At 44.3% G+C, this 144,179-nt stretch overlaps 1 protein-coding gene across 1 annotated transcript; it reads right to left on the reverse strand.

Moving 5' to 3' along the window:
- Positions 1 to 19,674: 19,674 nt before the first annotated feature.
- On the reverse strand, positions 19,675 to 80,032 carry arsk (arylsulfatase family, member K). The gene is made up of 8 exons (XM_084312729.1): positions 79,889 to 80,032; positions 77,976 to 78,105; positions 77,493 to 77,652; positions 73,880 to 74,165; positions 73,289 to 73,460; positions 62,413 to 62,637; positions 31,720 to 31,935; positions 19,675 to 20,029 (listed from the first exon to the last, which is right to left on the reverse strand). Exons 1-8 carry the CDS (start codon positions 80,012 to 80,014, stop codon positions 19,761 to 19,763), a joined length of 1,584 nt encoding a protein of 527 aa, XP_084168855.1. The 5' UTR covers positions 80,015 to 80,032; the 3' UTR covers positions 19,675 to 19,760.
- Between the last annotated feature and the right edge of the window lie 64,147 nt (positions 80,033 to 144,179).

Here is a 144,179-nt window from a genome sequence, read left to right on the forward strand (position 1 = left end):
GCCTCAGCTTTAGGTGTTCACAGTCAGAACATGCTAGAGCACTGTGCATTGATGGGTATCGGTCAAGTGTTTATAGAATTGAGCGTTGAGGAAAGAAAGACTAACGTTAGAGAACTATGAAGAGGCAAAAGCCATCCGGCCATCCAGTTTAAAAAGAGAAGAAAAGAAGAAGATGAGAAACGTGCCAAGGTGAAAGGTATGCAATTTTGTACAACTGCCAAGACCTGCCACACCAAGAGCTGATGAAGCAAGCAGAGGCACTTGTACACACCTTAAACCATGGAGGGCAATCTGCTTTGGATGGGAAGGAGCTGGCTCAGGAGTTGGACAATTTGATGTGATTGATCAAACCGATTGAACAGACCGACCGACCGGTTTAGATTTTTGGCTCATTTTCCCTTATGTTAGAATTTTCTTTATGTAAAAATAATGGTTGCAGGGGGGGGGGGAGCACAGAGCACTGTGCATTGATGGGTATCGGTCAAGTGTTTATAGAATTGAGCGTTGAGGAAAGAAAGACTAACGTTAGAGAACTATGAAGAGGCAAAAGCCATCCGGCCATCCAGTTTAAAAAGAAAAGAAAAGAAGAAGATGAGAAACGTGCCAAGGTGAAAGGTATGCAATTTTGTACAACTGCCAAGACCTGCCACACCAAGAGCTGATGAAGCAAGCAGAGGCACTTGTACACACCTTAAACCATGGAGGGCAATCTGCTTTGGATGGGAAGGAGCTGGCTCAGGAGTTGGACAATTTGATGTGATTGATCAAACCGATTGAACAGACCGACCGACCGGTTTAGATTTTTGGCTCATTTTCCCTTATGTTAGAATTTTCTTTATGTAAAAATAATGGTTGCAGGGGGGGGGGAGCACAGAGCACTGTGCATTGATGGGTATCGGTCAAGTGTTTATAGAATTGAGCGTTGAGGAAAGAAAGACTAACGTTAGAGAACTATGAAGAGGCAAAAGCCATCCGGCCATCCAGTTTAAAAAGAGAAGAAAAGAAGAAGATGAGAAACGTGCCAAGGTGAAAGGTATGCAATTTTGTACAACTGCCAAGACCTGCCACACCAAGAGCTGATGAAGCAAGCAGAGGCACTTGTACACACCTTAAACCATGGAGGGCAATCTGATTTGGATGGGAAGGAGCTGGCTCAGGAGTTGGACAATTTGATGTGATTGATCAAACCGATTGAACAGACCGACCGACCGGTTTAGATTTTTGGCTCATTTTCCCTTATGTTAGAATTTTCTTTATGAAAATAATGGTTGCGGGGGGGGGGGGGGGGGGGGGGGGGGGGGGGGCGGCGCAGTGGTGAATCTCGCCTACTTGGTGCTGACATGGTAGAGGAGGATCATCAGTATATAGAGAGGTAGGTCATGCTGACATGGTAGAGGAGGATCATCAGTATATAGAGAGGTAGGTCATGCTGACATGGTAGAGGAGGATTATCAGTATATAGAGAGGTTGGTCATGCTGACATGGTAGAGGAGGATCATCAGTATATAGAGAGGTTGGTCATGCTGGTAGAGGAGGATTCGCCACTGCTACTCAGCATGACCAACCTCTCCATATACTGGTGATCCTCCTCTACCATGTCAGCATGACCAACCTCTATATACTGATGATCCTCATCTACCATGTCAGCATGACCAACCTCTCCAGATACCTGGACCACGGCAATGGCACCTTGGCACTGCAAGCTAATACATGTCTAAACTGGCTCAGTCTCTGGACTCAGAGTACTGCAGCACTCTGCTGGGATACTATGACCTTTCTGGGGATGACTGTGCCAGTGCTTTCAAAGGAAAGAGACAGGTGAATCCGTTGAATAATCTGCAGAAGAACCCTAGATTCCAGAAGGCTTTTAGTCAGCTTGGCGCATTGTCGCTGGTAACAGATGAGCTCCAACAGTAGATGGAGTCCTTCACATGCATTATGGATGGCCATGGTTGGATGAAGTCAGTTGATGCTGTGTGAGCCAAGATGCTGCAGAAAAGTATGGGTACTGATAAAGTCCTGGATGCAAACTCCAAAGTAGACATTGAACGCCTGCCTCCCCCCAAGGTCTGTCTCATCCCACATGTACAGCAAGCCAACTTCATAGTCGCCTGCTACAAAAGAGCAGAACAGCCAATATTCAAGAGGCCCAAAGCCTATGATCAAAGTATGGACAGGGAAAAACAATGGATACCCATCCTCTGTCCTTCTCTTGTTGAGGTACTGGCCCAGAAAGTGGAGTCAGAAGAGCAAGAAGCTCTTGATAAGGAGGCAGATTATGCAAAAAATAACATGGATGAGGAGGATGGAGAGTACGAGTGTGATGAGGCGGAGGAAGAGATGGAGATCAAAGAGATAGACTTTGACAATTGTTTTAGTGATGATGATTATTAGTAGTTTAGGGTACAAAATACAAATAGAAAGAAAGACTTGAATGTTATCCAGTCCATGATATCCAGTGCATATGAAAACATATAGTTTGAACCTTAACAATAAATAAATCACAGATCACTGATCAAAATGTGTTAATTTGTCTCTATATAATTGTTTATGCAAAACTATAATATTTAGGGCATAACAGCATGGAGACAATCTTTATTACAATATTATTTCCAGTATTAACCTAAATCGATCTCGTCCAATGCACTACATTTCAGTAAAAAGGGAAAATAGAGATGTGATATACGTTTATTTTCTGTGTTTTTTGCTTTTTCTGTCCTGAAATTTTATCAAGATGCGTTTGAATCTTAAAAATAACAATTGTACTGAATTCCTTGGGTCAAACTTGTTTGGGAAAATGTTTTAATTTGTCTCTATATGTTGTCTTTTTCTTATTTTTCAGGTTTTGGTTCAGGATAGGTGTAATAAAGGGTTAAAAATAAACCCCATGGGACATTATTCCAACCTGTTACCTGTCAGAATCTTAAAATAGACACTTCACGGATTAATAAAAAACAGGTGGTGACAGGTGGACCTATGTTTCCATCTCTATAGTGGCTGTTCTGTATTTAAGCATTACATCACGCGCAGAAGTGGTTTGTGAACAATAAACCAAGCCTAGGGGTGGTCGTTAGACCCCCCTAGGCATGGTTTATTGTTCACAAATCACGACTGCAAGTGGTGTAATGCTTTTATACAACTGCCATATTCATTCAACCTTATTGCTATACAATAAACACACATTAATCGAAGATTTATTGAAAAAACCATCCGCCAGAAAAAGTAGTTCCCACAACTACAAAAAAGACAAGTTGCCTCATGTGGAAGCAGCTTGAAGTGCATCCAACCAACTAACACATCCAACTGTGTATTATTGGAATGATTGATTGAAAATTGTATTACCAGATGCAGAATGGGTACAATACAGTACGGCTCAATACACACAATTGTTAAGGGGATGCAGACCTACTTTCTATAGAACTTCATTCTTAGATGCTTCTATAGAAAGTAGGTAAAACAAATTAAAAAGTTTTCTTTGCCCTATAGGAAAAAAAAGTTTTCTTCGCCCTATTTAAAAAAAAATTTTAACCTACTGTAGAGGGCCTAAACTTAACCAGTTGGAAACCAAGCGTACAGTAATAAAATTAGCAATCAATCAATCAATCAATCAACTCAATAGGCCATGCTCACTTAGAACAGCGCAGCACCCAGCTCTCTCTCTCAGTCTGACTATCCCCTGCGTTGCAGACAGGAGTGTGTGTGTGTGTGTGTGTGTGTGCCAGTGGCGTCGTTAGCCCTGGGCTTCCGGGGCTTTAGCCCCGGATGTTTTTCTCCTAGCCCCGGATCTAAAAAAAAAAAAAAAAATTGTTTACATTTTTTTTTTATGTCAGCATCCCCATTGTCTGTGCTGAATGTTTGTTAGTGTTTGGTATTTTTTGTTGGTTTTTAGTACATTTTTAGTAAGTAGTTTTCATTTGATCCTATAATTCTTTCATTCACCGATTTGTGGACTTTTTTTTTAGTGTCCTGAAAGGCGCCTTATAAATCAAATGCATTATTATTATTATTATTATTATTATTATTATTATTATTATTATCATCCAGGAGGGAAAAGACACTTTGGATAGTAGGGACTGCATCTCTGCCTGTCCTGACCAGGAAACACTTTGCAACTGTGATCTCCTCTGGCAATAGTTGGATATTGTAATGTGTGGCGAGGGGTTGCAGCAATTCCACTGAGAGAAACTGGTCTGAGGCTGGATAACATGCCTGTATGCCTCTCATAAGTTGTTATCCAACTCATGAGAACCTGCTCTCAAGCTCTTGCAGTATTCTGTCGACGACTGGATAGAACAGTCTCTGTCTCAGCTGATCTCCTGAGCTGAGGTCTGAGCTTGTGCCACAAGATGACTCAACTACATACTCGCCCATCCTTTTCTGCTTCCTCCTTTGGCTGGTAGTATGTTCCTCAATCCAAAGGCCATTACATATGGCCTTTGTCCTGTCATACATGTCCACTGCCATCTCTGAGGTGCGATAACCTTTGAGTGTGTCCTGCACTGTGCTTTTAAATAGTACAGATATTGAAGATGTGCACTTTAACGCAGCAGCACCTGGAGCCATCCATACCCATGTCCAGTGTCCTATAATAAGCTTTAATCGAACCTCGGATAGTCCGGTTGGTTTGGGGTGGTGTGAAAGCTCATTCACTCTTGCAAGTGAACCCTGCTGCGGTTCATTTGAGATGTGAATGCAAAGCGGACCAAAGGCAGGAAAAGACCCAAAAATCAAATCTTTTTTGTATGAGAAGACTGAAACATATGTATATAATGAAACACACAATAGTTTTTTTCGATTGCCTAAGCATGATTTTGAAAACGGGGCCCGGTGTTTCAAAACACACAATTAGCACAACCACACACACAATTATCAGAACACCTCAGATCCTTTGCTAAATTAAACACTTGTCAAAACCATACACTAATTTTGTTACCATATGAAACACACATTTCATAATGACTTAATTCTGTTTGAACCAGTTACACACACTGCTGTGCTTAACCTAAAACACATTTAGCAATTCTACTTCTCAGTGATTAGAGTACTGTAAGTGAAGTACGCAGAGAATGTGCAAATATACAATAAATTCACCAAACACTACACAAGACCAATGCTGTAGACTGATGAAAATATAATTTATTTATCTACATATACCCAAATCAATGATGCAGACTGATGAAAAAAATAACATTTTCTCTCCATATACCCAAATCAATGATGCAGACTGATGAAAATATAAATGTTCTCTCCATATAACCAAATCAGTCAACATTTCAACATGGAGAATCACAACAATACATGTCCCAGTTTTCATGCTACTATGTGCATAACACTGTAAGCTCAGCAAATATCAGACAAACATAAAATACTGTATCCAGTACAGGTTAAAATTACAGTAATACAATTTCTTTTTGAAAAAATCTAAACAGAAAATACTAGACATTATCTCTTTGCCTAGCTGGATCTGGCAAGATAATTTTTTGTTGTGATTCTCCATGTTGACATGTTGACTGATTTGGGAAAATGGGAGAACATTTATATTTTCATCAGTCTGCATCATTGGTTGTCTTGTGTAGTGTTTGGTGAATGTATTGTATATTTTCACGTTCTCTGTGTACAGTACTTCACTCTCCTTCCATTTTGGTTGAAGACAGGTGAACTCACCTGCTGCATTTTTATAGTGCTTAAACCTGATTGTGTATCTACAATTAAGCAATGGTGTGTTTGTGCATCTGATGGCTGTGTTAACCAATTGGCTCATATGTGTGGTAATTTGACATTCTGTGTCTAATGTAATGCAAGTGTGTTTAGTGTTTTGCAAATCACTGTGTGTATTGTTTTGCAAAAAGTGAGGCTGACATTGTAGGGGTGCAAATCTGGGCCTATATTTTGCTCCTTGAGTGTAAGGTTTTGATAATTGTGTAATACTTTTGATTTGAGTGTTTATGCAATTGAAGAAAACTGTAAAGACTAGAGATGAACTGTTTATTTATTTTGTACATAGGCTGTGCATATGTTTGTTTGTTTATTTGCTTATGTGTATGATTCTTAACTGTGTTTTTATTTTGTTATTGGTGTATATGTGTATGTATGTACAGTATATATATATATATATATATATATATATATATATATATATATATATATATATATATGTGTATATATGTATATTTGTAATCATGTAGGGGCTTCTTGGAATCTGGCTAAATAAATAAATAAGAAACTGATGATTTGGTCCTGTTAACTTTGAATTTTCTATGGGGACTGCCCAGATCCCTCTCATGAACCTGGACATCACTTTCATACAGTATTCATCTCTAATTACTCTAAAATTGCGTATTTCTGTGCTTAAAAAAAAAAAAAAAAAAAAAGCCCCCAATGTTTTCTAACCCTAAAAACGCCCCTGGTGTGTGCGTGTGTGTGCGTGTGCGTGTGTGTGTGTGTGTGTGGGGGGGGGTGTGGGGGGGTGTGTGGCGGTGGGTGGAGATTAGAGCCAGCGCTGACAGTCGAAAGGAAAAATAAATTGAAAAGAAAATTGCAAATTAATCAATCAATCAATCCGCGATTTTTCTTTTGTTACACAATGATTCAAGACCCATCAATTACATCATCCAACATTGTTTAAAGCACTAAGACATTCGCTGTGACCTGTGACAGAATCGCTTGATATTTAGTCGTTTAGTCGTTATCAACATATCCATTTGTTAAATTATTGTCCGGCATCTTGTGATCCGGCGGAGTGATGTGATGTGATTCGGTTGTGGGCGGGTCCTGGGCCAGCAGCGTGGAATTGTGAAGAATAAACACGTGTAAAATGACTGTTTCAGCCAATCAGAATCGAGAAATTTGCATGCCGTTGTATAATTAAGCATTACATCACGCGCAGGAGTGGTTTGTGAACAATAAACCATGCCTAGGGGTGGTCGTTAGGCCCGAGGCGCAGCCGAGGGTCATTAGACCCCCCTAGGCATGGTTTATTGTTCACAAATCATGACTGCAAGTGGTGTAATGCTTTTATACAACTGCCATATTCATCCAACCTTATTGCTATACAATAAACACACATTAATCGAAGATTTATTGAAAAAACCATCCGCCAGAAAAAGTAGTTCCCACAACTACAAAAAAGACAAGTTGCCTCCATGTGGAAGCAGCTTGAAGTGCATCCAACCAACTAACACATCCAACTAACACATTATCACTGATACAAAGTAAAATAGTGCAGTGCAATAAAATAGTTAGTAAAATAGAATAAAAGAATGCAATAGTCAATAGTGCATTGCAATAAAATAGTTATCATCGTATTTTTTCGGGAGGCCGGTAAGGAGTGCATTACAGTAGTCGAGTCGGCTTGAGATAAAGGCATGGATCTGGTTTTCAGCCTCCTTTTGATTTATAAATGGCCGTACTTTAGCTATGTTTCTAACTTGTTGATTGTGATTTAAAGCTTAGGTCTGAGTCTACCATAACACCAAGACTTAACTCACTCAAATACAGTTAGCAGCTGGATAGACTACAGATGGAAATTAGCTTCTGCTAAATCTGGTGCAAACATATTTTCATGTAACAATGATTAATTGTCCAAAAAAAAAAAAAAAATTTAAATAGATTTGGGGCTTTTCAGAAAACATTCGGGGCTTGAGCCCAAGTAGCCACCCCCTAGCCCCGCCCCTGTTCTTGTCCTCTGCAAAAGCATGCAATTGGTCCACTGATGGATACATCTTGATATTTGTCTAGTCTAGTGTTTGTTTCATTTGTTTGTTTGTTTGTTTATTTACACATTATAAAAACAGTTACATATATAATACAATATAGTCCACAAGGGATGTGTAGGAGAATTGCCTAAAAACCCCCAAGGGGCTTGCATGTGGCATTCACCAGGAAGCAAAATTACATTATATCAAGATAAATATAAAATATTAAATAAAATCCCCCCCCCCCCCTAAACAAACAAACACACACAAGCAGGCCTACATAGACACCGAAGTAGGCACCCCATGCCATACGATTTCTGGTATAGAGAAAACAATCAATGACAGGAAGAATATATAATAAAACGAAAATACAATAACAAAATACATCAAGCCATCAGACCACAGTTTGTAAAGGAAGTCCATATGGGAAATATTGGTGATCTAGGAGATGAGATTTCAGTGCTCTTTTGAATTTCAGAAAAGAAAATTCCAAAATATGTGGAGGCAAAGAGTTCCACAACTTTGACCCTCGGTAGAGCAAACAAAACTGAGATTGGGAAGTGCGGGAAAAGGGTGGTCTAAGCAAACAGGAACTACGTGTGGGGTAATTATGAATTTGGTGATTGTGGGCAAACATGTCATGAAAAAAAGGGGGAAGGGCTCTGTTTAAAGAACTATGCACAAATAAACCAGTCTGAAGATGATTCACTTGATAAACACTGAGTATACCTAACTTATGGAATAGAGGCTGAGAAGAATGACTTTGTTGAACACAGCTGATTATTTTTAGAGCTCGTTTCTGCAGACGGTATATGGGCTCAAGTTTGGTCTGATGCGTACTACCCCAAACTAAATTACAGTAATTGATATATGGGTAAACCATAGAGTAATATAACATTGTGGCAACCTCGGTGCTCAGCAAGTGACGTGTTTTTCCAAGAATACCAATACTCTTGGCCATTTTTGTAGTTATGGCTGTGATATGAGGTTTCCATGATAGGGATTCATCAAGCAGAACACCAAGGAATCGTGTAAAACACACCCTAGCTATGGGGATGTCATTGATCACAACTTTAGATGAAGAGTTAAAAATCACAGATTTGAGACAAAAAAAAATGAAATTCGTTTTTTTAATGTTTAGTGATAATTTGTTGCGTTTAAACCAAATTGATAGTTTGTTAAGTTCTTCATTTATGACCCTAATGATGGTATCAGGATCTTTATGTGAATAGAATACACACGTGTCATCTGCAAATAAAATTTTCGACAGCCTGTCTGAGACGTTAGGGAGGTCATACTGATGGATACATCTTGATATTTGTCTAGTCTAGTGTGTTCATTAGTAGGGTGAAATCCTCTTTCAGTGCCTCTGTGCCTGTTTTCGTAGGCAGTTCGCTTCTGGTATGCGTGCCATTAGCGTTAGCCACGCTTCTAGGCCTCTTTTCTTTTGGAAAGAATGTTAAATAAAATATATTATAATTATATATATTTTTTTATATATATTCGACTAAGAGGTTGGCCAGTCGACTACGGCTCCTTTCGACCGATTAGTCGACTAATCCAGGGGTTCCCAAAGTCGGGGTCGGGACCCCCAGTTGGGTCGCGAGCCGCCGCGGGGGGGGGGGGGTCAAGTCAGGCCACTGAACTTAGAAGCAAGCCAGGCCAGTGTTTCTAGTTGCACCAGCGCAATAGTTAGATAACCTAGGTGGGGAACAACCAGGAGATCACTGCAACTCACACAAGTTGGAGAACTATCTCTCTCTCTCTCTTGCTCTCACACACACACAAGGGAGCCGCATGTGATTGGTGGAGGCGGGACCCTTACATAAAACTGCTAATCATTGACACATGATTAATGTAATAATCCCCCCCAGAAAAATCTACTTTGCATTTTATATATTGCAAATATATGCCATCACACACACTGGCATTTAAAGGGTTAGAATTATAAAATGAATATGTGGTGTTATGATCAGGGCTGAAGTTGAATAAGATCGTATTTTTTATCAATAAAAAAAAACTGAAAATCCATACAAATCTGTGTTGTTGCTAATCATACATATGCTAGCCTGTTTTTTAACAATAATTTGTGATGCCATCACAAACACTGGCATTTAAAGGGTACAAATAAAAGAATTCCTGCACCAGGAAATGAAGTCTTTGTAACAAAAAAATTCCTGGTGGGAGACCCCCAGACCCCCCGCTTAACTCTTTCAGTGCCACGCCTGGTTTTCCGTTTTACCGCTTGAATGCCACCATCGGCGCCAATGTTAACGTTAATATCGCCTAATCTATGTTTTAAATTATGGCTATGTGTCTAATCTGCCCATCGCATTATCAAAGACTATTTTCCAGTCAGTGCTGTGAAGGCAGATTGTTTTTTTATCGCGTCGTTTCCGTTTCAGAGCAGTTAGAAAAGCCACCGTTTTGATATAAAAAACAGCTCATTCTGGAGCATTCTATGAAAATCGTCTTTTAGTGGAATATTCCACAACGTTGATATTCGTCGGCCTTTTTATGAATCGTTTTCAAATAAACGCTAGATGATCAATATTATACGTGCGCGCAAGCACATTACGGCCGCGCACTGATAATCGCTCCGTTGATTTCCACAGACTTTTACAGTGAAACCGAAAGAAGACATTTCACAAAACAGCTTATAACTTCATCAAACTTACTCCGATTATCCTACCACTGATAACATAGAGTCCTTACCTGACATCAGATGGTATCCAACTGGTATATTCCAATTCCTGATCACCATTCGAAAAAATCGATACGTGTATGGATCCAACGACACTGTAGATCTCCATGATCCGCGGGGATCTGAGGCTCCAGAATGAACTGTGGTAACCCCGGCTGGATCAGTGAACTGGAAAATGTGGAGTACCGGATTTTTTCCCCCATTCATTTTCATTGAGTCCATTCCAAAATCACTTATGTCATCTGGGAGACGACAGGGGGCGCTTTTTTCCACAGTGATCACCGGCGCAGCTCAGCTATACTCGGGTAGGCTCGGGTGATGCAATAATTTTTCAGATCGCAAAAAAAAATAAAAAAATAATAATTCCGAGAAATCTCGTGAGTGGCACGCAACCACCTATAAAAAAACCAGAGAAATCTCGTGAGTGGCACTGAAAGAGTTAAAAAGTGGCCTGACTGGGGCTATATTTTGCACTATATTTCCTGGCCTGAATGATTTCCCCAGTCCGGCCCTGGTTAAAAGCCTCCAATGCTTATTAGTGTGTGTGCGTTTGAACGTTTGCATGTTTCAACCATACATTTCCATTTATTAATGCCCTGTTTTATGTTGAAACTTGTTCTGTGCCGTGTTGGTCAGCTCCTGGAAGAAGAGATCTTGTATCTCAATGGGACATTCCTGGATAAATAAAGTTTAAAATAAAAATAAATATCAGCTTAGAGACGTGGATATCTGAGGGAGAGAAGGAGAGGAAGAGTTGAGTATTGTCGGCATAACAATGATACGAGAAGCCATGAGACGTGATAATGTTACCCAGTGATTTAGTGTAGAGGGAGAAGAGAAGGGGTCCTAGGACCAAGCCCTGGGGGACACCCGTCCGCAGGGGGCGGGTGGCCGACAGGGTCCCTCTCCATGACACTTGGTAGGAGAGGTCATTGAGGTATGATGTCAGCCATGTCAGCGCAGAGCCAGCCACTCCCATTCCTGCGAGGGCCGCGAGGAGGATCTGATGGTTGACTGTGTCGAAGGCTGCAGATAGATCTAGGAGAATCAGGACAGAGGAGAGGCCTTTCGCTTTTGCTAAGTGAAGTGCCTCTGTGACCGCAATGAGGGCCGTTTCTGTGGAGTGGCCAGTCCGGAAGCCAGACTGATTAGGGTCTAGGAGGTCATTCTGTAAGAGATAAGCAGTAAGTTGGTTGAATACAGCACGTTCAAGTGTTTTAGAAAGGAAGGAGAGAAGAGAGACAGGACGATAGTTGCAGGGCTGTACACTGCGACGAGATCATCGCAAATTGCCCCTTAATTTGGCCGTTGCGATTGAAATATTATATCTGGTAGCAACATTGCGAGTAGAGATTTCAACCCTTCATTCGCATTTCACTCCTAAATTAATCCATACAAATTGGATAATTTTTTTTAAAAACATTAGCCTACAACCAAGGCTGTACAGTGCGACACAATGTCGTGGTGCTATGAAAGAATCTGTCGGCAATGAATGAACTTACTGCGATAGCCTGAGTGAAAAAGATTTGCGTCGAGTGAATCTGGGTCACGCTATATACTTGGTACTTGTAGTCTATCGTGCGATTAAAGACCATGTCCCTGTCTGCGTAGTCTATACATCCAACACCAAATCCCATAATTCCTAGCGAAACGAAACTGAATGTGGCCGCTTCCTTTCAATAATAATATGGCTCTTGCTCCACAAGAACGGAGTGGATAATGGATATCAGTCCATTTTATGACAACCACGTCCGATGTGGAGAGATGATAAGATGATGATGATTGACGTGATGATGTGATGATTGATTGACGGGGACACAGAAACTTCTAACGTTCAGGATCAGCCATGCATTACGTGAGTACCCCACTATTAGGACGTGAAATACTGTCTACTTAAATTGACACCGTAGATCAATAAAGTATCAACCTATCTATCTATCTATCTATCTAATAATGAGACAATATGCAAATAAGATAATACTAATAATTGTCGGTTCCCCGTATATGAAATTAAAGTGGCTTGCAACTTTACTGCTGGTAAAATCACTGTTTATTTCTCGTTTTGCATAGTATTACATTCCACTTCTATAAACAATCAAAGTCCTACCGTAAGAGCATCATACGGGTCAATTAAACCTTTTTTATTAGTCTTTCCTTCGAGCTAAGTTGGACTGAACATTTCACTGTCAAAAGCGCAAATGTAAATAAGGTTGCGTTGCAACAGTTTTCAAAATAAAGGTCACATATACAAATACCTCTCAATTCTTATAAAAAAAAGTCCCGGATATACATAAACATTAATTGGCATAGATCTCTATAAACGGCCCAACACATTGATCACTTTAGGCACACACTGAAACCAGTAACATCACAAATATGAAGCAGGTAATTACCCATACAAATAATAAACCTTTCATGGGGTTATTTACAATAATAATAATTCATTTGATTTCTAAAGCACTTTTCATTGTGAAACAAATGTATGCAGAGTTTCTTGTCCTCCTGATTAATGGTGTGTGTGTGTTGTGATGATCTCATTCAAGGAGCACTACACAAGCGCGCGCACACACACACACACAGTTTGTTGTTTTTGTTCTATTAGTGATTTACACACTTTCTCAGTTGGTTCATTATAAAAGATACAAACCTGAAAACAAACGCACTTAAATGTTAAATAAAAGGACCACAGTAATGAGGCAGGAGGAACATATTTTTTTAATAATGGTAAAATTGTTATTTAAAAATTTGCCCCTAAAAAAGTGTGCCCCTAGTGAAAAAGCTTAGCGTACAGCCCTGAGTTGCCTATGACGGTGGGGTTCAGGGTTGGTTTTTTTATGAGCGGCGTGACTCTGGCTTGTTTTAGGGAGGTGGGGACCACCCCCGAGTTGAGTGAGGAGTTGATGGTTGCAGTTAGGAATGGGAGGATGTCTGGTGCTATGGTCTGGAGGAGTGGGGAGGGTAGTGAGGATTGGCTTGCCCTGGTCACTAAATCAAACACACCCACAATTTACTAATTTAATTTGTTGCTCCATGTAGACCTGCCTATATGACATTATAGTCAGATTGTGAAAAATGTTTACAATCTAGTTTGGCTGCATTTTAGCTACTTTTTCAAAGTAGTATTACGTTTGACAAACAACTTTCGATAGTAGTTCAAATGTAATATAACGTATTGCATTGTGAAGTAGCTAGTCGTTTGGTAAACTACATGTTACGGACCCTGTCCTTATGTATGTATATAGAGGGAGTAATGTATAGTATATGTTGTATAGGCATGTTTTGTTTGTTGTTGTCTTGTCTCCCTCTTGTGTCTACATATCCCCATTCTCAGGTGTCTCAGTTCCAGCAGCAACTGGTCAATCAGCAACTCACCCCAGTGCAGCAGCAGCTGAGGCTCATCAAGCAATCAAGCTCCACACCCCTTCATATACCCCATTGTGTGCAGTGTTAGTTAGCTCTCTGGTTCATGGTTGTGGTAACTATTCTCTGTGTCTTTGTGGGAGAGCTCTTTGTATCTGTTTGTAATTAGAGCGGTGGCTCTTTAGGGTGCTTTTTGTACCAGAGCTGGTTAAAGCTATGTTTGAGTTCTTAGGTATCTTTTTGGTACCAGAGCTGGTGAAAGCTCTGGTTCATTATTGTTAGCATAGGACATTTTGTTGTGTATTTGGTGTAGAGCTGGTACCTGAAGCTCTGGTTCATTGCATTGTGTTTAGGAGTCTTTATAGTTTGTGTACATTTCTGTTAACCCTAACCTGTGTATACTTGTTTCTCTTTTTTGTGTCACCCAGCCTATGGTGATTGTCTTTCTTTTGTATTAATCTTTTGTTTCGCACACAGGGAGAATTGAGGACAGGAAGATACCCTGGGGTCTACATTTTGCATCACGTAGGTGACCTGATGTTAAAGACACCAGCCTTAGAGTGAGCACCGCCACCTGTACTTTTGGGCATCAGCGCCTGTAAGGGGGGTTGGGATTTCATTTCCTTTTATATTTCATTTGGTGCCACTGGTAGTCCTCCTTGATCTCTGTGTTGCTATGTTTTATAAATAAATACTATTATTTAGCTAATTGTTTCCCTGGCTTTGTGTCACTGCACCCTCACCTACCCTGTAGTAAATTTATATCGCTTGTTCCTCAGTTTCGTGAGGCGGAGGTGGACTCCTATTTTAATGCGTTTGAGCGGGTTGCTACCTCTTTAACATGGCCTAAAGAGGTCTGGGCTCTCCTGCTACAGTGTAAACTCACTGGGAAAGCCCAGGAGATTTTGTCTGCCCTCCCTCTAAGTGACAGTTTGTCTTATGACATGATCAAGACGGCTGTACTTCTTTTGTGGAGTTCGCTCGTGAGAAGGAGTCTCTATTTTTTTGGTGGTGTAAGGCGAGTGACGTGTCTGATTTTGATTCGCTGTCTGAATTACTGTTAGTGGAGGAATTTAAATGTAGTCTGTCTGACCGTTTGGCTACGTATCTGAGTGAGCAAAAAGTTGGTACGTTGGCTCAGGCTGCGGTGCTCGCTGATGAGTTTGTGCTTACTCATAAACAGTCGTTTGGTGCTCTACGACATGAGGGTAGGACCTTTTATCCCTCTGCTCACACTCCAGCTAGGTCACACGTTAGTCCGCCGCAGATCCGCCGCAGTGGCTATGTTAGACAGACTAGTCCAGTTTCAGGATAGATTCCCCAATAATAGTATTTCTATCCATCCTGCATGCACACACACACACACACACACACACACACACACACACACACACACACACACACACACACACACACACACACACACACACACACACACACACACACACACACACACACACACACACACACACACACACACACACACACACACACACAGAATGATATTAAAAAGAAAAGTGTCTGCCAGAGACACAGTCACTACTAATAACGAAGGTTATCCTATAACCCTAGTTACATGAGTTCTCGCAAGCGTTCTGCTCACTATGGGATATTACCATGTTACTTTGAAAGATTCCGCTACATGCACTTTACACTTGTCCGGCCACGCCCCCGTCCGCCTATATGCATATAGTCGAGGGGTTTGACCGTACTTCCGCCTTCCAGAGTCTTGACCTTCATTAGGAAGACAGTCAGGGGTCCTCAGTGAGTTGAGAGCAGAACGCTTGCAAGAACTTATGTAACTAGGGTTATAGGATAACCTTTGTTACATTTCGTTACTTGCTTCGCATTCTGCTCACTATGGGACATAGGCCGGAGCAGGATGCGGAGAGCCCGACAAATGCACCCGCTGAGGTCCCCTTACAACCATCAGAACACTGGGGAGGCAGCACCCAAAAGACACACAAGACAGGAGACCCTGCATCTACCCCACCGTGCATCCCGCTTGCTACCAGGGAAAGGTATGTAAAGCATAAGCCCATGTTACTGCTCCCACACCTCGTGGGGTCGGGGTCATTGAACCCTGACCAGCGGGCGAAGCCTTAGCAGCGGGGAGCGGAGGAGGTCCCAGCCCCATGGACCACTCAAGGCAGGCTTACCGCCGAGTCCAGGAGCCAGGACCTGACAAAAGGGACCTGGTGAGGTCAACAAGGCTGTGGCGTTTACTCATGACACTACCCTCTACACCGCCAGCGCATCGGACAGGGCACAACAGGTGAAGGCCACCGCTGCCGCCATGAGCTCGGGGAAGAGAGCCTCTCCCTGCCGTCTCTCCTCCGCCGCGGTCGCATATCTTGCGGTCGGGTGGCCGAACCCACTTGGTAGGCGGGGGCTGAATCCTGACGCTGCTGAAGAGGCGTCCCGCCACAGAGCTGGGGACTCGAACTCCGACTCCGTGAGCGAGGCTTCCCGGTGTGGAACCAGGGCCCCGATTCCGCCGGGGTGTCGAAAAGGAATTCCCCCGCCCCCTCCATATAATCCTCAGTCTCCATCGGATGCAATGGAGAGGAAACGGGGGAACCGCCCTCCGGTGCGAGCTGTTCCGCAGAACCGAATGCCTCCGGTCCCGCGTACTGCACTCCGTCGCCAGACCATCCGCCCCATTCGCTCACCGGCGAACGACGGGAGCGAGCAGAAGCAGATAGCTTGCGCCGCAAGTCATCACCCTCCAAAGAGACTGCCGGGCTGGCCGAGGGTCTCCCGATGGGGACGCCGGAGCCGTAGGGCCACTTCACTGGTGAGGGCCGCTCAACGGTCTCCAGGTGGTGCGCACCCAGCTCTGCACGCCGTCGAGGCTCACCCTCTCGCCACGAGCGTGGGATTAGGGAACCCCCGCGGCGCACGGAGGAGGTCACAACGGTGAACTGCTGGTGGAGCCCATACGTTTTCCGGGACCCGGTGGTGATGCCATTCTTGCAACACAAAAACGAATCTAAATCACTCGCTTGCCGTTTGCCTGTAGCAAAAACACTTCCTGGAATGAAAGAAACAGGAAGGCGGAAGTATGGTCACACCCCTCGACTATATGCATATAGGCGGACAGGGGCGTGGCCGGACAAGTGTAAAGTGTATGTAACAGAAAGTGCATGTAGCGGAATTTTTCAAAGTAACGTGGTAATATCCCATAGTGAGCAGAACGCGAAGCAAGTAATGAAATGTAACCAACCAAGTGGACATTATAGTGAACATGAGTCACAGATGAATCTGCATGCTAGAAGCAGGGAATGAATCAGGGTTTGGTTTTAAGCCTCAATTCAACAGTCCAGGTGGCGTCTATGCCTTCTACAACGCTGTTCGGTTTCCGCGTTGCCGTTTTGCGCTCTGATTGGCCGAGCGCGCGCATGCGCATGAGCCGCGGCCCTCAGCCGCGCTGCGAAGCCTTATCGCAGCACGGCTGAGGGGCGGCGATGAAGCCTGAGTCGCGCAATTTTTTATTGGTTTGTCATGACAAACCAATTACATAATCCAACATATGTGTAAAGAAACAACATATTCCAGTTAACTGTATATTTTTTTTAATGATTGCTTACGGTATAAATTAGGTTAACTGGAGCTTAGTATTGCTGCCTGGCGCGCGACTCGGGTTTCATCGCCGTCCCTCAGCCGTGCTGCGATAAGGCTTTCGCCAGCGGGGAGAGGGGTGCCGTGAGCGGCATCGCTGCGCTCATCAACGACCCTCCGTGCTCCGGCTTTCGACAGCGGGGAGAGTATTATGGGGCTTATGCCGCGAACCAGTATCACAACAGTGAACACATAGTTAAGTACGACTGACAGATGCATTGGAACTATGTGTGTTACGAAGGATCAGATTAAACCGAATATATATATTTATTGATTGATATATATTGCATAATATTTGTATATCGTTTGATATCCCTTGTATATTCCTTGTACATATACACGGAATATCCCTTTAGCCTAGTACAGACCATAATATTTCATTCTCCTATTGGACAGCGGTCCACAGGCGCCAAGGCCATGCCTCCAAAGTCAGGTTCAAAGTCACCGCCGGGGACATGCCTGGACATGAACGGTATTGCGCAAGGATATGAGACAGGAAAAAAGCTGGTACTAGTTTATTCATCTAAGCGTATAAATATGGCGCAGGTGAATACAGAAGCACTTAGTCTTAGAGAGTTACCCAATAAGTTGAAGCCTCACCCACGATACGACGTGCGGTGCAGTATGGCCTGTTTGGCCCCAAATAGAGCATTGAGACTGCGTGCGAATTAATAACTGAAGTGTCAGAGTTTAACGCTGTACCGTCGAGTTCGACCTATTCTATTAAGTCAGTAATAGTCTATTTGTGTATAGTGTATCGTGCGGCTAAAGTTCTACAGTGACCAGCATCACCAACGTTTCCTCGTATCAGCTAGAGTGCTTATCCAGGCTGGGCTGCTTATAATAATAATAATTTATAATTTAGGACCTGCTCCGAGGTCATCAATTGGCACACATGCGATGCATGCATGCAATTCGTATCTGCGATTAACCCATCCCGTCGTCCTTCCCCCCCAAGGGCAGCCGGGAGCAGACAGGCGCAACGTGAGCCGCGCCAGGGGACCAATCCAAGTGCTCCTGTCCGTCTTCGTCAAGGACGCCACAGCGTTAGCGATCTTGTTGTTGTGCATGTTTTTCCATTGGGTTTATCTTATCGGGGGGGAAACCCTTGCGAGCACGGGGAGAACATGCAAACTCCACACAGAAAGGCCTGGGAGATACCCCACCTGGGTAACTGGCATCATGGAAACCTGGTCCCCAAGCGGGATTCGAACCCTGGACCTTCTTGCTGTGAGGCGACAGTGTTAACCACTACACCACCGTGCCGCTTACCATGGCGCTTTCACCCGAGGGGCCCTAGACGAGGACCGTGTGGATTATGTACACTGGATAACCTACCGACGACTGCATAGCCCTTTTCGGCTGGATTATATTTGCTTTTGGTCCTGTAATTAATGGAGCGGAGAATCGCCGACACCCACAAGTGTGTGGGATTTAACCTGTGAGGAGCCACGTCGAGTCTGCCTCTCAGAAGTCTGAGGCCGGCTAGCTTTCTTCCATGTGGAGCTACATGCTACGGAGAACAGCTGTATTCGTCTGTGGATCAAGATCTTATTGCACCGTCTCCTGTACTTGGAGTCTCCTTATCATCGTTGACCCAGACTCTACTACCGACAAATCCTCTACCCTTGCTGGCTTACAACCGGGGGGACCCTTCCAGTATCTCCCGCTATATTACTAGTGTACCATAGATATAATTCCCTAAGATTCAGGTTGTATGATTATCTCCTGCGTAATATGATAATGGACATTCGTTATTGATTTGCCTACGCACATTCCTTTGCCTTATAAGCGCATCCAAAGTGAAGTAAAGTAAAGTATATTATGTACCTTTTGCTGCTAATAAATACTTAAATACAGCTTTGTGTGGAACTGAGTCATTGTGGGGAAGTGTTCATCATTAGATACCTGTGTACTGTATGGCCAGTAGGAATGTACATAAGACGGTAGTGGTTTAATGATACCATACTTATCAATACAGTTAGGGAATTGTACCCCTCAGTTACAATGTGTTACTGCTTCGCGGCATAAGCCCCATAATACTCTCCCCGCTGTTGAAAGCCTGAGCACGGAGGGTCGTTGATGAGCGCAGCGTTGCCGCTCGCGGCGCCCCTCTCCCCGCTGGCAAAAGCCTTAACGCAGCACGGCTGAGGGCCGCGTCGCGGCTCATGCGCACGCTCGGCCAATCAGAGCTCAAAGCGGCAACGCGGAAACCGAACAGCGTTGTAGAAGGCATAGACGCGTCTAGGTGCCACGTCTGAACCTATACCACTGTATATGTATTCTGTTGCAGGCAAGGAGTACTGTGTAAAAAAAAAAGTATTACAACGCTGCAAATATTTTAAAGACATTGATGACCTAATCCCATCAGTATTGTACTGCTAGTCCTTGAGCCACTGGTCAATAGTTCTCTCGTGGTCTGATACATCTCTCTGCCAGTCCACATGCCACCTGAGGCTAGAGATGACCTGGCTGTAGTCACTCCCAAGACTCTGGCGCCAGGCAGTAAACTGCTGTTTGTTGTAGTCGTGGACGTCCTGGGAGACCTGTGGGTAGTCTACGACGCTACGCAGCAGCTTATCAAGATGACCCCAGACATCCGGGAATTTGTACACCATGTTGTGAAGTTCTTCCTTGTCCAGTGTTAGGTCTGCAAATGAGACAGGAAGTTATGAAAACATTTTAGGATTTGTTTGACAGGTCCAACAGTAAAGGTGCAGTATGTTGAGGATACCAGCTTCTGTGGGTATATTGTATGTTGAAAGGCCACAAGGTAAGATCAATAATGACCAATACAAAATGTAGATTTATTTTCACAGTCTTATTTCAGTTTTATTTCCTTGAAAACACCCTATTGTCATGTATCAGCCCAATACTTCTCACTATATACAAACAAATCTATCATAATAGCCAGTGGTGGAAAGTAACTACATATTTTTATTCAAGTGCTGTACTTGACCGTTCGACAGCCCGTATAAGGGTTTTCACAGCCGTGAGCAGGACGCACGCACATCGCGGCACTTTGCTCTCGTCTGTCGGCTCCAGGCTACATTTTTCGCAGATCAACCAATACACTGTCCAAAAGGTGAATTTGCCGCCTTTCGATCGCCACCACACTCAAGCTATTGCGTGCTTCGGGTCTCGAGTTACAAGACGAAATATCCGGCGAGCATCATTTGACAGGCCGCTCCGTCAAGTGACCACATCAGACAGTAAACGGTCCCGAACTGACCAGTCACTGCTGATGGCGAAAAATTATTGACCCGTGACTAAGACGGGGAGGACGTGACCCTCTTGCGCCGCCCCTGTGCTTCAAATAGATCCGCTATCAACTCTATCTTTAATCTTTCAAAATGTTCAATTGCTATCGCTATTAGCTCTATCTTTAATTTTTCAAAATGTACAGTTGCTATTGCATGCACTCATCTGTGTTTCACCACACACATGAGTGCATGCTTACCAACTGTCCGTCTGCAACACTACTATCACCGACATCTAAGAAGGGAGATCCCCCCTTGAACGGCCCTTCTAAGGTTTCTCTCCTCCACATTGCCTGTGGAGCTTTTTTTCCCTATTGTTAGGTTTTAGTGAGTTTTTCCTTACCTTCGCGTGGGGTATGTCTGGGAGTGCTTGCATTCTTTCATTTATTTGCATTCATCTAAAAAATGTTTGGACCCTATGGTGTTCTTGTTCTGTTCTTGACTTATTGTTATGTTGTCTTCTTGACTTGTTTAAAGAAGACCTGTACGGCCCATGGGGACATTAACGTGTGTTGTCGGGCCCTATAAATAAATTTGATTTGATTTGATTTGATTCATTGTTGTTGCCAAGGAGCGAAAGCGATCCCAGATGGGCGGGTGAGAGTGGGGGAAGGTGATGTATGTATGACTGTATGACTAAGACTTCAGGCTATGGAACCGTTATGTTTTCCAGCTCCTATCTCTCATCTGGAACCCAAAAACAGGCATCTGGCAACAAGTCAACACAAAAGTAAGGAGCAAATATTTTATTTCAGTGTGTTCAAACCTCTGTTTCTCTATTACATTAGCACTCAAAGTGATTTTTCTTTATTGTGTAAGAAGCTTCAGAATGTTACCTTTCAAAAGAGACTCATGTATGTGTTATAAGTATAAAGTATAATAAATAGCTAATTACTTTGAGTATGCAATCGTAGGCATTTTATGCAAAATGTGGGGTAAGCTTAAGTGGTAACATTTTGAGGTACTCCACTACATTAATCTGAAGCCATCTGTTACCAAAGAAAATAATTTAGCAAGAAAACATGGCAAAAATGTATGAAGATTATGTATTTTCACATTTGAAGTGTGGTGGAAGGCCATCTGGCTTCCCCTCTTCAATACACTTCCAATTTGTCTCTACCTAACACCTACATTTACCATCCCCCCTTCTGGCCCCCATGTGTCTCCCTACCGCCCTCCTCCACACACCCCTTGGCCAGGTATAAATGTCTATGTAGAACATCAATCTAGGAGCTCTTTTGGGGTACCCTGGCCTTGTACCCCGGGAGTCATCCACTATAACCCTTGACTAACTTGTATTTCGATACTCTGGTTGAGTTAATATTTGAGTATATCCTTGACTCCGGCTAATTTCTTCCACAGAAGCCTGTCAACTTCAAGAGGACATAATCAGAGCAGCATAACTGGACCACATACCACTTTAACATAACGTTTAATTAGAGCAGCATAACTGGACCACATACCACTTTAGCATAACCTATAGAGGTCAATGGATCAAGGTTTGAATGCTCCCAAGCACTGGAATACACAAACATCATGTAGAATGCATACTTTTACTTTAGATACTTAAGTACATTCAATAGCAAAAATTTCTACTTTTACTGAAGTAGAATTTGAAGAGGACTTTTACCAGAGTACTCATTTAACCGGGTATTTCTACTTTTACTTAAGTAAAGGAACTGTGTACTTCCTCCACCACTGATAATAGCTTAAAATGTGATAGTAACTGAGTCTATGTGGGTTTACTCTCCGCTACATCCCTGGACTGGTCAAAAGGATCAGAGGTGACATTAACACATCCAGACTATTTAAGAACGGGTACAAGTCTCAGGCTATTAGCGCATTCGGCAAATCAGATCATGACACCATCTTTCTTTTACCCGAGTATAAACAAAGTCTCAAGCGCGTTCCTGTAGTAACGCGAGAGGTTAAGCGTTGGTCTGTGGAATCAGAGGGCACACTCCAGGCTGCACTTGAATGCACAGACTGGGACGTGCGATAACACAGACAATATTACTGACTACACTGAAACAGTGCTGGACTTTGTTTGTACTCTGGTAGAAGAAACTATCCCCTCTACCACAATTAGAGTTTACCCAAACCAAAAGCCCTGGGTAGTAGGGATGTGCATCTCCATCACTGAGGCCGATGCGATGCGCATCTCGATATGGTGCCAACGATACGATACAGACAATATTTCTCTTCGCGTTGTATCCGAACGTACTGTCAGACTTACTATCTCAATTAACGATACATTTAAAGCACCGGGCGATGCGATGTGATACGATTCACCCCTGTTGAGATATGATACGATTCGATACGATTTGATTCAACATAATGCGATTCAGGGCGATACGATGCGATTCAACACAATGCAAAATAATGATACAATTTTATGGTATGACAGAGGATTTGGTTGTATTCCTTATATTATTATTAAAAATAAAATAATCTACTGTAAGACAATTTATATAAAAACTCTTGGGTGCCTAAGACTTTTGCACAGTATTGTGTTTTCTATCCACTTTAGCTAAAAACACACACACACAATGTATATATACACACTACTGTGAGACAATAATAATCACACACAAAGGGATAATGGCTTTAGGGCTGTCTTAAATACTTCGAAGCTTCGTTCGATGGGCATGGGATTCGAATATGAAAATAAAATTCGATCATGTAAAAAAATATATATATTTTTTACAGCTTTTTCTTGGTCACGCAGGACCGACAGAGGAGAGGGCGAACAGGAGGAGAAGTGGGGAGGACATGCGACAAATAACGTCTGGTGCTGGGATCGAACCCGGGTCGGCCGCGTAGGTGCGCGAGGCACTATGGTATGCGCCACGAGGGCGCCCCCAGTTAGTATTTATATTGTAATGTTTGGCCACTTTAAATCATTGAACGTAGAGAGAGAGAGAGAGAGAGAGAGAGAGAGAGAGAGAGAGAGAGAGAGAGAGAGAGAGAAATATGAAATGATCATATTCACAGACTCAAAATTCCAATTGGCTATACTAAAACTCCTTAACATTGTCCTTAGCTCCGGGATCTTCCCCAATATCTGGAACCAAGGACTCATAACACCGCTCCACAAAAAGGGAGACAAATATGACCCAAACAATTACCGTGGGATCTGTGTCAACAGCAACCTTGGAAAAATCCTCTGTATGATCATTAACCACAGACTCACACATTTCCTCACAAACAACAATACCTTGAGCAAATCACAGATTGGCTTCCTACCAAATCACCGTACAACAGACCACATTCTCACCCTCAGCACCCTAATCGACAACCAAATAAATAAAAATAAAAGCAAAGTATACTCCTGTTTCGTTGACTTCCAAAAAGCATTTGACTCAATTTGGCACGAGGGTCTGCTGTACAAACTGTTAGATAGTGGCATTGGAGGGAAAACCTACGACCTCATAAAGTCAATGTACACCAACAACACATGTGCTGTGAGGATTGAGGGAAAACACACAGACTTCTTCCCTCAATGCCGTGGGGTTAGACAGGGGTGCAGTTTGAGTCCAACCCTCTTCAACATATACATAAATGAACTGGCAAAAACATTGGAACAAACTGCAGCACCTGGCATCCCCCTAGCAAACACAGAAGTCAAATGCCTACTGTTTGCAGATGACCTGGTGCTGCTGTCCCCAACAAAAGAAGGGCTACAGCAGCACCTTGACCTTCTGCACAAATTCTCCCAGACATGGGCACTGACAGTAAACCTAAACAAAACTAAAATTATGATATTCCAAAAAAGGCCCAGCCTACAACAACAAAAACACAAATTCCTCCTAGACACAATTTCCCTAGAACACACAAAAAACTACACATATCTCGGCCTAAACATCAGTGCTACAGGGAACTTCAATCAAGCTGTGAACGACCTGAGAGACAAAGCAAGAAGGGCTTTTTATGCCATAAAAAGGAACATCATATTAGACATTCCAGTAAAAATCTGGCTCAAAATATTAGACTCCGTCATAGAACCGATTTCCCTATATGGTTGTGAAGTCTGGGGCCCACTTGCAAACCAAGACTTCACCAAATGGGACAAACACCCAATTGAGACTCTGCATGCAGAATTTTGCAAATCCATTCTCCGCACCCAACGGAAAACGCCAAATAATGCATGCAGAGCAGAACTAGGAAGATACCCACTAATCATAAAAATTCAAAAAAGAGCATTCAAATTCCACAACCACCTAAAAGAAAGCGACCCAGACACACTCCACAACATAGCCCTCACCCACAGAGAGACCCTCGATAGATGCCCACTCAGCCAGATGGTTCTGGGACTCTGCTCACAAACACAAGCAGAACCACCAGACAGTAACCACACTGGACTAAATCAAATTATAAGAAAACAAAAAGAAAACGATCTGACACATTGGAAAGAAACAACCCAAAACCAGAGCAAATTGAAATGCTATTTGGCCCTAAACAGAGAGTACACAATGGCAGAATACCTGAGCACCGTGACTGACCCAAAACTAAGAAGATCCTTGACTAGGTACAGACTCAGCGAGCACAGCCTAGCCATTGAGAAAGGCCGCCATAGGCAGACCTGGCTCCCAAGAGAAGACAGACTATGCACCCACTGCACACAAGATGAGGTGGAAACCGAGCTCCACTTCTTAACAACCTGCCCACTATACCAAGACATCAGAGACATATACTTCCCACAAATTGCAAACACCCAAAGAGACTTTGAGAACATGGACAATAACTCAAAACTCCCATACCTACTGGGAGAAATACAAGAATGTGCAAACACAGTAGAACACATAGTAGCATACTACAAGAACCTAGGCGTCCACAAAGACGACTTCAAACTGGAAATGGTAACTACAGATGAGGTACTCAAAAAAAAAGAGCGCCCTCCAACCAAACAAGGCCACTGGCCATGACAACATCCCCTCCAAATTCCTCAGAGACTCAGCAGCAGCCATCACCCCAGTCATCACACACATAATAAACCTCTCCATAAAACAGGGACACGTCCCCAAGGACTTCAAAATTGCGAAAGTAACACCCCTGCACAAAAAGGGCAGCAAATTAGACCCGGGTAACTACCGCCCTGTTTCTATCCTTACATCCATCTCGAAAGTCATGGAAAAAATAGTATACGAACAGATCGAAAAGTACCTCGCGGAAAAAATCTAATCTACGAATTCCAATCTGGCTTCAGAACATCCCACTCCACTGACACATGCCTTCTCTACTTGAACGACCACATCAAACAAGAGGTGGACGTGGGCAAATACTGCGGCATGGTCATGCTGGACCTACAAAAGGCCTTCGACACTGTCAATCACACCATTCTGATTGACAAGCTAAAAGCAATTGGTTTTGATAGTTTATCAGTGAGCTGGATACAATCCTACCTGGAGGGGAGGGAACAGATGGTGGAAGTAAACGGTACCCTATCCCCCCCCCCCTCACAGTGAGCTGTGGTGTTCCACAAGGAAGCATACTAGGACCGCTACTATTCCTAATTTATGCAAATGACATGTCGTCAGCTTGTGACTGCAACTTGTTCCTGTTTGCGGACGACTCAGCCCTGCTGGTCTCTGACAAGAACAAGTTACAGGTTGAAAAAGCCCTCAGCTCGGAACTAGGCAAAATCTGCATATGGCTCGCCGACAACAAATCATTACACATGGGCAAAACAGAGTCCATTCTCTTCGGTTCAAATAACAAACTCAGCAAGACCGACGGCTTCTCGGTTACAGTGGGTGACAATATTATCACAAGGAAAGATGAAATTACCTACCTGGGTTCCATCCTAGAGGCTAATCTTTCCTGTGACAAAATGGCATCCAATGTAATAAAAAAAGTCAACCAACGAACGCGTTTCTTGTACCGGATCTCCTCTCTGGTAAACAAGAATACCCTGAAGACTCTAGCAGGAGCACTCATTCAAGGGTACTACGACTATGCTTGCACCTCATGGTACCAAAGCACCTCAAAGGCACTAAAAAACAAATTACAAACATCTCAAAACAAGCTAGTCAGACTACTACTTGACCTGACTCCTAGAACCCACCTCACCCCTGCCCACTTTGACAACCTAGGATGGCTTAGAGTAGACGACAGAGTACAGCAACTTGCAATGGGCCTGGTCTACAAGATACACTACGCGACCAAGGTACCCATGTACATGTCAAAATACTTCCCAAAGGTCAGTGAATACCACGATCACAACACCAGAGGAAGCTCAACAAATCATCTTAAACCCAGATTCGGCTCAAACAAGGGACTAAACACGTTTCGCAATTATGTCACATCAATGTGGAACGCCCTACCCAAAGCTGTAAAGGAATGTGAATCCCTACCCACATTCAAAACGGCTCTTAAAGAGCACCTACGGGAGGCTGCAATTCGAAACTGGCCACCGTAAATGACAGCCTAATAGACAGTCTCCTCCCCACCGCATGTATATATTCCCTCCCCGCCGTATGGATATTTCTCTCCCACCCACCCACCCCCTCCTAATGTACAATCAAAAGTTAGGGGCGCACTGAAATTATGGCAAGGGTTATTAGCCCCCTAACTTTTGATTGCAAAGTCTGACATTGACCCCCTTTTCAGGAGTTGACCTAGAGCCCACCAAGGTCATGCATATCAAGTTTGGTCAATGTCAGACCTTGCAATACACTGTAAGGCACTGTAAGGCTACTGTCCTGCCTCACTTCCAGTGATGAAGTTAAGCTATGCTAACGGAGCATCTATTCCCAAAGCTAAAATGCACGCACAGAGACAAAAAAGGTATGCATCTTCTTGTCTAACTCCAGGGAAGATGTTAAATAAGCTAATTTCCCAAAATAGTGGAGTTATCCTTTAACAATTGTGTGTATTGAGCCGTACTGTATTGTACCCATTCTGCAATCTGTTAAATAAAGTTTTCATTCATTCATTGCTGCCTTGTTTTGTCTGATTGTACTGGCATTGTTGCCGAGGGAATACACGGTCACATGCACACGTTCACACCACACATGTACATTCACACATAAGACATATACATAGGTAAGGCACACGCACATATGGGTAGGTAGTACACACATATATATACAGTAGCACACAAGATAATGCACACACATGCCACACTTTTTTTTCTTTTTTTCTTGTTTGCCTGTCTTGTGCTGTTATTACTGTTGTCAGTGTCACTATTATTATTATTGTTGTTAATGGTATTGTATTGTGATGTCTTGTTCTATGTTGAAAATTGAAAAAAATTACATTTATATAAAAAAAAATCATCACATTTATTGGCTATTCGTTTCTTTATATCGCTTTATCCATCGGGCTGCTCTCATTTCCAACTCTGTGTGTTGACAATGTCATCCTGGTGTGACATCATCAACTACGTCAACTTAGGACGCTCTAACCTCAAACTCAAACCTATTACATCACTCTCTCGCTCTCTCTCTACGTTGTCAAACAAAGTTAAGTTATGTTGGAATTTTTGTTGTGTTTGAGTTGTTTGAGGGAAAGACACCTCCTGTCCTGCAGTAGTTTTTATTTTCACTTTGTGCCACTTTATTTTATTGTATTTCATGAAAAAAAGTGTTTTTCAGAGATGGAAGTAACTTGAGAAAAGGTTTTGCATTTTTCTATTGCAGTTTTGCAATACTATGTACTATGTATTACCGTGATTCCTCTAATAGTAACCGGTATTCAATTAAAAACGGGTCTCTATTAATGACCGGGTGCGCTGTTGAGCTAAGCAATTATAAGCCGGCCTCCTAATACAAGCCGGGTTTCATGTATATTAGAGGAATTACGGTATTTCCCTCAACGGATTTACCATAGGCAATATATTTTGTTATTGTTTATATGCTGGCCTGGCTGTGCAGTAAATACCATAATGGTATGGTGTTAATGTTTACCAAGAGAGTAAGCCTACCTCAGAATTGTATAAAACGAAGTTATTATTATTATTATACCAGTATTGTGATTGCACTATTTTACTTTATTTTACTTTTTTTGACCACCTGTAATTGCACTGTTTACTACCGTATTTCATACAGTACTTTGTTTCAATAAATGAACCCAGTACATTTTACTGGGTTCAAACTGACACAAAATGTTGATTTATTCATTATGATCGGTTTGAAAATTAGAAATATAGGCCTCTCTCTTATACATGCCTCCTCCTAATACAAGCCTGGTATCCGCTACAGTTGAAACAAATACAAGCCGGGGTTACTATTAGAGGAATTACGGTATGTGAAATATGTCCTAGTAATACAAGAGTACAGTAATAGCTGCCAGTGTTTTACCCCTTCAGAAGCATTTATATAGACATTTTAAGATAAATGAATATACCGTGATATATACCGTTCCTGTGTATGCTTCAAATTTTACCGTGATATAAATGTTACCGTCCAGCCCTAGTTCAGTACTTCAAACCGTGACACGCATAGGTCTATGAATCGAGATCGCATGTACATTTGAACAGTTCCATGATATGTGGCTGCGTTGTGCTGATAAAGAGGCACAGATCCGCTTCTACTCTGAGGCGAGATCTGTATATATTTTTTTATGTCAGTGCCAAAAATCATGCCTCACAGATGTATGTTGATGCGAAGGGCACAAGCTTTCTCGGCGCAGCATTACACAACACTGGGTACTCGTTCTCAATGACTCATTCTGATTTACGAGGGCCTGTCCAGTGAACTTGACTCGTCACACAAAAGTTTAATTTGCACCTCCTGCTCAGACAGTGGGAGGCCTGTTGCGTCATGCGTAATGAACGGATCTAGGATCCAGTTGTCCAAATTGTCCGTGCTCTCCATGTAATAGTTCCGAAATTGTTCAATGAGCCCTTCTATGTGGCTACAGATGATGGGCTTCAAATAATTTTTTGCAACATTCTGTTCCTCCAAAAAGCCATCAAGCTGAGTAAATACCCCAAAATCTCAGCTGATTATTCTGGAGCGCCACAAACGGAGTTCCAGCTCTCCATTTTAGCTGCGAATCCAAAGAGGTTTGTGTCCAGACTTTGTACTCCCAGATTTAACGCATTGAGGAGGTCAAAGATCTCGGCTAGATATGCCAGCTTTGCCAGCCATTCATTATCAGCACATTTATCTGCCAATTGGTTGTTTTTGTCTGCAAGGAAAATCCATGCTTCTTCTCTCTCTCCGCACTTCTGACAACAAACCTATCCATTGAGTGTCAAGGTTACACACAAAAGACAAGATGTGGTCTCCGTGATTATATATGCGCAGGATGTAGTGAGATAGATGTGTATTGTAATACTGTGTCGGCCTCCGTTGATGAAGGGGCGAGACATAGCAAATACAAACAGCTTCCAGGTGGAAAACTCGATCTGAGTTGGGCTTGTCGGTTTTTCTAAAAAAATAAAGTGCCAATGTGCGACACCACTGTCACCTACCCACGACCCCACTTTGGGTCGCGACCCGTAGTTTGAGAACCGCTGATCTACATGGTGTCAAGATTCCATGAGAGAACTTAAGAAATACTTTCCTCAGTGTGGTTACCAGTTTTAGTTAGAACTATACCACTCTCTCCCTCCCTCCCTCTCACTCTTTTTCAAATTACTCAAGCCCTTTTCGCACATGCACTGGCCTCTTGATCTTAACTGCAAATTAATTGGAGGGGCTGTATGTGAAAATGCAAACGTTAAAATTATTCCACACCCAAGTCCTGAATCTGTGTATTGACCAACTGCTCATGTGTGAATACAAGCAGATCACTGTCCGCAGGATTCACACAGCGAGCAAGTGGGTGTGTTGATACATAGACAACCATGTTCCACACACAATGCTGTTGTGTACAGTTGGCCTTTAACTGCTGATGGTTAAATGAAAATGTATGGGTTGTATATAAAATCTATATCTGTGTTATCTTCATTATTTTCTATTTCATTCCCGACCAAGGACAAGACACATAAGGCATTTGTCTCATCAAGATTTTAGTGAGTTTGCGAGGTGCCCCTAATATGTTTCAAGGCCTACGCCTTGGAGACAAGTGAAGATGACTGGCCAGTTTGCACCACTGTCTGACCGAGGATGAGATATGAAACGCTGTTTGCTTGTCATTAGAAAACATTGACATAAATTAACAGTAATACAAAGGTTTTGGAAATAATTTATACAGTTTCACAGCACATTTGTTAATTAGCAGTAGGACCTCGTTCATTCATCCGTTTGTGTCAATAGTGTATTAATGTTAGCGTTTGTGGTGTTCCGTGTGTGTGTGTGTGTGTGTGTGTGTGTGTGTGTGTGTGTGTGTGTGTGTGACCCTCCTATGCGTTTCATATGTGAGTTAAAGCTGAGCCATTGACCCACATCCTTCACTGTCAGGGTTATATTTATTATGGACAGAAGTTGTCAAATCATTACTCAGCAACTGTTTACTGTAGCGCTTCTGCGTTTGCAGTGTTTCTCCGTGCTAGCCAGTGCAAACGGGTGACTGTCAGTCAAAGCGCATTGCGAGTATGGGCAGAGCCCAGTCAAAAACAGCTTGTACTTTGGAAGGGCAGAAAGTGGTGCACCAAAGTACTTGATTAAAAATACAAAACAATGAATTTTATTGAAAAAAAAAACGTAGATGTGTTCCATAGACTCACAGGAATTGTGTAAAATTGCCCAAAAAGTGAAGAAGTTCGCCCAAGGGTGAATGTGAGGCATAAGTTGTAAAGCGCTTTGGATGAAAGCCCTATATAAATGCAGTCCATTGAGAGAATCGTACGCTGTGTGCTACTGTACATGTGTGTAAGGACAACTCCAGGCAACGCCCACAACCAAATCTCTGGGCATTGTGTCAAGTCAAGTCAAGAGTTTTAATTGTCACGGCATACAAGTATACAATGAAATGCGGGTGGTCTTGCCCGCAACGATGTGCAATACAGTGGTACAACATATAATAGAATCCAATAAAAAAACAACATTGTGCAATAAACAGGTAACAGGTAACATGGTGTGACATCTCGGTATCTGTACATAGTTATTTACAGGGCATATAGGACATGCTAGGTAGCTTTGGTAGTGCAATACACTGTTCCTGTTATGTGAAAGAGGCTTCAGAAACTCACCAAAAAGCTGTGGAGGAATAGTCAGGCCGTCTGCGTAGGCGATATACTTCCACCGGCCGGTTCTCAGCATGTATGTGGAGGCATTGGCATTACAGCCGTGGTATTCACTCAGGACCCAGTCTGGACGAAGCCTATGGGGACAGGCTCTGGGTTGAGACAACAAGGGAAGGAGGGAGTGCCCACTGAGGTCACCTGGCGCTGAGATGCCTGCGATCTCTGAAAGTATGTAAAGGAAATACAATATTTCTGAAATGTACGTTGTGAACATTCATTTGATGAATAGGGCATTTTATAATAATCTCATAATCTCAAGAGCTGCTTTTCTCTCCATCAACAGACAATTTATATTCATGCAGATTGGAGGTGTCCAACAAAAGCTTTGTTCGCTTGCTTGTTTTGCGAATTTTTCTTTACAAAAATATACACATCCAAATAGGTGCTGAACAGAAGAAAACACTTGGAATTTTTTTTAAAGAGCCTACACATTAGACTATTCTCCCAATCCACATTACATTTACATGTAATCATTTAGCTGACGCTTTTATCCAAGCAACTTACAAATTGTGAACAACAAGTCAACAGGAGGTGTACATCTCTGGCAGGGTAAGTGGCATTGTTCGTCAATAGTGTCATATTTGAGTGTTACACTCTTGAGTGCATAGTTGTATAGACATATTAGCATGATAGGTAGTAGGATAGAAACATAGTGGTAAGGTACATAATATATATTATTTGTCCCCCTTTTTTCAGATATTGATTGAAGAGGTGTTTTTAGTCAATGGTTTCAGCTGTGCTGACTGGTGGGACGTATAGAGAATAGTCTGCTTTCTTTCAATGACCCCCCAGGAGGCAGAATAAGAGTTGGTCTGAAGATGCAGTGCACACGGGTCTTGAGGGTGTGTAATCAGTGACCACTGACCGGAGATAGGAGGGAACCGTTCCCCTTGCTGCACGGTATGCCAGGTCAAGAACCTTGAAGTGGATTCTTCAGCAATGGTTTAGTTAGTTGGGTTAGTTGGGTTACCACCTCATGTGACGTCTCAAGCATGTCTGCTCTTCTTCAGACACAGGTCTACATTTCAGACATTTGTTTGTTGCCTGCCTTACCCAGCATGGTTGGATAGAGGTCAACCAGGTGTAGTACTCTCAAGAATATGTGAATATCTTGTGTAATGGTTGTGTAGTACTCAAGAATATGTGAATATCTTGTGTAATTTTTGCAATTGTTTATATCTGATTATTATTATTATTAGAAGCATTGTAGTAGACTTTATGTTGCCAGCTGCAAGCTAACCCTGTGAGGATTGATTGATTGAAAATGTTATTAACAGATTGCAGAATGGGTACAATACAGTACAGCTCAATACACACACATACACACACACAATACACATAAGGGGATGGAGACCAGAGAAAGACTTTGGTCTTGTTTACATCAGGGTCCCCCATTTTCAATTCATCATAACATATATGACATACATGACATACAGGTAGACAGTACTGTTGCATATAGACATTTATGACATACCAGATCTACAAATATACAGTACTGTTTATTAGTACAAAAAGAGTCTAAAAAGTATACATTTGAGGGGGAAGAAACTGTACATTGGAGGAGGTTGGGTAGGTGGGGTGGGTTGGGTAGGTGGGGTGGGGGTAACTGTACATTGGATGTGGTTGGGTGGGGGAAATTGTACATTGGAGGGGGTTGGGTTTGGACATTTACAGGGGCCAGTTTCGAATTGCAGTCTCCCGTAGGTGCTCTTTGAGAGTGGTTTTGAAGGTGGGTAGTGATTCACATTGTTGGATAAGAGACTCTGTATGGGATTGTTAGTAACTGTCCAACTATAGATATGACTGTTTACACTAGTAACTATTTACCTGTGTAGACAATTGTCTCCATCAGTGATTGCCTTGGTGCATATATATCTGTCCCCACTGCGTGAACACTTTAGGCAACCAACATGCGCTTCCGCGTTTCTCTGATTGGCCGAGCGCGGCTCCCCCTTAAGCTCCAGGAGAGAGGAGAGAGGCTGAAAACCTGCAGTTCTTGCCCAACTGATGGGAGCCGAATCCCGGATCCGATTTTTCTGATGAATACCCCCAAAACATGGAGGTCCCGAACGCATGGAAGTATTGATTGCGCCGTAACGAATCATTAAAAAAATATACCGTTAACTGGAATATGTTGTGCCTTTACACATATGTTGGATTATGTAATTGGTTTGTCATGACAAACTAATAAAAAATCGCGATTTCCATTCATTGTAAACAATGATGCATAGTCACTGTGTGTTGTTGTAGCCACCGGGTAAATCGCGATTTTTTATTAGTTTGTCATGACAAACCAATTACATAATCAAACATATGTGTAAAGGCACAACATATTCCAGTTAACGGTATATTTTTTTAATGATTCGTTACGGCGCAATCAATACTTCCATGCGTTCGGGACCTCCATGTTTTGGGGGTATTCATCAGAAAAATCGGATCCGGGATTCGGCTCCCATCAGTCGGGCAAGAACTGCGGGTTTTCAGCCTCTCTCCTCTCTCCTGGAGCTTAAGGGGGAGCTTAGTATTCCTGCCTCTGAGGAGCGCGTCGCGGCTCATGCGCATGCGCGCACTCTACAATCCAAGCAATTCAGAGCAACGCGTAAGGGCATGTTGGTTGCCTAAAGTGTTCACGCGTCCCCACTGGAGGGCGCTCTGGGCGTAGCCACTCAGGTATTCTACCTTAGGGCGACTATAAAAGAGGTGGTGCCCGCCCCTATCGTTCTCTCCTCCAACGTCTCTCAAAGAGAGAAGAGTGTTGTACAACTACTGCTTATGTGTGAATAAAAGAAGCCACGCCAGTTCAGGCACAAGTTAGAAACCATGCCTCTTGACCACATTATTGCCGCCTTGAAGTGAGTTCTGTTAACAGGTGATGGGCCCAGATAACACTGGGGCGAAATAGTGGAGGTACTGTATCAAGCTTAGCTGAAGTAATAGGCTAGGATAGCGCCGGGAGCACCGCGTGGCTAGTCGGTAGGCCGACCAGAGTAAAAAGCTAAGCCTACCATTAACGAAGAGGATGGAAAACCAGAGAAGAGACAAGTGGCCGACATTCACGGGAAAAGCAGAGAACTACGAACTCTGGGAAGAGCGCATGCTATGCTGCATGCACAGGGCGGGGCTGAAGGAGACAATCCTGGGAGCCCCCACCGGAGAACTGACAGCGGAACAGCAAGCCCTGGACGACCAGCGGAATGCTAACACGTACTGTGAGTTAGCGCAGATGCTTGACGACACCAGCCTGGGGCTGATATTCCGCGACACTAAAGACAGAGGCAGAGAAATCCTGGCGGTACTGAGAGAACATTTCATCGGGTGAGGAAGACCCAGAGTCGTGGCCCTCTACACAGCACTAACGGGCCTGAGGAAGGGGATCACCGAAACAGTGACCGAATACGTCAACAGAGCGGAGCAAATCACGACGCCATTGAGGAGTGCCGGAGAAGCACCGAGCGATGGGCTAATGATGGCGATGATGATGAGGGGACTACCGGAGCTGTACAAACCGTTCACACTCCTGATAACACACGGTTCAACGGACATTACGTTGGGACAGTTCAAGGCTAAGCTAAGGAACTTCGAGGCCTCAGAAGTCAAGTCAAGTCAAGAGTTTTAATTGTCACGGCATACAGGTATACAATGAAATGCGGGTGGTCTTGCCCGCAACGATGTGCAATACAGTGGTACACATATAATAGAATCAAAAAATGAAAAAACAACATTGTGCAGTAAACAGGTAACAGGTAACATGGAGTGACATCTCGGTATCTGTACATAGTTATTTACAGAGCATATGGGACATGCTAGTTAGCTTTGGTAGTGCAATACACTGTTCCTGTTATTCTAATTTAAAGTGTCCTTTCCTTTGGCCATAAGTGTGTGTGCGTGTGCGACATGAGTGTGTGCCCGCTCATGTTAAAGTGTTAAGTGGCTGCTTGTGTGTGAGCGTGCACAGCGTGCGTGTCGTGTGTGTGTTCATGTGTACTTGTGTGTGGATAGTTCAATGTTCTGAGCACTCAATGTTCATTGTTCATGGCTCTGATGGCCTGGGGGAAGAAGCTGAGCCTAAGCCGCTCTATCCTAGTAGCTGGGGTTCGCAGGCGTCTGCCTGACCTCAGCAGCTGAAACAGGCTGTTATTGGGGTGGTGAGGGTCTTTCATTATCCTGCAGGCTCTGGATTTGCACCTCTTGTTGTATAGAACCTGCAGGGGGGGTAATGCAATACCCGTGGTACGCTCGGCTGAGCGCACCACTCTCTGTAGGGCCTTCTTGTCCTGTGCCGTGCTGTTTCCATACCAGGCAGTGATGTTTCCGGTCAGGATGCTCTCTACAGCTCCTGAGTAGAAGGACTGGAGTATCTTCCCCGATACTCTGAACTTCCTTAACTGTCTCAGGTGGTAGAGGCGCTGTTTCGCCTTCTTTACTACTGTGTCTATGTGTGTTGACCATGTCAGGTCCTCTGAGATGTGGACCCCCAGGTGCTTAAAGCTGCTCACCCTGTCCACGGTAGCCCCGTTAATCATCAGTGGTGTGTGCGTCTCCTGCTGTCCTCTCCTATAATCCACGATCAGCTCCTTGGTTTTACCAATGTTCAGGAGCAGGCTGTTGTCCTGGCACCAGCGTTCCAGTACCTCAACCTCCTCCCGGTAGGCCTTCTCGTCGTTGTCCGAGATCAGCCCCACCACCACCGTGTCGTCTGCGAACTTCACTATGGAGTTGGAGCTGAACTTGGCCACACAATCGTGTGTGTAGAGTGAGTACAGCAGGGGGCTCAGAACACAGCCCTGGGGGGACCCGATGCTCAGGGTGATGGTGTTGGAGGTCTGACCCCCCACCCTGACCGCCTGGGGTCTTTCGCTCAGAAAGTCCAGTACCCAGGCGCTCAGGGCGGAGCTCAGACCTAGCTCGATCAGCTTGTCCACCAGTCTGGTGGGGACTATGGTGTTGAACGCTGACCTGTAGTCAATGAACAACAGTCTCACATAGCCCCCCTTCTGACAGTCAAGGTGCGAGAGGGTGCTGTGCAGTACCTGGGAGACCGCGTCGTCGGTGGACCTGTTTGTCCTGTATGCAAATTGCATAGGGTCCATATCACTGGGGAGGGAGGCACAAATGTGGTCCTTGACCAGCCTCTCGAAACATTTCATGACCACAGAGGTGAGTGCCACCGGTCTGTAGTCATTTGGACATGTTGGGGAGGGTTTCTTCGGTACAGGGATGATGGTAGACATCTTGAAGCAGGCAGGGACCACTGACTCCGCCAGGGATTGATTAAATATGGCGGTGAACACTGGGGCCAGCTGGTTGGCACAGGACTTGAGTATGCGTCCTGTTATGCCATCTGGGCCAGCAGCCTTCCTGGTGTTCACCTGCATAAATGCTCTTCTCACACTGTGTTCCGACAACGAGAGAGCGTCCCCGCCCCCCCGCGGTTGCCCCCCCCCCCCTCCACAACAGCCGGCGCGCCAGTGACGTCACTAGCCGGAGAGCCAGCAGCGCCACTGTCTACACCAAACCGAGCGTAGAAGATGTTGAGCTTGTCCGCGAGGGAGGTGTCGTCGCTCCCCATTGAGGGGGCGCTGACTTTATAGTCAGTTATTGTCTTCAGTCCCTGCCATAATCCTCTTGTGTCGTTTTGTGCCATTTGTGTCTCCAGTTTGTCTCCAGTTTGTCAAGTTTAACAGCCTTGCGTAGAGTATAGACTGAAGCCTTATACTCCTCCATGTTTCCTGACTCTCTACCCAGGTTGTAGGCGGTGGTACGAGAGTTCAGAGCTGCTCTAATAGTGCTGTCAACCCACAGTTTCTGGTTTGGGAAAACCTGCACCGTTTTTCTGGGGACAATACCATCGGCTATTGTTGTAATGTAGCTCACCACTGTGTCTGCGAGCTCGCTGACGTCACTGGCGCTTCCTTTGAACATATCCCAATCCGTATCTGTAAACACGTCCTGGAGCGTGGCCTCTGATTCGTCGGTCCACTTCTTTGTCTCACGTGACACGACGGCGTCACGTGATCTCTGTTGATATGCCGGAAATAGCAAGATGGAGTCGTGGTCGCTCGAGCTTGTGGACCCCGTTAATGGCGGAGCGGCTACTGCCTTGTAGCCGGCTCTGAACGGGGAATAACAGTGGTTGAGTGTGTTTTCCCTCTGGTGGAGCAAGCGATGTGCTGAAAAAAGGACGGCATCACTTTCTTCAGGTTTGCCTGGTTGAAATCGCCGGCCACTACCATCGCTGCGTCTGGATGTTTGATCTGGTGTCTGTTGAGGTAATCGTGTAGTTCTCCCAGCGATTTGCCCGTATTCGCGTGTGGGGGAATATATACGGCGGTCATGATGACCGCGGTGAACTCCCTCGGGAGGTGAAACGGACGACACAGGATAGAAAGATGTTCCATGTCCGGGGAACACGAGTTCGAGAGAACATGCACCCCCTCGGGATTAACCCAGGAATTGTTCGTGAGGAGGCAGACCCCGCCGCCTGAGGCAGCGGTACGATCTGCACGTAATACTGTGAAGGCATCCGAGGGAGAGATGCTTTTGTCCGGAGTCGCCGACGTGAGCCATGTCTCCGTGAGACACATGATGTTGATGTCTCTCATCTCCCGTTGGAACCGGACCCTCGCCCTTAGGTCATCCATCCTACCCTCCAACGAACGGGCATTCGCCAGAAAGATGGATGGAATTGCTGGGCGGTAAGCAGCTCTTTTTAGTCTCAGTCTAATACCTCCACGTCTCCCTCTGTGTCTCCTCCTGCCGTAGCCTTTGTTCTTTTCCTTGCCGCCATTCTCCCGTCTGATTTCTGCTGGCCATTCTAGGTCAAAAGTGTCTCCAAACTCCTCTTTGAGCCCGGGGTTCAGGTCCATAAGTGTCTGACGGTCGTATGACGTACCCGCCAGTGTTGCTTTAAATAAAAAAGTAGAAAAAACAAACATAATAGCTAAAAGTGTGTACATCGTTGCAGAGCTAAAACCAGAGGCGTCTGACCGGGGTCGCGTCCAGTGTCAGAAGACACCCACCCAGCCGTCGCGGAGGAGGGGGAGAGGGTGCTAAAGGCTAGAGAGATGCCAAGAGAGAGAACCAGGACTATGACGGACCTGGCATGTTGGCGATGCGGAGATAAAGACCATCGGAGAAGCGAATGAACAAAGGCTGTCTGGTGTAGCTTCTGCAAATCCACGGGGCACACAAACAGAGCGTGCATGAAGAAACACAACCAGAATGCGCAATACAGCCACGGACAAAATGGCGACTACAGGCGAGACGAAAGCCACGGACGGAATGGCGACTACGGACAGGATAACGGCTGTGGACAGGATGACAACAGCGGACACGACAGCGGTGACTATCGACGTGAGATGAATCGAGATTGTTCTGAAGGATCAGATTAAACCGAATATATATATTTATTTATATATATATATTTAATTGTATTTGTATATCCCCTGATATCCCTTGTATATTCCTTGTACAATATGCATTGAATATCCCTTCTAGTCTACTGAACATCCCATAATAGTCTCCATTCTACCATTGGACGAGACCTTGGTGCCAGGTCGCCATACCCCTCAGACCAGGTTCAATCGTACCGCTCAACATGTATGGACAAGTCCTAGTTCCGCGTAGGAATATGTCTACCGCACCACTAATGGTACTATTTGTTCATAGTGCGTATATATACTGCGCTATTAAAGTAGAGCTTTCTTTTAGTCCAGTTCCTTACCCTCCAACAGAGTGACAGACGCAAAAGCCTCCCCGCGAACCACGTGTGGGCAGTAAGGCCAATTCGGCCCAGTATCGGCATTGAGACATTGTGTATATTAATATTTGAATAGTCATATTTGGCACTATATCGTCGAGTTGGACGTATTCTATTAAGCTAATAATAGTCTATTCATATGTAGTGCCTCGTGCGGTAAGAGTTCTATAGTAATCAGCACCCCCATCGTTTCGGGCATCAGCTGGACGCTTATCCAGGGTGGTTGACCCCACGTGAAGCTGCACCCGAGGAGCTCCAGGCCAAAGAGCGAGTGGACCTGTATATTGGATTATTCTACCGACGACGGCTAGCCTTCCCCGGCTTGGATTATGCTTTGAGTACTTTGATTATTCTATGGATAAAGGCCATGTGTTGGAAATACCCCCCCCGGAGAGGACGACAGGTGAGAAGACGCTCTACACGACGAGGTCGCCTCACGTCTCTCCATCGTGGACCGGAGGACGCCGGCCACAGAGAGTCCAACTGCTTTCATCTGTGGATCGAGGATCGCTGGGCACCGGGTCGCACGACTGTGGGCTCTCCCAGGATACCCTCGGCCAGACGGGATACAGCCAGACTCTACCCCCCCCCCCTCCAGCTGTCCTACAAGCAGTCGGAACCTTCCCCTAGTGTATCCAGCTATATAATCATTCAAGTATCATTGCTATTGTTCCCTAAATATTCCAGGTTGTATATTTGCTTCCTGCGCAATCAGAGATTGGACATTCGATATTGATCTACCTACGAATACTCATTTGCCATAAAAGTGCATACTATTTCAAATCATAAATGTAATTAAGTGATCGTTGTACATACCTTTTGCTATGTATTATTATTAAACGCAGACTTTCGACTTGGTACATTTGTGTTGGATCCGTTTCATCAGGTGGGAGTGTTTATCATAATTATTTATACCTAGTACTGGGTGGCCAGAGTCTAAAGTACAAGAGGTAGTGGTAGTAAGTATCATATCTAACAATACAATCAGGGAATTGTACCCCTCAGTTACAGAGATGATGCCCGGAGAATCGATGGCAGCGACGATCGACGCGAGGCGAGTCGAGACGACGCCCGGAGGATAACGGGACAAGAAGACTGTGCTTTTGGAGCGCGGACGGCGGACATCGCCGGACCGGCCCAGATGCAGCGGGCCCAGAGAAGGAGACTGATCGTGGACACGGGCGCGTCGTCCCATGTCATCAACGACAGGAGTCGGTTCAAGAACTTTGACGACACTTTCCAGGCACTGCATGGAACTGGCAGACGGTAGACGCATCTACGGGTTGGCACAAGAGAGGGGAGACGCACAGGTATGCCTCACGGACAGCATGGGGCGCCGGCGTACGGTGACGCTAAAGAACGCCCTATATGTACCATCGTTCCCACAAGGACTATTCTCTGTAATAGCTGCTACTGCAAACGGTGCCAAGGTGTCCTTCGATAAAGGTAAACATTTTCTTGTAGAACCTGACGGTACCCGGTTTGACATAAAGATGTACCAGAGAGTATTTTATCTGAAAACGGAGTGTAATGACTACGACCAGTGTAACGATAATGATGATGTGTATAGCGGGACGGCCAGTCACGATATTCAGACATGGCACAAGATTATGGGTCATTGTAATTACGAGGATTTACTGAAACTACAAGTAGTATCAGAGGGTATGCACATTGAGGGGGAGAAGCGTAAACCTGACAAATGTTGCAATGTGCAAAACGGGGAAGTTTACCCAACCGAGATACAGAAATCCCACAGACAGAGTAGGGGTACCACTTGCACTAGTTGACATGGACCTAGTCGGCCCAGTAAGCAACGAGTCCATAGGAGGTTTTGGATATGTACAGTCTTTTACAGATGTGTGTCTATTATCAATAATCAAATAGGATCGATTCAACGTAAAAAGATCGATTCATATTGCGATACTCTTATTTTTGAAAATCCGGCGACGGCGACGTCATCGCCCAGCGCCCAGTGTTGTGAAACTCCGTTTAACATCAACAGCACACAGAGCGTCACTAGAGCAAGACTAGTGTGCCTATTCTGTGACCCAAAACATGTCCCTGCTGTTTTATTCCGCAACGGGTCCAATGCATCTAACCTGCTTTGCAATCCTCGCCACTCCATTATGCCAACGTCGCGTTAAAGATCGAAGATAACGTTACGTTAGCGTAAGCTAACAAGCTAACCCAGAGCCGAGCAAGACTAGTGTGCCTATTCTGTGACCCAAAACATGTCCCTGCCGTTTTATTCCGCAACGGGTCCAATGCATCTAACCTGCTTTGCAATCCTCGCCACTCCATTATGCCCACGTCGCGTTAAATATCGAAGATAACGTTACATTAGCGTAAGCTAACAAGCTAACCCAGAGCCATAGGCAGAGAGAAGTGGGGACTGGGAAGGAGGGTGCATTCTCGGGATAGCCCCACTAACAGGATCTGGCCGGCTTTTCCAGCCAAAATACAGCTCTGTGACAGTGAATAGGATATTAATATCGAGAAAAAAAATAAAAACGAACCAAAAACAGTGAACAGGATGTCTATTTGTATTAAAAACAATAGATTGTTTTTCATTTAAATGTCTGGAAGAGCTCTAAAATAAAAATGTCAAATGATATTTCCATTGCCTTTTTTTTGTTGATTTAAATGTTACTGATTGTGTTAAATGGGCATATAATATCGTCTCATATCGATCGCAGGCACCTGAATTGAATCGTATCGTATCGTGGCAGACTGTGTGATATCGGATAATATCGTATCGTTGTCCAAAGAATCGATATCGTATCGTATCGTGATGAAACTGGTGATTCCCACCCCTAGTGTGTACAGGGTCAGTGTTTGTTTACTTTATCAAAGAAAAAAGTGACATACTCCAGGCCACGGAAAAATTCCTGCCAGACGTAGCTCCTTATGGTACAGTAAAATGTTTGAGGTCCGACCACGAAACCGAGTTCACAAACAGAGAGTTCCAATCACTGTTGGGAAGGTATAAGATAAGACATGAGGCGTCATGTCCATATCCCACACACCAGAGCGGGGTGGCAGAGAGGGAATGGCACACCCTTTCCGAAATGGCTAGATGTAAGCTAGCAGATAGTAACTTACCAAAGAGCCTGTGGCATTATGCGGTACAAGAAGCCGCTTACACCAGAAACAGGTGCTTTAATAAGCACTCGGGCACCACTCCATATACAGCACTGACAGGAAAGAAGTGTAATCTAGCCAGAATGCACCGATTTGGATCAGTGTGTTATGTGTACCTGCAGGACAAGGGAAAACCCAAGTCCAAGGATGTTAAAGGATTTTTCGTAGGACACGACAGAGGAAGTCCTGCTCTCCTAGTTTATCATCCCGGTAAAGGGATAGTACTGAAACACATGCTAGTCAAGTTTGTCACAAAGGCAACCTGTGAGGGCGAGACACAGACAGAGGAGCCAGAGCTGGACTCCAGAACAAGGTGTGTAGAAATAGAAACACAACACCCCAGTGTACTCAGTACAGTTGCGCAGACAGACAGTCAGCAACCCCCAGAGGGCGATGACGAGAAGCACCTGAGGGTGACGTCAAGCGCCTCAAGCAGTGGGAGGTATTCCACAAGGGAACACAGACCCCCAGAATGTCTGACAGGCTATGCCCGGGAAGGGAGTGACGAAGAGGACAATACACCTATCCCCGTTGAGCACTACTACAGGGTAGTCAGTGGGGTAGACCCGACCTCTAAAGAGGCCACAATGTTCCCCGTAGAGGGCATGCATACAGTGGGAGGGAAAATGGATGTATCCAACCAAGTTACTAGAGGGCAGGCAGTCAGTGGGAGGGAGATGGGGGCATCCAATCCAGGAAGGTATTGAAGACCACGGTAAATACAAAGTATGGTTCATAGAAATTGATTGAATGCTGAAGAATTTAGCCATATATTTGGTCCCATGTTTAAGTACAGAGGTGGATGAGTTACCAGGTTTAAAATGCTGAAATGGATCATATGTTTAACCCCATGTTGAAGTACAAAGGTGGGTGGTTTACAATGTTAAAGTACAGAGGTGATCTATGTTTAAAAATACAGAAGTGGAGGATTTGATCATCGCCCCAGACCACAAAAGAAAGACCTAGGCAGGTTAAACAATTTTATAGGTATGGACTTCGAACAGTCTATCAACTGTGTAAAAATATCCCAGAAGAGATATGGGGGAGAAGGTCCTGAGATGTTTTTTTTGTTTGACTGAAGTGAGAAATGTATAGATAAACTGTGGGTAACTTCATTCTGTTAGACAGCCTGTACTCGCCCTGACCTATGTTCTGTAGTGAGTAAGGATGTCATAGTATTCTTTTTGTTGATCCCACAGAGAATCATTGAACTACGTCAAAATATGTTTTTCCGTTATCCCAGAGGTGCTGCAGACGGACAGCAAGGGCTTAAAGGCTTAGAGCCTACAGGGATACTATCAGTCTGTGAAGCTGAGTATATATCTCTAGCTATGACAATAAAAATGTGTTTATCTAGAGCAGGGATCGGCAATAGGCGGCCCGCGGGCCGATATTGGCCCGCCAACAATAATTTCTGGCCCGTCAGATTATTTTGAGAATATGATATTTATTTTACGCGCAGGAAATATTCACTCGGGACGTCAGGGTGTCTTTTATTGTGAAGCTGTATCTATCTACCGGTAGTCATCAATAGCACTATAGCCAATTGAAATGCTAGAAATGGTCACGTGGACTGGGAGAACCAATGGAATAGTCCCTAACGAACTTTCACTTCCGCGTTCGAGATGGAGCGAGTAACAAAATGTGTTAAAAAACAAAACAAACATCTTTGGATAGGGAAATGCAACAGGGAAATATAACGCTTCTTTTAATAAACAGGAGCCATACTTAAAATACGGGTTTATTGCAACAGGTCGGTGATTCTTGCGTGCCGAGCCGACGTCCTCTCTGCATAATATGTGGCGACAACAACAACGAGGAAATGGTTGTTATTACAACTGCGTTCAAGTTGGCAGATAAAGTAGCTGCATTCAACGCCAATCTGGAATTGGAGGGCGGCGAGTGGATATGTGACATGTTTCAAACATTAGCAGGGATTTTGGAGGACTGAACAACAAACAAGGTATGGTGAGTCGTGTTTTCATGCATTCTGTCTTCTGATCTGTTCATCACCCGCCGCGGTGATCTGCAACAGCTGATCTGCTGTTCATGAATGAATGATTGCAGAATGGGTACAATACAGTACGGCGCAATACACACAATTGTTAAGCTGATCTGCAACAGCTGAGAGCTGTTCATGAATGAATGGATGAGTGAGAACTTTGTTTGGCGGATTGCAGAGTGGGTGCAGTGCAGTGCGGCGCAGTGCACACGGTTGTTGGGGGGATGCAGACCAGAGAAAAACGTTTGTCTTTTTTCAATATCAGTATATTAAATTAGCCATTGTTTTTGATCCTGGCCCGCGAAGCAACGGCTTGGGGAAAATCTGGCCCGCCGCAAAACCTAATTGGCGACCCCTGATCTAGAGCAACTGCTCGAAGTGATGGAGATAAGGTTATGAATGCATTGTTCAAGATGTAGTAGGTAATTGAAATAATATATCCTCTCTACCAAATATGGTGTTTTTGTAGGATGGGCGTTCTGTCTAAACCGTTTAAAATGATGAACATTGTGTATATATATGGAGACTGTTGTTTATAAGGACAACCAGGGGACCATTGTGATTATTAGGAACCTGAGGTGTCAATATAGATGTAAACATGTCATTATAAATAATATCATCTCATCAGGTATGCCATCAGATAAGAAAGATAGATACTGTGAAGGAACCTGTTTTCAAATTAAAACTGATGTGATTTGCAAGGGTCATGTCTAATGTGAAGGTATTGAATGTCATACCCTATGAAAGCTTTTGAGTTTATATATATATTATTTCCTTTGTTAAAAATGTTTTTCCCAGAAGTCAGCCAGTGTTGAGATAGTGTGAGTGAGTGTTGAGATAAGAGACTCTGTATGGGATTGTTAGTAACTGTCCAACTATACATATGACTGTTTACACTAGTAACTGTTTACCTGTGTAGACAATTGTCTCCATCAGTGATTGCCTTGGTGCATATATATCTGTCCCCACTGGAGGGCGCTCTGGGCGTAGCCACTCAGGTATTCTACCTTAGGGCGACTATAAAAGAGGTGGTGCCCGCCCCTATCGTTCTCTCCTCCAACGTCTCTCAAAGAGAGAAGAGTGTTGTACAACTACTGCTTATGTGTGAATAAAAGAAGCCACGCCAGTTCAGGCACAAGATAGAAACCATGCCTCTTGACCACATTATTGCCGCCTTGAAGTGAGTTCTGTTAACACACATTCCTTTACAGCTGTGGGTAGGGCGTTCCACATGTGTATTACGTTACCATTGACTGAAAGAGTGCTCATCGTCTTGTCAATGTAACATAATTGGAAACGATAGCCAGAGTAACAAAAAAATATGTTTAATTATATTTACCATGGGTTTTTGTGAATAAACATAAAATAACGACAAACAAAACACAGGACAGTACAACCAGGATCAGCATCTCACACAGGGGAGGACAGAACAGTTATATTTCGTATAGATTTGCGCTCTATTGGAACTGTCCCTTTAATCATATGCTATCATGAAAACTTTCAACCACATGCACGCATCACACCTGCCTGACCACGCCCACATCCGCTCACATATAAGCGGGGTCATGGCCATACTACCAGCTCCTTCCCTACTTTCACCACCGTGAAGTATGTGTAGAGCACCTCTTCAAGTTTAGTGCTTAAAGTAGTTAGTGTAGTTATAGGAGCTGTGTTGGCATTGTCTTTTGTTTTTCCCTCTCTCACTAATTTACGGGAGAAAGAAAGAATAATGTCGTCACCACCGGAGAGTCTAGAGGATTATTCTGACATCCACCGGCGGTTGTGCGGGGTCGGCTGCTCAGGCATACGGCCCCGCAGAACAGTCGGCTCCAGGCGAGGATTCCTCCGTTACCTCTCCATCGCGTCCGATACAGATACAGTAACTGGCCGTTAGCCTGTAGCTAACCATTAACCGGTAGCTAACCGCTGGCCTATGACTAGCCGTTAGCTTGTAGCTAGCCATTAGCCGGTAAATGTCCGATGGACAATTGGGATTGCATGGAGGGGGCGGGGAGTTCTTGTTTGACGCCCCACAAAAACAGAGCTCTCTCCCCTCAGGCAGAGTGTGCTTTGTTTTCCTGGGAGCCCCGTTGTCCGAGTCTGGGTTCAAGTCCCACCTCCGAGACGGGACACCCTACTGCCATCCGCACTGGACGTTGGCACCTGCCTATCAAAAAGAGAAAGTGGGTTGAGCCTCCCGCCGTTTTTGTCCCCGAGCTTAGGGCGGCAGTGGCCCGCATAAACCGGGCTCGGCTGCCGACGCCACTGTATCTCTGGCAACGCCGTCCTGTGAGGGAGGCGAGCGTTGTCTGCCTTTTTCTTTGAGCTAGGCAGTTGGCTATCTGGAGTGACCAGGCCTGCATCGCTATTCTCCACCTTACGCAGCTTCAGTAGCTAGCCGTTAGCCGGTAGCTAACGGTGGGCCTGTAAGAACTAGCCGTTAGCTTGTTGCTAACCGTTAGCGATAGCCGTGGGGAGATAGCGGGCCCTGGACACTCTGATTCGGTGTCGTCTCTGGCAGATGATGTCGTCAGCCTGCACCACGGCCGGCCGCAGGATATGGGGGCGAAACGCCGGAGCAGGACTCCAGCCGTCGCCACTACTGGCCCCGCCAGCAAGAGGCCTCGTTAACTGGGAGACCACCATTGTTGCCGTCAGTCGTCCTGCGCCCGGGGGTACAGGTAATGAGCTCAGAGAAAGTAGGACACATTACCCCTTCTGCCCCACTCCCCCACCCCAAATGATTTTGGTTAATAACATAAAAGGGTCCCTCCTGAAAGGGGGACTGTTTTTTGTTTGACAAAACGTGTGTTTACTTCACTGTATTTCGGGGGATACGACGTGTGCGATATAAACCACGCAGCTAAAAATGCTATAGGGTCGCGTTCTTGCTTGCGAGTTTTGTGCAAATTTATCTGAAATTTGTTTCGGTTGCTGTTGTGTATAACTTGCAAGTAGGGATGTCCGATATTATCGGCCGATATCGGCAGTCAAATGTGATATCGGAAAATATCGGTATCGGTTTAAAAAAAGAAAAAAACAATAACAATATTTGTTATATATATATCCAGTGAAATTATTAGTTACCTGAAATTATTCCGTTTTTTGGGGTGGGAAACCCTGCATATATCGGTATCGGTTGATATTGGTTGATATCGGTATCGGAAATTAAGAGTTGGACAATATCGGAATCGGTAAAAAAGCCAATATCGAGCATCCCTACTTGCAAGGCCTGTGTTCTAGCACTTACTGTAGCCAAGGGCTTATGTCCTTCTCTCTACCTGAGCCAGTGTTCTTTCTTACGTGGTAAAAGTGAACTTGACGGCTTCATTGTATGATGAGGGTTGTGTGTGTTTCATGTAAATACGTTTTAGGTCAAACATAGCATTTGAGTCCGCAACTGGTGTGCTATTGTTAGCTTACAGAGTTGTACATATGTGAATGAATGAATGAATGAATGAATAAATGAATGAATGAATGAATGAATGAATGAATGAATGAATGAATGAATGAATGAATGAATGAATGAATGAATGAATGAATGAATGAAAACTTTATTTAACAGATTGCAGAATGGGTACAATACAGTACGGCTCAATAAACACAATTGTTAAGGGGATGCAGACCAGAGAAAGACGTTTGTCTTGTTTACATCAGGGTCCCCCATTTTCAATTCATAGTGACATTTATGACATACACAACATACATGACATTTATGGCATAGGGACATATATGACATACAGGTATTTAGTACTGTCACATTTGTGACATATACGATATTCAAATATACAGTACTGTTACCCATAGATCCTGACAGAGTATATACATATGATGGGGAGGGGACTGTACATTAGGAGGGGGTGGGTGGGTGGGAGAGATATATACATACGGTGGGGAGAGAATATATACATACGGTGGGGAGGAGACTGTACATTTGGAGGGGGTGGGTGGGTGGGAGAGAAATATACATACGGCGGGGAGAGAATATATACATGCGGTGGGGAGGAGACTGTCTATTATGAGGGGGTGGGGGTGGGGGGGTTTGGACATTTACGGTGGCCAGTTTCGAATTGCAGCCTTCCGTAGGTGCTCTTTAAGAGCGGTTTTGAATGTGGGTAGGGATTCACATTCCTTTACAGCAGTGGTCACCAACCTTTTTAAGCCCAAGATCACCTTTTTTATTTGGTGAAGGCAAAATCTACCTATTGAAGCGTTGAGAGAAAAAGACAGCCAAGATTGTACTTTAAACTAAATGACTTTTATTTGCCTGTATTCTAATTACATGCAATGCTTTGGTCCAACATTAAAACGTCAAAGTAGAACTGTAATATGTACTTTCTCAGTCAGTGCTAAGTGCAGTCATCTTATGCAGCATCACTTTTCACATAAAATAAAAAAAACTGTAATGTGGACTTTCTCATATTATTAACATTGACAAACATATTTACAATTAGCATTTTATAAAGTAGAACTGTAATGTGTACTTTCTCAGTCAGTGCTGAGTGCAGTCATCTTATGCAGCATCACTTTTCACATCAAAACAAAAGTAGAGCTGTAATGTGGACTTTCTCATATTATTAACATTGACAAACATATTTACAATTCGCATTTTATAAAGTAGAACTGTAATGTGTACTTTCTCAGTCAGTGCTGAGTGCAGTCATCTTATGCAGCATCACTTTTCACATCAAAACAAAAGTAGAACTGTAATGTGGACCTTCTCCTATTAATTAACATTGCCAAACATATTTACAATTAGCATTTTATAAAGTAGAACTGTAATATGTACTTTCTCAGTCAGTGCTAAGTGCAGTCCTCTTATGCAGCATCACTTTTCACATCAAAACAAAAGTAGAACTGTAATGTGGACTCTCAGGGAAAGATTAGAAAAAGAAGAAAAAGAAAAAAAGAAAAAAAAAACCAGGGAAAGATCTACAGGGAAGGTCTCAAAGATCGACCAGTCGATCAAGATCGACGGGTTGGTGACCACTGCTTTACAGCTTTGGGTAGGGCGTTCCACATTGATGTGGCATAATTGCGAAACGTTCGGCATGTAAACCAAGGACTTTTTGAGTCCCTCTCTTCAGTCTGATATTTTTCTTTGCTTAACACTTTGAGTGCCAGCCACGAGAAATCTCGTTAGTTCATGCCATGCGTTGAGTGCCACAAACGAGAAATCTCGTTATTTAATCGCTATTTTTTTTTATTATCGATTTCCATTCATTTTTCATCAATCTAGCCTCGCGTTACCAGTGGGGATCTGTCTGAGCTCGAACAGGGAAAATACCGCCCCCTATCGTCTCTCCGGATGGTATTGCACCCATTGGATTGGACTGAATTAAATGGATGGGAAAAAAAGGGTCCGGAATCCACATTTTACTTGTCAGGCATGTAACCGGAGACGATCCCACTCATTGCCGAGCTGCAGAACAGCGTGGAATATGTGTTACCAGTACCCAGTGTTGGATATTTGGAATGGCAATCAGGAATTGGAATAATCTTTTTGGAGAACATCTGATCTGAGGTAAGGAATCTATTTTACCAGTCTTGGGATAATCAGAGTTTTTTTCACCTATATCTCAGCGTGTCCCATATGTGTGTGTGTGGCTGTGAGTGTGTGTGTGCTGATCAGGAAATAAGAGAATCGATTTTTCAGCCGGCTTCTCTAGCGTGCATAAGTACACATACTATCGATAATCTAGTGTTTATTTGAAAACTATTCATAAATAGGCCGAAAAATTGCCTGGCAGAAATCAAGTGCTGGATGTCAGAAAACTCCCTGACATGACAACGAAGGGAAAACCAAGGTCATTGTTTTTAATAGTGCCCCCCCGCCCCCCCTCATTGACGCACTTGGTCCCCTGGGCCCAAACCTCTCCACCTCTGTCAAGAACCTCGGGGTCATCTTCGACAGCAATTTTAAATTCGATAGACAGGTCAGCGCCGTAGTTAAAAACAGCTTTTACCACCTTAGACTCCTGGCGAAGACAAAGGCATACCTCTCCCAAAGTAACCTAGAGACGGTGATACATGTCTTTGTCACCACCCGCCTCGACTACTGCAATGCTCTGTACACGGGCATCGACAATTACGAGGATTTACTGAAACTACAAGTAGTATCAGAGGGTATGCACATTGAGGGGGAGAAGCGTAAACCTGACAAATGTTGCAATGTGCAAAACGGGGAAGTTTACCCAACCGAGATACAGAAATCCCACAGACAGAGTAGGGGTACCACTTGCACTAGTTGACATGGACCTAGTCGGCCCAGTAAGCAACGAGTCCATAGGAGGTTTTGGATATGTACAGTCTTTTACAGATGTGTGTCTATTATCAATAATCAAATAGGATCGATTCAACGTAAAAAGATCGATTCATATTGCGATACTCTTATTTTTGAAAATCCGGCGACGGCGACGTCATCGCCCAGCGCCCAGTGTTGTGAAACTCCGTTTAACATCAACAGCACACAGAGCGTCACTAGAGCAAGACTAGTGTGCCTATTCTGTGACCCAAAACATGTCCCTGCTGTTTTATTCCGCAACGGGTCCAATGCATCTAACCTGCTTTGCAATCCTCGCCACTCCATTATGCCAACGTCGCGTTAAAGATCGAAGATAACGTTACGTTAGCGTAAGCTAACAAGCTAACCCAGAGCCGAGCAAGACTAGTGTGCCTATTCTGTGACCCAAAACATGTCCCTGCCGTTTTATTCCGCAACGGGTCCAATGCATCTAACCTGCTTTGCAATCCTCGCCACTCCATTATGCCCACGTCGCGTTAAATATCGAAGATAACGTTACATTAGCGTAAGCTAACAAGCTAACCCAGAGCCATAGGCAGAGAGAAGTGGGGACTGGGAAGGAGGGTGCATTCTCGGGATAGCCCCACTAACAGGATCTGGCCGGCTTTTCCAGCCAAAATACAGCTCTGTGACAGTGAATAGGATATTAATATCGAGAAAAAAAATAAAAACGAACCAAAAACAGTGAACAGGATGTCTATTTGTATTAAAAACAATAGATTGTTTTTCATTTAAATGTCTGGAAGAGCTCTAAAATAAAAATGTCAAATGATATTTCCATTGCCTTTTTTTTGTTGATTTAAATGTTACTGATTGTGTTAAATGGGCATATAATATCGTCTCATATCGATCGCAGGCACCTGAATTGAATCGTATCGTATCGTGGCAGACTGTGTGATATCGGATAATATCGTATCGTTGTCCAAAGAATCGATATCGTATCGTATCGTGATGAAACTGGTGATTCCCACCCCTAGTGTGTACAGGGTCAGTGTTTGTTTACTTTATCAAAGAAAAAAGTGACATACTCCAGGCCACGGAAAAATTCCTGCCAGACGTAGCTCCTTATGGTACAGTAAAATGTTTGAGGTCCGACCACGAAACCGAGTTCACAAACAGAGAGTTCCAATCACTGTTGGGAAGGTATAAGATAAGACATGAGGCGTCATGTCCATATCCCACACACCAGAGCGGGGTGGCAGAGAGGGAATGGCACACCCTTTCCGAAATGGCTAGATGTAAGCTAGCAGATAGTAACTTACCAAAGAGCCTGTGGCATTATGCGGTACAAGAAGCCGCTTACACCAGAAACAGGTGCTTTAATAAGCACTCGGGCACCACTCCATATACAGCACTGACAGGAAAGAAGTGTAATCTAGCCAGAATGCACCGATTTGGATCAGTGTGTTATGTGTACCTGCAGGACAAGGGAAAACCCAAGTCCAAGGATGTTAAAGGATTTTTCGTAGGACACGACAGAGGAAGTCCTGCTCTCCTAGTTTATCATCCCGGTAAAGGGATAGTACTGAAACACATGCTAGTCAAGTTTGTCACAAAGGCAACCTGTGAGGGCGAGACACAGACAGAGGAGCCAGAGCTGGACTCCAGAACAAGGTGTGTAGAAATAGAAACACAACACCCCAGTGTACTCAGTACAGTTGCGCAGACAGACAGTCAGCAACCCCCAGAGGGCGATGACGAGAAGCACCTGAGGGTGACGTCAAGCGCCTCAAGCAGTGGGAGGTATTCCACAAGGGAACACAGACCCCCAGAATGTCTGACAGGCTATGCCCGGGAAGGGAGTGACGAAGAGGACAATACACCTATCCCCGTTGAGCACTACTACAGGGTAGTCAGTGGGGTAGACCCGACCTCTAAAGAGGCCACAATGTTCCCCGTAGAGGGCATGCATACAGTGGGAGGGAAAATGGATGTATCCAACCAAGTTACTAGAGGGCAGGCAGTCAGTGGGAGGGAGATGGGGGCATCCAATCCAGGAAGGTATTGAAGACCACGGTAAATACAAAGTATGGTTCATAGAAATTGATTGAATGCTGAAGAATTTAGCCATATATTTGGTCCCATGTTTAAGTACAGAGGTGGATGAGTTACCAGGTTTAAAATGCTGAAATGGATCATATGTTTAACCCCATGTTGAAGTACAAAGGTGGGTGGTTTACAATGTTAAAGTACAGAGGTGATCTATGTTTAAAAATACAGAAGTGGAGGATTTGATCATCGCCCCAGACCACAAAAGAAAGACCTAGGCAGGTTAAACAATTTTATAGGTATGGACTTCGAACAGTCTATCAACTGTGTAAAAATATCCCAGAAGAGATATGGGGGAGAAGGTCCTGAGATGTTTTTTTTGTTTGACTGAAGTGAGAAATGTATAGATAAACTGTGGGTAACTTCATTCTGTTAGACAGCCTGTACTCGCCCTGACCTATGTTCTGTAGTGAGTAAGGATGTCATAGTATTCTTTTTGTTGATCCCACAGAGAATCATTGAACTACGTCAAAATATGTTTTTCCGTTATCCCAGAGGTGCTGCAGACGGACAGCAAGGGCTTAAAGGCTTAGAGCCTACAGGGATACTATCAGTCTGTGAAGCTGAGTATATATCTCTAGCTATGACAATAAAAATGTGTTTATCTAGAGCAGGGATCGGCAATAGGCGGCCCGCGGGCCGATATTGGCCCGCCAACAATAATTTCTGGCCCGTCAGATTATTTTGAGAATATGATATTTATTTTACGCGCAGGAAATATTCACTCGGGACGTCAGGGTGTCTTTTATTGTGAAGCTGTATCTATCTACCGGTAGTCATCAATAGCACTATAGCCAATTGAAATGCTAGAAATGGTCACGTGGACTGGGAGAACCAATGGAATAGTCCCTAACGAACTTTCACTTCCGCGTTCGAGATGGAGCGAGTAACAAAATGTGTTAAAAAACAAAACAAACATCTTTGGATAGGGAAATGCAACAGGGAAATATAACGCTTCTTTTAATAAACAGGAGCCATACTTAAAATACGGGTTTATTGCAACAGGTCGGTGATTCTTGCGTGCCGAGCCGACGTCCTCTCTGCATAATATGTGGCGACAACAACAACGAGGAAATGGTTGTTATTACAACTGCGTTCAAGTTGGCAGATAAAGTAGCTGCATTCAACGCCAATCTGGAATTGGAGGGCGGCGAGTGGATATGTGACATGTTTCAAACATTAGCAGGGATTTTGGAGGACTGAACAACAAACAAGGTATGGTGAGTCGTGTTTTCATGCATTCTGTCTTCTGATCTGTTCATCACCCGCCGCGGTGATCTGCAACAGCTGATCTGCTGTTCATGAATGAATGATTGCAGAATGGGTACAATACAGTACGGCGCAATACACACAATTGTTAAGCTGATCTGCAACAGCTGAGAGCTGTTCATGAATGAATGGATGAGTGAGAACTTTGTTTGGCGGATTGCAGAGTGGGTGCAGTGCAGTGCGGCGCAGTGCACACGGTTGTTGGGGGGATGCAGACCAGAGAAAAACGTTTGTCTTTTTTCAATATCAGTATATTAAATTAGCCATTGTTTTTGATCCTGGCCCGCGAAGCAACGGCTTGGGGAAAATCTGGCCCGCCGCAAAACCTAATTGGCGACCCCTGATCTAGAGCAACTGCTCGAAGTGATGGAGATAAGGTTATGAATGCATTGTTCAAGATGTAGTAGGTAATTGAAATAATATATCCTCTCTACCAAATATGGTGTTTTTGTAGGATGGGCGTTCTGTCTAAACCGTTTAAAATGATGAACATTGTGTATATATATGGAGACTGTTGTTTATAAGGACAACCAGGGGACCATTGTGATTATTAGGAACCTGAGGTGTCAATATAGATGTAAACATGTCATTATAAATAATATCATCTCATCAGGTATGCCATCAGATAAGAAAGATAGATACTGTGAAGGAACCTGTTTTCAAATTAAAACTGATGTGATTTGCAAGGGTCATGTCTAATGTGAAGGTATTGAATGTCATACCCTATGAAAGCTTTTGAGTTTATATATATATTATTTCCTTTGTTAAAAATGTTTTTCCCAGAAGTCAGCCAGTGTTGAGATAGTGTGAGTGAGTGTTGAGATAAGAGACTCTGTATGGGATTGTTAGTAACTGTCCAACTATACATATGACTGTTTACACTAGTAACTGTTTACCTGTGTAGACAATTGTCTCCATCAGTGATTGCCTTGGTGCATATATATCTGTCCCCACTGGAGGGCGCTCTGGGCGTAGCCACTCAGGTATTCTACCTTAGGGCGACTATAAAAGAGGTGGTGCCCGCCCCTATCGTTCTCTCCTCCAACGTCTCTCAAAGAGAGAAGAGTGTTGTACAACTACTGCTTATGTGTGAATAAAAGAAGCCACGCCAGTTCAGGCACAAGATAGAAACCATGCCTCTTGACCACATTATTGCCGCCTTGAAGTGAGTTCTGTTAACACACATTCCTTTACAGCTGTGGGTAGGGCGTTCCACATGTGTATTACGTTACCATTGACTGAAAGAGTGCTCATCGTCTTGTCAATGTAACATAATTGGAAACGATAGCCAGAGTAACAAAAAAATATGTTTAATTATATTTACCATGGGTTTTTGTGAATAAACATAAAATAACGACAAACAAAACACAGGACAGTACAACCAGGATCAGCATCTCACACAGGGGAGGACAGAACAGTTATATTTCGTATAGATTTGCGCTCTATTGGAACTGTCCCTTTAATCATATGCTATCATGAAAACTTTCAACCACATGCACGCATCACACCTGCCTGACCACGCCCACATCCGCTCACATATAAGCGGGGTCATGGCCATACTACCAGCTCCTTCCCTACTTTCACCACCGTGAAGTATGTGTAGAGCACCTCTTCAAGTTTAGTGCTTAAAGTAGTTAGTGTAGTTATAGGAGCTGTGTTGGCATTGTCTTTTGTTTTTCCCTCTCTCACTAATTTACGGGAGAAAGAAAGAATAATGTCGTCACCACCGGAGAGTCTAGAGGATTATTCTGACATCCACCGGCGGTTGTGCGGGGTCGGCTGCTCAGGCATACGGCCCCGCAGAACAGTCGGCTCCAGGCGAGGATTCCTCCGTTACCTCTCCATCGCGTCCGATACAGATACAGTAACTGGCCGTTAGCCTGTAGCTAACCATTAACCGGTAGCTAACCGCTGGCCTATGACTAGCCGTTAGCTTGTAGCTAGCCATTAGCCGGTAAATGTCCGATGGACAATTGGGATTGCATGGAGGGGGCGGGGAGTTCTTGTTTGACGCCCCACAAAAACAGAGCTCTCTCCCCTCAGGCAGAGTGTGCTTTGTTTTCCTGGGAGCCCCGTTGTCCGAGTCTGGGTTCAAGTCCCACCTCCGAGACGGGACACCCTACTGCCATCCGCACTGGACGTTGGCACCTGCCTATCAAAAAGAGAAAGTGGGTTGAGCCTCCCGCCGTTTTTGTCCCCGAGCTTAGGGCGGCAGTGGCCCGCATAAACCGGGCTCGGCTGCCGACGCCACTGTATCTCTGGCAACGCCGTCCTGTGAGGGAGGCGAGCGTTGTCTGCCTTTTTCTTTGAGCTAGGCAGTTGGCTATCTGGAGTGACCAGGCCTGCATCGCTATTCTCCACCTTACGCAGCTTCAGTAGCTAGCCGTTAGCCGGTAGCTAACGGTGGGCCTGTAAGAACTAGCCGTTAGCTTGTTGCTAACCGTTAGCGATAGCCGTGGGGAGATAGCGGGCCCTGGACACTCTGATTCGGTGTCGTCTCTGGCAGATGATGTCGTCAGCCTGCACCACGGCCGGCCGCAGGATATGGGGGCGAAACGCCGGAGCAGGACTCCAGCCGTCGCCACTACTGGCCCCGCCAGCAAGAGGCCTCGTTAACTGGGAGACCACCATTGTTGCCGTCAGTCGTCCTGCGCCCGGGGGTACAGGTAATGAGCTCAGAGAAAGTAGGACACATTACCCCTTCTGCCCCACTCCCCCACCCCAAATGATTTTGGTTAATAACATAAAAGGGTCCCTCCTGAAAGGGGGACTGTTTTTTGTTTGACAAAACGTGTGTTTACTTCACTGTATTTCGGGGGATACGACGTGTGCGATATAAACCACGCAGCTAAAAATGCTATAGGGTCGCGTTCTTGCTTGCGAGTTTTGTGCAAATTTATCTGAAATTTGTTTCGGTTGCTGTTGTGTATAACTTGCAAGTAGGGATGTCCGATATTATCGGCCGATATCGGCAGTCAAATGTGATATCGGAAAATATCGGTATCGGTTTAAAAAAAGAAAAAAACAATAACAATATTTGTTATATATATATCCAGTGAAATTATTAGTTACCTGAAATTATTCCGTTTTTTGGGGTGGGAAACCCTGCATATATCGGTATCGGTTGATATTGGTTGATATCGGTATCGGAAATTAAGAGTTGGACAATATCGGAATCGGTAAAAAAGCCAATATCGAGCATCCCTACTTGCAAGGCCTGTGTTCTAGCACTTACTGTAGCCAAGGGCTTATGTCCTTCTCTCTACCTGAGCCAGTGTTCTTTCTTACGTGGTAAAAGTGAACTTGACGGCTTCATTGTATGATGAGGGTTGTGTGTGTTTCATGTAAATACGTTTTAGGTCAAACATAGCATTTGAGTCCGCAACTGGTGTGCTATTGTTAGCTTACAGAGTTGTACATATGTGAATGAATGAATGAATGAATGAATAAATGAATGAATGAATGAATGAATGAATGAATGAATGAATGAATGAATGAATGAATGAATGAATGAATGAATGAATGAATGAATGAATGAATGAATGAATGAATGAATGAATGAAAACTTTATTTAACAGATTGCAGAATGGGTACAATACAGTACGGCTCAATAAACACAATTGTTAAGGGGATGCAGACCAGAGAAAGACGTTTGTCTTGTTTACATCAGGGTCCCCCATTTTCAATTCATAGTGACATTTATGACATACACAACATACATGACATTTATGGCATAGGGACATATATGACATACAGGTATTTAGTACTGTCACATTTGTGACATATACGATATTCAAATATACAGTACTGTTACCCATAGATCCTGACAGAGTATATACATATGATGGGGAGGGGACTGTACATTAGGAGGGGGTGGGTGGGTGGGAGAGATATATACATACGGTGGGGAGAGAATATATACATACGGTGGGGAGGAGACTGTACATTTGGAGGGGGTGGGTGGGTGGGAGAGAAATATACATACGGCGGGGAGAGAATATATACATGCGGTGGGGAGGAGACTGTCTATTATGAGGGGGTGGGGGTGGGGGGGTTTGGACATTTACGGTGGCCAGTTTCGAATTGCAGCCTTCCGTAGGTGCTCTTTAAGAGCGGTTTTGAATGTGGGTAGGGATTCACATTCCTTTACAGCAGTGGTCACCAACCTTTTTAAGCCCAAGATCACCTTTTTTATTTGGTGAAGGCAAAATCTACCTATTGAAGCGTTGAGAGAAAAAGACAGCCAAGATTGTACTTTAAACTAAATGACTTTTATTTGCCTGTATTCTAATTACATGCAATGCTTTGGTCCAACATTAAAACGTCAAAGTAGAACTGTAATATGTACTTTCTCAGTCAGTGCTAAGTGCAGTCATCTTATGCAGCATCACTTTTCACATAAAATAAAAAAAACTGTAATGTGGACTTTCTCATATTATTAACATTGACAAACATATTTACAATTAGCATTTTATAAAGTAGAACTGTAATGTGTACTTTCTCAGTCAGTGCTGAGTGCAGTCATCTTATGCAGCATCACTTTTCACATCAAAACAAAAGTAGAGCTGTAATGTGGACTTTCTCATATTATTAACATTGACAAACATATTTACAATTCGCATTTTATAAAGTAGAACTGTAATGTGTACTTTCTCAGTCAGTGCTGAGTGCAGTCATCTTATGCAGCATCACTTTTCACATCAAAACAAAAGTAGAACTGTAATGTGGACCTTCTCCTATTAATTAACATTGCCAAACATATTTACAATTAGCATTTTATAAAGTAGAACTGTAATATGTACTTTCTCAGTCAGTGCTAAGTGCAGTCCTCTTATGCAGCATCACTTTTCACATCAAAACAAAAGTAGAACTGTAATGTGGACTCTCAGGGAAAGATTAGAAAAAGAAGAAAAAGAAAAAAAGAAAAAAAAAATCAGGGAAAGATCTACAGGGAAGGTCTCAAAGATCGACCAGTCGATCAAGATCGACGGGTTGGTGACCACTGCTTTACAGCTTTGGGTAGGGCGTTCCACATTGATGTGGCATAATTGCGAAACGTTCGGCATGTAAACCAAGGACTTTTTGAGTCCCTCTCTTCAGTCTGATATTTTTCTTTGCTTAACACTTTGAGTGCCAGCCACGAGAAATCTCGTTAGTTCATGCCATGCGTTGAGTGCCACAAACGAGAAATCTCGTTATTTAATCGCTATTTTTTTTTATTATCGATTTCCATTCATTTTTCATCAATCTAGCCTCGCGTTACCAGTGGGGATCTGTCTGAGCTCGAACAGGGAAAATACCGCCCCCTATCGTCTCTCCGGATGGTATTGCACCCATTGGATTGGACTGAATTAAATGGATGGGAAAAAAAGGGTCCGGAATCCACATTTTACTTGTCAGGCATGTAACCGGAGACGATCCCACTCATTGCCGAGCTGCAGAACAGCGTGGAATATGTGTTACCAGTACCCAGTGTTGGATATTTGGAATGGCAATCAGGAATTGGAATAATCTTTTTGGAGAACATCTGATCTGAGGTAAGGAATCTATTTTACCAGTCTTGGGATAATCAGAGTTTTTTTCACCTATATCTCAGCGTGTCCCATATGTGTGTGTGTGGCTGTGAGTGTGTGTGTGCTGATCAGGAAATAAGAGAATCGATTTTTCAGCCGGCTTCTCTAGCGTGCATAAGTACACATACTATCGATAATCTAGTGTTTATTTGAAAACTATTCATAAATAGGCCGAAAAATTGCCTGGCAGAAATCAAGTGCTGGATGTCAGAAAACTCCCTGACATGACAACGAAGGGAAAACCAAGGTCATTGTTTTTAATAGTGCCCCCCCGCCCCCCCTCATTGACGCACTTGGTCCCCTGGGCCCAAACCTCTCCACCTCTGTCAAGAACCTCGGGGTCATCTTCGACAGCAATTTTAAATTCGATAGACAGGTCAGCGCCGTAGTTAAAAACAGCTTTTACCACCTTAGACTCCTGGCGAAGACAAAGGCATACCTCTCCCAAAGTAACCTAGAGACGGTGATACATGTCTTTGTCACCACCCGCCTCGACTACTGCAATGCTCTGTACACGGGCATCGACAAGTCCCTCCTCCGCCGCCTACAACTGGTGCAGAACGCAGCCGCGCGCCTCCTCACCAAAACAAGAAAACACGAACACATCAGCCCAGTTTTGGCCTCGCTCCACTGGCTGCCTGTAATTTTAAATTAGCACTAAATGTTTTTAAATCATTAAATGGCACGGCTCCCTCCTATCTGTCCGAGCTCCTGCACCGCCACACCCCCCACCGATCCCTCAGATCAGGAACCAGGCTCAAGACTAGGGGAGACAGAGCTTTCTCCACCGCAGCGCCTAGATTGTGGAACAGCCTCCCCCTCAGCGTACGGACTGCCCAGACCGTACAGGCTTTTAAATCACTCTTGAAAACCTACCTGTTCTCCTTGGCCTTCCCCCCTACTTAACCACCACTAGACCCCTGGCCCTTCTATCCTCTTTGTTTTACTGTGTCCTACCAGTTTTTATTACTTTCATTGTTTTATTATGTTTTTAATCCTATATCTTGCACCATATTGTTTTGTTTTTGTTGCTTTCATTGCTTTGCTATGTTTTTTTTTCTTTCTTTTAATCTTATACCTTGCCTCACACTATTTTGTTTTTATCAACTTGCTTGTGAAGCACTTTGGTGTCAGCTGCCGCTGCCTGGAAATGTGCTATACAAATAAAACTGACTTGACTTGTTGTAGGCCCTGTCCGATATGCTGGCGATGTGGGGGATGGTGTCACCAGTGACCGTCTGGTGGGGTCTCGATGCCGCAGCCTCGTTGACCTCGCCAGGCCCCTTTTTCCTGGGGCTGGGGCCTCCTCCGCGCCCCGCTGCTACGGCCTTGCCACGGGGTCGGGGCTTTTTGACCCCGACCCCGCAATGTTGGGGGCTGTGACAGGTTTTTTTTGCTTCACGTCCGTTCCCTGGTGGCGTGCGGGATGCGCGACCAAGTAGTTGCGGGCCATTCTATACGAAGGTAAGTCCCACGGTCTGCTCACCCTGTGCGTTTGAGGTACTGTTCCCTCGGGTCCGGTCTCCCTCCCGTCCCTCACTAGGGGGGGCCCGGATCCTCCCCGGTATTCTGATGGTTGTAGGGGACCTCAGCGGGTACATCTGTCAGGCTTTCCGCTCTGCTCCACTCTTGTGTTCCAAGTTTGGATTTAGCTAATATTTCGGGTTAATGAATATTCTCTATGAAGTTTAAGAACAGTCTTAAACTACTACAAGTAGTTTAAAGGTAAAAGTACGTTTATCTATGGTGCTCATTGAACTATTGGGATTTGTCAAGTGTAACTTCTAGTTGATTCAATTGCACTATGTTGTAGTACACTACATGCACTACTAGTACTGTATATAGGTGGCAAAGATGCCCCAAAGGAGGACCATGGCTATCTCTCTCTCACTCATCTCTACCTCTCTCCCTCTCTACCACGCTCTCTATCTCTCCCTCTCTACCGCTCTCTCTCACTCATCTCTCTCTCTACCGCTCTCTCTCATCTCTCTCTCCCTCTCTACCACTCTCTCTCACTCATCTCTCTCTCACTCACCCCCTCTTTCTCTCTCGCTCCTTCCTTCAAAGGTGTGATCTTGCACTGTCATTCATATGGAGAGCCCACACATGCATTAGCATATTGAACGTTATTGATATTGAAACAGAGACACTGATGCAGTCGGGAAAATATGTATATGATTTAAGAAATTAATGTTTTGATAACCATTGACACTGGTACAGAGGACAAATGTACATATGAATAGCAAATTAATGTTTTGTTAAATGAGGAGTTTTGTTAATAAAACTCTTCGAGGAGATTTGGACAATGAAGCAAACAGTTTGTGTCTTCCTTCCGTGGTGACAATACCTATGTGTTTCAGGGGGGAATGACAACATCGAACACACATGATTTGTGAACGGTACCTGACAGCTTTGGGACCTGTAACACAGGGACACCATCTCCATCAACAGACACTTCTTGTTCCTATTTGCACATATAGGAAGTTGTCTCACAAAAGCTGGTTTGCTTGCTTGTTTGTTTATTTTGTGTTTCCTGCCTTACCCAGTATGGTGGGGTAGAGGTCAACCAGAGACACTGGCTGGCTGACCAGTAGGCTAGACTGCAGCCCAGGGCCCATGATGAGCAGGGGGACATGGGAGCTGCCCTCAAACATGGACATCTTGTAGAACTGGCGATGCTCCATGGCCAGATCTCCATGGTCAGCAGTGAAGATCACAATGGTGTTGTTCAGCAGACCAGCCTCCCTCAGAGCTGTTATCACCTGACCTGGGAATAGAGGGAGAGAGAGAGAGAGAGAGAGAGAGAGAGAGAGAGAGAGAGAGAGAGAGAGAGAGAGAGGTGGGGGAGAGACACACAGACAGACAGAGAAAGAAAGAAAATAGTAGTGCTTTGACAAACATTAAAAGGTGATATGTGTAATATTTAATCATTTGGAATGAAACCCATGTACACTCAACCACTTACCCTTCGTAACTTGATTTACGTACTTATTCGGCATTTTCGAACGGCTTGGTATTGTAAATTCTTGTTATTATTATATTATTTATTGTTGGTTTTATTTATTTATAAAATTGCGTGCGCACATCTAAGAGCCAGTATAAACGGCTTACTATTGTACTTACATTTGCACTCTGGTTGAATGCCAAACTTATTTTCGTTGTATTGTACTTGTGCTGTATGATGACAATACATTTGCATCTAATCTCATTTTGGGAGATTATATAAAAGATTATTATTATCATTTTATATCAAATGAGTAAAACATGCATACACAGCCATAGCTAAACCACTCCTGTCTAACTCCGACCACAACACTGGTCACCTGATTCCCACATACAGTACAAGACAGTCAGTAAGTTACGTTTGGGGATACAGAGGTCGCTGGTTTGAGGTGTCCAATTAAAATTTGCCAACCATGGGCGCACTTTATTTATGTGGCAACTTTTTTTTGCTGTAATTGGGTTAGAAAATGTGTCTGCGGGTCCTTATTTACCAAAATTGCCATACAATTGTTATATCTTTATCCAATTTAGTACACATATGTATGTGTGTATGTAATCTGAACACTGAGCACAGAACACTGAGTATGGGACACAGTACATGTGTATGTATGTAATCTGAACACTGAGTATGGGACACAGTACACGTGTATGTGTACAGTATATAATCTGAACACTGAGTATGGGACACAGTACACGTGTATTTATGCAGGGAACAAAATTTACTTTTTGGCTTACCAGCCAGGCAGATTTTTTACCAGCCAAAAATGATAAATATCTTTTTAGTATATTGCCATGTGTTATTATTACTATATAATACTCTCATATGCAATTTTCAATTACCGGTAATATCATAAACAACATAAATAATATTAGCATAATTTTTTGTGGACTGAAGGAATGAGTCAGCATTAATAGTTTAAAATGCAGATAATTTATTAAAACATATATATTTAGTGTAGGGCTGTGTAGTTGTGTAGTTGTGTGTGAGACTAGGAGAAGTGGGGTCGGGACACACACACTGTAGAGTCTTGACTTTAGGCACATAGCGGACATTTACGCATATAACGTAGAACATTTGCGCATTATTGCTGCAGTAAAAAATAGTTAATGAAAGTGAATTTGAAGTAAGCGGTGCACGCATCTCATGCTACGAACGGACACACACACACGTCACGTATAGAGGCAACTGCTGACAACAGAAGCTATTTCTAAATTCAGAAAGTTGGCTCCCAATTGTTTTACACGCCAGAGTGGCTGAGTAGCCTCCGTAATTTACCAGCCAAGGAGGAAATCTACACGCCATTGGCGCTTGGCGGGTGTTAATTTTGTTCCCTGTATGTATGTAATCTTTTTTTTTGTATCTACTTTTTCTCCCATTTTCTATTTTTCTCCCATCCCCAATTTCGTATTGTCCAATTCTACCCTCCCTTGTCTCGAACTCTGTTAGGCCATGCCTCCCACAGGCCTGCTGCAATGTGGACGAAGCCTTGCATCACGTGTCCCCTCCGGGACACAAGGAGGCAGCCGTCGCATCTTTTCACCTGCACAGCGCGATCTCTCAGCGGCGAGGGTATGCGTGGGAGGGACACGCCGCCCCCGTTGCTTCCTGATTCTGCTGCACAGGCGCACCAACCGACCTGTATGAGTCGCTGTCCACAACGTCCGATCCCCACCCACCAGCTTCCCACCCCTAACACTGCCAATTGCGTTAGGGCTGGACGGTATGGTCTAAAATGTATATCACGGTATAATTTGAAGCATAGACGGTAACGGTATATATCACGGTATATTAACTTATCTTAAAATGTCTATATAAATGCTTCTGAAGGGGTAAAACACTGGTATGGCAGCTGGTATTCTGTTACAGCTGCTGAGCTATACTATAGCTAATGTCCAATCCATCAATATCTTCCTTTTTAATTAAATAGGTTCAAGAATCGAATCGGGATTGTTAGCAGAGAGAGAGAGGGAGGGATGGGGGAGACAGAGTAAGAGAGAGAGGGAGGGAGGAGGCTGCTAGAGTGGAGCTAACGTTAGCTTGCTGAGGCTAATACATCGATAGGCTGCTATAGTAGGAGTGGAGCCAGCTAACGTTAGCTTGCTGAGGCTAATACATCGACAGGCTGCTATAGTAGGAGTGGAGCCAGCTAACGTTAGCGGGAACATGTCTATGTTCCCCGGGTCCTATGTTCCCCGGGTTCTATGTTCCCTGCTTTTTATTTTTTTTGGGTTCTATGTTCCCCGGGTTCTATGTTCCCCCTATGTTGCCCGGGTTCTATGTTCCCCGGGTCCTATGTTCCCCGCTAGCCGCAAAGGGTTCTATGTTCCCCGGATTCTATGTTCCCCCTATGTTTCGCCGGTAGCGAGTGGATTCCAAAGATAGTGACTTATTATGTTTCCCCAAGCTAGTGGATTCCAAAGATAGTCACTTTTATAGATAATTCATTTGTATCTCAACGGAGTCACGGATCTAGTCGGGCCACTAGCATTATGTCGACAAAAATCGAATACAATAAACAAGTGTAAAGCAAATTATTTAAAACAACGAAGTTTAGCCTATTAAATCATTTTTATAAGCGTTCGTTCTTATTTGCGGGATAATTCATTTGTATCTCAACGGAGTCACGGATCTAGTCGGGCCACGTAGCATTATGTCGACAAAAATCGAATACAATAAACAAGTGTAAAGCAAATTTAAAACAACGAAGTTTAGCCTATTAAATCGTTTTTATAAACGGTTGTTCTTATTTGCCTGTGTGAGAAGCATCCATCTGCAGAACGTCAGCCCAGCACTCTCTGTCCCCACGCTGTCAGGCCGTCACAGGCCCGCTCGCCTGTAGCCTTTCTCCAACGCGTTCGTGTTTCCGCGTCTCTGATTGGCCAGGTCATGTGACATGTACGCCCAATCGTGGGACCGCAAGTTTCTACACTGGTTAAGCTTAGGCACTCTTTCGAAGTTGGTTAAGGTTAGAGTTTGTCTTAGAACATGGTGATAGAACGCCTGCCCTGATTCCAAACTCTAACCATAACCAACTTCGAAAGAGTCGCCTAAGCTTAACCAGTGATAAACTAGGCGTTAGGTAGTTTTCAGGCTGTTCGACCCGGAAATAGGCGCAGAATTGGCCGTCCGATTGGCGCACATGTCACATGACCTGGCCAATCAGAGTGCAAAACGGGAACCCGGAAACACGGACGCGTTGGAGAAAAGCTACACGCGGCCCGCTCAGCAGCGCCACCCACCCACCCAATGGCTGAATTGCCAATGGCTGAATTGGAGTATTGCACTGTGCGGGATTGATTGATTGATTGAAAACTTTATTAACAGATTGCAGAATGGGTACAGTACAGTACAGCTCAATACACACAATTGTTAAGGGGATGCAGACCAGAGAAAGACTTCCGTCTTGTTTACATCAGGGTCCCCCATTTTCAATTCATCATAAATGTACAGTTCACTCCCCCTTGTATATATTTACTGTATGTCACAAATGTAACAGTACTGCATTGAGTATGTCATAAATGTCATTATGAATTGAAAATGGGGGACCCTGATGTAAACAAGACGAAAGTATTAACAATTGTGTGTATTGAGCTGTACTGTACCCATTCTGCAATCTGTTAATAAAGTTTTCAATCAATCAATCAATCAATCACGCACAGTGCAATACTCCAATTCAGCCATTGGGTGGGTGGCGCTGCTGAGCGGGCCTGTGACAGCCTGACAGCGTAGGGATAGAGACTGCTGGGCTGACGTTCTGCAGATGGATGCTTCTCACACCACAAATAAGAACTAACGCTTATAAAATGATTTAATAGGCTAAACTTCGTTTTAAATTCTTTATTTTACACTTGTTTATTGTATTTGATTTTTCTCGACATAATGCTACGTGGCCCGACTAGATCCGTGACTCCTTTGCGATACAAATGAATTATCTATAAAAGTGGCTATCTTTGAAATCCACTGCTGTGGCGAGCCTGGGGTGAGCCTTTATCGCTACCGGAGAAACATAGGGGGAACATAGGACCCGGGGAACATAGAACCCTTTTGCGGCTACCGGGGAACATGGGAAACATAGGGGGAACATAGGACCCGGGGAACATAGAACCCTTTTGCGGATGGGGGAACATAGAACCTTTTTTTTTTTTTTTTAACAGGGAACATAGAACCCGGGGAACATAGGGATGACCCCACGTTAGCTTGCTGAGGCTAATACATCGACAGGCTGCTACAGTAGGAGTGGAGCAAGCTAACATTAGCTTGCTGAGGCTAATACATCGACAGGCTGCTACAGTAGGAGTGGAGCCAGCTAACGTTAGCTTGCTGAAACGAATACATCGACAGGCTGCTACAGTAGGAGTGGAGCGAGCTAACGTTAGCTTGCTGAGGCTAATACATCGACAGGCTGCTACAGTAGGAGTGGAGCGAGCTAACGTTAGCTTGCTGAGGCTAATACATCGACAGGCTGCTACAGTAGGAGTGGAGGCCGGCTAACGTTAGCTTGCTGAGGCTAATACATCGACAGGCTGCTACAGTAGGAGTGGAGGCCGGCTAACGTTAGCTTGCTGAGGCTAATACATCGACAGGCTGCTACAGTAGGAGTGGAGCGAGCTAGCTAACGTTAGCTTTCTGAGGCTAATACATCAACAGGCTGCTACAGTAGGAGTGGAGCCAGCTAACGTTAGCTTGCTGAGGCTACATCGACAGTTAACATTACATAAGGTTTTAGCGCGACGTGGGCATTACAGAATGGCGAGGATGCAAAGCATGTTAGACCATTGGACTCGTCGCAGAGTTTACATTACACATAGAAACTGCACGACTCGCGAGATAAGTTGTCACACAGCCTTCAAACGCAGGGCGGAAGAGCTCGTTTGCTTCTGTGTTTATTATGAAATGACAATTGCGTGTTGACACGCCCACTGCGCGAAGCCTCTGTGCTCCTAAATAACTTTTTACAGTTTGCATATATCTATTATCTATGACTAATTCTATCTATTTTTAGGGGCAAATACGAGTGAAATAATTTTAGAGCTGCTCTACCGGTTACAAGGTATAGTCAAAATCCATACCGTAGAGCAAATTCATACCGTATACCATTTATACCGTCCACCCCCAGTATGAACGACCAGCCAAGCTGGTAGCAATGCCGAGAGCTGGGCTCGAACCCAGCATCTCCTGCATTAGTGGCGAGCGCCTTGCCCACTGCGCCACTTAGCCGCATATGTATGTAATCTGAACACAGAGTATTAGGCCGTAAGGTGAAGGCTGTATCGTTTCATCCCGTTCCCACCTCCCCGAATTACACAATTTTCACTCTGGGTGAAAGATAATTGGTGTAGATTTAGAAACAAAAAGTTCTCCATTGACAAAATAGCCCATTTTGCGCAATCATAATTTTAAAGTCGGGACTAGATCTTTCCTCGCAAACGGATATTTGGTCACCGCAGTTTTATTTGACGCAATTGGTGCGAGTTCGGTCACGTATCTTGCGCTCGACCTATAGCAGCTCTCTTTTTTTGCGAGGATACGGCAACAAAGAGAGCTGCTATTGGTCGATCCGGTGTCAACAAAGAAATTACATCCACACTCTAACGTTACGGACTAAAATGGACAGAAAACACCTTCTAAAGTTCGCAAAAAGGTTTCTAAACAATGTTATATGCATCTCACGTCTGTTCAGAAAGAACGTGTACAAGATTTTACAGACACGGTGGGATAGATATAGAAACTGCGTCGAACGGTGGCTTAACCTTAACCTACCAGGCCAGAATCATACCATTGTGGAGACATACAAACATTGTTTAGAGATCGATTTGTGTCATAAATGTCATGATATCTGTATGTCGTGTATGTCATAAATGTCATGATGAATTGAAAATGGGGGACCCTGATTAGATTAGATTGTACTTTATTGTCATTATATTTGCATACAACGAGATTTGGGACTCAAACCTAAAGGTGCAGTAATAAAATCACAAGTAATAAAATAGAAACATAAAATCCTATACAGAAACATTAAATTCTATACAATAAGACAATGTTAGTCATGTACAATATACAAAATAACAACAATATACAGAATAGCAATACACAAATAACAATCACAGTGTCAGACGGTAGTGGGTGGGTATTGCACTGTGGATATTGCACATCAGGATGTTGCACAGTGTGGGAGGAGGGGGAAAGGTGACTTACCCTAGACCAGTCTACCTTTGATGGTCTTAGCAAATATGTGTGCCACCTGTATGGCCAGCCATCAGCTAAGAATGTGAATGATGCCAGATATAAATCATTCTGCATGGCATCATCGGCTTTGCCAGAACTCTCTATGCCCCCGACAAGTGGCGCATTGTACCAACGCTGCAAAAGGGCAAATTACCAAGCAGCTATAATGAGACATTCATTGAAAGCTACAGTATAATGTGTGCCCCTTTACCTGTTGGCAATGGGTGGCATGTCGAGGATGGGGAGTTAACAGTGACTATGACGGATGACTACAAATCCGGCCTCTGATAGTGTGTTGCAGGTAGTCCACTAAGGTTGCAAACAAGGACCATTTGAGACAGGAAGATGTTCATGTGTGTCTGCAAAACTGCCATGTACAGATCTTTGTCAATGGCAAAACTGTGCAAATGTTTCTAAGGAAACCGAGGATAGGGCTACATGGGATGATGACTCAGATGATAGTGGTGAGGATGATTAACATCAGTCTTGCCTGAGAAGTGTGGTGGTGGATGAGGGTGTGGACTGGATTGGGATGTATAGGGCGAGGGGATTAGGATTATACAGTAGTAGTGTGATTTGTTTGTATTTGTTGAGATCAGTTTGACACTAATCTCTCCACACACCTCACCGTTTACTCATTTTACTCTGTATTGTATATTCCTCTTTACTTACTTACTTTTTTTTTACTGTATGAAGCACACTCTCAGGGGCACATACAAGCATTTCATCGTAAAGTACCTGTATTTTATTGTGATAAATAATAAACAAACTTGAAACTTTAAACTTGTGTTAGTTGTGTATGTATGTGACGAATAAACCTCCGGTCAGTCCTTCATACCAGCGGCCATCAGGCTCCACAACAGTGGGAATGGCAGGGACTGCTGCCAGACATCCAACTACAACTACTAGGAACCTAAAAAGGACACTACCTTATGCATACTGCACCTTATGTGAATACTGTATATTTCAGTTAGTTAGTTAGTTAATTATATTGACTTGTTATATTGTTTACACTGCTTGTTTTTACTACCTGTACCTCCCCTCCCCCATGCTGCTATGATGCCTGAATTTCCAATAAAGGAATATCTTATCTTGATTGATTGAAAACTTTATTAACAGATTGCAGAATGGGTAAGTACAATACAGAACGGCTCAGTAGAAACTCACACATGCGTGTTTTAACAGTGTCAGTAACCGACAATGATTGATTGAAACCTTTATTTATTCTCAAAACTAGGGATGTTCCATATTGGCTTTTTTACCGATACCGATATACCGATATTGTCCAACTCTTAATTTCCGATACCGATATCAACCGATACCGATATATGCGTGGTTTCCCCCCCAAAAAACGGAATAATTTCAGGTCATTAACATTATATATCTCTTGTTGTGGAATTAACACAACATTATGCATACTTTTGACAATAAATAAAATCAGAATTTGTTCTTACTTGCTTGCCTGGGTAAATAAAGGTTATAGAAATGTAAAAAAAATTACAAATAAAAAGAAATTGAAAACCAATACTTTCCGATATCACATTTTAATGCCAATATCGGCTGATAATATCGGTAGGCCGATAATATCGGACATCCCTACTCAAAACGGACATTGAGGTCAAAGCTCTTCAATACACACAATTGTTAAGGGGATGCAGACCAGAGAAAGACTTTCGTCTTGTTTACATCAGGGTCCCCCATTTTCAATTCATCATGACATTTATGACATACACGACATACAGATATCATGACATTTATGACACAAATCGATCTCTAAACAATGTTTGTATGTCTCCACAATGGTATGATTCTGGGCCCCGTTCCCCGTACCTGGATAACTGAGTTAGCCGGATAATTTCCAGTCTAGCCTGACTTAAGCCGGACCTTCCTGTTCCCCGACGCTCGATTGTCCAAATCACCATGACAACAGATCAAAAAGTTTGAGCCTGGTCGAGAGCAGGGTTAACTTCAGTTAGCCGGATGAACCATGGCCACGCCCCCGCAAAGAAATGACAGCTCGCTTCCTGAAATTATTCTCACAGTCTAGAGATCCCATTTATACCATTCTGAATTATGTTTCTGTGCTTCGTTTTCCTAGAGGGGGCTTTTGAAATGTATAATAATAGAACTAAATGCTGATAATAAATCATATTGAGCCTATAGATTTACTTTGTCCTAAATAAAATAATGCACGTCATATACGGCGCTCAGAGTCGCGATACACGCTGCATGTGGTTATTTTAATAACGGCGCATTGCAAATGTGAATCCCGCTGGGATATTTTTAATGAATGAAACCTATCGGCCGTTTGGCTCTGATTAGTTTCATATATTCTCCGCTGTAGATTTGCTTAACGGAGCGCCCGGATTGTGTTTCATTCAAGCATAAAATTGAAGTGTCTATGCGTGGATTGTGGTTTTTGTGTGATATTGTAACTGGGATTAAAATGTCTGATGAGATGCGCTGTTTGACGGATTTGAGAAATTGAATGAGCCGTTGACGTCACATTAATGCATTTGAGAATAAAGAGATAAAACTTCATTAAAAAGAAAAATATTCTAAACACGGGTCTCTCGTCCATTAATGGATAAACAATGAATATATCCCGTCTGGCACAGTGGCGCAGCGGCTAGTGCTGAATCCTGGCAACCGGGCGACCGGTGTTCGAAACCCCGCGTTTCCAATATTATTTTTTTTGGAATATAATATTAATGATTATACGCAAAAGTAGCCTAGTTTTAAGTTAAAATATTATAAATCTACATGCATTGAGGATGTCATTCTTTATATAGCTCTCAACGTGCACCAAATTGAATTATTCCTACATTTCAAAAAGAAGGAAAAGACTAGGAGAAGTGGGATTCGAAACCGGGCCGTCTGCGTGAAAGTCAAAACCACAAACCGTCACACCACAGTGCAGATAAGTAAAAGATCCACCATACATCAATCAATGGGTAAGAGAGCCGTATCCTTATTCTGTTGAACTAATTATTTTCGCTAGCAAGATCTCATTTGATTATTCAATCCATAAACCTACTGCCAGCAGGCAAGTTTAAAGAAATATAATCTGATTGATTGGGGTAATGAGGGACTTAAAATTAGCCTATAGATTATGCATTAACTTGTCGGCGAGGCTATTGAGCCATACTGCAATCTGTTAATAAAGTTTTAAATCAATTAATCAATCAATGCCGTTAGAAAATCAGGATCTCTGCTATCGATACGTGCTGGCTTTTCAACTGAAGCGGCCGCGCGCACTTATCCTGGGTCTCAAGTCTGGTTCGAGTTAACGAGACTGAATCCACCTTCGAGGAACAGGAAAATCCCGGCTTCAAACATCGGGTTAATTGAATCTGGATAATGGACTCTTGATCGACTTAGTTGAACCAGGTACGGGGAATAGGGCCCTGGCCTGGTAGGTTAAGGTTAAGCCACCGTTCGACGCAGTTTCTATATCTATCCCACCGTGTCTGTAAAATCTTGTACACGTTCTTTCTGAACGGACGTGAGATGCATATAACATTGTTTAGAAACCCTTTTGCGAACTTTAGAAGGTGTTTTCTGTCCATTTTAGTCCGTAACGTTAGAGTGTGGATGTAATTTCTTTGTTGACACCGGATCGACCAATAGCAGCTCTCTTTGTTGCGAGGATCCTCGCAACAAAGAGAGCTGCTATTGGTCGAGCGCAAGATACGTGACCGAACTCACACCAATTGCGTCAAATAAAACTCTGCGGTGACCAAAGATCTAGTCCCGACTTTAAAATTATGATTACGCAAAATGGGCTATTTTGTCAATGGAGAACTTTTTGTTCCTAAATCTACACCAATATATATTTCACCCAGAGTGAAAATTGTGTAATTCGGGGAGGTGGGAACGAGAATCGTTTTCTAGCCACTTCTCAGCCTTCACCATACGGCCTATATGGGACACGGAATGCTGATCACTCTGAACACGACCACTCAGGAGTCTAGCTAGCTAGATACGGTATGTTTCAGAGGTCGCTTGGGGGCACAAGAAGACATCTCGAGGAGTTCATAGGTACCAGCCATTTTATGCTAGTTTATCGACAAAGGGCCAAAATTCAAAATGATGAAATATGACACATAGCACCTTCAAACAAGACAATAAAATGAAGAGGTAAAAGGTTGAAGGATGTCGGAACTTATTCCATCAGTGCCGTACTCACCCAGCATGGCATCTGTTTCAGCACACATAGCGTAGTAGAAGGCACGTATGTCCCTGACCTCCTCCACTGTGAAGTCGCCACTGCAGTTCTTAGTGACGGTAGAGTAGTAGTCAACAGGGTGCATGGTAGCCATAGGAAGCCATTTTGGAATGGTGATGAGATCAGTGGACACCTGTGTGTGAGCGATCAGTTATTAATATGAACTTAGTAGGATCTATATGCATTATTGAACTGACAATGTAAATGATATGGATTATTTCTCCAGAATATTTTGGTTTCCACGAGGGAACCCAATGTAATTTTGTGTCACTGTACACCTCATTTTTTAATACTTATTTAGTAAATGAAGCTGGAGTAGTGGAGTATTGTCTGAGTAACTGGGTGGCAGAGTTTGGGAAAGTTACTTAATTGAACCAAGCAAATTTGGGAACCGATCCCTCCTGTTTCCAAATGGAGTTATTCGTACTACTTTGCATCATTTCCCCCACAATAAATCCCTTTATGTGCCACCTCACTCTTCCTTATCATCACGTATATCATATGTACCGATATTTTTCACTTTTCAGGGAGAGTTAACGAGAGAGAGCATGCCTTTTTGAGCCAGTATGGGGACGTGCGGAAGGTGGATCCACCAGCAGAGGGCCCCAGGGAGTCCGTTTTGTAGGGGTGAGGCAGGTTCAGGCCCAGGTAGAGAGCAAAGGGCTGGGACAGAGATGCGGCGGCACTGTGATGGATCCAACGGGTAGCCGCATCCGTAGTCTTCCAGTCTTTAGTCATGACCCGCACTGTTGACGAGTTCCCGACAAGCTGGGTCACGGGTCTGCCCTCCTGCCGCAGGAGGAACTGAACGTCCCGTGTCCAGGCTTCCACTCGGTTACTGGGGTGAGTGTACAAACAGGAATGTACAGTCAACGTGCAGAGAAGCAGACACGGACACACACAAGAGGAACTGGAAAATGGTCACGAGGACGTGCAAGCGTCCAAGAGGAGAAGTGGAAAATATGAATGCAACCCAGTTCAGCTCAGGGATTATGTACAGGCATAATGCAGTTTATAACTGCATAATTATTCATGGACACCCATTAATAGATGACTGCTATTTGCCGTGTGTGGAGGGCGTGTCACGTGTGTCACGTGTCCTCATGCAGTGTTCCACCTGTCATGCCTGTGTTGTGTTTTTTAGAGATGGCAATTTTGATGAGCGGTTTTGATACATTTCACCACTTCCTGTTTCGATACATAGTTTTGAGTGGTGTTTTGAAACACCTAGTCACGCAATCGACATCTTGTTTGATGATGTAACACTGATGTAGCACTGCTTTTAAAAGTGCTTAGAAAAACACTACAATTACAGTAAAGTGCAATAAAAACGAGTCAGAATAGGTTTGGGAATGCTGCATGTACATTAAACAATTATAGAATATAAACCACATGAAGCAATAATATATATTAATAAAATATGTTCATTCTCACTGAATGAATGAAAATGTTTTTTTTTGCACCAGGGGGAATTTGTGTTTTGCACAAATAGGAACAACATTAAAAAAAAATACATGAAATCACAACAAACTAACAGTAGCATATGACCATCATCTTCATCATCATCATGTCAAACAATAACTATACGAAATAGTCAAATCATACAATGAAAACTATGTAATAATATAGGAATTGGGTTTGGGAAAAGGGAGCCTTCAACACACTTATAATAATTAATGGCTGCAATGTCAGCTTCTGCCAGTAGATGCCAATGTTGAGCCAGCAGTTTTGAAACGTTTGAAATTGAATTGATTGATTGATTGAAAACTTTATTAACATATTGCAGAATGGGTACAGTACAGTACAGCTCAATACACACAATTGTTAAGGGGATGCAGACCAGAGAAAGACTTTTGTCTTGTTTACATCAGGGTCCCCCATTTTCAATTCATAATGACATTTATGACATACACAACATACAGATATACAAAAATCTAATCTAATCATCTAATCTAATCATGACATTTATGACATACAGATATACAGTACTGTTACATTTGTGAGATACAAGATATGCAAATATACAGTACTGTTAAACAGAGATCCTAACAGGAAATAATATTATATACATACAAGGGGGAGGGAACTGTACATTAGGAGGGGATAGGAGCAAGGACGCGGGAAGTATAGGTGCGACGGGTGCTCCAGCACCCCCTGCTGGCGGGAGTGTAACTGCAAGCTGTGTCAGAAGATTTACAAAAAATAAATAAAAAAATAAAAACCTTAATTTTTTTAGTTAGCATTTTAGTGTAAGCAGTCTAAAACATGCTTTTTTTTAATGGTTAAAATCCACTATTTAATGATATTTTATATTATCTGATCTGAGTCTGTCTGACTGTCTGTGACGCTGCAGCGCGCCGCACAGTCTCACACACACACATCGGCGACGCGCCGACGTCTACTACGTCGACTACGTGACGTGGTTTTCGGCGCGAAGCAAGGATGAGGACTTGAGTTTGAATAATAAACAGTAGTGTGTTTACTTCCTTGTGTCTCGAAATGTCTCAAAAACGAATATCCGATGTGGCATAATTGCGAAACGTGTATAGTCCCTTGTTTGAGCCGAATCTGGGTTGCACATGATTTGTGGAACTCCCTCTGGTGTTGTGGTCGTGGTATTCACTGACCCTTGGAAAGTACCTCGACATGTTTAGTTTAGTTTAGTTTATTTATTTAGCACATTATTAAAAAAAAAAAAAAAAAAAAAACAGTGCTAGGAGGGAACGAAGCCCAAAGGGCTTGTACAAAGTTCCACTCCCATCTCATTGTCCATAAACAATATGAACGAAATACATGTAAGCATAGTATACAAAATAAACTACAAAACAGGATCAGAGACATAAGGCAGACACTATAGCGAAAACATGGAAGATTGATACGAGTCAGTAACAAGGACAATCTTTTTTTGTACAAGAGGGCAAAGGAGAGGAGAATAACATATTAACAGTATATAATGAGGAAAAAGAAACAAGCAGCCATACTAACAGTAGATGTAACACTGATGCACAGGAGTAACTTAATGTGATGGTGATTTATGATGAAATTAAATTAGATTTTAATTGTTTTTTAAAAATAGATAAGGAGGTTGTTGACCTCAATGATGAACTTAGAGTGTTCCAGAGTTTAGGACCTCTAAAGCTAATGTTGAATTGATGGCTAGATGTCTGACAGAAAGGTAAGTGGAGTTTATTACTATGGTTTGTTGGATATGAGTGAAATTCTGATGAAAATATGAAGAAACTATGGAAGGTATCAGGAAGATCTTGCCTATTGTTAATGAACTTGAATATGATTGAATTGAATAGCATGTTTGAAACATGGGTACCTGTGGTGTTGTAGTGTATCTTGTAGACCAGGCCCATTGCAAGTTGCTGTACTCTGTCGTCTACTCTAAGCCATCCTTGGTTGTCAAAGTGGGCAGGGGTGAGGTGGGTTCTAGGAGTAAGGTCAATCAGTAGTCTGATCAGTTTGTTTTGTGATGTTTGTAATCTTGTTTTTAGTGCCTTTGAGTTTGAGGTGCGTTGGTACCATAAGGTGCAAGCATAGTCGTAGTACCCTTGAATGAGTGCTCCTGCCAGAGTCTTCAGGGTATTCTTGTTTACCAGAGAGGAGATCCGGTACAAGAATCTTGTTTGTTGGTTGACTTTTTTGATTACATTGTTTGCCATTTTGTCACAGGAAAGATTTTCCTCTAGGATGGACCCCAGGTATGTAATTTCATCTTTCCTTGTGACAATATTGTCACCCACTGTAACAGAGAAGCAGTTTGTCTTGCTTCTGGTTGTTATTTGAACCGAAGAGAATGGACTCTGTTTTACCCAGGTGTAATGATAGTATGTTGTCAGCGAGCCAGGTGCAGATTCTGCCGAGTTCAGAGCTGAGGGCTTTTTCAACCTGTAACTTGTTCTTGTCAGAGACCAGCAGGGCTGAGTCATCCGCGAACAGGAACAAGTTGCAGTCACAAGCTGACAACATGTCATTTTCATAAATTAGGAGCAGTAACGGTTGACGTTTGAACCTTGCCATCCCTAGTGTTTTTACACTTTTATGTATTGTATGTTTTTTTACGCAATGGGCAAGAATCTCCTCATAGAGCATAATAAAGTTACATTTAATTGGTTTGACGCACAAAATGCCAATAATAGGTGAATAAAGGCAGGCCTACCTGACAGAGTGAGCCCCTGAGGTATAGTCCAGCTTGCCCATGCTGTGGGTGTGATATCCATGTTGCTGCAGCAGGTCCATCCATGTCGTAGCGTTAGCATCCAGGCACTTGTAGTTGTTCCACGATTGAGTCAAATGAACAAACCTGCCACTCCACATAGCTGAGGGAAGAAAATACACAACATTAAAACAAAACAATTGCTATTATTTGTGCTGCACAGTGGTCACAGAACAGTACTGCAGTAGATGGAGTACCGTTACCTGTCCCCTGCTGTGTCTAACCATGTCTAATAAAAGGTCAGACTCTGCTCCATGTAATGTATATGTGGGGAATGATAGAAAACACACCGCATTCATGAGCAAAAACAAGGTTATTGATTAGGAACCATTTTGTGACAGCGTGGTTTTTCAAAATTCTTCTTCAAATTGAATGTACAAGGAAACTCCTGGTTTTAAGTGGGTAGTTGTGGTGTCTATGGCCTACCTGCTCTTGAAGGGCAGCAGATGGGTGAGTTGGTGTAGGCACTGAGGAAGGTAGTGCCCAGCCCCCTGAGGTAGTCAATGTATGGCAGCTGCACCACGCTACTGCCTGGGTCAAACGTCAACCGCCCATCCTTCATAAAAGAAAACATATTATCATATGGGGTGAATTCTTAAGTCTGTGTTATTTGCATAAATACATCTAAAATATAATTGCAATATTTCCATTTAGAATTGATTGGTTGATTGATTGAAAATGTTATTAACAGATTGCAGAATGGGTACAAACAATACAGTACGGCTCAATACACACAATTGTTAAGGGGATGCAGACCAGAGAAAGACTTTCGTCTTGTTTACATCAGGGTCCCCCATTTTAAATTCATCATAAATGTTGTCCCTTTACCCCATGATCCCTTCTCTCAAGTTGTATACAAAGTTTTGTAGAAACTTTGTGCCATTGTCAAGTCAAAAGGTCAAAAGGGTTGTTGAACGTACCATACTGTCTATTGTACTGGTAATATAAACAGCCTGTATAGTATAATATTGTTTCCATTTTGGATCTGAATCTGAATACCTGCAAAAATCCTTAAAACAGTAAGAAATGCTGCAGTATTGTCGTGGACAAAACCCTGCAATATATCCTATTACTATTAGGTAACATGATCACTACCTCCACCGAGACATACCTGTATGTCCCTATCATAGCCATAAATGTCATGATGTCATGTATGTATATCCCCCCCCCCCCTACCCAACCACCCCCCCCCCCCCCACCTCCAATGTACAGCCCCACCCCACCTACCCAACCTCCCCCAATGCACAGTTTCTATGTCAAATGTATATACTCTTCTTCTGGATTTTTTTTAGTATCACAAACAGTACTGTATTTGAAAATCTGGTATGTCATAAATGTATAGATGTAGCAGTACTGTCTATCTGTATGTCATGATGAATTGAAAATGGGGGACCCTGATGGAAACAAGACGAACGTCTTTCTCAGGTCTGCATCCTCTTAACAATTGTATGTATTGAGCTGTACTGTACTGTACCCATTCTGCAATCTGTTAATACACTTTTCAATCAATCAATCAATGTTGTATGTCATAAATGTCACTATGAATTGAAAATGGGGGACCCTGATGTAAACAACACAAACGTCTTTCTCTGGTCTGCATCCCCTTATGTACCCATTCTGCAATCTGTTAAATAACGTTTTCATTCATTCATTCATTCATTCCCTGCAGTTGCATGCTTGCCTAGAATCGAAAGCTACAATAGGCAACGCGAAACGAAATGTAGAGGCAGCGGGAATGCATAGTCAATAAAGACGCGGACGGAGGTGAACAGGCGCATCTTCGCTCTAGGCGGCGCGAACGGTGTTCGCTCGAGTTTAACTTGAGCGAGAAATGCGCCGGGCGAGATAGATTTTATCTTAACAATGAATGTGACGTATATTGCTATGATTGCTCTGGGGCATAATGATATTGGAATAGGTTACAATTAGAAATTGTCTCGTTTTTGTAAATGTCAACAATGACCAAGTTGAGACCAAACGCACTAGTAGGCCTATGTCTTCTTCACGCCAGTTCTGCTAGTTATCATCAACTGTCAATTTGACACAAGTAAAGCGAGACAATATTTCTCTTCGCGTTGTATGTGAACGTACTGTCAGACTTACGGTCTCAATTAAGGAAAACGCGTGACTTTCATTAGAAAAAGCACACGCAAGCAAAAGTAAATAGTCAAATATCCAAACATTCTCTCTGGAAAGTAGCTTTACCTGACTGTCTCTTTAACAACATTGCAGACTACAGTACGTTGCTTTATGCCATCGCATGATAGATGAAACACAATAGTACAATGTAAAAACAAACTAAATTGATAGTTGCAAACGTGCAATTAAAGAACACTTACAAATGCATCAGACATCACCATAACTATGTTGGGTCTGGTGGTGTTCTGACAAATACATTCCCCATAATAACTTTGAGACAGTATAATCAAGGTAAACACTATAAACATCGCTCTAGAAGTCTGCATCTTCAGTGTCTCACGTCAGTATCTTTCGGTTTGATTTGGTGGGAAGGGGAGGGATCATAGATATTATGGGATCATAAGTACTGTACTTCTTCCTCGCACGTTTTAAATGTTCCTTCTTTCTTCAGCTTCTTCTTCTTCTTTAAATTCCAGCAGACTAGAGAAAGCGTAGGCATACTGCTGTCCTCCTCTGGCAAAAGAGGATATCTACTAGAATAGAATAGAATATAAATACTTCATTCATCCAGGGGGAAATTTGGCACTACAGATCGCTCACAGTAAACAGTAAACATTTAGGTAGACAAAAACAAGAATAAGAATAAAAATAAGACTAAGAATAAAATACGGTCCGGGATATACATTTTCTATGTTATGTATATACATTCTAATATAGAATATATAGTAAAAATCGATTTAAGACTGAGTAATGTAAAAGTCCAGGAAGATTTTATAGTACTGTCACCCTGTGCTCAGTGTCAGTGATGATGCAGTGAGGCACAGTGATGCGTTATAGAGTCTGATGGCTGTCGGCAGGCCTGGACTGGCATACCGGGCATTTTCCCGGTGGGCCGGGCCGACGCATGTTTGGGCCGTTATGATTTGATACAAAAATAAAATAATTATTTATAATAAAATATTTTTCTTTTTTTGTTTACTTTTTTTTTTTCATTTGGTCAACGACCGGCCCACTACTAGGCTGGGACAGCGGCCCATTGGTACTGACTGACACTGGGCTGGCCCAATCACATATCTTACTAAGTGTAAACTGTGTTAATATGTACCTCAGTTGCGTGTGAGTCAATGAACACACTTGGGTATATCAAACCGTAGGTTTATTAAACATCTAGTTGTGACGTGACGGTGAGAGCAGGTTCATAGTAGCGAGGCAGTTTGTACGCAGTCGCACTCGCGGTACGGTGGCCCGTAGTAGCCAATAGTCAAACTGGATAATCATTCAGTCAATAGGCTTGTTCAAGATGGATTTCGGTTTGCCTCGACTAGTAGACGAGAGTAGCCGAGTGAAGCCGGGGGAGGAGTTAAGAGGGCGGACACTGCCGATTTCACGAGAGCCCCTCGCCTAGTCTCGCGCGGCAGATACGCTGTCATGTAAATGATTGTACTGGAAGTACAATTGTGTGTGTGTCTCTAAGACCAGACCATATTAGGCGCTCATGCGCCGGAAGTAGTTAATTCCATGTATGCTACCGAAACAACGCTGTGTGGAAGTGTCTACGAGAAGGATAATAAACACCACAACCTATGGAGTTAAAGCAGGTCGTCAAGAGTGTTTATTATATCGGTCATAACTTGAACATGGTGTCAGAAGTAAACCAGTGAAGATGGCCAAGTTTAACCCTCCCGACAACTTTGATTTCACTCGCCCAGAACTGTGGCCGGAGTGGAGGCAACGGTTCCAGCGCTACCGGCTAGCCACAAAACTAGACAGGGAGGATGGACCTGTGCAGGTTAGCACGTTGCTATATGCGCTCGGCAAGGAGGCTGAGCAAGTTTTCAACACGTTGCATTTCGAGGTACGGAAGGACGTTGATGACAAGGACAACTATGTGATTGTGTTGGACAAGTTGAATCGTTATTTCACTCCGAAAGTAAACATTATCCACGAACGTGCTCGTTTTTACCTCCGCTCGCAAAAGAGGGGCGAGTCTGCGGAGGAATACATCCGGACGCTCTACGAGCTGGCCGAGACCTGTCAGTTTGGTCCGGTGAAGATAGAAAATATTCGGGATAAACTGGTGATAGGAATCCTGGATAAAGAGATGTCAGAAAAGCTACAATGAATGGCAGATCTGACGCTGGAGAAAGCCATCGAGATGGTGAGACAGTCTGAGCAGATAAAGGGGCAAATTAGCCAACAGTCTAGAGTGGGCTCGGCAGATGCAGCATTCCTCAGTGAGGTCACACACAGCTGTTGTAACTGCAGAGATACTACATTCCTGAGTGAGGTCAGACACAATGCGCGCGCTGCGCCTTTCCAACAAAACAGAGGGCGGGGAAGAGCGCGGGGCAGTGGCGGCTTCCAAGCAGCAGGTGGTGCTACAGGAACGAAGTGTTTTAGGTGTGGAAGGGACCACCCGAACAATGTGCAGTGTCCAGCCAGGCAGGCAAAGTGCAGACACTGCCAGAAGATTGGACATTTTGCCGCCGTGTGTCGCTCTGCAAGAGTGAATGAGCTGACAACAATGGAGCAGCAGGATGACAGTTACAGTGAAGGACACTTCCTTGGTGAGATAAAAACAAAATACCTCTACGTGACAGATTCCAATAGGCCATGGACTGTTGAACTGAACGTCTGTGACACTCCTCTCACTTTCAAAATTGACACTGGTGCAGACGCCAGTGTGATTTCAGATGACACCTACCATCAGCTCAAACACCTGCCCCAGTTATCCAGTGACTTCACAGCTTTCGACAGCCCCGGAGGTAGACTTGAATGTCTAGGACTGTTCACTACCACATCTAAGTACAAGGGCCGGCAATATAAGTTCAACATCCATGTGATTAAGACAGCAAATGGCAGCAACCTGTTAGGCCGTGATGTTGCGGTGGCAATGGGACTGGTGAAGAGAGTGGAGGAGGTACAGGGCACATTCGGGGCGGATCTGGGCCTCTTGAAAATAAAACCTGTGAGAATATGCCTGCGGGACGATGCTGTCCCATACAGCATTAACACAGCGAGGAGAGTGTCTGCTCCTCTGCTTCCCAAAGTCAAGAAGGAGCTGGAGAGGATGCTCAAGTGCGGCGTCATAGAGGAGATCAGTGAGCCAACAGAGTGGTGTGCTCCCATGGTTCCAGTCCCCAAGAAAACTGATGAGGTGAGGATCTGTGTTGATCTAAAACGACTGAACGTGGCTGTGAAGAGGGAGAGATATGTTCTGCCCACCATAGATGACATATTACCAAAGCTGGCGGAGTCTCGAGTGTTCTCCCTACTCGACGCGGAAAGTGGTTTCTGGCAAATTCCACTAGAGAGAGAAACCGCTAAACTGACCACATTCATCACCCCAGTGGGTAGATTTTTTTTTAAGCAGCTTCCTTTCGGGATCTCCAGTGCACCGGAGATTTTTCAGAGAGAAATGTCTCGGCTGTTCAGAGGCCAAGAGGGAGTGGAGGTGTACATGGACGACATCCTTGTCCATGGTACAGATGATAAGGAGCACGAGGGGAGACTCCAGAATGTTCTGCGTATCCTGGAGAGTGCAGGTCTAAAGCTCAACGACAAGAAGTGCGTTCTGCGCCAAAGGCAGCTGAGCTACTTGGGGCATCGAATTGACAGTGAGGGCATCCAGCCTGACCCCTCAAAAGTAAGCGCCATCACAGAGCTACAGCCACCAAGTGACGTGCCAGGCTTAAGAAGGTTCCTAGGCATGGTGCATTATCTCGGGCGCTTCTTGCCTAACTTATCGGAAGTGATAAAGCCACTCAACGACCTGCTGAAGTGCGAGGCTGTGTGGATGTGGGACGCAGCACAAGACAACGCATTCCACAAGGTAAAGCAACTCCTCTCCACCGCACCTACACTGGCATTCTATGATGTAAACAAACCTACCATAGTGAGTTCAGATGCAAGCAGCTACAGGCTGGGCAGTGTACTGCTACAGAGACACTCAGATGGACTGAAACCCGTTGCATTCTGTTCAAGGACACTAACTGATGCTGAGAAGCGCTACGCGCAAATAGAGAAGGAGTGTTTAGCTGCTGTTTGGGCCTGTGAACGATTTTCCACTTACCTCTATGGCCTAGACAGCTTCATAGTCCATACAGACCATAAACCGCTGGTCCCTTTGATCAACAACAAGGACCTCGATAGAGTTCCCCTGCGGTGCCAACGATTGCTGATGCGTCTGATGAAGTACAACCCCATTGCAGAGTACGTGCCTGGGAAAACACTGACAGTAGCTGACACACTTTCCAGGCAGCCATTGTCTGTAATTCTGAGTGAAGTGTCAGAACTAACCTCTGATGTTTCAGCGTTCGAGGACGCAGCTCATGCAGCGTGGCCAGTGTCGCCATCCAAACTGGACCGGATCAAGCAGGAGACGAGCGTAGACTACGACCTTCTGGTGGTGAGCAGACTGATCACAGATGGATGGCCGAAGCACGTGAGCAGTGTACCAGCACAAGGCAAAGCATATCACCACTGCTGTAACAGCCTGTCATTATCTAAGGGTCTTGTGCTGTACGGAGACCGCATCGTTATTCCTCACAGTATGAGGAAAGAGATACTCAACCGGTTGCATGACGGGCACCAGGGCATCACCAAGTGCAGGGAACGGGCACGCATGAGTGTGTGGTGGCCCGGGCTGGAGAGAGAGGTCCAGGAACTGGTGACAAAATGTCCCGAGTGCATGCAGGTCAGACCTACACAGAGGAAGGAGCCTCTGATTACAACGCCACTACCACAGAGGCCCTGGCAGGCGATCGGGGCGGACATCTGTGAGTACGAGAAAGAAAACTACTTGGTAGTTGTTGACTATTATTCTCGCTACATAGAAATAGCTCATCTACCAAACATGAAGAGTGAGACCACAATTGCTCGTCTGAAAAATATCTTCGCCAGGTGGGGTTGTCCAGATGAGCTTCACACTGATAATGCTAAACAGTTCACGAGCAAGATGTTTGAGAGTTTCACTGTGACATATGACTTTAAACACCTCTAGTCCTCACTATCCTCAGGCCAACGGTGGGGCTGAGAGAGCAGTGCAGACTGCGAAGAGGATCCTACGGCAGGATGACCCGTTTCTGGCTCTCATGAGTTACAGAGCTACACCAATACAAGCCACGGGTGCCAGTCCTGCACAGCTGATGATGGGCCGCCAGATCAAGACGACGGTGCCTACAGTCGATAAAGTGCTGTTGCCTGTGTGGCCCGACTTCACTAAGGTGCGTGAAGCTGACGCCAGGGCGAAAAGGAGCTACAGGCATGCTTACAACCGACGCTATGGTGCCAGAGCACTTCCACCTCTCAGGCCAGGGCAGAGCGTGGCAGTGAAACTCGACGGTGAGTCCGGCTGGACGACAGCAGCAACAGTTCAGCAGCCACACTCAGCTCCGAGGTCCTATCTGATCCAGACAGACCACGGGACCTTGCGGAGGAACAGGCGCCACCTACGACCTACATTCCTTCCTGGAGAGGCAGAGGACATGCAGGCGAGCGAGCAACCATCGCCACCCCAGCTTACACCTCCGAGTGACGTCACGCCGCTCTGCACCCCGTCCTATCTGGAGCGGAGGAAAGCCATGGTGCTCGACGACGACGACGTAGACGACGAGATCATCATCGGGGTTTCGGCTCTTGGAGGGGCCGTGTCACCTGCTAGGGAGCCTGTTTCCCCTGTTCGTGAGACTGTCCCGGCGCCGGCAGGGCCTGAGAATCGTCTTCCAGAACCAGCTCGGGTGACTTCCAGGGGCAGAGTCATCCGTCCACCTGAGAGATTTAAAGACTTTGTGTGTTATTAGACATGTGGCTTGCCTCAATGGAGCAGAATAACCTCCGGCAGCTACAGAGGTGACTGGGTTGTCTACCCCATACCCTCAGTAAAAAAAAAAAAAAAAGTAACACACAATGTTGGGTTATGTTCTATTGTGACTTTCTCTGTTAAAAGAAAAGGGGGAAAAGGGGAAAGGAAGTATTGTTATGATGACATTTTGGTTAATGGCACTTTTCTATTTATTATTATAGCACTTTGATTAATGGCACTTTTCTATTTAAAAAGAATGAACTGATTGATATTGTGGTTACAGTATTACCTTGCACTTCTAAGAGCTCAGATTATTTGCTCGTTTGAGAGGACACTGCACTAATTTTGTATTCAACAGTATACACTGTCTCTGACTCAAAGAAGGGGAGATGTCATGTGAATGATTGTACTGGAAGTACAATCGTGTGTGTGTCTCTAAGACCAGACCATATTAGGCGCTCATGCGCCGGAAGTAGTTAATTCCATGTATGCTACCGAAACAACGCTGTGTGGAAGTGTCTACGAGAAGGATAATAAACACCACAACCTATGGAGTTAAAGCAGGTCGTCAAGAGTGTTTATTATATCGGTCATAACTTGAACACACACACATTACACACCTGTCCAGCTCATTATAATGCGATGGCCGTGTGCAAAATTAGATCAGATTCAAATGTACAGCACACCATATACTGCTACAGTGGAATATACTATTCATATACCATAATGTATACCATCTTGTTGCGCGCTCCTGGCCGCACGCACACACAACACACTGTCTGCTGTATGTGTGTGTGTGTGTGTGTGTGTGTCTGACAGCTTGAAGTTTATCATGATGATATGATGATAAGTTGATAACGCATAACATAATAAAGTCTTCAATCAATCAAACGTCTCATAACTCCCTGGCTGTCACATGGCTGGTGACTGACAACTTTTCTGAGCCAATAGGCGCTTTGCGCGACCGTAGCAAGTCGCTTCCCAGCCGGGAGCAGCCGGCTGAGAGGTACTGTGGAGCCTCGCTCTGAATGCTGCGCGCGGCTCGCTCCCGCGGGAGTTCCGCGCCTCGCCTCGTCAGGTTTTCAGAGCAAATCGGACAACATTCTAACCGTCATGCAACGCGCTTGGCGAGGCCGTAGTAAAACCTGCGCAGATCTGCGTCTGCCTATCCCATCTTGAACAAGCCTAGTTGTTGTGAAGGATCAGATTAAACCGAATATATATATTTATTTATGGATATATATTTAATAGTATTTGTATATCGTTTGATATCCCTTGTATATTCCTTGTACATATACACTGAATATCCCTTTGGTCTCCTAACAGCCCATAATAGTTTCATTCTCTCATTGGACAAGAACTTGGCGCCAGCAGCCAAGCCCCTTGGTTCAAGTTCAATCGTGCCGACGAACATGTCGTTACTAGCCCCGGTTCCGCGTAGGAATACGTCTGCCAAAATACGAATGGTACTATTTGTTCACAGCGCATATATATATGGCGCAAGTAAAGTAGAACTTCCCTTAGCCCTTAGTTCTCTACCCTCCAACCTAGGGGCAAGACGTTAAGCCTCACCCACGATACACGTGTGGTGCAGTATGGTCAACTTGGCCTCAGAATGGCATTGAGACATCGTGTGGATTAATAGTTGAATTGTCATAGTTTGGCACTATACCGTCGAGTGGGACGTATTTCTATTAAGTTAATAATAGTCTATTATGTATGGTGCATCGTTCGGTTAGAGTTATAAAGTGAGCAGTACCCCCATCGTTTTCCTCGCGTTATCTAGAGTCTTAACCAGGCTGGGGAGTTCTGGGCAAGGACGAGTGGACCTGCACATTGGATTACCTTACCCGGACGACGGCGAGCCCTACACGGCTTGGATTATCTACTTGCTTTGGGTGCTTTGATTATGCCATGGATAACAGCCAACACTGGTAAGTGTTGGAACTACCCCCGAGAGGAGTCCAGGTGAGACGGCGCTCTAACCCGAGTGAGGTCGCCTCACGTCTCTTCGTTGTGGACCGGCAGCTACCGTCTACAAGAGGGCCCAACTGTATTCATCTGTGGACCAAGGTTCTGTGGGCACCGTGTTCAGCACTCTGAATTCTCCCAAGAAATCGTTGGCCAGATGGGATATCGCCAGCGGCTCTCCTAACCCCCCCCCCCCCCCCCCTACTGACTTACAACCAGCGGGACCCCCTTTAGTGTATCCAGCTATAATCATTAAGTACCATCGCTATAGTTCCCTAAAGAACCAGGTTGTATACTTGCTTCCTGCGTAACCAGAGATTGGACATTCAATGTTGATTTGCCTACGAATACTCATTTGCCTTACAAGTGCATTCAAATCATAAATGTCATTACGTGAACGTTGTATATACCCTTTGCTATATATTAAAGATTTGACGGATACATTTGTGTGGACTTGGTTTCATCAGGTGGGAAAGTGTTCATCATATCTATATCATGTACTGTGTGGCCAGTAGTTAAAGTACATAAAGCGGTAGTGGTTTAATGATACCATACTTATCAATACAGTCAGGGAATTGTACCCCTCAGTTACACTAGTGATCTACATCCTTTCCCTTTAGCTCAAATCTCGTATAACAAAATACTGTATCACTAGGTGAATGTTAACATCACAGAACATTTCTTTTACTTTGAATTCTACAATTTCCAGTAAACAATTAAATGAAGATACTCTTAGACAAACTTAAAACTATCCATCTGTAGACAAAGGTGGACGAGTATATATCACTTTGAGAAGTAGTGCATTCATAAAACTTGGAATCACCATAAGTGCATAAGTGGAACAACTTAGTGCAAATAATATTGACACATTGGCATAGCATTCTACATTAACCACACATCAGTTTTCTTTACTCCTTTTTTTTCAATACAATCTCTACTGCATATACTTGGGGTTTGGCTTGCAGACGCGGCCTGCACGCGTTGTATATTGTGCGTTACTGTTCTCAGCTGGGAAGCGTGCTGGGTGAGTCGGCCGGGGAGAGTGTGTGTGTTGCATGTTGTTTCCTGGTGATAGTGGCGTGAAGGATGCATTGTTCACTGTAGAGGAGCCGGTGTTCTGGGAGTCTGGGTCCTCTGCGTGGAACCATGGTGGTGGTGGTTCTGTGACAGGAAGGATGTGACGGCGATTCCTCCTGTACGTCTTCCCGTTGGACTGGATGACGTAGGAGCGTGGCTCTTTGCTCTTCTCCTTCACAGTCCCAAGTCGGTCGTATCCTTTCGTATTTACAACAGCCTATCTGCTTCCTGTTCCAGTCTATGCGCTAGTGTGCAGGGCCGTCTATATAGCAATGTTATCTAATATCTTGTGCAGTAGCGGTCAGCACAGACAGTGCACCAATAACCTTCCTTACTACATTTACAGGGTCAATTATCCTCAATAAGATGTAACATGTCTTCCTGAAACCTATTCATTAACCAGAACAATGTCATAGCCTAAAGTACAAAGGCCAACAGTATGCTAGCACTTGTAGCACATGTAGTTATGTCCACTAGCAGCCTCTAGTGGTTTGACGGGGCTCCCTCCCAGCCGGGACGCATGAATACTTTCGGCAGCCCACTTATCCTTCCACGTTGCTCTGATTGGCCGAGCGCGCGCATGCGCATGAGCCGTGACAAGCTCCTCAGAAAGGCAAGATGGATACTGTGTATTGTACAGTACTGCTCAAAACTATTTTAAAATACAAACTTCCTGATGATTACCACAACAGCATTGGAGCATAGACTTGTCTGTGAATGTTTTATTCATTCAAATGTTTTCATTCAAGTATTATACAAGTTGCAGTACAATTGGATCTTAATGTATTATCAGTGGAACAAAACTGTACTACATTTTGTTCATAATATCTAAGTTATCTGATGTGGTTTGAAAATGTTTGAAGGTCCCCCAGGCTAATTCATAAATTCATAATTTGTGAAATCTGTCACCTGCTCTAAATTGACAGTCTGGGCCATGCTGTGTGTATACTATAGGTCATGAAGAAATACATTGAGTAGCCTACGAGTGAAAGCAGGATTGCATGCTATTTACTTTAAATATACTTACAAACAATAAACCACTTATTTTGTAAGCTACGCTAGCCTCTGTCTGAAATGATACCGCTGGTGAGCTGCTTGTTTCTTTAAATCAACCAATGCTGTCATAAAGACTTCAGAAGGATCTTTAGCCCATCTTTATATAACACTCCTGTGTGCTGATAAAACACAGACACAGACACATGCACACACACACATTCTATTCAAATGTACATTTAGCTCATTTAGCTGAGGCTTTTATGTTACGCGACTTACAAATTTGTCCAAACAGTGTTGAGCTTGAGTGTTACACACTGACGGCATAGTAGTATAAAGATATTATCATGGTAGGTAGTAGTATTGTCACTGCCTGTCTTTTCTCTCTCTCTCTCTCTCTCTCTCTCTCTCTCTCTCTCTCTCTCTCTCTCTCTCTCTCATTACCACAGGCATGGAGCAGCTGATTGACATCTGTGTGCCAATTGCGTCACCAATATAGCCCTGCCTCAGATGTCATGATGCTGCCAGATCGTAACTTTGTGTTTACCAGTCAGTCATAGTATTTAGCTCCCGTGCTCTTGGATCCCGTGTAGGACCTCCGCCTGCCTGACCATTCTCCTTGCTTACTCCCCAGACTGCCTGAGTACCCGTTACGTTCTATGACCTACGCCTGTTGGACTACCCTGCCCCACACATGCCCTGGACCTTATGAGAATCCCCTCCATGTATATTCGGTACCTGCCCGGATACCAGACGACTCCTATAATAAACACAAATGGGTTTTCTGTGTTCTGCATATTGGGTTCAATACACTCAGTCGTGACAAGTATAGGGATAGTAGCATAGTAGTAAAGTAAATAATAGTAAAAGACAGTAAGAAGAAAAATACTTTTATTTATTTATTTTCAGATATTGATGAGATGAAAAAAAAATGTTTTAGTCAACTGTGGAAAATTGGGTATGTTTCAGCTGTCCAGACTGATGGGAAGTCCGCCTGCTTCTCTTTGATGAACCCCCAGGAGCTGAAATAATGCTTGACTACTAATGCTGGGGTGTCCCTATAAGACAGTAGTTCTCTGGTCTCGGAGAGATAAAATAATCAAACGCAGTAGTGTTAAAAGCAGCATTGTAGTTATTGTCTTCATGTTACGATCAATAGGCCTATTTGTTGTGGTCTCTATCTCAATTCAGTCACCAACATGCAACAAAAACTGTATGCCACAAGTCTGGCAACATGAGTGATAAGAACATAATTTTGCACAGCTTGAAATAATAGTTGATAATGGTTGTTGATTGTGATAATCACACTGTACAAACAAATAGCCTGCAAATTATAATTGTTTGTTTACCTTCATATTATGTGGGTTCGAACAAAATGCATATTACGCTCGGATCACAATGAAGGCACACTTTGATCAACGCAAGATTAATATCATATAGCCCTTACCTTGACTAGGATCTGCCCGAAAAAGAATATTCCAATTATCTGATCGCGAGTCCCAGTATTGGTGCCTATCGTGTCGCCAACATAATCCGCCACACATCATCGATCTGGAGCATTTGACGCTCCTTGTTACGACCCTGGCTCATGGGTACGCAACCTATGTGTAATCAACACCAAAACCCTGTGCTCTAACTAAAAAATGCTACTAAACCAAGGAACTACTAATATAACTATAAGCTAATGTACTGGTAACCCAACGGACAAGGACTGTAAGAACCTGACAGCTCTTTCACTAGGCACAGACCGTGCATGTGTGTTTCTGGGTCTGCCTTTGAAGCTCCCCAGCAGGTAACCAATCAGCACTAATTGGCTAATTGGCAGCCCTCACCTGCCTGCCCTGGTGACACAGGAGTGACCAGGCCTCTAGTACATAACACCTCCCCCACCAAACTGGTTGCCCAAGAGGCAACCACTACACAACAACCCATAAACAAAACAAAAACAACTGTGACCCCTTAGTTGTCAGGGCCTCTACCACAACAGCGATAACGGGTACCACAAACACCGGTACTACGATCGTGAGAGGGCGTCTGCTAGCACGTTGTCCCTCCCACGAATGTGGCGAATATCCAAGTTATACGCCTGGAGGAACAAACTCCATCGCATCAAACGATGATTCGAATTCACCATGCTGCGAAGAAAAACCAAAGGGTTATGGTCTGTATACACAACAAGGGGTAAACTGGAGGATCCCACGTAAACATCAAAATGGTTCAAGGCAAGAACCAAAGCGAGCGCCTCCTTCTCTATAGTAGAGTAGTGCAGTTGATGCCTGTCAAACTTTTTAGAAAAGTAGCACACTGGGTGCTCCACCTCTAATGCATCCTCTTGCAGGAGGACGGCTCCAGCACCGAGGTCACTAGCATCCACTGCCAACTTGAATGGCAGTTGAAAATCGGGAGCTGACAGAACGGGAGCGCTAATCAGAATACCCTTGATGCTCTCAAAAGACTGTTGACAAGTCTCAGTCCACACGAAAGGTACCTTAGGACTGAGCAGATTGGTCAAAGGGGCAACAACAGAAGCAAAGTTCCTACAGAAACTCCTATAGTACCCTGCCATACCTAGGAAGCGCTTTAACTCCCGCCTGGTGATGGGAGCAGGGAAGCCCACTATAGCCTCCACCTTAGCTGTAATGGGGCACACATGCCCACGTCCAACCACCTTACCCAGGTAGGTAACCGTGGCCTGTCCAAATTCACATTTCGCAAGGTTAACTGTCAAGTTAGCATCACCCAACCGCTTGAACACTTCGGCCAGATGCTCCACATGTTGTGACCAAGAGGAACTGTGGATAACCAGGTCATCCAGATATGCCTCACAGAACGCTACCCCGCCCAGGACCTTGTTCACTAGCCGCTGAAACGTCGCTGGGGCATTTCGCATGCCAAAGGCCATCACTGTATACTGGCAGAAACTCTCTGGTGTGACAAAAGCGGATATCTCACGTGCTCGCGGAGTAAGCGGAACCTGCCAGTATCCCTTTAGCAAATCCAATTTACTTACAAAGGCTGCTGAACCCACCCGATCGATACAGTCGTCCATCCGAGGCAGAGGGTACGAGTCCGGCTTGGTTACTGCATTAACTTTACGGAAATCAGTACAGAACCGATGAGTGCAGTCTGGCTTATCAACAAGCAGGCAGGGGGAGCTCCACGCACTAGAACTGGGCTCCGCAATGCCATGTCTCACCATATAGTCTACTTCCTTACTCAAGATCCTTCGTTTTTCCGGATTCACCCTATAGGCATGTTGCTTAATTGGCCCTGCACTACCAACATCAATGTCATGCTCGAGTACATTAGTACGACTAGGGACATCAGAAAACAAACGTGTATGCTGTCTAAGTAGGCGCACCACATCCGTACGCTCAGGAAGTGGTAAGTACGACAGGTGTGAGTCCAAGTCACCTAGTATCTGGGTGTTTGGCAACCGGCCCTGAGAAATCTCCTTCGACACAGAACAGTCGGCTACAATAGGAGATGCAGAAACTGTTAGAACAGCCACAGGCTTGACCCCTGACTGGTCAATCTGAGCCCTATCATTGTACGCCTTCAACATATTGACGTGACATAATCTACTCTTGCGCCTGCGGTCGGGAGTTTTAATCAAGTAGTCGACCTCACCAACTTTGCGCTCAATGGAGTATGGCCCACTGTATTTAGTCTGTAATGCAGACCCAAGAATAGGCGAGAGAACCAACACCTTGTCTCCCGGTGAGAACACCCTATGTCGGGCCCGCCTATCATACCACATCTTCATTTTTCCTTGGGCTACCTTTAGGTTCTCTTTCGCTAGTTCACATGCTCCTCAATGAGTATAGCCCTCAAAGTCCCCAAGGCAGTCGTTTTTAACCGCTTCTCACTGGCAGTAAGCTCCACATTGTAGTGCACAGCAAGCTTCAGAAGCTGCTCTTTGGAAAACCTTCCCAACATCTCGTCAGAAGGGTTCTCAACAAAATCCTTAATGGTAGCCATCGTTACTGTACCAGTCACCACAAGCTACTCACTTTACCCTACAGTCACTAAGAACCACTAACAAACCACGAAGAACCACCAAAGAACCACTGAAAAACCACTAAAGAACCACTGAAGAACCACGAAGAACCACTGAAGAACCATGAAGAATGCTAATGCCATAATAACAACCATAAAGGGACGCGGTGGAAATGTGAGCTCTACGGAGCGCACCTTTCCAGGTTGCACAAAAACAAAAAAAAATAAAAAAAACACACCCACCCTAAATAGACGTGTCATACACGCAGGGTGTTAGGTGATACCAGGTATGCTCACCAAACACTTAAACAAACAAAATAAATCCAACAAAATATTCCAAACAGGTGCGCCTTCTAACCTGATGTGACCACATATGCTTCTACGTCTAAACTGCAGAAAACCCCGGCCTACCACATGTCTACCCTAAGAAACACTAAATCAAGCCCTACCACACTACCTGTGTTTCCTGGCCGCCCTAACCTACCTACCCTTAAACTAATGCCCTGTAGACCTAACTTTCTTCAACCACACCTGCTACCAGTCAAAGATCATATACAATCATTTCATTGACCGCCCCAGGAGTACGCGGTGCACCGGACGCTAACCAACAACCAGAAAATAATATCCCTATCTACATGTGGTGCCTACTAAACTATATATTTTAACAGCATAAGTAGTCACATCAAATTACAAACAAATACGGCATACTCACCTGTTTGATGAAAATGGCTCAGCCCCCACGTTACACCATGTGTAACGAACACCACCCAAACCATAATATGATGACACCCCGTGCAACACAAAAAAAAATCACCAAACAAAGTGCTAGGGGTAAAAGATCCCGGACGAGCGCCCAATTGTTACGACCCTGGCTCATGGGTACGCAACCTATGTGTAATCAACACCAAAACCCTGTGCTCTAACTCAAAAATGCTACTAAACCAAGGAACTACTAATATAACTATAAGCTAATGTACTGGTAACCCAACGGACAAGGACTGTAAGAACCTGACAGCTCTTTCACTAGGCACAGACCGTGCATGTGTGTTTCTGGGTCTGCCTTTGAAGCTCCCCAGCAGGTAACCAATCAGCACTAATTGGCTAATTGGCAGCCCTCACCTGCCTGCCCTGGTGACACAGGAGTGACCAGGCCTCTAGTACATAACACTCCTCAAGCCGATCGGGACAACCGCTCCCCTTGCCTGACAAGTCCGCCGGGACCAATATAATCGATGAACAGCCAGAGACACAGAGTTTCAAAGGATGTGCAATACCGGCCGCATCCTACCAGGCGGCGGTATTGGACTTTTGCGATCTCAGACTCATTCCCTATGATAACACCAGGCTCCCTGGATGGATAATGAATGGAAATATCGAATAAAATAAATAACGATGAAAACCCGACTTTTCTCGGCGAGTTAACCCGACTTTATTCGGGTCTGGCGTCCATTGAGTTAAGGGGATGCAGACCAGAGAAAGACTTTAGTCTTGTTTACATCAGGGTCCCCCATTTTCAATTCATAATGACATTTATGACATACACAATATACAGATATATATATCATGACATTTATGACATACAACAAGATATACAAATATACAGTACTGTTTAACAGAGATCCTAACAGAAACTATATACATTCAAGGGCGAGGAAACTGTACATTAAGGAGGGGGTTGGGTGGGGGTGGGTTTGGATTTGAAGGTGGGTAGGGATTCACATTATTTTACGGCTGTGGGTAGGGCATTCCACATTGTTGTGGCATAATTGCGAAACGTGTTTAGTCCCTTGTTTGAGCTGAATCTGGGTTGAACATGATTTGTGGAACTCCCTCTGGTGTTGTGGTCGAGTATACATATTTCTCACCTGTCATTGTGTTAATATTATCAATAGAGTATACATATTTCTCACTTGTCAATGAGTTGTTATTATTATCAATAGGGTGTCACAAACAAAGGTCTGATGACTAAACAAAATACCTGGACCGGACTGTTGTGAAGCCAGCCCGTCCAGTGCGTGCTTTAAGCACAGGTCCCGGCAGGAATAAACAAAACATTTTCCAAAAGTAAATAATATTTATTGTAAATAAAGGGGAATGAAACCCACAAACATAGCGGAGACACGTCAGACAAAGGAGGCTCCTCCACCCTCGCCACAAGCACCTGCTCTCTAATGAGTAACACCCTCAAAGCGCTCAAGGCAGTTGGCTTCAAACGCTTCTCACTTGCAGCAAGCTCTACCCCGTAGTGTACAGCAAGTTCCAGAAGTTGTTCTTTGGAAAACTTCTCCAACATGTCATGAGACGGGCGATCAACATGGAAGGTGGAAGCCATCGTCACTGTACCAGCCACCACAAGCTACACACTTTACCTCACAGTCACAAAGAACCACTAACGAACCACGAAGAACCACTAACGAACCACTGAAGAACCACGAAGAACCACTGAAGAACCATGAAGAACCACTGAATATGACAACTGAGTATGACAACTATTAAAGAAACTTGAAAACTTGAGACTTTACTGGTATAAAAAGAGGAGCCACTCTGGTTCTGCCAACAGAGGGCGCTCAAACCACAATAAGTGTAAAATGAATTACAGTCAATGGGGGATTTACACAAAATCACAGTTTATGAAAAGCTAAAATTATATATTTGTTTAAAGGGGCACTTTGTCAAAAACAATGATTTATTTTGCACATAATCTCACATTAAAAAACTGTTTTGCACACATTAATTTAGTTTGACAGATATTGAGAGTAAATTAGTTTGAATAGTGTCACAAGTGATGTCATTAGGGACATTGAATCCTTGTATTGTGTTGTATTGTGCCGATAATCCATTTTCCCAATGATGAATCCCTATACGGGTGGAACAACCAGTGACGTCAGACTACACCTCCCTTTGAATATTCAACAAAATGGTGCCGTGTCATACAGCAGCTGTCTGAGTCATATTCACTGTGCCAATGCTCTCATTTCTAGGACAGGATCAAACATGCTATACATTCTCAGGTGTAGCTACCAGTCAATGACCATTCAAGAAGGTTGTTTTCAATGGCAGTGGTTCTATCCATTCAAATTATGTGGGCTAGATGGATGACCGATAGATACAGAAAAGTTTATTGAATAAAGTAGAATGGACTATATACAGTATACTGTTACTAAAGAAGAGGCTAGTGGGGATCACTATCTGCACTTAATGCAAAAAAACAGTATGGCATGTGTAATCAGCAAACAACATAACACCCATAAGTAACTCCTTGACCAACAGATGGGTTGGTGGTCATTTCCATATAAAAGAAAGTAGGCCTAATTATGTTGGTGTCTGGTCTGGTTCATTTATATTTTCTATACATGAACATTGTGACAATCCCATCCCTTTCCTACAGGTTGATTAAGGGATAGACCTGTGTATCTGAATTAACCTGTCTGTCATTCACCTATTCAGGTGTGTCAGGAGGAGGAGTCACACCTGTGTAAAAAGGACTGGCTTCTCCATTTAGGCTGTCTCTCTCCTCCAAGCTGGTCATGACCTTTTGTTTGGTTTGTTTGTTTCTCAGCGTATCACTTACACACACCACACATTGACTCATCCATGCACTCACTACATCACTGATATTACTGATCCACTCATTTTTTAATTCCTTTTTAAATAACTTTTCTTTAAAACCCTTAAGTACTTGTGTGGTCTCCCTTGTTTTGACTGTACCCTGAGCATGGTTCATGACAAAATGGGGGCTCATTGTTCTAAATTTATTAGTTTTTCTGGCTTTTTGGCTTAGTTTGTAGTGTTGGAATTTGATTTTGGACTTTCTTGGTAAGTAACACTTCGGAACGTTTATTCTATACCACATTTTGATTGTGAATTTATTCATTAGTGTATAGTAGTTGCATGTATTTTTTGGCATGTAAATAGTTTGGGAGATGCAAGTAATTGTTTTGTTTGTTTGATTAGTCTTGGAGGAGAATAGCTTGGTCAGTAACTAACTCATGTTGGTGCTGTGCTGGTTCTTGATGAATGGAGTTATATTCCCTTGGTAGGTTTAGACAGCGGGTTCTGGTTAGGGAATCTGTTGATTCAAATATAGCGTAATTACTGGTAACTTCATTGGCTACAGTAGGCCTACTTACCAGGAAATTGCGGACCCATTAAATAAAAAGTTACAACGTTGTGTAATGGGGCTGAGAGGGCCTCTTTCTAGCAATAGTCACACATGCTATCTGTAATTCTATATTCTATATTCTATATTATGTCAAAGAGGCCATTCCTCACATGTCGGGCTGTCTGTTGGGGAACAGCTACACCTGCTCTCACTTGAACAGGAAAGGATCTATGTATGCACGTGTGTGTATGAATGTCATAGTAAGTCCCAGAATAGAGATCCCCCATCCCCTGTGCTCATCTTTCTGACAAGGGGGTGATTGTATCACAGCAACTGTGCCTGCCTGGTTGTCCATGACAGTCAGGAATGTAGAGTTATAGGTTCCTCAACTTCACCACTACCACCGTCTTCATAACATACTTTTAAAGACAATAACAATAAAGTTATTCTATTATAATCTTCTATCTATCTATACCATGCGGTGCAGGACCAAGGCCAAGACAAATATTATAGACTCCAGCCACACGAATAGACATCTTTTCTCTCTGCTGTGGTCAGGCAAACGCTACCATAACGCAACCAAAGTGGCTTCATAGCATACTTTCATTTTGAAATTGTATCTCTATTATTAGTGCAAAGAGTTCAATGTAAACCCCAGTGATGGAATAAGTACACAGTTCCTTTACTTAAGTAAAAGTTGAAATATCCCAATAAATAAGTACTCTGGTAAAAGTAAAAGTTCCACTTAAGTAAAAGTAAGAGAAGTATTTGATATTGAATGTACTTAAGTATCAAATGTAAAAGTATGCATTCTACAGTACATTTTGTTTGTGTATTCCAGTCCCTGGGAGCATTCAGTACTTGAACCATTGACAGTTATGTTGGCTCTGATTACATCTTATTGAAGTTGGCAGGCTCCAAAGTACATCATCTGCATAAATGTTTGCATAATCACGTTTTCTATGCAAAAAATAAATAAATCAAAATAACTAACTGATGGGTTCAGATAAATGTAGTGGAGTAAAAAGTAAAAAGTTCCCTAAAATGAAAATGTTCAAGTCAAGTGCAAGTACCTCAAAATTGTACTAAAGAAAAACACTTAGTTACTTTCCACCACTGACTATAGATTTGGAGAGAAAAAGGGGCGGAAACAACTCTAAATATTTGACCATGTTGTAATGTCGTAATTACCCACTGCCTAGAAACAAAGCAAAGGAAAATATGTTTACTACTGTTGTGCTGTGCTGTTTTTCCACAATAAAAGAGCCTATATGCCCAATGTTGTTCCCAGCTGTTTTGACCAGAATCCAAGGGGTAGGGCACTTGTCCAAAGAATGTACCAGTCAAGCTAAACCAAAAGCGCACAATTGACCTCTGATCTCAAACCCTGCCCTCCTTTCTTGATCCTCCAATCACAACTGTTGCCTCCCGTCTTTTACTATTATGTACCTTACTACTATGCTACTAACTATACTTATACTACTACCTATCATGCTAATATGTCTATACTACTATACACTCGGAGCATAGTAGAGCTTCCAGAGATGTACCCCTCCTGCTGACTTGTTGTTTACAATTTGTAAGTCGCTTTGGATAAAAGTGTCAGCTAAATGTAAATGTTGATGTAAATGAGGCAACATTTGTGATTGGAGGATCACTTTAGCTAAAGGGTAGTATTTATGATGAGTGAGCTTAACCGACTTTTCCAATTCTAGGCCTATTAGATTTTGTCAAAATAGTTGGATCTTTACCAAGTTTTTGTTTGGTCTAGGGATGCTCGATTTTGGCTTTTTTACCAATATACCGATATTGTCCAACTCCTAATTTCCGATACCGATATCAACCGATACCGATATATGCAGGGTTTCCCCCCCCCAAAAAACGTAATAATTTCAGGTAATTAACATTACATCTCTTGTTGTGGAATTAACACAACATTATGCATACTTTTGACAATAAATAAAATCTGAATTTGTTCTTCCTTGCTTGCCTGGGTAAATAAAGGTTATAGAAATGTAAAAAACAATATATATATATATTTATCTTTTTTTTTTAAACCGATACCGATATTGTTGAAGGCAGAGGTTCTGTGTAGGATTGTTAGTAACTGTCTAACTGCATATATATAACTGTTTACACTAGTAACTGTCTATCTGCATATATAGCTGTTTCCACTAGAGGGCGCTCTAGGCGAAGACATTCAGGAGTACTACCAGGTGGCGAGTATAAATAGATATGTCTCCTCCCACTTCTTTCTCTCCCCCCAAGCCTCTCAGAGAGAGGAGACCTGTATGTTACTGCTGCTCTTCATGTGAATAAATAAACCACGCCAGTTAAGGCTCAAGATAGAAACCATGCCTCTTGACCACATTATTGTCGCCCTATAGCCGAATTCTGTTAACAGATATTTTCCGATATCACATTTTAATTCCAATATCGGCCGATAATATCGGTAGGCCGATAATATCGGACATCAGTGTTTTTTTGTTTTCCAGATTTTGTTTAAGATGTTGCATGTTGTCCTTGCTTTTCCGTTTCTGGCTTTCACATCCTCATCCCTTCCTCCATCCACAGTGATTATACTCCTGAGGTATGTAAAAACTTCCTCTAGCTGGGTTCGATCCATGGGTGCATTGTTGTTCTTGTTGTTCATTTGCATTACTTTGGTTTTTGATGAGTTGATTTTGAGCCCAAGCGAAGTAGCAGTTATGTCTAGTTTGTGTGGTTTTTTCCTGTATCTGTTGGAGGGTTTGTGCTAGTAGTGCCAAATCACCAGCAAAATCCAGATCTTCTAGCTGTCAGGCTCCACTGTATGCCGGTTCGGCTGTTTCTTGTTACCTGTTTCATAGTCCAGTCTATGTAGAGGAAGAAGAGCGAGAGCGAGCATCCCTACCGCACCCCAGTCAGGACCTCAAAGGCCTCTGATATCCATCCAGTAGTGGAAAAGTTCCTTTAATTAAGTAAAAGTAGAAATACCCAGATAAATAAGTACTCTGGTAAAAGTAAAAGTCATCCATTCAAATTATATTTAAGTAAAAGTAGAGAAGTATATAAAGTAAAAGTGTGCATTCTACATTTGTGTATTCCAGTGCTTGAGAGCATCCAATCCTTGATCCATTGACCTCTAAAGGTTGTGTTAAAGTGGTAAGTGGTTCAGTTATGCTGCTCTGATTAAAGGTTGTGTTAAAGTGGAATGTGGTTCAGTTATGCTGCTCTGATTAAAGGTTATGTTAAAGTGGTATGTGGTCCAGTTATGGTGCTCTGATTATGTCCTCTTGTAGTTGGCAGGCTTCAAATGTGCAAGCATATAATCTAAATGTAGTGTAGTAAGAAGTACAATATTTCCTTTGAAATAGTGGAGTAAAAGTATAAAGTTCCCTAAAATGAAAATACTCACTTAAATGCAAGTAGCTTGAAATTGTACTTAAGTACAGTACTTGAGTAAAAAAAAATACTTAGGGCTAGATCCACAAAGAATGGGTTGCTAGTTGCACCCTACTTAAGGGGATGCAGACCAGAGAAATACTTTTGTCTTGTTTACACCAGGGTCCCCCATTTTCAATTCATAATGAATTGTAAGTAGAGTGCAACTAGCACCGTGCAATCGATTCTTTGTGGATCTAGCCCTTAGTTGCTTTCCACCATTGCATCCTCCATTGAGAACTTGCTATTGCATTCCTTGGTAGGTGCTCTTGGTGAAGCTGATGAACTTGTGGTGGGATGGCGTAGTGTGTCTCCCAATCCACACTAGTTCGATGATAATCCTGAGGGTGGCTACTTAGTCTCCACAGGATCTACTATTCCTGAAGCCAGCCTGGTTTTCACTCAGTCTCTCCAGTAGGATGCAGCACCTTCCCTGGTGTTGAAGTCTCTCCAGCAGGATGCAGCACCTTACCTGGTGTTGAAGTCTCTCCAGCAGGATGCAGCACCTTCCCTGGTGTTGAAGTCTCTCCAGCAGGATGCAGCACCTTCCCTGGTGTTGAAGTCTCTCCAGCAGGATGCAGCACCTTCCCTGGTGTTGAAGTCTCTCCAGCAGGATGCAGCTGAGCACCTTCCCTGGTGTTGAAGTCTCTCCAGCAGGATGCAGTTGAGCACCTTCCCTGGTGTTGAAGTCTCTCCATCAGGATGCAGCTGAGCACCTTCCCTGGTGTTGAAGTCTCTCCAGCAGGATGCAGCTGAGCACCTTCCCTGGTGTTGAAGTCTCTCCAGTAGGATGCAGCTGAGCACCTTCCCTGGTGTTGAAGTCTCTCCAGTAGGATGCAGCACCTTACCTGGTGTTGAAGTCTCTCCAGCAGGATGCAGCACCTTCCCTGGTGTTGAAGTCTCTCCAGCAGGATGCAGCACCTTACCTGGTGTTGAAGTCTCTCCAGCAGGATGCAGCACCTTCCCTGGTGTTGAAGTCTCTCCAGCAGGATGCAGTTGAGCACCTTCCCTGGTGTTGAAGTCTCTCCAGCAGGATGCAGCTGAGCACCTTCCCTGGTGTTGAAGTCTCTCCAGCAGGATGCAGCACCTTCCCTGGTGTTGAAGTCTCTCCAGTAGGATGCAGCTGAGCACCTGGTGTTGAAGTCTCTCCAGCAGGATGCAGCACCTTCCCTGGTGTTGAAGTCTCTCCAGTAGGATGCAGCACCTTCCCTGGTGTTGAAGTCTCTCCAGCAGGATGCAGCACCTTCCCTGGTGTTGAAGTCTCTCCAGTAGGATGCAGCTGAGCACCTTCCCTGGTGTTGAAGTCTCTCCAGCAGGATGCAGTTGAGCACCTTCCCTGGTGTTGAAGTCTCTCCAGCAGGATGCAGCTGAGCACCTTCCCTGGTGTTGAAGTCTCTCCAGCAGGATGCAGCACCTTACCTGGTGTTGAAGTCTCTCCAGCAGGATGCAGCACCTTACCTGGTGTTGAAGTCTCTCCAGCAGGATGCAGCACCTTACCTGGTGTTGAAGTCTCTCCAGCAGGATGCAGCACCTTACCTGGTGTTGAAGTCTCTCCAGTAGGATGCAGCTGAGCACCTTCCCTGGTGTTGAAGTCTCTCCAGCAGGATGCAGCACCTTACCTGGTGTTGAAGTCTCTCCAGTAGGATGCAGCTGAGCACCTTCCCTGGTGTTGAAGTCTCTCCAGCAGGATGCAGCACCTTCCCTGGTGTTGAAGTCTCTCCAGCAGGATGCAGCTGAGCACCTGGTGTTGAAAGCAGCTGTATTCCTCTGTGTTTTTTGTTTCCTTTCTTAAGAATCTTCACAATGTTGCCATCTCTCTAATCGGACGGGACATTTTCATTCTCCCAGATGGTTCCCCACATATACAAACACACACAATGTTGCAGAAACAGAGAAGACCATTGAGTATAAAAGTTCCCTCTGCCCCCCCCCCCCCCCCCCCCCCCCCACCACCCGGGGGGTTAGCAAAATCAGCCCCTGAATCGCCAAGAAAAATACTATCATAGTGCATGGGCATGTGGCCCGTTTTAAGCAAGTGGGTTTCAGGAAATGGTCCCGACCAAAATGCACAGTATTCATTTTCAGTAGATTTTGTAAGAATGTCATGAGGGATTGCACAAGGGCCGCAGTGACCTGCAGAGAGTGCTTGGGTCAGTTGAGCGCACCGCCGCAGGTCAACTCCCCACCCTTCAGGCCATCTTGGTGAGGCACGGTGGCACAGGGGTTAGCACTGTTGTCTCACAGCAAGAATGTCCTGGGTTTGAATCCCGGTGGAAGACCTTTCTAGGTACATAGTTACTAGGCTCCCGCCTACCTCCGGTCAATGGTCTCTAACTACACACCACACCCTCAAGACCGCTCTGCATCTTCTGGCCGCCTAAGACCCACTCCTATCCGAGCTCCGGGAGGGTCATCAAAGAGAAGCTGCCTATTCTCGGTCCTTGTCCCACAATGGTGGAACGAACTTCCACCATTGTGGACAGCCAAAACCCGACCAATATTTTGCCATTGACTAAAGACACAGTTCTTCAATCAATATCTGAAATGAAAAAAAAGAAGAACCTTCTTACTGTCATGCACTCTTCCTAATATACTAACATACACTCAACACTGTAGCACTCAAGTTTGAACACATTGTTACTCAGCTGATAGAGTTGTACCCTTCCTGCTGACTAAAGGTAAATGTACACATGTCATTGGTATTGACCAAGGCTCTCGCAACCAGAGTTTGTATCTGGGCACTGGACTGTGACTTCCCACTGCTCCTAACTAGTTATAGGATTGGTTAAATACAGAGGACCAATTTCGGGTATATGTAAAAATTTGTTTGTTTCAGATTATTTATTTTTTGAATCCATGCAGAACAACAATAATAGACTGAGGGATTAGAGCAAAGAGACATCAACCTGACACACACACAGATAGTAAGACAGACAAAGCAGGCATGCAGAGGCTAGGTATGATGTTGGTTGCTTTTGAGCCAGGTTTTTTTAAGATTATGCACGAAGGAGCTGTAGGTGGTGCTATGCCTTAATCAATCTGGAAGTGTGTTCCAAGTTTCCAAGCTTGGAACAATCTCGACAAGCTTGACAATAAAGACATTCCATTCCATTCTTCTATCTGTGTCGAGTGGTGCAGGACCAAGGCCAAGAGAATTGTTAAAGACTCCAGCCAACCGTGCAGACGTCTTTTCTTTTTACTGTGGTCGGGCAAATGCTTCCACATCCTCAGCGCCAGCACTGAGAGGCACAAGAGAAGCTTCTATCCCCATGTTATCCAAATCCTAAATAATTACTGAAGCCAGCCAGAGTAATATACCTGTACATACTCATTATACTAAATGAGGACTCTGAATGATACACAACATTGCTTTGTGTATATTGTTTAACCCTTTCATTTGCACAACCTATTCATATATCGCCATAGACTTCATCTACAGTATATCTAGCTATATCTCTCTGCTCTTTCATTTGCACTATGTACATCCATATCTCACCTCATCCATTTCTCACAAAACCCATCTGCACCAGATTAAGGTTTATATTTAAAATTGTTATGGTTTTAATTTCACGTTTGTATGTGATTAATCATTATCATATATTTTCAGCATACTATACACAGGGGGGTGGGTAGAACTGCAAGTATCCATATATAGTGGCCTACTATTATACCAAATGATTCCAATTATTATTATTATAAATACAAGACAACCCCCATTTTCCACGAGAGCATAAAAAACACAGGATGTTATGACACAATGGAAACACTAGGGGGTGATGTGTGTGTGTCTAGATAGGTACAGGGGCTCAGGGTTGAGCACATGGCATTTTACACTCACTTTGTTCCAGTGATCCTCCATTTTGTCAACAATTATTAGACATATTGTAGTGCTACTGTATGTAACATGTAGCCAATGTACAGCACATAAAGACTATGCCCACTCATTTGCAGTCCATCCCTATCTAAGAACCTTTAATAAATGTGCCAGACTCTTACGGCTACTACAAGTTAAGTATTGGTTTGCTTGTCAAAAAGATCCTTATCCATAGCTCTGCTCCAAAAGCGAGAGTAGGCCTACTATATCCAACCAAAGGGCTTAATTAATGAGAAATGCATTTCTTAATCATAATTATTCATGTGCTTGCTTATGTGGCAGTCCATCAATGTCGATGATGACGTTGCTCCAAATTAATTTGTTGGAGGATTATTGGGGAGGGGTCCGTTAGAGCAATAACCTTTGTTTAATACACGCCTGTTCACTCTGTTCCTGTGCTACAACCCCCCATCTCTCTTACACACACAAACAAAATATCTTTCAAACACGCATGCACACATTCTTTCACTCTCTCACCCACTCCCCACCCCCACTCCTCCTTTTAGTCCTCCTTCCTACCTCCACCATCCTCCTCCTCTGCCCATCCCCCTCCCCTGACCTCTGGCCTACTCCCCGGAGCCGATTTTACCTACTCCAAAAACACATCGGGTGATTCGTTGGAAGGAAGGAAGGAAGGAAGGAAGGAAGGAAGGAAGGAAGGAAGGAAGGAAGGAAGGAAGGAAGGAAGGAAGGAAGGAAGGAAGGAAGGAAGGAAGGAAGGAACTCGTTCATACGTTTAATGTCTCTCTGTGAGCAGGGTTGAGAAGCAGCGTGGTGAAAACCAGCGGTGCTCAGGCTCCAGGGTGGAGGTGAATACGCGCGCTGAAAAAACAACAACATTAAATGCAAAGTCCCTCAACTGCTCCAATTAACCATCTATTGACAACACTTCAATCCTGAGGGCTTCTCGGATAAGGCAAAGGGCCTTTTTGCGACCCGTAAATGCTAGTTAATAGTTAATAAACACTTTGAATCAACGTCGACCCTCCTCTAAACAGCTAGAGACACACTCACACACGCATGTGAGTGACCCGGTGTGGAGTGGCCGACAAAAGAAAGACAAACGGAGTAAGAAGTTAAAGAAAGACAAACGGATTACAGGCGTTTGTTCATGAGCAGAAATGTCATGAAGGAAGAGACGCAGCAGACCCCCCCCCCCCCCCTCTCTCACAAAAAAGGGGGGAAAAGAACCATGTGTTTTCAAAGTATAAATTTGCCCATAACACCCTCCGGCAGAAGTAGTTTGAATAACAGTTTGAATTAGACATCTGTGGGCCTGGAATGGGTTGAACCAGATGCACAGCCTTCAGGACAAAGAGATGACACAGAATAAAATAAAAAATGGGGTTAAAAGATTGGATGCATTTATTTTGTGTGTGTGTGTGTGTGTGTGTGTGTGTGTGTGTGTGTGTGTGTGTGTGTGTGTGTGTGTGTGTGTGTGTGTGTGTGTGTGTGTGTGTGTGTGTGTGTGTGTGTGTGTGTGTGTGTGTGTGTGTGTGTGTGTGTATGTGTGTGTGTGTGTGTGTGTGTCCAAGAGCAACCCAGAGGAAATAAAGTGAGTGTGCTCTATGTGTGTGTGTGTGTATTGGATAACGACTGTCCACAGTTGCCTTTGTTGCACGAGGTTCACCTCTCTCTCTCTCTCTCTCTCTCTCTCTCTCTCTCTCTCTCTCTCTGATATGAATAAAGGCTGGTGAGCACCCTGTGTAATTATGCCTTGTCCAGCCGTGTGAGTCAGGAGTGCTATCTTTGTCTGGACTGGTCAACACAGGGACATGAACAAAAGCAGCAAATCGACATTGTTTATATTGTTCGGAACCACTTATCAAACGCACAATATTTATGCTGAGGTGATGTCTGTGCATGTGTGTGTGTGTGTGTGTGTGTGTGTGTGTGTGTGTGTGTGTGTGTGTGTGTGTGTGTGTGTGTGTGTGTGTGTGTGTGTGTGTGTGTGTGTGTGTGTGTGTGTGTGTGTGTGTGTGTGTGTGTGTGTGTGTGTGTTGTGGGGGGGGGGGGGGGGTACAGAGGGTTCGGTGGGTGGATGAGGTTGGGTGTTGCTATGGGAGGTTGCATGGGGCAGCAGTTGTTGACAGATGACATTCCACCAAGTTTTTAGTGTTAGCAGCACATATGACAATTGTATTATATCACATGTATTATTAATATGTTCCAAACTCTCAGTTTAGCCTACAGCATGGATTCTTCAAATTAACCAGCCCAGTACCAATTGAGTTTATAACTTACAACATCCTAGTATGCCATGTCAATACGTGGGGACTCAAAAGAAACATTGTGTGAAAAGATAAAAATAGCTAAATCAAGAATGTTTGCTATGTAAAGGGCGGGGGTCTCGCATCAAAGGCAAATTAAAGCAACTTTCTAGAACTTGTGGCACAGTTTAAAGGCAAATGGCTTCACAAATATATCTGGGTTCACATCTCATAGCCTAATGCTAAACTGTTATAGCTGCTGAACAAATTAATGAGAACAGAGTTTGTTGGGCTACATTGGAATGTTTTACAAACAGACACCGGACATCCAGCATGCTTTTGTAAATGGTAAATGGTGCATTTATATAGCGCTTTTATCCAAAACGCTTTACAAATTTGTTCCTCACATTCACCCATTCACTCACACATTCACACACCGATGGTGGAGGCAACCAAGGTGCAAGGTGCCAACCTGCACATCAGGAGCCCAGAGGGAATCTAACCGGGAACCTTCCGACTACCAGGCGACTGCTCTACCTCCTGAGCCACTGTCACCCTGTGTCAGGCCATACCTAGGAGAGCTGTAAATACACAGAGGTACTAGTGTTAGAAAACATTCTGACTTGCCCTTAAAAGCCCTGTACGTGATTTAACTTTTTACCATATCAATGTGGAGTATATTCACATAATCTTGAAGATCTGCCGATGGAAAATACACTATTCAGAAGTTTCTTAACTCATTGTAAATTAGTATTTTTTTCTTTCTTTTTTACAAACATTGTTAATGAAAACAAACCTTTGACAGCCACAAGATACTGCACAATTAAAATCTCATATTTGTATCGTGGTAGTTCAACTAGAGAATGAAAACACGTCTTCAGTCTTATTTATTTATTGATGATGGGGCAACCCATGTGTTTACGTTTGTACCACTGATTGGGACTTTAAGGCCTTCCCACCCTCCAGAACATTTACAACAAGCGGTGCAAGGGGAAGGCTAAGAGAATTATTAAGGACTCGAGCCACCCGAACAACTGCCTCTTTGAACTGCTGCCGTCAGGCAAGCGATACCGGAGTCTTAAGGCGAGCACAGAAAGACTCAGAAGGAGCTTCTATCCCCAGGCCATCAGGCTGCTAAACGAACAATAATCGCTAAACGAACAATAATCACTATGCAACAACCATCAAATGCACACAGCACACACACCCACACGCACACACTCACTCAAACAAACAACACACTGCAGCACCCACTCTCCACACTTTAGATCACACAAACACACTTACACTTTATATTTATTGATAAAGGATTTGCACTACAACTCGTACACCTACTGTGAATTGTACCTAAACTGCACCTCGTCCATTTATGCCTTGCACTATATAGTATTGTATATTAGTACACTGCACAGTATTGTATATTGTATGGTAACTACGTCTACGAACATTGTACATATGTCTAAACTGAACACTGTGACCTCTTTTTTTACTTCTAATTTTTACTATGTTTTTATTTCATACTTATCTTGTCATGCACAGTCTCTGGAGCGCAACAGTAAGAAGCATTTTGTACAAAAGTATTCTGTACTTCTGTATGACAACTATTAAAGAAACTTGAAACTTGAAACTTGAATAGAACATAACCACTAACCCTGTACTAGTTGGTCCCCCTAATCCTTCCATTCACAAAAGGACACTGCTATTGATTCAGAACCAGTCACAGCGAGACTTAGCATTGTCCCAACTGAGTCAACCATAAACACAGTTTGAACTCTGGGTCACTTTGTGGAAACCAAAAGCACGTAGAATCACAAGTTTGAATTTTTACGGCACATGTTTCTAATAACTATCAATCATTCTAACTTAAAGAGATTCAGGTTCTTGGACATTAAAGGAGCACTTCGCCGATTTTCTACCTTAATCCTATCGTTCTGTGGTGAGGAGGATGTGTGATAATCGGACATGTAACTCACCAACGTGTTCTGTGTCTCGAGAGATCTGTACCCTGAGGAACTCCTCTGGGTGATGTCACCGAGAGTAGAGCAGACCTCTAGCGAACCACAGACACTATTTTCAATTGTAGCAGGCGCGCAACTTGAGGAACGTTTAATAAATGGTTCAGGAAAATAGTATCTGCAGTTCGCCTGAGGTCTGCTCTCCTCTCTGTGACGTCACCCGGAGGAATGCTGATACGCCTGAACTCTAGAGACACAGTGCCCTTTTAAGTGGTGTGGAATACTTGCTTGGAGTGTAGTTGATGCAATGCCATTATGCCATTTTAGCTTACTCACTGAGTCTCTTGACGGGAGTTCTGCCGTTGGCTAAAAGATGATTCATGGAGAGTTTTGGTGGTATGTGAATACCTTGTTCGTGTTGACAGGAAGATCCTACCTATGTCTCATCAGAAATACATTAACTTAACTGTGTTCATACATGTTCTACTTGACGTACATATTCAACCCACAGATGACATTAGAGCAGCAAGACACTTTAATGTATGGAAACCGCATGTACACACATGCACACATGTGTGCATCAGGAAGGAGAGAGAGAGAGAGAGAGAGAGAGAGAGAGAGAGAGAGAGAGAGAGAGAGAGAGAGAGAGAGTCGGTAAACCTGCAGTGCCTTGAGGTATAAGCAGAGTTTAGAACCTTGATCTCCAACCTTTGTCAATCAAGTTGTACGTGTTTTTGTTGATTTGTCATCCTTGCGTTTTGCCTCGTCTTGTTGCCTCAGTTACCTTTCAAGTTTAAATAAAGGTTTGAAATTAAATGAAATATTTAAGTGTCACAATTTGTATTTAACCTCTTAGAATGCACTTCAATTCATAAAGATGTGTGTCATAAATGTATTTAAAGAAAGTAATGAATCTGGTCTGGATAACTTCATCTTCTGCATACCTACAGTATACTATTAACAAACTAGGTGAGATAAAACTTTATTTTGTATTTAAACTACAGCTCAGTCCCCAAATAAGATCCTTGATCTCAAGACATTCTTTTAGCTGTTTAACGAAAGGTTAAATAAAATATCTGTTTTTTCTATTCTTTAATCGAGTTTTGGTGGTGGACGGCCAGGGGATTAATTAACAGTTCAGTTATTGATGAGGACCTCGAGGACAGCTCAAGGGACAAAACTGTTCCTGTCACTTATTGTTTTAGACATCAGTCCACAGTCTCTTCTCACCGGGGAGAGCTTTGAAGATGTGCTGACGGCAATAATCGGCAATGATGTGAGGGATCGGCAATGATCTTGTTGGCACACCTCCTGGTCCTTGAGTTGTAGAGGTCCTGGAGGGTTGGCAGTTTGCAGCCAATGATTCTCCCTGCTGTCTGGGTGATGCGTATCAGTTTGGCCTTGGAGTGCTGGCTTAGTCGAACCAAACTGTTATTGAGGTGAGGATGGACTCAATAATGGTCATGTAGAATTCAACCACCATTGCCTGAGGCAGACTGAACTTCTTCAGCTGCGACAGGAAGTACATCCTTTGGTACATCCTTTTGCAATGCAGTCAATTGGCCCTTTTCCACTGTACGAACTTGCCGTGGTGAACTGTGCTGTCACAGGTTCCATGGTAAACAGGAGTTCTACATGAGGTTCTCAGAACTAAATTTTTAGAGCAGCTCAGGAGGGTACCAGGGACACTGGGGTGGATCTAGCACTGCTCTCCATTGTGACTGGTCAAGAAAGGTGTCGCCACATCTGTAAACAGGCAGCTAGCTGGGGGTGAAAATTCATCACGCCATTCTTTAAACTAAATATCTCATATTCACAAAAGATCTAAAAAATAACAGGATTACAGGTCCAACTAGAGCCTCTTCCATGTTTGTGTACTGCGTCGTGTGCCACTGCCACATGATGTAGGAGGCGCAACTGTGGCTTTATGGCGATGCTTCCACCAACCTTCGCAATTCTTGAATTACAGTAGAAAAAGAAACAAGAACCCTCTCAGAACTTTCAGAGGTTCTTAAAGGTTCCTTTGTACTTTAGCGGCAAATGATGGCCTCATGTTGTGGTTGAATGACTTCACGGTGGTAACTGCTGAGCCTGTGATGTTAAGGGGGGGGGGGGGGTGGGTGCTGAAGTCCACAATCATCTCCACTATCTTATGAGAATTTAGCTCGGACACCGGCTGCTCAACCTAACTGTCTCTCATCGCTGTCATGTCAAGTCTGATCACTGTAGTGACGCCTGCAATTTTGAGGAGCCTTATAGATGGGTCCATGGAGGTGCAGTCGTTGTTGTACAGAGTAGAGCAGTGCAGAGAGAGCACACATGCCTGTGGGGCTCCAGTGCTGAGGGTCATGGAGATGTGTGCTTACCCAGCCTCACATACTGGGGCAACTAAAGTGGGTATATAAACAGGCTGACCACAGGTCAGCTAAAATAGTCCACATGTCAGGTGAGTACAGACACGGCTAACACACAAGAAGAACTGGCTAGTGACAGTGTAAGGGGAACTGAGTGTATGCAGGCAGGGTCAATTCTGCATCCGGAACCACTCTTCTCCTGTTGTAGTAAAGGATATAGGTCAACCTGCCAAAGCGAGCTGAATGAGTGGCACATTCATTTACAGTTCAACATCCAACACCAAACATGCGAGCAGAGGAGAACGCTACTTAGCTTGGGGAGGGGTAGTAAAGTTGGTTCCCAGGCCAAGGAATCACACTGGTTTTAGCTCTGTGGTGGTTGGGTTGGGAAAAGCTGGAGCGGCGTTGTAGAGGCTTGAAGAACCGTCTGTGTAGCACAGTGGAGGCTGCTGACGAAATTCTTTGGTGAAGCACAAATTATTACATTATATTATATATTAAATTATATTTTTTAAACATCCCCAACGCTGCAACACCCCCATTCCTCCCAGGTGTCAGGCTCCTCATTCGCTTCCATTCATTTTGGGGACCATGTTTAAATATCATACTTCTGAAGTATAAACAAACTATACTGCTGTAACGATTTCAATAAAACAGACCATTCTGAGTTAATGGTATGCAAAACTGTACATTGGAATATCTAACATGTATTTACCACCTTCCTCTGCACGAGGCCACAGATGGGTTTTATGTAACACAAGGACAATGAATGAATGAATGAATGAATGAATGAATGAATGAATGAATGAATGAATGAATGAATGAATGAATGAATGAATGAATGAATGAATGAATGAATGAATGAATGAATGAATGAATGAATACGCTCCACACCCCCTCACACCCGGTGGAAGTAGTGGTCGGTGTAATTCTCCCCAAAGCAGTACCATACCTTTCTCTGTGGAGAGACCTGAAATTACCACCTACCCTGCTTGGGAGAATACAGGGTATTAAAATAACTTATAGACAGTACGACACCATGAAACCACACACACACACAGCGAATCCAATTATCAGTTCGGTTTACTGAAAAGATGGGAAAGGAGCAGTCACATAAACATGTTATCACAATTATTGTCAATATTAATTAAATGGTGCACGTTCCCTTTAAGGAGGTGCTGCAGCAGCACAATGCAGAACTGGTACAAACCACGGTTCAACCCTGCGGGTAACCTGGAACGTGTACATACAACGTGGGCCCACACCTGTACTAAGCCGGCACATTAAAGTTACTACCAAAATAAAAGAAGAAAGAAAAGAATAAAGAAAACCCTGTTGGAGCGCCCGGTCGTAGCTTGGGGACGTTGTGGCCACAAACTCAATGGCCCTTTCACTCCCTTGAGAGCCTGAGCAAATAAAAGGCTGTATTCCAGAGACCAGGAGAAAGCACGGGTTGTCCCTTTAATGAGCATGCGTGCCTAGCAAAGTTCGCCGCCACGGCGCTAACTAACAATGTCAAGTTCACGTTACACAGTCTAGCCGTGACTGGCTTTAGCACGCATGTATCATGCAGTCTGTGCTTCTCCGGCGATAAAAGGGGTCTCTGTAGACCGTCACCTGGTTCACCCCGGCCGGGATGATGCGGGTAGTCAGTAGGTGGTCTGCTGGTCTGCTGGAAGCGTCCAGTAGAAGCCTTGGGTTGAATCGTCCTCCTTTCACGGTTAGCTTGGGGCGCGCGACGAGCTGAGCTAACAGGCTAACTCACGGTGAACGTTACCTAATAGCCGGTGCGGCTACCTGAGCTCACGACCTAGACTTCTAATTCGCAGTCTCCATCGTCCTCTCACGTTGGTCGGTTGACCGTTCTCTTCGCTGGTGCGACGTCTCAATACTATACACTTTACACTATACACTTATACACTATACACGGCGTTACACTTAGTCACTGGGCCACTTTATTAGCCGTTAGTTGGATGCTCGCGGGAGCTCGCTATCGCACAACTGCTCTCGTCCACGGTCAGCGCAGAGAGAGGGCGTGTTCCTCTCTTCTTCGTGCATTCCACAGTACACCGGACTTCGTTCTTCTGACCACCAGTCTGACTATCCCGCAGCACCCCCTAGTGTTCGTCTTGCCAAGGGAACATGTCAGAAAGTCCTGTTGAATGTCTGTATTGATTGTGATATCTGTTCACAGACACATTCATATGTCTACAATTGGGAATATTTTCACTGCTCTGTGGTTACTCCTGTCTGTAGAAACACCACAGTACTGGATTTCATTTGAGTGCTTCATGTGCGACATCAATCGAGTCGAGTGGGGCGCTATAACACATTGGCTTCGGATTTAGTGTGCACACTACTGAACTTTCTGGCAGTGTCAGAGTCTGGAAATGCCTTTTTTAGCAAGGCACTTGTGCAATCCATAGATTGTGATGTTTCACAGTATGAAATGCAAACGCACCCTCCGCTGCATTTACTTTACAGCATCCTCTGTTTTCCCGGGTTTAACAAAGAAGTCTGTCAACTTTGCAGACAAACTCTCAACTTCCATTTGCGCTTTAAGATCGCCTGCGCCTTTATTGGACACACACGTGTATGTGCAAGCTTTGCACACAGTGCACTCCGCCTCCCATTTCTTCCGACGGGTCGGTACATTTGGAATTTCTTCTGCAGTTCATCTGTAAAAGTACATTCTTTGGCATTGTGAATGTGAGCTGCAGTGCGCTCTGTCCCCTCTTCCTCTGTTTGTGTGTGAGTGTAGTTGTAGAGCCGCCTACAAAGCTTCTCAGGGATTACGTCACACATGCAACAGAGTACCGTAGTATTCTGTGCAATGCGATAGTCAATTTAAGTATATGAAAACGGTCCGTGAAAGCCGGACATTTTCATGAATAAAAAAAAAACCCGGACAGCCCAGACAGGGCGTGAAAAGAGGACATGTCCGGGCAAAAGATGACGTTTGGTCACCCTAACATATAATAGGTAGGTTGAGGCACAGCTACAGGCGTTGGTGCATCAACAATAATGTCCACGGCGTGAATAAGCAATTCACATATAATATATAATAGGTACAGTAGGTTGAGGCACGGCTGGTCGGTATTGCTATACGACGAGCAAAGCCTATCGGTGTTGGATAAAGTCCGTTAGCTAGCCACGCTAGCTTCCTTCCCTGGTTGGCAAGCAGCTAGCAGTGTTAGCATTGGTAGGCTAGCGGCTAGCAGAGTTAGCATTTGGTTGGCTAGCGGCTAGCAGAGTTAGCATTTGGGTGGCTAACAGCTAGCAGAATTAGCATTTGGTTGGCTAGCGGCTAGCAGAGTCAGCATTTGGAATATGGCGATTCCACTCAGGAAAACAGTCAACATTAGCGTATGCACTTCCCTTGCACTTCCCTACTGTTCAGACCTTACCTATTAGGGCTAATAGCATGCATGTCAAAGGTAAGAGATAGATTTTGTGTGTACAGAAACTGATTGTTTGAGGGGCGGCTGGGTGGCGCAGCGGACATTACGCTCGTCACCAACGCAAGAGACACCGGGTTTGGCCAGCCGTCATACTAACTCAATTGGCAGAGTTAGCGGGTGGAAGTCGATGGGTGGTAATCTGGACATTGTGGACAGCGACTCCTACAGGTCGGTTGGGGATGCCTGCACAGCAGAGACAGGAAATGGCGGGGGTAGTGTGAGCTTCCCACACCTCGCCAATGAGAGTCCGCGCTGGCAGGTGAAGAGATGTGAAAGGCTGCCTCCTCGTGTATCGGAGGGGACACGTGATGTAAGGCTTCTATCCTCCCTACAACCGGCCAGTGGGGGGCATATGCGAGCAATGTTCAAGACAGGGGAGGGAAGAATTGGCACAGTGGAATTGGGATGGGAGAAAAATAGAAAAAGAGGAGAAAAAGTGGATAGAAAAAAGAAACTGATTGTTTGAGCAACTGGTATTGATTTATTAAAACTCCTGTTGGAGCTGGTCGTGAGAGTGTAGTGGCAGGAAATGGCGGGGCTAGGAGGGGGTTTATGCTAAGCACAGAGGCAGACTTCCAGACGTTCCAGACTGGTCTGGATTGTGAGGATAACTGACTTGGACTTCTTTTTGTCATCTGAAATGCAATTTCTGTTGCAGACATTATGGTGTGATATAACATCACAAATCCATATGTAACAATACACATACATGTATTTAGCAGAATATGTAGCATTTAAAAAAAAAAAATCCGTAATTCCCAGCTCATATACTTTTTTCAAAGGGTTTTTCTATGGGGTGCATGTGGTTCTAGGGGCAGAGATCATGGCCACTGCATAACCTGTTGACCAAAGAGTTTGGGCCCTCATTTATCAACCTGACATACGCACAGATATGTGCGTAATCCGTGCGTACGATCATTTCTAAGCAAAGTGTGGGATCTATCAATTTGAACTTGTGCTTGACTTTGTGCGTATATTTAAGCACAGGTCGGACCATGCGTAGTTGGCGCCCGGTGGTAGAATATTTGTACAACGCGGAAATAAGCACTGACTGCGCTCCGCGTAACTCAACTCGTTATTATTTTGTGCATATATTGCAGAAATACGGGAACGTTTTGATTATATTTAAAAGGCTTTGCCATTGTTAAACGTAATAAGTGGAACCCCGAAGCTGTAAGCAGAATACAAGTCATATGAACACCCACGATATAAACGCATTGCAACGAGAACAGACAGAGGTTATTTGTTGAGTGTATAAAAACCCTTGCAATAAATGTGTCTTAAATGAGTGAAAAGCATACATGCTCTGGACACAGAGCATATATCGTGTGGGTGATATCATGTGTCAAAGCCTAAATCAAAACGTCCCCGTATTTCTGCAATCTATGCGCAAAATAATAACGAGTTGAGTTCTAACAAAGAACGTATTACATGCTGGTAGGCTGATAGAGTAAACTATGATATGAATATGATATGATATAAAGGTATACTGGTCCGTCCGCGAGGATATCGAGGACTCGAGTTGGGGGACCCTGATGTAAACAAGACAAAAGTATTTCTCTGGTCTGCATCCCCTTAACAATTGTGTGTATTGAGCCGTACTGTATTGTACCCATTCTGCAATCTGTTAAATAAAGTTTTCATTCATTCATTCATTCAGCCATTAAATATTGTTTCAAATAAAAAGCAACATACTATTATTTTGTGTCATGTTTCCAAATAAGATTGGCCACAACGGAATGCTTTCTACTTCAATTTGTTGATTAGAATAGATTACCTTGCTCCGTTGAAACTTCACTGAGCTCAGCACACAGACATGATAATAATAATAACAACAACAATAATAATAATAGCTTCATTTTACATAGCGCCTTTCAAGAGACCCATGCAAGGTCGCTTTACATAGATGGGGGGGGGGGGGGGATAACAAAGTAATAAAGATAGTGGACAGACTATGTAAATATGATGATGGGATTCAAGTTCGCGTTTTTATTGATCATAGGCATGCTGTCAGAGTATGGTGTCATAATCAAACATTCTAGAACATTTGTCGTCACAGATCATGTCATAATAGAACATAGGCTACATGGCATGGTCCATCGTGATATTGTGTAGACTGTTATTACTGTACCACCCATTGTGACAACAGCCTTGTGAGCTCCCGCACACAAACATGATGGAATTCAGTTTGTATTGATCACATAGGCAGGCTACATCATACATGGCAGTGAGATTCATTGTTCTTGTATATGCTCTCGTATTATTGTTTATATAGGCTACCCAATACTGACATCAAAATAGATTGTATGCCTCTAGAAATCATATGCAGCAGGTAGAAAATTGACGGAAAATCCGTCGCGATTTGGAATAAAATTGAGGAGAACTTTAATCCCTGGGTATTAATCAAACAAAACGGAAAAAGGCAGTCATATTCCAGCACGGTCTTTATTAGTGTTTGCGCTGCCCAGGCAGCAATGGTTAATAGATATCATATCCGACATCACCGTACGTGTACACGTCTGTCAGCCTGTCTCATAACACGCTTCCCTCGGTTTAGTCCATTTTTCCACATTTCATGGGAGTGTTCCATTACCGTATATGGTTAATCGGGGCGGTTTTGGTATGCAAATACATGAAAGTGTGCACGAGCCTTAGAGTAGAAGCAAGGTGATATTTATCATGACAGGTGTGCGTAGGACCTGTGTACGCACGTGTGATAAATCCCGTTTTTTTTGTGCGTGCACACATTCTAAATTCTGTGCTTACGTGTGGAAATAGAACATTTTATGAGGAAACTTGATAAATGAGGGCCCAGTGGACTCACACCTAAGTGTAGTTAATGAGCAAAATGGCCACTGCTCCATTCAGACAAAGGATTGGGTTATACCAGGGGTTCTCAAATGTTTTTATACCACAACCCCATTTTATTTAGGAATTCTTTTGGCGACCCCACACTTAATGTATTGCATAATTTCAACATGGAATTAAGGAATATCAAAATAAAAGCACAAGTTGTTGACCTTGATCATGCATATTTATTAGAAAATGTAATTACAGCACTATGTTATCAATACACATTTATAAAATGAGGCATATTTAGCCAAAATATGTTGCCAGAACAAATGTATTTTTTTCTTTTTTATAATTATTTTACTTGCCAATGCACTGTCACCTACCCACAACCACACTTTCATTTCATTTCATTTCAAACCTTTATTTATACTCGTGAAAGCACTGAGGTTTCCCTCATTTACAGTGATGACTGTGAGGATTCGCCTGTTCCCTGAACTTTTCCCTGTCTACTCTCCCTCACCAGCCCCCACCCTTGCGATGATTTACTCTCCTCTACTCTTCACCAGCCCCCACCCTTGGACTTTCTTGTTCAATTACCATCACTCTGTGTTCATGGAGTTCTGTACGGTTACCATCCTGTACGTTACCATCTCCTGCCGCGTCTCCGGCGTGAGACGACGTGCCAGCCATCACCACCTGTCGCCGTTTGCCTGGAGTGGGACACCGTCTTCGCTCTCTAATTCTCTACGGGAGGTTTTCCAGTGTTCCCACTCCAGCCGTTAAGCCGGCGCGCATCGCTCCCTATTTCCACGGGAGGATGCGTCTCTTCGCCCCGGTCCCCTGGGACCCCTTTGTTCTGCGCTGCCCGTCTGCAGCACTCGAGGAGGAGGATCTCCGTGCCTGGAGTGGGACACCGTCTTCCCTCTCTAATTCTCTACGGGAGGTTTTCCAGTGTTCCCACTCCAGACGTCAAGCCGGCGCGTCATCGCTCCCTATTTCCACGGGAGGATGGCGCCTCTTCCCCCCGGCCCCCGCTGTCGGGCCCCTGTCTCCGTGCCCGGCCTCCGCCGTCGGGCCCCTGTCCCCGTGCCAGGCCCCCGCCATCGGGCCCCTGTCCCCGTGCCAGGCCTCCGCCGTCGGGCCCCTGTTCCCGTGCCCGGCCTCCGCCGTCGGAACCCTGTCCTCATCCCTGTAAGCAGCTCTGGCCCTCGCCCTGTCCAAGGCCTTAACCCTGTTCTCTGTCCCTGTCTCCAGCCCGCCTCTCCGGGCCTCTGTCCCTGTCCCCCTCTCCAGTGCCCCTGGTCCTGGTCCTTGACATTTAGCCCTGGCCCTGTCCCTTAGCCTGTTCGCCTCTTAAAGGCACAGTGCCGCATTTTCCATATTTCCTTGACTAGTGTTTTTGTGTTCTCCCTTAAAGGGACTGTGCCGCTTTTTGTTCTATAATAAATATTTGCCCTGTTTTGGCTTACTCTCATACCTGTCTTGTGTTGTGCGATTGGGGTCGGTTACAAACCATAACAGTACGACCCGACCAGTCGACGACCCCAGCCAGCACAGACAGTGTATGTGAGTTTGCCTTTTTTAGTTCCCCTGTTAGTTCCCCTGTTGACTCCCCTGTTAGCTCCCCTGGTAGCCTCGTTAGCTTCCCTGTTAGCTCCTCTTTTAGCCTCGTTAGCTCCCCTGTTAGCTACCCTGTTCCCCACTGCTAGGACTGCCCCTTCAGCTAGCAAGGTCAGTCTCCCCGCTGCTAGGACTGCCTCTTCAGCTAGCAAGGTCAGTTTCCCCACTGCTAGGACTGCCCCTTCAGCTAGCAAGGTCAGTTTCCCCACTGCTAGGACTGCCCCTTCAGCTAGCAAGGTCAGTCTCCCCACTGCTAGGACTGCCCCTTCAGCTAGCAAGGTCAGTTTCCCCACTGCTAGGACTGCCCCTTCAGCTAGCAAGGTCAGTCTCCCCACTGCTAGGACTGCCCCTTCAGCTAGCAAAGTCAGTTTCCCCACAGCTAGGACTGTCCTTCCAGCTAGCTTGTTCTCCTTTGCTAGTCCAGCCCTGTCTGCTAGCCTAGCTCCGGCAGCTAGCGCAGCCTCTATGCTAATGTAGCAGTACAGCTAGCATAGGCCCTGTAGCTAGCAATGCTCTGGCAGCTACCCAGTCCCTCTGCTAGCCCCACTTTAGGTGTAGCTTCCCCTGCTAGCATGGCCCAGTTTTTTTTTGTTTGTTGCTTTATCTTGTCCCCTGACCCGCTGTCTGATTCTGTCATGTTCTGACCCGTCATGTTAGTGTTCTGCCCCGTCATGTTAGTGTTCTGACCGTCATGTTTAGTGTTCTGCCCCGTCATGGTAGTGTTTCGGTCGCCCAGTGGCTCCCGTGGAGGGGGAGGTACTGTGAGGATTCGCCTGTTCCCTGAACTTTTCCCTGTCTACTCTCCCTCACCAGCCCCCACACTTGCGATGATTTACTCTCCTCTACTCTTCACCAGCCCCCACCCTTGGACTTTATTGTTCAATTACCATCACGCAGCTGTCATAGTTTGTGATTAGCGCCCCTGAGGGCTTTATATACCTGGACCTCCCTTCCAGTCCTGGTCGGGTCGTTCTGTATCTATGTTCACTCTGTGTCCATGGAGTTCTGTACGGTTACCATCCTGTACGTTACCATCTCCTGCCGCGTCTCCGGCGTGAGACGACGTGCCAGCCATCACCACCTGTCGCCGTTTGCCTGGAGTGGGACACCGTCTTCGCTCTCTAATTCTCTACGGGAGGTTTTCCAGTGTTCCCACTCCAGACGTCAAGCCGGCGCCAGGCCTCCGCGGTCGGGCCCCTGTTCCCGTGCCAGGCCTCCGCCGTCGGGCCCTTGTCCCCGTGCCCGGCCTCCGCCGTCGGAACCCTGTCCTCATCCCTGTAAGCAGCTCTGGCCCTTGCCCTGTCCAAGGCCTTAACCCTGTTCTCTGTCCCTGTCTCCAGCCCGCCTCTCCGGGCCTCTGTCCCTGTCCCCCTCTCCAGTGCCCCTGGTCCTGGTCCTTGACATTTAGCCCTGGCCCTGTCCCTTAGCCTTAGTCCCTTAGCCTGTTCGCCTCTTAAAGGCACAGTGCCGCATTTTCCATATTTCCTTGACTAGTGTTTTTGTGTTCTCCCTTAAAGGGACTGTGCCGCTTTTTGTTCTATAATAAATATTTGCCCTGTTTTGGCTTACTCTCTACCTGTCTTGTGTTGTGCGATTGGGGTCGGTTACAAACCATAACAATGACGAGTTAACAAAGGACACAAATATCATAACAGTTAATAATTACAATGAATTACAATTACTACAATGATGGATTAAAAACAATTACATGATTCAGTACATAGGTCAAGTGCAATGCCTTTAAACTCCATGAATGACGGGAATGTTCCGAGCTTTAGAGTCTTTTGCAGGGTATTCCATGTGTATGGAGCATCGTAGGAGAAGGCAGATTTTCCAAGCTCAGACCGAACTCGAGGCACCCTGAGCACAAGCCGATCATTCGAACGAGTTTGGTAGGTGATAGCACTCCAGACCAACAAAGATGTAATATAAGGTGGAAGTTTGCCAATAATTGCTTTGTAGATAAAAAGATACCCATGATAACTACGTCGCAACGAGAGAGATGGCCAGCCTACCCTCTCATACAAAAGACAATGGTGAGTATCATATTTGTCACCCGTAATAAATCTTAGGGCGGAGTGGTAGGCAGAATCCAAAGGCCTTAATGTAGACGCAGACGCATGCCTGTAAATGACATCACCATAGTCCAATATTGACAAAAAAACAGCCTGTATAATTATTTTCCTACAGAACATAGGAAAACTAGCGCGGTTACGGTACAAGAAACCAATCTTTTGCCGTAATTTTGTAGCTAGGTTATCTATATGGAATTTAAAAGAAAGTTTATCATCCAGCCATATACCAAGATATTTATACTCACTAACTCTTTCAATATACAAACCATTTGCTGTTGTTAGGTGTAGCATGTCATAATCTATAACCCTGGCTCTAGAAAACATCATAGACTTGGTTTTACTAGCATTAAGCACTAACTTGAGCTTAGCTAGAGCATTTTGGAGAGTGTCAAATGCAAGCTGCAGGTTCACAATAGCTTCCTGAACAGTATCCGCAATGCAGTAGACAACTGTATCATCCGCATAAAGATGAGCCTGACAACCTGCTAGTGCTGAAAGACTAGAAACAATATCATTAATATAGATTGTAAAGAGGACCGGCCCCAATACCGAACCCTGTGGTACACCCTTAGACAATGGCAGGAAATCAGATTGAAAGTTACCTGAATTCACAGATTGACACCTTGAAGATAAATAGTCCTGAAACCAAGCACAAGCGGCTTTATCCAGGCCAATGCTAGCTAGACTATTCAAAAGCAAGTGATGGTCTACTGTATCAAACGCCTTTGAGAGGTCTACAAAGAGAACTGCACAATGCTTCCTGTAACTGAGGGGTACAATTCCCTGACTGTATTAATCAAGTATGGTATCATTAAACCACTACCGTCTTATGTACATTATACTGGCCATACCGTACACGAGTATATGATGAGAACACTTCCCCACAATGAATCGGTTCTACACAAAGTTGTCTTTAAGTATTTATTAGCAGCAAGAATACATAATATACTTCACTCTAGATGCGCTTATAAGGCAAAGGAATGTGCGTAGGCAAATCAATAATGAATGTCCATTCTCTGGTTACGCATGAGATAAGAATACAACTTGAATATTAGGAATTATATCTAGGGGATACTGGTAGGGGAGTTCCACCGGTTGTAAGCCAGCAGGGGGAGGCAATGCTCTAATGCAAAGTCTGGGTCAGCGGGGACTCAATAGGCTCCTGGGGGCGGTATATTACTCCCTGCTCGGCAGACGAAAGGCAGCGACTGTAATCCCAGTGTGCGCGCAGCACAGGTGGAAGCCGGTCAGCCTCTCCAATAGAGACGGGCTCGAATGATGGTCCTCACGGGCAGGTCTCACAGCAGTGGGTGTAGACAATTCTTATCCTCTCCACCAGCCTGGTACAAAGCAATAATAATAATACTCCAGCCGGAAAGGGGCTCTGCAATCACCGGTGTAGGTCCTCCGGTGCGCGGTACTCCACATCAACTAAGTCGAACTTGACGTCATTCAACCAAGCTCCGATACTCCACTATCCTATTCTCACGCGGCTATAAGTGCTCTATTTAGACACACAATTGCTCACTTCACTTGGTCTTTGACTCGTGATGAAGGCTTTTACTAGTAAGGAGCGAACGATACGTTGAACAAGCGTATTAGGATAAACAAGACTCTATCTTGGGGCAATACGAGCCCTACTTCACCGCACGTTGCATAGTGGGTGAGGCTTCACTTGTTACTAAGACTGAACTGAACGGACTGCGGACTGAACTACTTCTGTATTCACCTGCGCCATATTTATATGTACGGGGAACAAACATAGTGCCAGCCTTATTCCTGTCTCGTAGTCCTGGGCAAAGCCGGGCATGTACAGACAAGCCTTGACGGTAGCTTTGAACTCGACTCTGGGGGTAAGACACTGGCGCTGGTGGAACGCTATCCAATAAGAGAATGAAATATTATGGTCTGTAGGCTACTAGGTTAAAGGGATATTCCGTGTATATGTACAAAGAATACACAAGGGATATCAAACGATATACAAATATTATGCAATATATATCAATCAATAAATACATATATTCGGTTTAATCTGACCCTTTGTAACAGCCGCCTCCTAATTAGTCCCACCTAATTAGCTAAGCAGAGACAGATTAACCGCACTGTCCACTACTCAATGTCCGTTGTGAGGGTAGGCAGTTCACAAAGTCAGGGGTCATGGTCGTCATTAAGCGAGTCGGGGAGCCTTGGCGACTCTATCAGCCTCGCCACGGGTCGGTTGTAGGTCCGCCCTTGGACGAGCACTTCTGCCACTCTGACCTTTCCGTCGGCACCAGTGGTCACTTTGCTTACGCGGCCGGCCGGCCACGCAGCTTGGGGTAGTGACTGGTCTATGGTCATGACGACTGGACGGGATGAAGGGGGGCTTAGGAGGAAGCGGGCCTGAGACTGCTTTGATCTGTGCTTGGCTGTGCCTCCTCCTCCTCCGTCTGTTTCTCTTGTTTGCTCTGTACCCCGTCTGAGGAGGGGCCGGTCCCGGCCGCCCCGCCAAGGAGTCGCTTGGGGTGCTGGGTTCGAGGTCAGCTACGTCTGAAGCGCAGCGGAGGGGGGTGGAGTTCCGAACTCCCTCTGGTGCCCACGGTTCTCTCACGGGCCTCTCGCTTAATGTCAATAGCCTCTGCTGTACGAGGGAGTGGCCGGTGTCGCTCGCCTTTGTGTGTAGGCAGCGTGTAGACGTGGGTTGACTGTCAAGTCCATAGAGGGGGCCCTGGAGCGTCCATCCCAGTCGGGTCCAAACCGCGACTGGGCATCCTTTGGGTCCGATGTGGGCCGCCTCAATTGGGAGAATGAGGTCCGCGTGGTCGGAGCCGATGAGCAGGGTCGGTGTGGCGCCGTCGATAAGCGGTATAGGTAGTTGACGTAGGTGCACATACTTAGCCATCAGCTGTGGGATGGGGTAGGTGTACTGAGACAAGCCTATGTCGTGGCTGGTGAAGACGTTGGTTATACTATACTGCTTCTCGGGCTGGTCCACCGCTGCTATCTTGAAGGAGACCCTTTCACCTTTTATGGTCTTCTGGTCCCTTCTGATGGTGCGTATGGTCATGGTATCTTTGACACCCCGCAGGCCCAACTGGGCTGCTGCGGAAGCGAGGAGGAGAGTCTTTTCAGACCCATCGTCCAGGACGGCGTAAGTGTCCAGGACCTTGTCCTCGTAGCTCAGGAGCACTCTGACCACTTTGAGGAGCACTCGGGGGGTCCCGCTCTGCTTGGGGTCTATGTGGAGCACTCCTGTTGGTTGGTTGCCTCGTCGGGCTATTCTTATCATGTTATCCTCGCACAAGAATCGGCGGTGACCGGCTTGTGGGGGGTCAGACGCAATCCACTGCTCCATTTCGGCGATGGTCAGTTCCGGGAACACGTCGCACTGGTCCAGCCAGTGTCCTCCTCGGCAGTACGTACAGTCGATCTTCCATACCTCCTTTGCCGGGGGGTTGTCACCTGTCTGTGGTGACACAGAATCTATATGGTGCGAGTCGCACCGTGACTCCCAGTGTCTGCTGTAGCAGTCGGGACACCAGGGAGCGGTCTGGTGGAACTTTGGTGCTGGTGCCACCGCCTCGGCATGGTACATTACCGCGACGGGCCCACTCTGTTGTCCTGGCTGACGCCTGTTGATGTCATGCAGGACCTCCAAGTGGGTGCCACCGCACCTGCTGCACTTCATCTTCAAGCGGCACTCAGCTGCTAGGTGGCTGCGCGCGCAGCGGAAGCAGCGGCGGTGGTCCTTGATCCACTGACTCACCTCGTCCGTGGTCAGCTTCCCGAAAGTGTCGCATTGGTACAGCCGATGTTCTCCCTCACAGTACTGGCACTCAATCTTCCACTGGTCCTCTTTCGTCGAGGGGGTGTGGTGGTTCTTGTGCTGCGGTACTGATTCGGCTTGGTGCATAACGGTCACCAACCGGCGGTTATCTGTTGATCCCCGAGGTCCGAGTCTTGGGCTTGGTCCACTCCATACGAACGTGTCGAGTTGTAGGCTACTGACCTCCCTGGCGAGGAATTCAGATAGGTCTAGGAGGGATGCCTCTGGACCGTTGGGGTCGCGGTGGTCTCTCTGCCGCCGAAAGCGCTCTTGTCAGGCGGGAGGGAGCTTCTCTAGTATCCTCTCTACATTAGAGTTAGCGTACAGTTCATAGATCCCTTTTTCCTTTTGGGACCCCAGCATCCCTACCAGGGACTGTACCTTGATAGCGAGGTCATCTAATGCTCTGTTGTCTCTGGCTGGGGGGAGACGGTCAATGTCTCTTATCTCCTGTATCACGTAGTCCCATATGCGTCCATAACGTTGGTCGAGGGCTACTAGAGCCGCGGTGTATGGGGTAGTAGAGCTGGAATATGCCAGCGCTATATTGTGCGCTCTGGGCACCTTCAGGTGCTTGAGTAGGATAGCATACTTGTACGGTTCATCTGGTACGTCGGACAGCATAGTCTCTAGGCACATTCGTAGCTCTGTGTACTGTGCTCTGTTCTCGTGTGTGAAGTCCGGGAACGTCGGTGTGCCAAGGTACGATGCCATGGATGACTGGCACATCGGTGAGCGTTGGGGGAGAGGCCTCCTAGGCGAGTCTCCTCTTACGTGTTGTCTTGGGCTGGTACTTGGTGGGTACCAAGGGCCGGGTACCCAGGTGCTGTTCCTCGGGGCTGGCGGTGCGTCAAACTCACCCGTGAGTTGAGTCGGGGGTTTGTAGCGCAGGGCCTCGGGGCTGACTTCTGGGCTGTACTGGGCCTTCTGGTCCAGAGTACGTTGCTGCTGGTCGGGGCTGTACTGGGCCTCCTGGTCCAGCGTACGTTGCTGCTGGTCGGCTTGACATTCCTCCTCTTCCTCCTCCTCTCCCTCTGCTAGGACCTGGAGTCTTCTGTTCAGTCTCTCGGCGTGGTCCGGTTCTTCCCGGTTGCTGGGTCTCGTATGGACCGGCCGGGGAGGGGGTTCGGAGACGTGGACAGGATCCTCCTGTTGGCGGGGTCCCGGGTCGCTTGGTCGGGTAGGGGAATGTGTCCTAGACCCTTGTCGTGACGATCTCCGGGAGCTCCGTGCGGAGTGAGGGGGTGTCGCCATGGCAACCAATTTTTCCATCAGCTGCGCCTGCAGCCGGTCGCGCTCTGCCTCGCGCTGGGCATGGGCTGCGTCGCGCGCTGCTTCGCGCTGGGCATTGGCGGCGTCGCGCTGCGCATTGGCGCTGGCCTGGGCGGCGTCGCGCTGTGCGTTGGCGGCGTCGCGCTGGGCATTGGCGCTGGCATGGGCGGCGTGGAGCTGTGCATTTGCGACGTCGCGCTGTGCATTGGCGGCGGCGTGCTGTGCATCGGCGCGGCTTCTTTCAATGTTCTCTTCCGTCTGAAGGCGTCTGGTCTCCAGTCTTATGCGGTCGTCTTCACTCCTTTGTTGCGCCTGGAAGCGCTCTTGCTCGTTTGCAGAATGTTCGCGCTCGCGCGTCTGTTGCGCTTGAAGTCGATCGCGTTCGGTGGAGGCTGCCAGGGTGGCGATGAGTGCCTGCGCCAGCATCTTGTCCGCCTCGCTGGGGGAAGACGCCGGTCGAGGCGATCGGCTCCCGGCAGTACTCGTTGGAGATCCGTTCTCCTGTCGCGTACCGAGGAGATCCATCTCCTGGGTGCGCGTCTCTTCTTGTGGTGGGTCGGGTTCCGTCCCGGGAGGGCTTTCTTTATCCTGGAGCTCTCCGGGGACTACCTCGTCGACGTTGTCGGGGGGTAAAGTCATGTCATGTCCCTCCTGGTCCCCCCCGTGAGCTTGGTCAGTTACGTTAGAACCCACTGGGGTCTCTACTGGCGGGGTAGCCTGGTCGGTAGGGTTGGACATAATTTTACTATCCGCTTTAGTTATTTTATCCGCATTTAACTTCCCTTTGAAGCTAGGTATTGGACTGACAACGTATGGCTCTAGATAGGGAGGTGGCGGTCGTCTGCGCTGCGGGCGTTCTAGCTCGGGAGAACCGTTTGTGGAGTGTTCATCATCGGCCATGTTAATATTAATATTATATTAATATTACGCTAATTCTTATCCGGGGCTCAAAGGACCAATTCTAACTGAGGGGTACAATTCCCTGACTGTATTAATCAAGTATGGTATCATTAAACCACTACCGTCTTATGTACATTATACTGGCCATACCGTACACGAGTATATGATGAGAACACTTCCCCACAATGAATCGGTTCTACACAAAGTTGTCTTTAAGTATTTATTAGCAGCAAGAATACATAATATACTTCACTCTAGATGCGCTTATAAGGCAAAGGAATGTGCGTAGGCAAATCAATAATGAATGTCCATTCTCTGGTTACGCATGAGATAAGAATACAACTTGAATATTAGGAATTATATCTAGGGGATACTGGTAGGGGGGTTCCACCGGTTGTAAGCCAGCAGGGGGAGGCAATGCTCTAATGCAAAGTCTGGGTCAGCGGGGACTCAATAGGCTCCTGGGGGCGGTATATTACTCCCTGCTCGGCAGACGAAAGGCAGCGACTGTAATCCCAGTGTGCGCGCAGCACAGGTGGAAGCCGGTCAGCCTCTCCAATAGAGACGGGCTCGAATGATGGTCTTCACGGGCAGTTCTCACAGCAGTGGGTGTAGACGATTCTTATCCTCTCCACCAGCCTGGTACAAAGCAATAATAATAATACTCCAGCCGGAAAGGGGCTCTGCAATCACCGGTGTAGGTCCTCCGGTGCGCGGTACTCCACATCAACTAAGTCGAACTTGACGTCATTCAACCAAGCTCCGATACTCCACTATCCTATTCTCACGCGGCTATAAGTGCTCTATTTAGACACACAATTGCTCACTTCACTTGGTCTTTGACTCGTGATGAAGGCTTTTACTAGTAAGGAGCGAACGATACGTTGAACAAACGTATTAGGATAAACAAGACTCTATCTTGGGGCAATACGAGCCCTACTTCACTGCACGTTGCATAGTGGGTGAGGCTTCACTTGTTACTAAGACTGAACTGAACGGACTGCGGACTGAACTACTTCTGTATTCACCTGCGCCATATTTATATGTACGGGGAACAAACATAGTGCCAGCCTTATTCCTGTCTCGTAGTCCTGGGCAAAGCCGGGCATGTACAGACAAGCCTTGACGGTAGCTTTGAACTCGACTCTGGGGGTAAGACACTGGCGCTGGTGGAACGCTATCCAATAAGAGAACGAAATATTATGGTCTGTAGGCTACTAGGTTAAAGGGATATTCCGTGTATATGTACAAAGAATACACAAGGGATATCAAACGATATACAAATATTATGCAATATATATCAATCAATAAATACATATATTCGGTTTAATCTGACCCTTTGTAACACTTCCCATTGTCCAGGGCTGAAATAATGTCATTAGTGACCAAAGTAACAGCTGTAATAGTACTATGATTTGCTCTGAAACCTGATTGGTGAGTACTTAGCACTGAGCAACTTGAGAAAAAGGTTTTTAATTGGTTGTTTACCAAGGTCTCCAGTGCTTTGGCTAGGCATGATAGTTTGGAGATAGGACGATAGTTATCCATCTTATCCCTATCCCCCCCTTTATGCAAGGGGAGCACCTTGGCAGATTTCCACACTTGCGGGACTATGCCAGATGCAATAGAAAGGTTAAAGATGTGTGACAATGGCTCACAAATGACAGGGGCTGCCAGTTTTATAAAAAAAGAGTCTAAGTTGTCCACACCAGTAGAACACTTAGGGTCTATGGATTGCAAGATATTGAGAGTTTCACTAGATGAAAATGGCTGGAAGGAAAATGTAGGTACACACGAGGCATGATCGAAGATTGGGCTAGGGTCAGAGTCAACATCCAGTGGAGCCAGCCCAGTAGACAACCTGTCAAATAAGGACCCAGCCTCAATGAAGTGTTTATTGAAAGCAAGACAAATTTCCTGAGGATCCGATATTTTACAATCAGCCACATTAATACACAATGGCAATGTAGCAGGGTTATTTTTTGACAGGTTTACTGCACCCCAGAATTTAGCTGGGTTAGAGTAGGAATTCGAGACTAAGTCTAAAAAGTAATCAGATTTAGCCTTCCTCACAGCTGCAGTAGTTCTATTTCTAAGTTGTCTGAAGGAAAGCCAGTCTTGCGTATCCCCAGTGCGTCTAGCATGTGACCACGCAGAGTTCCGCTCAGAAAATAATGCTGACAGCTCACTTGAGAACCACGGTGCCACCCTAGTCCTTTTATAAGGAGCATGTTTATCTACAAAGCAATTAAATGTCTTTATAAAAGAATCCAGTGCAGTTTGCACATTATCAGACCCTGCTAAACATAGACTATTATTAGTAGCAATGTCCTCCAAAAAGGTTTGGGGGTTAAAGATTTTAAGATTTCTTCTTTGAACAATACGCGGTCTTGATTTCAGCAGCTTTGTGGATCTAACACAGACCGTAGGACAATGATCACTAATGCCTAAATCAAAAACACCACTAGCAGAGATCCTGTCACATCTGTTAGAAAATATCAAGTCAATGAGAGTGGATTTAGCATGATCTTTAGGGTTTGGTCTAGTGCTCTCAGTAATCAACTGAGTAAGGCAGAGGTTACCACTCACCTCCTTCAGGTAACTAGAAGCAGCATTTCGCCAGTCCAAGTTAAAATCACCCAGCACTAGCATCTCTGAATTAGAATATAATGACAGTATATCCATAATTTTATCAGTAGCACTAGCCTCAGCTTTGGGAGGCCTATAGACACCAATCAAAACTAAAGAGTTACAAGGCCCCAAATCAACCTTCAGCACAAGTAATTCGAAACACTTTGGAACTGTGATGGTATTCAATACTGAAACAGACAAACAGGATTTTACATACATTGCAACACCACCCCCTCTGCCAGCTCTGTCGCTTCTATATAAATTATAGTGCTGTAAAGCTGCAGATGAGTCATTGTCAGATTTTTTTAACCAGGTTTCCGATAAAACCAGAACATCAGGATCAGCCTGAGATACTAAAATATTCAGATGGTCTAACTTATGTTGTTGAAGGAGGCTTCGTATGTTTAAATGGATTAGGCCAAGCCCTTTCCTATCCTTGAAGGCAGATGGGCTGTTCAGACTAACTGTGGCAGAGACTGTATCATTAGGTACAGAGGTTATGGGAACAGAAACCTGAGACAAGGGGTGTACATATCTCTCATTTTTAAGATCCACCAGGTTACTCCTGACCACACCCCTCTCTTCTACATAACTGCGCCTACCACGCGACAAACCATCACATACAACAGAGATAGTTTTAGGAGTAGGTCCATCAATAGGGCTTTGATCCGCCTGATCCCTGGGAGTGGCTTTAAAAACATGGACACAAGGAACTATGAGATGGATCGGACTCACCCCATTTCAGGCCACATCCACTGTTCTATGTTTTCGGACCAGTTCCCTACTCCCACTCACTGCGGATCTCAGAGCCATGTCCATACCCATGGAGAGCAGCCGGGCTCCATTCCAGTTGGGATGAAGGCCATCCCTAGCAAAGAGCTCCGGACGTCTCCAGAAAACATAGAAATTATCTATATAGGGAATCATCATTAGGCAACAGTAACCCTTCAGCCAGATATGAAGTTCACGGATCCTGCTGTACTTGCCATCCCCATACCTAGGGGAGGGAAAGGGACCAGAGATAATGCAGGATTTATTAGATGACTGGACTGTGGAGATCAGGGCCCTAAAGTCCTCCCTCAATATCTCAGACTGTTGATACCTAATGTCATTAGACCCGGAGTGGATGATGATGGATGATGCCTGAGGATGGTCCTTAATGAGTGAAGGGAGTGCTGCCTTGATGTCCGAGACCCTGGCTCCTGGGAGGCAGTAGGTTCTGGCCCTCGGGACAGCCACATGACGCACCATTGAAGTCCCAATGACAAGCACAGAGGGAGGGGGGGGGGGGTAGCGGTGCAGGGCTCACCATGCCTTGTGGGTCTCTGTAGAGGTTTACCATTCCGAGTGGGAGGGGGGCGCGGCTGGCGAGGGGGATCCTTCAGAGACTGAGGCAGGGGACCCATCCACGCCTCCTGCGTGTCGGCTACAGGCGTGGTACCAGGAGCAGCAGTGAAGGACATTCCTGCATGACCAGTCTGCTGCAACACCTGTTCCCACGCCCCGGGAGAGGAGGTCGGTTTCGGTCTGGGGGTGAAGACCGGGAAACCAGGGCGCCTAGAAATGCTAGGAGTAGCTGGCAGATCCTCCTCCCGCTCCTGTGGTGGGGGGCCCAGACAGCTCCTAACCGTAGGAGTGGGTGAGCCTGACCCCGGACGTTGCCTCTTGGCCCCTGGTGTCCGGTGGTCAAGCTCCACACTCTCCAGGATGTTGAATCTGTTGGAGAGTGAGAGAGACTCATGGGGTGGAGGGCTAAGACGAGAGTCCCAGGTTCGCCTCTTACGCCTCGACCGCACTTTAGACCAGGCCTGGGGAGGGGGGTGAGTAGGAGTGGAGCTGTAGAGCTTGGGCTTGGCTCCCTGCTTCCTGTATAGGCTCTCCCTAGAAGATCCAGCCGAACGGGGGGCTAAGTGGAGCTGGAGGCCCGGTAGAGCTGGAGGCCCAGGTAGAGCAGGCTGGAGGCCCAGTAGAGCAGGCTGGAGGCCCAGTAGAGCTGGAGGCCCAGTAGAGCTGGAGGCCCAGGTAGAGCAGGCTGGAGGCCCAGTAGAGATGGAGGCCCAGTATAGCTGGAGGCCCAGGTGCAGCTAGTGGCCCAGTAGAGCTGGAGGCCCAGGTGTAGCAGGCTGGAGGCCCAAGTCAGGCCAAAGTAAAAAATATATCTCTCAGGCAATAAGCCTCTGCTGCAGATCTAGGCTATAGACGAGCCACACTGCAGCAGTAAGATGGTTGTGATGGGCAGGTAAACAGGAGATTATTCTTCCAACTCTGGACTGGATTGATAGCAGGACTAGCAGAGCCAGCTAAGCTACTGCAGGTCTTCCAGCTCTTGGCTAATTGCTAACAGAGCCAGCTAGGCTAGGCTACTGCTAACAAGCAAGAGCACAGTTTCAGAAAAGTTCCCAAAAACAGTATAAGTAGTCCACAGTTAAAGCAGATTAAATAAAACAGACCTTTTCAACTGGCAGTACAATTCCATGTTAAAAATCCATTAAAATTCAATAAAATCCAATAAAATCCAACAAACTTTTCAGGAGCTGGGTTGTGACCCGTAGTTTGAGAAACGCTGGGTTATACAACCTCTATGGGCTTTTCCAGTGCCTTTCCATTGAGTTGTTTATTGAGTTGAGCTTCAGCAGCCTCCACGGGCGAAATAACATATAACGTTACAGAGCGTACAATTCCACACTGATGTACAGTGAGTGTTTAATATGGCTGTCGTGAAGTCATTGATAAGCGACAGCCATATTAGACACATAGTCATAATTTAAGATATAGTTTATGCATTCGCAAAATATGAGAGCAGCTGTCATTGAAGGGCTTCAACGGAGCACCGCCGCTGCTGCTGCTGGAGCTGAAGTGATGTACAGTGACGAGTGAATCTGGTAGTTGGTTGTTAAAAACGCGAAACATAATAACGTTACGCTTTCTAGTTCAGCGCATTTCATAACTGTATGGGCTTTGTTTATACTTCAGAGCTCAGAGGTGATGTACAGTGACGAGTGAATCTGGTAGTTGGTTGTTAAAAACGCGAAACATAATAATCAGTCAGCAGCGCTCCACTGTTACCGCAGCTGAACACAAGTTGGTTGGTACAGCAGCTTAAGTTGGTTGGTAGTGGTACGCGCTGCCGCTAGCTCCTTGGGTTTCATTTGGGACGTGGGAGGGGCTGCCGCTTGCTTGCGCGTGGGGGCGGGGGGTCGCGGCCAATCAGAGAAAAGCCGAACACAAGTTGGTTGCCTTTAATATTCACGCTTCCTGGGGTCCACACAAAACATAAAACATTACATTCGACAAGACTTTTACAGAACAGTAAATAAATAAAAAGAAAACTGATTTCCGAAGTCCATTTTCCTTCATATTGTTATGGTTTGTATGCGACCCCAACAGCACAACACAAGACAGGTATTCAGCGTTAGCCAAAAAAGGGGCGTATTTATTTCACAAACAGAAAAGACAACACTTCTTCTTTCAGGTCCAAAGTAAAAACAACCCGTAGGCGAAAAGCTAACCCGTAGGCGGAAAAAACGGAGGCCCGTGACGTAATGTTCAAACGTATCCTCTCAGGGAAAAAGCAAAACAACCCGAAGTCGATGAAAAAACAGAGTCAGTGGAATAATGTCAATGTTCAGAGTATAGTCTGTTAAGGACTCACCAGGGCAACTGCCGACGGGCAATTAAAAAAACAAGGAAGCACGGAAAGGAAAGAGAACGCACAGGAATCATCCAGGGGATAGCAGGGGAGCGACACGATGCATCTCACGGCAGTACACGGTGCGAACTAGCAACAAGTGGAAGGCAGTCGGCATATTTGAACTCTCCCGACTTCTCAGGTGCGTGAAGCTGATTGTTTGGCTCACCCCCGTTGGGAAGCGTGCAGTGCTGGCCCAGCCCTCACACATATTTTCCATCATATACCACTCACAAAACTTAATTTTGTTTTTTCTTTAGAGATGTGATCCAGCAAATTGTTCCACTCAGTCATGGCTCTATACAGCACTTTCCGCTGCATTGACCCTGTTTTTGCTTTAGGGACTTAATAGCACCCTCTTGTGGCATGTCTCGTCTTGTATGTGTGTATTTCAGAGCTGGGTGTTAATTGGCTATATAGACACGTACGATGACTCATCAGCTTGATATTTTTTTTAAAGACAAGGAGTGATACCGTCAGCCTCTCTTGGACTGTCGACCAGGAGAGCTTGACATGCATTTTTTTACATTTTACAACGTGATGTACACCTTACGGAAAGCCGAGCTGCTCTGTTTTGGGGGACCCTGATGTAAACAAGACAAACGTCTTTCTCTGGTCTGCATCCCCTTAACAATTGTGTGTATTGAGCCGTACTGTATTGTACCCATTTTGCAATCTGTTAAATAAAGTTTTCATTCATTCATTGAACCAGCTGCAACTTTCCCAAGTCTCCCTTGTTTGCCCCTGACCAAATCATTGAGCAATAGTCAAGATGTGAAAGTACTAGAGTTTCAATGACTTGTTTGGTTAGTTGTGGTGTTAAAAACTCTGAACACCTCCTTATTACCGATATATTTCGCCCCATTCTTATCACCACTGATTCTAGGTGTCTTGTCCATGATAGTTTGTTCACTAGAGTAACTCCTAGGAGCTTAGTTTCCTCCACCTGCTCAACCATTACATTATTTAACATTAGATTTAACCGGTTTATGACGTAGTTCATGATTTGTTCCAATGCTTTTAGTTTTTTTTATGTTGAGCACGAGTTTGTTGCTATTCACCCATTTCAGTACCGTTTCCAGTTCTTTGTTCAGAATCTCAGTTATCTCCCCAATTGTGGGAGCCTGTGTATATATTGTTGTGTCATCAGACCTTAGGTGTTTCCCCTGAAGAAAAATTCAGCAACGGTGCTGTGTCGCTAGGGGGGTCCGGGGGAATTTTTTACATTTTAAAGTTAAATGCATCAATCTGGTGCACTTTGAGAGCAAATAAAAGAGGCTAGATCTATGATGAACTTTGTGCTCAAAACACAAAATCGACTAGACTGCAGTGCTTTCTCCCTGCAGCCTTTTCCTCAGGTCAGTCTTTTACATTAAGCATCCCCCACAGCCCAAATTAAATTATATATAAAAAAAATAAAAAAATAATTTATTTATTTTTTAATATTTTTTTTAATAGTCTAGTTCATATCAGCGGCGGTCCTAATTCAGCAACGGCGCAGCGCCAGACGATTTCCAAAAAAATAATATCCAATTTTTATTTTTATTTTTTTTATGCAGTCAGGCCACTGAACTTAGAAGCAGGCCAGGCCAGTGTTTCTAGTTGCAGTGGCGCAATAGTTAGATAACCTAGGTGGGGAACAACCAGGAGATCACTGCAACTCACACAAGTTGGAGAACTATCTCTCTCTCTCTCTCTCTTGCTCACACACACACACAAAGGGAGCCACATGTGATTGGTGGAGGCGGGACCCTCACAAAAAACAAAAAATCCATCAAAATCAGTGTTGTTGCTAATCATTGTCACATGCTAGCCTGTAATAATCCCCCCAGAAAAATCTACTTTGCATTTGATATATTGCAAATATAATGCCATCACACACACTGGCATTTAAAGGGTTAGAATTATAAAATGAATATGTGGTGTTATGATCAGGGCTGAAGTTGAATAAAAGATTGTATTATTTTCAATCTGACATTACAAAAAAAATGAAAATCCATCAAAATCAGTGTTGTTGCTAATCATACATATGCTAGCCTGTTTTTTAACAATAATTTGTGATGCCATCACAAACACTGGCATTTAAAGGGTACAAATAAAAGAAATCCTGCACCAGAATGCAGGAAATGAAGTCTTTGTAACAAAACATTTCCTGGTGGGGGACCCCCAGACCCCCCGCTTAAAAAGTGGCCTGACTGGGACTATATTTCGCACTATATTTCCTGGCCTGAATGATTTCCCCAGTCCGGCCCTGGTTAAAAGCCTCCAATGCTTATTAGTGTGTGTGATTGAACGTGTGCATGTTTCAACCATACATTTCCATAAAAAGATAAAAAGAATATATATATATATTTTACCTCCTATAATAGTGGGGGTCGCGGCTCTCTGACACCGTTATTTCGGGGGTCGCGGCCTGAAAACTTTGGGAACCCCAACCTCAACATACATAGCTCAAAAGTACAGTTTTTGTTTTTCATTATACATTCTCTAATATTTATGTATGATAGCTCGCAGCTAAATTTGGGCACATCCTGCCTTAGCTTCCCCACTTTATCCATAAAATAGTTATTAAAATAATTAGCAATATTTAGTGGTTTAGTGATATATGCCCCTTCTGATTCTATAAAGGATGGTGTTGAGCTGAGCTATTCTTCCAACCCATAATGTTATTCAGGGTAGCCAATAGCTTTTTTCCATCATGCTTAATATCATTTAACTTATTCTTATAATGCATGTTCTTCTTTTTCCTATTCAATTTGGTGACATTATTCCTCATTTTACAATATAACTGCCACTCGAAGAGATTGCCGGATTTCACTGCTGCCCCTCTAGCCATACATTCTTTTAGCTCCTCATCAATCCATGGTGCATGTACTGATTTAACTGTTAATTTCTTAACTGGTGCATGTTTATCCTGGTAACAACTTCATAAAGACATCAAGTGCAATATTTGGATCCCATTCTTTAAGAACATCAGACCAACATATTCTTTTATCATCATCCATGTATGAATCACTACAAAACGCTCTATATGATCTCTTTAGCACTATATTCGGCCCTGCTTTTGGGACTTTGGCTTTTCTACATATTGCTACAAGGTTATGATCGCTGAACCCTATAGGTACAGATACTGCCTTTGAGCATAGCTCCCTTGCGTTAGTGTATATGTGATCGATGCATTTGGATGATGTTACACCAGACCTATTGGTAAAAACCCTGGTTGGTTGATTGATCACCTGTTCTAAGTTACATGCCTTTGTTACTGTCATTAATTTATTTTTCAATGAGCAGTCTAATGAAAGATATTCAATATTTACATCACCCACAAAGTATATCTCCCTGTTTTCATCACATGCCTTCTCAATCATTTCACACATCTTATCTAGGTAATTACAATCAGAGCTTGGTGGTCTATAGCAACATCCCAGCAGCATTGGTTTTAGATGGGGTAGGTGAACTTGCAGCCATACCGCCTCCCTGAACTTCACAGGAATGTGACTTTGTACATAAAAAGCCACTCCTCTCCCATTACAATTTCTATCTTTTCTGTAGATATTATACCCCTGTATTGATAGTACACCATCCTCAAACGAGTCATCTAGGTGAGTTTCAGAGACTTAACATCCTGAACCTTATTTCTAAGACTGCAGATGTTCAAGTGGGCAATTTGTAGCCCTTTATTAGGTAATTTAGCATTCACTGACATGAGAATAGAGATAGACATGGCAGAAAATAAAACTGATGTCCATCACAGTCCTGATTAAGCAAGTGCATATTATGTGTGTGTGTGTTCCACATGTGTGCATGTGTGTTCACCACGCTACGAACCCCTCTTGTTCCTAGTGTCCCTTCTCTCCGTCCTCTGAGATGAATGGCGTGAGTTCGTTCTCTCTGTCCTTTGGGTGTTGGGGATCTGCTGGTGGGAGGTGTCAGGGGATCGGGGGTGGCTGGGGGATGTGGGGGGGGGTTGCCGAGGATGAACAATGAGTCTGTCGTACCTGATGAAAGCAATGTTTCCTTTGCTCCTTTCGGCCTTCATGGCAGGGATGAGTTCCCTTCTCTTCTGTCGTATCGCTTCAGTATAGTCCTCGTTGAGGAATATGTTAGTTCCTTTCAGTTTGTGTCGTTTCCCCATAACAGCCATCTTGTCCTTGAATTGTAGGAACTTCACCACTATCTGCCTAGGCTTGTCTCCATTTCCCATTCGATGTGCCCTCTCCACCTCGATCCTCCTCTCGTCCATCTCTAGTTTTACAGAGAGCAGCTCTCGGACCTTGCTCTCCGATTCCTCCCAGCTCTCCCGTGGGATTCCGTCAATAATTAAGTTATTACGTTTTGATTGACCCTCTAGGTCAGGGGTAGGCAACTCTAGGCACGCGTGCCCGGCATAGGCATGCGGGGGCATTTTCATTGGCACAGGGGGCAGCACAACATTTTTTTTTTATTATATATATATATATATATATATATATATATATATATATATATATATATATATATATATATATATATAATACTTTTTTTGCTTTGAAATATTATAGTAAAATATTTTGCACTGTTGTCGCATTTATCTTGTTGAAATCCTCCCACAGGTTCTTTTTTGTAAGTTGAGTATATCAAGGAGGCTTTTCTCTGTAGCTCAGATGTTTTGTTTGAAGGCTTTCCAAACAAAGAGACAATCAAATCAAGGATAAAAGATATCCCCATGTCAGCTTGAAGTGTCGAGCGACGCATCAACGAAATGTCAGAAAATATCAGAGAACAGCAAACAGCTGGATTAAAAGATGCTCCCGTGTGCAGCTTATAGTGTCCAACTACAGCCCCCAGATAACAGAGCTCAGTAAAGCAAAACTGTTTGTCTGCATTGCACCCCCGCCCCAACCCAGATTTAGGGTTGATACAACCATCATAATAATATTGTTAATAATAACAATAACAATAATGATGTAATAATGTAAAAATTATCATTAAAAATACCTGATTATGAGAAAGAAAATTACGATGCATGGAATATTGTTGATATGGCACACTAGTTACAACTATATTTCAAACAGGCACTTCATGTCAAAAAGATTGCTGACCCCTGCTCTAGGTAATCTGATTTTCCACTCATTGGCATTCACACACTGTGCTAATGTCTGTGAGTATGGAAGCAAATGAGTGACAGAAGTATTTGAATTTTATCAGACACCGAATTTATAGCATTGAAAATAATTACTTTGAAAACATGTATCTGAATTTTTTCAGACACCGAATTTATAGCATTGAAAATAATTACTTTGAAAATCATGTATCTGAATTTTTTGCTCCGAATTTACCTGTGAAATAAAAATTCAGTGTTTAAAATTCAATGTAAAAATGTTGAATACATAATACAATTCAATGTAAAAAATTCTATGCATAATTGCGGTGTATAAAATTCAATGTTTCGATGCATAATTGTGGTGTATAGAATTCGATGTAAAAAACCATCATCCGGGCTACCCAGACAGGATAAGCAATCGAGCCTGGATGCAATCGAACTGACTTCTGGCCTATCACTGCACGGCTTTGTCAGTCATGTGATCACACCAACCCGGGAGAAAGATGGCAGTATATATACATACGGTGGGGAGAGAATATATACATACGGTGGGGAGAGAATATATACATGCGGTGGGGAGGAGACTGTACATTAGGAGGGGGTGGGTGGGTGGGAGAGAAATATACATATGGTGGGGAGAGAATATATACATACGGTGGGTAGGAGACTGTACATTAGGAGGGGGTGGGTGGGAGAGAAATATACATATGGGGGGGAGAGAATATATATATATATATATAGTCAAGTTAGACCACGCTCACAAGTTCTAACACTGCAATCCCATAAAGTTCAGTATATCAAAAAGCAGGGTAGCCGGACCAGCACTCTCAGGTTCAATGGGGAGGTGTCTGGCTCTGTCGCAGGCCTAGCATCAACATCAACATCATCACTTATAGGCACATTTTCGTTAGCAACATATTGAGTTCTCTTATCAAACCCTCTGGCATAAAATGCTTTCAACTTAGGGCGGCTAGGTGGTGTAGTGGGCAAGGCACTCGCCACCAGTGTGGAGACGCTAGGATTCGCGTGTTCGAATCCAGCTCTCCACATTGTTTTCAGTTTAGCTGGTCGTCCGCAGTAATACACATTGGCCGTATTACGGGGAGGGAAACTGAAGGGTGGGGATCGGGCGTTGTGAACAAGCGACTCCTACAGGTCGGTTGGTGCGCCTGCGCAGTAGAATCAGGAAGTGTCGGGGGCAGCGTGAGCCTCCCACGCGTTACTCCTCGACACTGAGAGATCGAGCTGCGCAGGTGAAAAGATGCGACTGCTGTTACCTCAAGTACCGGAGGGGACTTGTGCTATGTATGACTTAGTCCACATTGCAGCCGGCTTGTGGGAGGCAAGAAACAACGTTCGTGACAGGGGAGGGTTGAATTGGATGATACGAAATTGGGATGGGAGAAAATATAGAAAAATGGGAGAAAAAGTGGATCAAAAAAAAAAATGCTTTCAACTTAATGTTTCTAAAAAACTTAAATAGCTCTACCTTGGTAGTAAATGAGTCCACCTTGCGGGCGGGACAAACGATAAACCTTTAGAAAGGTTATTGTGGTGTGGCTCGCTCAATAGTGCATCAGAAATGTTGACAATATTGGATGTAATGCTTATCACCGGAACCATGGGTTTCTTTCTCTGGCTCCGCCTCGTCTTCCTGTGGGTTCTCTCTCCGGTCGGGGAGGAAGCGGAGGCTCAGGCCCGCGCGAGGTGGAGACAGACACAAGTTGCTGTTGCAACGTGAATGTTATTATATCCACCTGTTCAATTGCATTGACTAGAGGAATGAATGAAGAGAACGTTTTAACCTGTTTCCTCTAACCTCCTTACACCTACAGTGTTATTTCTGGTTTTATTAAAGTTGTTGTTTGTTGCTAAACAAGAGGTATGTTTCTCAAGGATGCCCAATGTATAATTTGAAACTATTTAATTAAATATGTAAAGGGGCTCAATTAGCCCTAGAAATTAATGGGCATGTTATATGTTATAATATCAAGTTTCTGGTAATTTTGTTTTGTTTTGTATTGTTTATAATATAGATTGGTGTTAGATATAGATATATCTATATATATGTATAATTTATGGATTTATGATTGGACTCTACTTTGATAGGTCATTCCTTTGGTCACATTGCACCGGCACACCTGCGTTGTGATGTCATTTCCTGCCGTGTCATGTCATGTAATTACCTGCCAGGTGTATTTAACTACCATCTTGAATGTATTTCCATTGCTAGCCATATCACTGAAGAAGGACATTGTCCGAAACATGTCTGCTATCTATTCAGGCTGCCATTAAAAACATTGAACCTGAGAGTGCTGGTCCGGCTACCCTGCTTTTTGATATACTGAACTTTATGGGATTACAGCACCCAGTGTTAGAACTTGTGAGCGCGGTCTAACTTGACTATATTGATTCAAAGCTACCCAAGTAGCTTTCGAGACCTGCAGCTCCAAACATTTTCAACAAACCCAATTCCCACGAGGACGACAGCAGCTCACACTGCTAAATATGGAGAAAAGAGGCTATGCTTACTCAAAGGTGGAAAGCGACAGAATCTGTAGCTTATTCCCAGTGCCAGAGAATTCGGCACCTCCACCCAAAGGAAGAGAAGCACTGGCCTTGTCGCTCTCACGTCTAAGGCAGAGAGAGACACGTACCCTTCTCCACGGTACGACCCTCACCAAGTACTGGCAGGATGCCATCATACCGAGGGGCCTGCGCATCACCAAGGAACCCACGCTGGGAAGAGAATCACCAGAGTTCTGTGATAAATGGTGTTCGATCCTGGATAAATGTTCTATGGATCTACTTCTTTTAATCATTGATAATGAAGGCTCTAAAGTCAGCCAAAGTCAGAGCGGAGCAGAGCGGATGCCCAATGTATAATTTGAAACTATTTAATTAAATATGTAAAGGGGCTCAATTAGCCCTAGAAATTAATGGGCATGTTATATGTTATAATATCAAGTTTCTGGTAATTTTGTTTTGTTTTGTATTGTTTATAATATAGATTGGTGTTAGATATAGATATATCTATATATATGTATAATTTATGGATTTATGATTGGATTCTACTTTGATAGGTCATTCCTTTGGTCACATTGCACCGGCACACCTGGGGAGAGAATATATACATACGGTGGGGAGGAGACTGTACATTAGGAGGGGGTGGGTGGGAGAGAAATATACATACGGTGGGGAGAGAATATATACATACGGTGGGGAGAGAATATATACATACGGTGGGGAGGAGACTGTACATTAGGATGGGGTGGGTGGGTGGGTGGGAGAGAAATATGTATGTATATATTCTCTCCCCACCGTATGTATATTTCTCTCCCACCCATATTCTCTCCCACCCACCCCCTCCTAATGTAGTCTCCTCCCCACCGTATGTATATATTCTCTCCCCACCATATGTATATTTCTCTCCCACCCACCCACCCCCTCCTAATGTACAGTCTCCTCCCCACCGTATGTATATATTCTCTCCCCACCGTATGTATATATACTGCCATCTTTCTCCCAGGTTGGTGTGATCACATGACTGACAAAGCCGTGCAGTGATAGGCCAGAAGTCAGTTCGATTGCATCCAGACTCGATTGCTTATCCTGTCTGGGGAGCCCGGATGATGGTTTTTTACATCGAATTCTATACACCGCAATTATGCATTGAATTTTTTACATAGAATTTTATACACAGCAATTATGCATCGAATTTTTTACATTGCATTTTATTATGCATTCGAATTTTTTTCATTGAATTTTAAACACAAAAATTCAGATACATGATTTTCAAAGTAATTATTTTCAATGCTATACATTCGGTGTCTGAAAAAATTCAGATACATGTTTTCAAAGTAATTATTTTCAGTGCTATAAATTCGGTGTCTGAAAAAATTCAGATACATGTTTTCAAAGTAATTATTTTCAATGCTATAAATTCGGTGTCTGATCAAATTCAAATACTTCTGTCACTCATTTGCTTCCATATGTGCGTGCTTCTTTGATATTTTCCTTCAACTCCTTACAAGTCTCTTTCAGTTCATCCACTTCTTTTTGGGAGAACTGTAGACTGTTCTTAACACATTGGTTGCCAGCCGGATATGACGATTTATCGCTTGGATGCCAATGGGAGGACGAGCACATTTGCGAGCGATTAAACTATATCTTAAATTATGGCTATGTGTCTAATACACCCGTCGCTTATCAATGACTTGCTTGCAGTCAACATGTACGAAACGGATTGTTTTTTCATCAGTACATTTCCGTTTTATACCGTTTTGAGTATAGTTTTGGAGATTTCTTGAAAGAAAAAAAGATTCCGCGATAATAGCCATTTACTGGAATACACAAAACATGTTGTCATTTTCCGGCTGATTTATGAATAGTTTTCAAATAAACGCTAGATTATCCAGAGTATTTGTGTTCTTATGCACGATACAAAAGCGGGCTGAAAAATCATTTATTCGTGCCGCGCTACGCCACACACACACACACACGTTGTGAACGCTGTGAAAAACAACTCTGATTAACCCAAAACTGGTAACATAGATTCCTTACCTCAGATCAGATGTTCTGCAAAGAAATTAATCCAATTCCTGATCGCCATTCCAAATATTGATCGTGTTTATTGATCCAACGTTATAGTCCGAAACGCATAATCGAAAGCTGCTCCGAGCCTCGCCAGTGAATCTGGTAACAGACACTGCTTGCCAGCGATGGGGAAACCCTGGACCGGAGTTTTTCTCTGATGCACTTTTTCACTCAATCCAATCCAATGATGTGCATTACCATCCGGAAGACGATAGGGGGCGGTATTTGCCCTTTTCGAGCTCAGAGCCATTCCCAATGATAACGTCAGGCTGGACGGATGAAAAATGAATGGATATCGCTAATAAAAGAAATAACGATTAAATAACGAGAAATCTTGTTATTGGCAACCAACGCATGGCGGCCAATAACGAGAAATCTTGTTGTTGGCAACCAATGTGTTAAGGTCCTGAACCTCCCTATTCATATCATCCATTCTCTTGTTGGTGGAATCAACCAAAATGTTTGTTTTCTTGCTGTTTTAACACTTCCAATGCCCAAAACGTGATAAGACGTTTTATCAGCCCAATGCCTGAATGCCCACGACGACAATTATCGCTTTATTTTTTTATTAGCGATCTGAATTCATATTTCATCAACCGAGTCTCCCGTTGGTATGCAGCCCCTGTAGGAGCTCAGATGTGGAAAAATCCTCCCCCTATCGTCTCCCAGATGGTAATGCACCCTTTTGGAATGGACTCAATGAAAATGGATGAGAAAAGAAAAGTTCGGAATCCACATTTTACTTTTACACTTTACTTGTGGAGCCTCAGAACAGCGTGGAATACATATGTACAGTATGTAGCGTT

Source organism: Notolepis coatsorum (genome assembly GCF_963971535.1).
Source record: "Notolepis coatsorum genome assembly, chromosome: 1".
NCBI lineage: Eukaryota > Metazoa > Chordata > Actinopteri > Aulopiformes > Paralepididae > Notolepis > Notolepis coatsorum.

What these genes read in the sequence shown, in the direction of transcription:
- arsk (XM_084312729.1), bottom strand. Translation starts at nt 80,014, where the DNA reads ATGCAGACTTCTAGAGCGATGTTTATAGTGTTTACCTTGATTATACTG. An exon ending in TGAAACAGATGCCATGCTGG is followed by an intron (nt 62,638 to 73,288) that starts GTGAGTACGGCA and finishes CTCTATTCCCAG; the next exon opens with GTCAGGTGATAACAGCTCTG. An exon ending in TATTCCTCCACAGCTTTTTG is followed by an intron (nt 20,030 to 31,719) that starts GTGAGTTTCTGA and finishes TCTCATTTGCAG; the next exon opens with ACCTAACACTGGACAAGGAA.